The sequence below is a fragment of the Melanostigma gelatinosum genome (assembly GCF_949748355.1).
Source record: "Melanostigma gelatinosum genome assembly, chromosome: 19".
NCBI lineage: Eukaryota > Metazoa > Chordata > Actinopteri > Perciformes > Zoarcidae > Melanostigma > Melanostigma gelatinosum.
Genome location: NC_136652.1, coordinates 16,282,580 through 16,398,407, shown reverse-complemented (window position 1 = coordinate 16,398,407; position 115,828 = coordinate 16,282,580). Strand labels below are relative to the sequence as shown.

At 42.6% G+C, this 115,828-nt stretch overlaps 6 protein-coding genes and 1 long non-coding RNA gene across 11 annotated transcripts; 4 read left to right on the top strand and 3 right to left on the bottom strand.

Annotated features, from left to right (window-relative positions):
* Positions 1-1,581: 1,581 nt before the first annotated feature.
* On the bottom strand, positions 1,582-7,771 carry ccm2 (CCM2 scaffold protein). 2 transcript variants are annotated; one of them, XM_079290473.1, is made up of 10 exons: positions 7,409-7,771; positions 4,503-4,679; positions 4,332-4,415; positions 3,884-4,067; positions 3,665-3,801; positions 3,295-3,430; positions 3,081-3,138; positions 2,814-2,949; positions 2,582-2,720; positions 1,582-2,481 (listed from the first exon to the last, which is right to left on the bottom strand). In XM_079290473.1, exons 1-10 carry the CDS (start codon positions 7,436-7,438, stop codon positions 2,186-2,188), a joined length of 1,377 nt encoding a protein of 458 aa, XP_079146599.1. In that variant the 5' UTR covers positions 7,439-7,771; the 3' UTR covers positions 1,582-2,185. The 2 variants fall into 2 exon arrangements, with proteins under 2 accessions (XP_079146599.1, XP_079146600.1); XM_079290474.1 differs by lacking the exon at positions 7,409-7,771 and adding an exon at positions 5,212-5,310.
* Positions 7,772-14,937: 7,166 nt separating this feature from the next.
* xkr6b (XK, Kell blood group complex subunit-related family, member 6b) lies at positions 14,938-54,576 on the bottom strand (the record flags this gene model as incomplete). Its single annotated transcript, XM_079290531.1, has 3 exons — positions 14,938-15,908; positions 16,573-16,769; positions 54,017-54,576. 3 exons carry the CDS (start codon positions 54,574-54,576, stop codon positions 14,938-14,940), a joined length of 1,728 nt encoding a protein of 575 aa, XP_079146657.1.
* Positions 54,577-60,698: 6,122 nt separating this feature from the next.
* On the top strand, positions 60,699-66,607 carry mtmr9 (myotubularin related protein 9; the record flags this gene model as incomplete). The annotated part of the gene is made up of 10 exons (XM_079291070.1): positions 60,699-60,880; positions 61,637-61,745; positions 61,866-61,991; positions 62,085-62,258; positions 62,409-62,626; positions 62,740-62,901; positions 63,067-63,208; positions 63,372-63,592; positions 63,803-63,954; positions 66,444-66,607. 10 exons carry the CDS (start codon positions 60,699-60,701, stop codon positions 66,605-66,607), a joined length of 1,650 nt encoding a protein of 549 aa, XP_079147196.1.
* LOC306793440 lies at positions 63,089-74,880 on the bottom strand. Of its 4 annotated transcripts, XR_013772884.1 has the most exons (8): positions 74,765-74,880; positions 74,528-74,580; positions 73,720-73,785; positions 72,730-72,897; positions 72,074-72,135; positions 63,791-63,944; positions 63,351-63,565; positions 63,089-63,184 (listed from the first exon to the last, which is right to left on the bottom strand). It is a non-coding gene; the product is annotated as an uncharacterized lncRNA (long non-coding RNA). The 4 variants fall into 4 exon arrangements; XR_013772885.1 differs by lacking the exon at positions 73,720-73,785; XR_013772887.1 differs by lacking the exon at positions 74,765-74,880 and having other exon boundaries at positions 74,528-74,646.
* tdh (L-threonine dehydrogenase) lies at positions 70,598-77,425 on the top strand. The gene is made up of 9 exons (XM_079291071.1): positions 70,598-70,720; positions 72,351-72,545; positions 72,863-72,905; positions 72,989-73,059; positions 74,543-74,692; positions 74,816-74,988; positions 75,187-75,277; positions 75,576-75,845; positions 76,296-77,425. Exons 2-9 carry the CDS (start codon positions 72,359-72,361, stop codon positions 76,433-76,435), a joined length of 1,125 nt encoding a protein of 374 aa, XP_079147197.1. The 5' UTR covers positions 70,598-70,720; positions 72,351-72,358; the 3' UTR covers positions 76,436-77,425.
* A 14,791-nt stretch (positions 77,426-92,216) lies between these two features.
* On the top strand, positions 92,217-109,748 carry pinx1 (PIN2 (TERF1) interacting telomerase inhibitor 1). Its single transcript, XM_079291264.1, has 7 exons — positions 92,217-92,248; positions 92,871-92,980; positions 93,086-93,178; positions 93,364-93,445; positions 93,819-93,917; positions 98,188-98,273; positions 108,554-109,748. The coding sequence occupies exons 1-7, from the start codon at positions 92,230-92,232 to the stop codon at positions 109,076-109,078; spliced, it is 1,014 nt and encodes a 337-aa protein (XP_079147390.1). The 5' UTR covers positions 92,217-92,229; the 3' UTR covers positions 109,079-109,748.
* A 2,442-nt stretch (positions 109,749-112,190) lies between these two features.
* Positions 112,191-115,382, top strand: sox7 (SRY-box transcription factor 7). The gene is made up of 2 exons (XM_079291445.1): positions 112,191-112,656; positions 113,717-115,382. Exons 1-2 carry the CDS (start codon positions 112,425-112,427, stop codon positions 114,682-114,684), a joined length of 1,200 nt encoding a protein of 399 aa, XP_079147571.1. The 5' UTR covers positions 112,191-112,424; the 3' UTR covers positions 114,685-115,382.
* Positions 115,383-115,828: the final 446 nt, after the last annotated feature.

Here is a 115,828-nt window from a genome sequence, read left to right as displayed (position 1 = left end):
GTCCCATGAACAGGGAGCCACAATGCCACCTGGCAAGGAAACAACTCGTATGTCAACTTGATCTTGTGTTACTGAGCCCATAATAGAGTGGAACATACCTGAATGCTGGTTTGGTCAAATATAATACCTTAAATGGGCCATTGTTAGTGCTCGTATGATTACACAAATGTACTGTAAATAAATAAATAAATCAATTGAAGAAGTTGTATGCTTTACTTTTTGATTCTTTAATCAAGCTACCGAATTAAAATGAAATAAACATTGTGCAACAATTTTTTAAATCCAAGAAAGTTTGTTCCAGAGAAAATTCAAAACAGATATTTACAGCTAGTTGTTGACTTTGTGTGTCGATCACCGTCTCAAACAACCATTTTGCCCACCCAGTGTAGTCAGACTTCTACATTTGATGCTTATTCGTGGTAAACTGGTAAATTGGCGACGTCTTTATAAAGCAGCATGGGATCTTTTAATGCCTTAATTAGACACTGATCTATTTAACAATTACATGTTGCAAACGAGGCACCGAGAGGAGTCATCCGGTTCTTAAAAGTGGATTAAGAGGAGATCATTTACAGGAGGCCAATTAGGAGTTCAGCAAGCGCTGTGAGAAAGCACACACGGTCCAATTACAGCGAGACCGTGTCAAAAACAATCATTTAGTCTCCCTCTGCTCCACAACAATGACTCAACGAGGCCGTGACTCAACCACAAACAGTCCGCTTGTGTCACGAGAAAGAATCCGTCTTTTCTCGGTGAGATCATCGGCTTCGTGATGATCTCACCCTTCTGTTCGAGGCAGACGGCGTCTCAAGCCAAAGTGGCCATTTGAACCCCAGGTGTAGTGTTCCCGTCTGTGCTCCAGTCTCACAATAAACACGCGACAACCTATTCCAGTCGTGTACTTTTCAAACTTCCTGAGGAAACTCCTAACGGTAGATCTGTGAACGTCTGGAATGTGCTCAACTCAAAACTGTCCTGCCAATTTCTCGTCACTCAAGACTTGCAAAACTAATCCCCAACTTTGAGGGGCAACGTCTGGCATGATTGCTTTGATGTAACTCAGACTGAAGTTCCACAGCAGCTTAAGTGCATCCAAGCAAATGATCAGCCAGAGAGGATAACAACCAGATTAAACTTTCACCCCTTGTGAAGTGAGTTTCGCTGTACGAACGTCAAATCACACGAGGAGGCCAGTCTCATTTAAAACTGCTCATAACGCAGCAGACGGGTGTGAAGGACAACAATCAACAAAAACAGATTGTAAAGTAGCCGTTATTTAATAACCATGATTTGCTCAACAACTGTAGTTACAGTTCATAATTACCCGTCTGTGTGTGACAGACATTTGGCAGCAGTACTGCAGTGTAAAGGCACAATGACAGATGCATGTAATGTCACAAGACAAGATGACCTGCATGAGAACAAAAACAGATTTACTTCAGCCTCAATGGCTTTGCAAAATACAGTTCCCCATTCAGTCGCTTTAACTGAGTGAGACGTTTTGTTTTTACAGCATTTCCTTGGTCAGTTTGAATAAGGCAAAAAAAAAAAAAAAAAAAAAAAATATATATATATATATATATATATATATATATATATAAACAAAGGATTGTGTAAAACAAAGTGGTACACAAATATTATTGGAAAAACGAAATATAGCTAAATGTTACACTCTCAACAGAATGTGAAATGAATGAAAATAAGCAAAGTCCTCCTGGTGGATGGAGCCGAGTGACCTACAGTATAACGAGAGCACAAACACGCACAGCCTCAGTCTGAACCTTCCAAAACGTGGACTCTGGTGGATCCTCCAGAGTCTCTGAGGGTATTCAAAACAGATATTCGCTACATTGCTGACAGCATGGCAGATACTGCCAATAAATGAGTAAAAAAAAAAAGAAAAGAAGATATCAGAAGCTGTGAATCCCTCAGAGTTGCAAAAATAGCCAACTGACTGCTTGTCACCTAACAGATCTGCATAAGTGCATTTGTTGCCTTCATGTTTTTGTGGTAATAGGTTGAGGTTTTCCTTGAGTGCGTAGGGAAAAATGGAACGTCCTCTTGATAATTAGAGGAAACTACAATTAACCAAAATCTTAGGTCAGTGCTCAGGACCCCCTTCATCTGATCTACTCAGCTCATGCCTACTGCCATTAAGAGTCCTCCGCTCCCTTTATTCACCGCGTCAGGGCGTCGCTCCGTCCTGGTCCATACTGCAGCCGAGAGCTTCGATGTCATTGCTGATGTCGGTGATCATGCGGTCCCATTCGTCCCCCTCGGAGGCCTCCTGGCCCTCGTCCGAGGTGGCGCTTCCTCCCGCCGCTCCGTTGCCGTTGGTGGTGGAGTCGGAGGCGGAGCTGGCGGTGCGCCGGTAGCGGCCGAAGCTGTCCGTGATGATGCCGCGGCCGTCCTTCACGCCGATTGTCTCGAGGAAGTTCTCAAAGTGCTGGCTGTCCTTCTCTGGTATGAAGGGACGCAGGCCTGGGGGGGGGGGCACATTGTAACACATACGGTCATGGCATCAAGCTCATATTTACACGTAGGAGACAAGACCATCGTTTCTTAAACACAGTGGGCGTACCAAGTAGAAGGAACTTCCTGCTGTCCCCGTAGAGTTGTCGCAGGTTAATGCAGAACTCGTGAATGGAGGCCCCGTTGCGGTATTCATGAAGCAAGGTGGCGAACTGCTGGATCTCCTGGGATGATAGTTTTGTCCGCAGCTAGAAGGGGGAAGAAAAAGGTAGTGAAAGTCAAAACGACAATGAATACAGCTTGAAAAAAAGAAAATACTCAAAGTGATGAAGAAATCATACCGTGGTCATGTAGTCCTGCAGCAGCTCGGCAGCCGTGGTGCTGAGCTCTCCTTCGCTCGCGGTCTTGGTCCGAGGAGACGCTGGGGTCGATGCCGACGGCGAGTTCCCTTCTGCCTCCATAGAGGCCTGAAACGGACTGAGAGAAGAACGCATCCTTCGTAAGTGACGAGCGGAAGTAAAACACTTTCAGAAGTGTGTCAAAACCTTTCTGGATCACTGTGCCCGATATAGAATCATCGAGGTACGGCTCTTCAGCTGTGGACTTACAATGTGCCGGCTTCTTCTACAAAGGCCTCCTTAACATCCACTTTGCTTGAAGAATCATCTAAATGAAAAAAGAAATTAAAAAAGTACTATTTAAGGGTTCATATCTGACCTAAGTTGTGAGAATTGTGTAGCTTGAGAAGAGGGTAAAACGCCACAGAGTAGAGAATACATGAGTTTGTTTTTCCTCTAGAGAGCCAGTCTGTATTTGCTTTACCACTGTAAAGAGAGAGGTGTCTGGTAGGTGTAGTTGCTCCATCAAAAATGGCTCTGTCCAAGAAGTCGATGGTTGATTCTGTGTAAACGATCTGAAAGACCTGGCTGAGCAGAAGACACAGCTCCTCTGCTGCTGCCTAAGAGACAACAAATAAGAGTTTACAGTCAGTGTTACGAGCTGGCAGTCGTCTTCTTCCCCGAAAGAAACGCTCCAGAGGGAACCTTTGAGAAACAGCACTGCAGGTGGCTAGGGGACAACATCTTAACTCATTAAGGATATCTCAGTAAGATAATTTGGAGTGCACCTTGGATCAAAAGGCTTTGTTCCACATGTGAAACCTAACCGAACTTAAGAAAGAAACTCTTGTTACCTTGTTATCCACGGCCAGCACAAGCAAACAGCAGACTTCCACGAGCACAGCTCCGCTCTCCGATAAGGAGCTCAGGGTCTGAGACTTGTTGAGGTCAGGACACGAGCTGGGACAAGGAGAACCTCCCGACTCCTGGGCTGAAAAAAGACAGTCAAATTTGAATTACTCAAATTGTAGCCAAATCAACACATTCACACTTTAAAATGTTTGTTTTTTTACCCGTTTTGATGACCACAAGGTGCAGAGAGTCGTCCCTTATGTAGGAGACGGCAGCGACATCGTGGATGGGCACCCTCAGGATGATATCTTCTCCATCGCGCCACACAAGCTTTATGTTGTATGCCGACAAGCTCACCACTGCATCCTGCTCTGCCGTCAGCTGGCCTGCCAACTGATGGGACTTCTGAGAAACACAGAGGCATGCATTGTGGGTAATGCTACCTGTTATGATAGAAACTTCAATATCTGACAACTTTATTACTTCAGTTCACCACGAATAAGCAGAAGCGCTAAAGCTTTTATCAACTGCAGTCTGTCTTTGCATGAAAGCATATATATATATATATATATATGGAATTTAATTGAATATAATTAATGATGTCAGTTATGTGAAAGACTAAGAAAAAGAGAGCGCAACCTACTGATGGACCATGTTAAAGACACTTACCCGTGCATTGTCAATGAGCTGCAACACCTCAGTGCGACTTGATGGGTTCAAGTATCCTGGAACGGATGTCAGCTGTCCCAAGTACTGGACAACACAGAACACAATGTTTTTACTTGAGTTGTTTTATGCCTGGGGAGGGACTTTGTGCATCTCTCTGCCAGTCACACTCACTTTGACTTCCTTCTCAATATAGTCGTTAAGCAGGATGTCAGGGTCAATGCGGTGGTCGGGCTGAGAGAGTGAGAAGGTGTGGAGTGCCCTGCGCTCGGTGGCCTTCTCCTGGGCCTTCTTGTCTCTCCCCTTCTCTCCTTTCAGGAAGACTCGCTTGAACGGGGACACGATACCAGGCTGGCGAATAAAGACAAAAAGACAGCGGAGTTGAGAGACATCACAAAATTGTGCGTATATAACATTTCAAACACTCTAAATTAGAAACCTTTGGCGTTATCCGTTTCTACGCAATGGCATATTACACATATTTACAGGAGTACTCATATCCATTGAAAACATATGATGTAGTTGCACTTGTAATTTCTGCTGACCTTGCAGGAGTAAGACAGCAGATGTACAGCCCTCCGTGTCACCCAATATGTGTTGCTCAAATGTCAACAATAGCATGTGCACATCGAGGCAGCATTTTTGCAACACTGGCCGGGACTTGCAGTGGAAGTCAAGTGTACAACATGACATATAATCACATCGTAACATTCAAAACAAGAGAGAAAAAGCTTTCCTTAAAAATGTCCCCGAATACACATTAAAACCTGTCAAAAAAAATGTCAACACTAGCTCAGTTAAGTGTGCTTAACTAACGCCTTGATCGACTGTGTCCACGGCGTCATGTTTCCAGCTCAAAGCCTTTTTTTTTTAAAAAGCCTACCTCGTTCTCCATGAACCCTCGCGCTAGAGTCGCCGCCTGCGTGGCCACTGATGCTGCTACGCTCCGGCTGGTCACCTGTTCACACGCAGTGGCAGCTGCCCACTTGTGACAGACACACAAACGCAGTGAGGGGTGTGAGGGGAAGTTTCTATGTCTCTTGTACTCGGGGCACAAGAACAGGAAAGGGACTCGCCACAACTTCCTGTGATGGCGCGCGTTCGTGCTTTGAAATGTTGAAACCGCTTACAAAAACCGTGACATCTTGTGTCGTTTTGAAAACTGCTCCACAGCTGTTGACGACATGCAAAGAGGGCGTGTGGCGAGTGATGAATCGCTTCTGCTCCAGATCTTCACATCTTATTGTGATGAGACAATTGCAGTTTTGCGTCAATAGACCCGGACTCGGCTCTGCAGCTGAAGGTCCACATACACGTCGCCGCTAAACCACAGACACAGGAAGGTGTGTCTGACTCCTTCACTGTAACCATATTTTGGTTCCTGACATTTGATCACAGACGTCAGACTCTATAGAACAGCACGACCTATGACCAGTGCATTATTTAACAGTGCGTAGCTCGTGAAGACAAGTGCATTAACATTTTATGCCATATCCTTGTGAAATGTGAGACCAGAGCAAATTCCCTCGAGAGGAACAAGTGCCTTTTTTGGTGAAAGTCTGTTTACAAAGATACATAAGTGAGGATGATGTGCATCTTCTTTGTGCAGTGATGGACAGGCTGACAACAAGGGAAGGTGGACTTTCAGACTCTTACACTTCAGAACAACGCAGGAAACCTCGGAGTTTGAATATAACAGATTCCTTAAGTTCTCCAGATACCTTTGACAGCTTACAGACTTTACAGAAGTTCATACAAAATCAGTTAGCACAGTGAAAGTAACAATATCATATTATATGACGAGGCCTGAGCTTTCACTTGAACCTGTGTAATAACAGAATACGTTATCAAAAACACATCAAATGCTGCTCATTATCACCACCAAGTGGCACATACCAGAACATTATGCATTGTTGACACCGATGCCTGAAAGTAAAGATGAACAGTAGGTGCTGAACCTATAGCCGGTTTCATAAAGCTGAAAACAGCAAGCAGACCACTGATCATTGGTAATAAAGTATTACGGAGTGGAAGTTTTAAGTGTATGCCTGATCAAACTATGAGCAGAGATTGGGTGAGTTAACATAGCTGACAAAAACATTTCCTTGCAACAAACCCTCTTCACACTAGGATATCACTTCATTTCCGTCCAGATTTCCCTTCACATCGAAGAGGTGGAATTAGATGGGAAGTAACATTAGTGCCTTTTGTCATGAAAAGAAACAAACGATGGAATGGAGTGGCACAATGACGATTGTTGACCTAAAGACACGTCACTGCTCAGGTTGTGAGAGCTTGTCGGTGTCACGTCCTGCCCTTCAGCTTCCTCCTGTGCCGACCAGAAGAAAATGTCCCTTGTGTCCGTTCCAAGACACATAAGATTAAAGGAATGTCAGCTGTGTGTGTCCGAACGTCTTGTTATCAAACGGGATCATTAGGCAGTGTGTGTGTGGGTGAGAGAGAGAGCAGGACGGTTGGTACAACCAAGGAGTGCTGATTCTCTTCAGCATGATTGACACTGATAACTACTGCCTTTGACAGTTGATGTTGAACACGTAACCTCATAACCCAAAACATTGTTTAAAATCCTACCACAGATAAACCATGAAGACAAACTAATACAACGATGGCTGACGCTTTCCTTTAAAGTACTTTACGTTTAACACACCACAACTGAACACACCGGTACTACAAAACGAACAAGGCGAATATAGTGTTGAAGTTGACATTAAGCTAACTTTGAACCATAAATCATCCTGAAGCTCATGGTAATCCTGAGCCGAGACAGTAACGTAACGTTGTATCGTAACGCGTTTCTCGATCTTTTGGGTTCAATCTGTTGCGCCTTACTTAATTTAACGTTACCGTTCTTTAGTATCTATATATGCAAATTACACATTTCATTGAAAACTCGTTAAATCTGTCAGTGTGTTAACGTGACTGCTGAGCCCCCCTAGTCGTCTTAACTTAGCCAGCTAACCGCTAAGCTAACCGGGGTCTGACTTGCTGGAAAGTTAGCCTGCTAGCTTGTCAACTTGCAGTGAAAAGTAACGTTAGCTTGTGTCAATTGCTCGACTTACCTTTTTCACTTTTTTCACATCATCCTCCATTTCTATGGCAATACCCTCTTCCTCATATCCAGCGTGGAGATCCAGGTGAGACAAGACATAACTAACGCGAGCTACCGAAGCTTTTTACCACCACTCATCTGAAAGTAGTTAGCTTGTTAGCCTAGAGTAGCTTAGCCTAGCATTGGTAAAGTGATGCCGGAATGTGAGCGGATAGCAAAACGCCATCCTAATTATTTCCCTTATTGGACAATCACTAGATCAAATCCCGGCGTGCCACCACTGTGAAAACGGTATGCTTCAGTGCCGCTAACACAACTAAACAAATACTCTGTAAAGAAGACAAACTCGGATAAAACAGGCAAAACTTTTCAATCGTGCCGCCATTTTGGGCGTTAAACTGTGGTCCAGCATGCTTTGCTTTGCACAAACCAAAACAGCTGCCACTGTTTATACAGCGATAACGCCCCAGAGGCCGTTTGACGAAGCGGTTAAGGCCTAGTTTAGTGTCACTTCATGGGCAGTGTTGAATGACAGAGGCTCACTTCAGAACAAATACGTTTAGCTACAAATGCATAAGAGACGAGACTAACTTTTATTAAATGCTTTTATCTATTTGTTTTGAAGTTGAACCAGCTTTATGCTAACTTATCATTTTTAGAAGAGTTTGAAATGTTGCCTCAGTTCTCGTCAGGAAAACCCCAAATCTGATTTTTTTGTTTATCACTTAATAACTTTATAAACAATTGGCCTTTTTTTTTACAGCTGACATTTTACTTAAAACATCAGACAAAGTATCGGTGATTATTTTCTGAGTAAGTGTCCCAGTGAGCCATCTACCTCTTGAACTAACGCTAAATTAAATGCAGCTGTTAATAAATGTGCTTTCCTGCTAAGATAAGTCGAAATGTGTTTGTTGCCCTGACAAGATACTTTTTAATTATGCATATGTCTGTATTTAAGCAGGTGAAGGGTATAGCACCGGCCTATTTTTATTTATAAGTATTCAGGATCTTCATTAGAATACTTCTTAATTGTATCGATAAACTACATGTATTGAATCAGGATTTCTTATTCAGTAACCTTGTCTTTTAGTTTGTGGGGCATTATTTGTTTTTATGTACAAGACATTTGTAACCCCTCTATGTACTGTATATTTTAAAGTGACTCATATGGCAAAATGTGCCTGTCAAAGGATGACCCCACACTCAGCCTCATCATCTGCTGACCCTAGAACAGCCCTGTAAGTTAAATATAAGCAATGCCCAAATGATTTGATCTAGTGCAGCCCTGTTTAAAAGTCCCTACACAGCCTTAGTCAAACCACACAGGTGTTTTCACTTATGTGCCTGATTAGCCTTTTCTCACGTTGATTGGTCACGTGTCTCAGTTTCTTCACTCTCCTTTATCATTTTTATTAGCGCATCAGCTTTGTGTCATCACATACAGTAATCCCCAGCATAACTCAACATCAATCGGCAGAAGTACAATCAAAGTAAATGAAAACACCTGTGTGAGTGTGCAGGCATTTGATTAACGATATGAACTCGTCACAAGCTAACATTGTTACTGTAAAGCATTATATGAGAACATATTCTCTGTAGGCTCGCATCATACGCCTTTGCAGGCCATACACTGCAAGTGCCTTTCATTTGTTGAAATGTGAAACGTGCACGAGAATACACAGCACCGATATATATATTGCACTTTCAAATACTATATTTATTTTTCTCTTCTGGGATGAACAGTCTGATATATGAATCTACAGTAAGGCTTAACATTACATTTTCAGCATAATATTTCTCTTTTCATCTAAAAACAAAAACATATAAAAAGAACCGTAGCACCATATGTTATTAGTAATACTCATATTGTTCCCAAAAATAGGACATCAGTTTTGCTTTTTTTTTAAAGAACGGGGATTCCATGAAACAATTTACTTACATTGTATATTTAACAACGACAAAGAAATCATTCCTTATATGTTCTCAGTCACAACATAGGTTGTACGAGTACAATTTCATATAGATGCTACAGATTGTAGCCAATTTGCCTGCTGACATTGTGCCAACTTTTGGAATACCCCGGATAAATCATATAGTCTCGGGATTATCCTGATAGATTTGTGAAATACACCAACAAGCTAACACAATCTAGAAATTGTTTGAATATAAACAAAGCAATATTTCCCAACACCTTTGATAACAATTTCAGAAATCAGCAGCAATTAATATGACAAACCACAGTCGTTTCATTGGAATATTAAATCCACTTTTAAACAAAATATTACAGCCAATTCTACAATAACAACAAAAATAGATACACACAGATTAAGGACATATAGATGACAGGAATTTACAACACAGCAATCACGTTTTATATATATATATATATATATATATATATATCTTTTTCTTTTTTTTTACTCAAATTCCAGTAGCATTTGTGCTCCTGTGCGTTTGCATTTTATCATCGGCTAATTTAATTCCCTCAGAGAAAAGAAAGAAAGAAATTCTAGTGCAGACTGAATCATAGTAAAACAAAAGCATACTGTACGCTGAAACCAGTATATTAAACAGAATATGAACAGAGAATCTCTGTTGTTGTTGTTTTTGTGCAGGTTGGAAAATCAAAATGGCACCATTGAGAGTTGAGTTCTGCTGTAAACTGTGTGGATTTGAGGTGCTAGCTCTTAAACATTTTGAGACTGCAAGTTTTTTGAGGCGCAGGTCCTCTCAGTCACCCAGAAGGCTATATGCTATCAGAAAGCTAAAAAGTGGACCACAGTCCACAGTGGTAGCACCTTTTAAAATGTATTTCTTCAGCACCAGGTCAGCAACAGAAATGAAAGAAGTAAATGCACCGTTTTATCATCTGAACTTACTGCTCCAGCGGTCAAACAGATGGCCATGACACAAAGGTACAGACTCAGACGAAGTCAAACACTACAATGACCTGCTGCTACACATTAATGCAGAAATCAGAGGGTTTGTTGTGCAGTCGAGAGCACTCACATGCTTAAATGTTGAGGGTCACCTCACAATGACTTCTAAAGGCATGCTGGGAGGTGGTGGGAAAACCAGGAAATGAGGTTATTCAAAAGAGAATCGGTGACCGGGCCTGTTTCATCACTCCATTGCAAGAAAATGCAACATAAATGATTTCTTCTTTTTTTGTTGCTGCGCATTTTGTCATCATTCACTTCTTCCGTGTTTTGATCCAACTGCAGGCTGTATTGTTCTGGCGAGAGGATGTATTTTTTTTTCACACAGGACAAACGACACAAACAGGTTTACGTCTTGGCACTACAAATCATTCATCATTGCAAGACAGAAGAAGATGTAAAGGCATCGACAAAAGTACAAAACAATCATTGACCAAATCGCTCGGTATCGTGGCTGGCATCTGTTAAGACCATCCATCAAACAGTTCAACACTAACGCTTTTGAGCTCGGTCCAAACTGCGCTTTGTAACTTGCTGAATCACCTGGGGGCTGTTGTGGTAATAAAGATGAGGAATCCTACGTTCAAATACAGGAAGATGTTCAGTATTGCCTTACTTTTTCTCCTCTATCTTTGACAGAACCAATAACTGGGTTTCACCCCATACCCACCACTTGGTTCTGTCACACCGTGAGGTTTAGTCGTACCACTGTAACTATAGGAAACAGTGGAGTCCTGTGGATGACAACTTGGATGAAATGGCGAGACTAAATGGCGTCGTCGACTGAGGCGTGAGCTGACAGAACCGAGAACTTGGCTTGATCAGGACACGAGAGGGAAGAGAATATCGTTTGGTGTTGTCATCGTCTCTGTGTGTGTGCTGGCACATAAAACAAGTAAAGAAAGACATTGGCATTGTTGTTTGTGAACCTGGCTGCCATGGCTGGATTGTAGCACCCAAAGTAACAAGGCACAACAAGGACTGAGAAGAACAAGCTTGCTGTTCAAATGCTCTTGCTGTGTGTGGAGTTGGGCGGGTAACCTATTTCTCTGTGACCGTGTTTATGGTCGCCTTAATGCTGCCCTGTATTGTAACGGCTTCCACTTCCACTTGTGTGTAGGTTAGCTCTTGAAACCCGTGTGCAATTTAAAGAAAACAAGAAAAATACTAAAACCCACTTATTAACCATTAATATAGCAAATCTTTTTTACTCGATACAGAAACTATGATTGTTCTTCAGAAATTCGGAAAATATACTGTGTGTTTCATAAAAATGACCTGTGCATATAGACTCTTTGCAGACTTAATTAAAATAAATGAGTTGAATTAACCGTCATTACTAATATTCTGACACAGCTAAGCAAGCATAAATACTCTGCGTTTTTACGACATTAAGCACCACTATGAAATGCAGCCCAGTTGCACGTAATCTTGTTCATGATACTATATTTTTACAGTCGTTCCACACACACACACACACACACACACACATACAGACACACGCACGCAAATGAATGAATCACAGTGTATTTGCACCTGATTTGGACATGTGTCCACTTCTGGAAAAGGTCAGCAGAGTTTAGAAAGGATGCACCATTTGCCAGGCAGCCAACTACCACAAAAAATGCCTCCCCCCCCCCCCCCCCAATAATAAGAATGATCAATCATTCTAAGAAAACAAAAAAATGTGCAAACCATAATTTAGTGGTAGAATCCCAGACGAGGAGTGGTCCAGGATGCAATATGTTAAGGAAAAAATGGAGACCCTTGAGGACATGCCTGCTGATGAGAACTGCATTGAGACACCCCTGAGTCAGTTGGTTCAGTGGTCTTGTTTGTTGGTCCTGAGGAACCCTTGTATTGGCTGTTTTGCTGAGTTTTTTTTTTTTTTTAGTTTAACAATACTTACCATTCATTAATTGACTAACTATTAACATGGCTGTTGATTCGCTACAACAGAGAGATACTACTCTGGCTACTATGGTAAACAATGAAGAAGTTGGTTGTTTGCATACTCATGTATATCTATACATATGGTGTGTTGGATGTTTGCTCCACTTCAGCTGACCAAACAATTACTCAATTACTCAGGGCTGAACATCACTTTTAAGCTGACGGGTGGCAGACCCTGGATGTTGAAGCTCTCGGTTATGGCAGTGTACCTCATTGCATGTTCTCATGTCAGGGTCTCCAGTTGTTCACCCTCGACCCCCGTTGTTCAGTTACCAGAGAGTGTGAGAGTGTTTCACAGGAGTGCGCCAAGGCCCAGCACCGAAGAGATGGGGAAGAGGGCGGAGCAGCAACCAGGGATGGAGCCGAACAATCGGCGAGAGAACAGAACTGTGGTAAAGGGCTGAGGAGACACACAAGACAAGCATGCGTACACCGTGCAGGCACACTCAGATCCCCTAATACATACCGTAGTTATCACAGCACGCGCTAGAGAGAGAGGTAAACACCGATCTTTTTCACACACGCATACAAGGAATCATACACCAGTCAGGCCCTTTATCACGGTCTGCCCTGATGTTCTTTTCCAACCCTGGCAAAAAACCCCTCTCACCTTTGACCTGGACTTACATGGCATCCGCTTCTTACAGTACGATGTTAGCAGGCACATGTGGCCACAGCTAAGCGGACAGCCAGTGAGCCAGGAGAAAGGAATCTCTGTTTCATGTAGGGCTCTTGGGCATCCCTTGTTGGGTGCATTTCTTTTGACTAATGCCTTACACCAAAGTCATGCCCAAGCGTGTGTTAAAAAACCACACATTATATCTACGGATGGATCATTGAGTAGATAGATACAATTTGAGTATGAAATGCATTCATTATTTTTTTCTCATGACTTGTTCAGTAGCCCTCTGGTCATTTTCGTCAAGTTCCTTTGACTTAGAAGGCGTGTTTTCTTTCGATTTTATTTCATTTTTGTCTTGAATACAACGGTCGTCCCGTAGCGGAGCGCTCACGCAGGTTCAGCATGAGAGATGTATATCAGTGTATAACTGCCGCTCGGCAGGCCGATGGATGGCACACGTTTTGCAGGGACTCGTTCTACTGGTTCAAGGGGGGCAGATCGATTGGAAAGACAGTACTGTAAGATGCGATTTGGCTTTTGTTTCAACTGCGCCAGCAGGTGCCAGAACAGTTGCTCTGTGAGGAGTATACCTTTTAACACTGCACAACATTTTTTTTTTTTGTCATGTAAAAAAAAGTGTGTGTTCTGGCAAAATATAGTTATGTCAATGACTATAAATGTGGACACAAATACGTACTGAAGTATAATAGCATAGAAATATCTTCTCAGACTTATCATATATTTTTTTTTCAAGAACTTATGACACGCCTTTGCACCCAATAAGCATATAGTACTCAACCTAAAACATTTGTTGATAACAAATCAAAATAGGGAGGTTGTATACGGGATTACTTTCTAGGATTCAGAAGGGAATGGTGGAGGATTCCTTGAAGGCTGTCTTTGCACTTCAAACCAAAATGTGTGTTGAAACACATTTGTACCCTTCTACCCCTTACTAGACTTACAATCTTTAAAAAAAAAAAAAAAAAAGTCTTTGGAATGTTTTTTATTATTATTTTCTACCCACCAAATTAGAAAATGTTGTGCTCATTTCAACTACATTCTACATTCCTTTCATTGTGTGTGTGCTTTTTTCTCATCTCAGGTGGTAAATCTTAAAACGTTGTGCTGTTCGGGCAAAGATGACTAAGTAAGGCTGTTACAGCTTGCCTCCACCGGATGGCAGTCTGAACTGTAAAAATTGAATGTGTGGGTGGAACTGATTGAAGGTCAATGTGCTTCTTTTTTCCCTCCATACATGATGCGATTACGATGTAGAATTTTGAACAAAAATAGAACAGCCAGGATACACTTGAGCCACATAAGCTCACAGAGGGGGAAAATCCATTTTGAAGCGCTTCTCTTCGAAACATCTTTGATTGTGTCCTTTCTGTAATTTACAGGGTCATGATACGAATTGTCAGTGCTTGCAGGCTAAGGACTTGGTAAACATCATCATACATTTCAATAATTAACATTAAGAATGGCAGTAAATGTTGGGATGTGCAAAGACCTGTCCCCTCTGAGACTCTCCTCCATCATTCCCATCAGGCTTTGCGCCAGTCCCATGTCACAGGGACATACAATATGCCCTTCACAAGTATTCACAGATTGAATCACCAATACAGTATAATGCATTAAACACATTTCATAATGGAACATTCATATGTTATCTACACACTCATACAGAACCCTCCTCTATCAATGTAGAGGGATTCATATGATACTTCTGTTTATATCGCATGAGATACCGTAGGTTCATCATTTTCTCTCTGTACGGTAGGGTTTTTTTCCAAAAATAAATCATGACTGTGTGTTTAGACTGTCTTGACAGATTTTCGGGTTGACAAACACACATCTCCTGCAGGAAAATTGAATGATTAGAAGGGGGAGAAGGAGAGAGCCGAGTGTCAAATGGAAAGAGATAATATCTGGAGAGGAGGAAGAGCAGAGGGAAAGAAAGGAACACATGTGCATCGTACTGTGTAAGAGGAGGCGACAGAGCTGTGGGAGAAGCAGCCTTCAGAGGGAGGATTCATACTGCAGGAGTTCATAAAGAAGCGGACCGTCCCTATACCTGATGCCCACCGCATTAGGGCTAATGTACTGCAGCACATTTATGGTCCTGCGCAGGCGCCGATCCACAAAGTGTGCATCCCAGGCTGGGTAGCGTTTTCTGGGCATGTCTATCTTGATGAGCGGACCCTCAGGCTGGATGGGCCTGCCAGCTGCATCCACGGGCTCTGTGGACCTCACCTGGAAAACCGGAAGGCAGGTGTCCGTGGGTGTTTCGTCTGAATCCTCGTGTTCCCCTGCCATACCCCGTGTGGGGGTGGCCTGAGAGCCCCGGTGCCCCGGTGTGGGAGCCATGGGCTCGGCCTCGGGGGGTAATGGAAGGCCCCACAGAAGCTCAGCACAGCAGGAGCTGGCCAGCACCCTCAACCGGGGTCCCATAGGGTGAAGAACCCCGTAATAGAGAACCATACATGCCACACCTGAAGCAAAGCACAGGAAGACACCACAGAGGGCAAAAGAGGCATAGGCGTCAGTGGTGACTGGGTCACGGTACGCATACCAAAGGAGACTAAGGATGGCATTCTCTAACAGTACTACTGTGTAATAGGCCACCATTCTGTACCGTGTCCGGCCCGCACGTACATTGAACCAACAGAAGACATAGACCACGCCCACCACCATGTTGAACAGTACCTCCTCCCACTTGGACATGCAGAAGTCCGTGCCGCCATGGATGACCCAGAAAGCCATGGCACACCAATGGAGCACCACAAAAATGCCAAAGTAGATGTGGAAAACCGAGGCAAATAGAGCGAGGGAGAGCACCCGCGAGGAGATGGTAAAGAGGCGCCAGAACAGATGCACCAGGGCGCCTCTGTAACTCATGCTCTTCTTGTCGTCACGTGAATCACGCAGGAGTTTGTGGTAAGAGGCTAGCACCCAGGCCAGGGACAGAAGGGAGGAAATGGCAGAAACACCTGGGAATACAGACAGAGAGAGAAAGAGTGAGAATGGCAAGACTGAAATACTTATAGTTTTATCTTGACCTGGCTGCCATTCCACTTACTGTATACACAGTACATTTTATTTCAGCCGAAGCAATCCATCACATTTTAGAATGCCACATTATTACCAAGATCACCATAGGTCATTCAGTCAACATGCTCTCCATTTAGAGCACCAATATCAGTTTCCTTAAGAACAATAATAATAGTAGAGACAGCAGATATGTCAGAGCAGTAACCTGCTACATGAAAAATGATAGAGGATAATCTGCAGAACAGCAGCATGTGTGGCTTCTTAGCAAATGTATTGATGCCATTGCTTTAGACACACAGACAGGGAAGGTATCACTTGTTATGATTGAACTGCCTTCCTTGGGGAGCTTGCACGAGGAAACTAGAATTGTAAAAGAGGTTTCGATTGAGTGATGAATGTTGGGGACTGGATACAAAGGTACACTGTAAATAACGTGATGTGGGAACTTCACGGAAAATGGATTGTCAGGTGTAAAATGCGGAAGATTCTTGGCTTCATGCGGCAATCACTGTATGACATAATGCAAAAAAATAAGAAATAAAGGATATGAGAGCGACTACACTGAAACAAAATGTGACTCCAGAGCCTTAGGGAAGCCCTTACACTGCAGCCACTCAGCCTTGTTGCTCTGGATCATGATGCAGAGCTGCAGCACCAGCTGAGGGGCACTTTCTAAGAAGGTCTCTAGAAGTCGCAGCATGTTGACATCGGCATACTCGTACATCATAGCCCAGTAAAAACGCCGCTGGTTCTCCTTCTGCCGGTGACTTTGTATACCGAGGTACATGGTGCGGATGTACCTACAGAGGGAGGAAGGACAAACCGTTAGACAATGCAATGACGAATATTTCACCGCATTGATACAAAGGTACAAGGACACTCACGTTAAAATAAGTGTCACGTCTTTGCTGCCTAAAGAAATGCATCATACACAGTTCAGAACACCTGCACACGGTTGAGTTTGGACAACACTAGAGGGCATGCTCTACATACATACTCCAGCTACACTAACGTATTAATGCACATTCAACTACAGCAATCTGCATTCATGAGGAGTCTAGATTGTTGCTGGTGAATAAAATTGACTTCAATAAAATAAACACGTAAAGGATATGTGCAAAAAATGTGTGGATTTTGATAACCACATAAACTTGTGAACACAATCACCTTGCAGGAGGATGTAGTGTTAAAACTAGAAGACAAGAACATCGACGTAAGTGTGACTGAATGAAATAATAAGAAGAGAAAACTCTCCTCCTGCCTATATATTCTACATCCAACTAGAGCTTCCCAAAGCACCAAGTAACTAGCATATATCTGCAACTTTATTCCACAGTAGGACTTTTGTAACGCAGCAATGACAAAATGTAAAACATTTTACAAGCATCTGGCTTCTGAAGGTGCTTATTGAACCTGTTCTCGGGTGCATATACAAGCATGGCAATGATCATTAACTTAAGTTCACCACATGACTGATATTGTCAGCTGGACCTGCTATTTCCATGACCTATGGGGTTTGATAACGATGAAGTGACTGTGGTGATGCCGGGGAGACGGTAGGCACAGTAATGCAGCTGAGGAGTGGCAGCTAATTGAATCAAGCTCCCCGTTGCCATCAAAGCTGTACCACTGCTTTCATGGCATTGTGTACTGCTGGGAAAAAAAATGTAATATGCCCGAAGGCTGTGATATAGCTCATTAAGATCGTAATCTTCTTTGAGTATGGATTTTGAATGTAACAACCGCCAATCAACGTACGTGGAAGAAGACAACGAGGAAAACATTGAGCGGACTGAAGCTTTGAACAGGAATATCACACCGCAAGCTTTATAATGCACGGTAAAAAATAACATCGATTCATCCAACAGAAAGAAGGAAAACTGCAGTCTGGCAGGGTTTTATCCTCTCCAATCTGTAAACAACTACGGCCCTTGAAAACATGTTAACCCAGAGAGAAAATCTCCGAAACAACTATGACAATTATATTCTTTTATATAACAGTGGATTCAGCCGTTGCGTATTGGGTGGTATAGCTGCGGGGCCTATCTGCCTGAGCTGGCAGAGTGGCCAAATAAATCCAGCACTTGATGTGAAGGCAGTCAACCGAGGACAATAGTGTAGCAAGGACAGAAATAGACCAGACAGAAACACTCCCCGAAACAAATTGAGAGGCCATGGATCTAAATACAGTTCCTAAAAGTGAGACACAAATGCACTGCAGCATAGCAAACAAAGACAGTAAATGCTCATCAGTGGTTTTCAACATAATTAGCTTCTACATTAGCTATTGGAGAAGAGATTGCTGTTTAATTTGAAATGAGGTTGAGAGCAGTGCTCTGTAAATAATGCATCGTCTAGTAGGGTCTGATTGCTTTTGGTTATTGTTTTGGCAAGATGGAACCACTTCCTATTCTCCCTACATCCAATGCACTAGACCTTCAGTGAAATGTGATAACGGCAATATGAAATACATCTGGTGCCCGTGGAAGGCCTGAGAGGGAATTGTTAGTTTCCTCGGATCACAAAAAAATTCTTACCACCATGACAAAATGTTTACACATGATTTTGAGTCTTCGATAGGACGTTTATTTTGTTCACTAAATAGTCATTTCATGGCCCCAAGAAAAGCAGCATGTTTTGGTTAGAGATCACACAAAAAAGATGAATGCAACATTTAACGGTAAATAAGACGAGTCTGAGCACACACACGAGGAAACTAAATTGGATCTGTCTTTTTCTTTCCGGCCCAACAAAAACGTCCACACACAGCAACTGTAGCCACAACTGTGGAGACTTGAAAGGTCTGGGTGACGGAGTTTAGGAGCACAGGGATGGTGTTTTTTCTCGGGACAGTGGGCAGGGGGAACAAGAGAGGAGGCAAAATAGACAGAAGGTTTTTTTTTGGGATCAATAGCTCTGGGCTGTAAGAGGCACCATTATATCCAGATGTAAAGGCTGGCATTCCGTGACATTTTCAGTTGGACTGGTAAATGTCAGATGGAGCAAGTCAACCCCTCTCCCTCACTAATGACATGCCACAGAGACCTATACACAGGCCCTTTGTCTCCATATCCCAATTTCCATTAGTCTGTGTGTTCCAGCGATACGTCTCACTGGTCTGTCGTGCCTCCGTCAGAAACAGTAATCTTCTCGCTCCTCGTAGCTGTCTCGCTTTGAAAAAACAAGACTCTACAGCCATGTTAGCATCTCTGTGAGGCAGCAGTGCTTTGAGCTAAAGGCTAATGGCAGCATGCTAACATGCTTATGTTTAGCAGGTGTAAAGACATTGTACAAATGAAAATGTTGACATGTATAGCTTAAAATGCATCTTGTATTTATCCTGTACTTTATTGACAGTTAACTCAAAACCACCAATGTGAACGTCATAGTGGAACTGAAGTAAAATTCCAGAATTTTGCATCAATCCATCCAAAAGATGTTGAGATATTTCACAGGATAAGTGAAACGTTCGACCGAAATATGGCGCCAAATGAAAAGTCAGGGAATCCCCATAGTCAAGCCTCTTTGCGACATGGGTGTCTGTACCAAGTTTCACAGCAATGCATCAATAGTTTCTTAAATATTTCACGAACAAACTGACAATGCCATTCCTAGAGTTTCCAACTGTATCGCCTTGATCGATATATAACAAGCTGTGGATATCTGGTCCGATATTCAGTAGTGGTGCTCACTTGGATTTTGTTGAACACTATGGCCTATCGTTCATTTCCAACTGACAAATTGCCATATGTGAATAACTCACACTTCAGCTCTGACATTCAACCACAAAAAAGTAACCGGGTTCTGACTGTTACACATTCACATCCACCCCTTTACTCTCTGATAGGACACTTTATTAGTTCAGCTTTCCTTGGTTTCAGCAAAAAAACAAAACAAAAATTCTTGTACAGTTGAACATTTTGGGTGTCAGAAAAATCTGAACTCACTCCATCACGTCTCCAACACACACACACACACACACATAGCGCATGCCTTCGCAACAATCTCACACACATCCCGCTATTGTGATGCACACTGTTAACACTCCCACTGTGCCTTTTTTCAGTTGTAGTAACACAAATGGCTGCCTAAAAATAAGCACACACAAACACAGACACACACACACACACACACACACACACACACACACACAAGCAAGCATACTTGTCAGTGTGATAGGTAATGGGGGATTTCCTTTCTATTGCAGACACATTTCTCAGATGGATCCCTCCCTGCCTTCCTCCTCTTGCCTCCCACCCTGGCATCACTTAGCCCCCCCCCCCCCCCCCCTTTCAGCTCCACAGCTCCTCTACAGGGCTCCTCATGAATTATTTGTGGCGAGATCATGGCAATTGCTCATGGCTCGTTAAGCAGCGTGCTCATGGCCTAACAGCTCGACGCTGTGCCCGGGTCGTGTTCCAAGATCAGCCGTCTGCCACTACTGTCGAGACACAGGCAGCCATTAACACCATTCTGCATTCATATCTTGGCACTGCATTCATATCTTGGCATAAGCTGATTCATAAGGAGATCACAAGTAACATTATACAGCAGCATGAAGCAGAGCTTGCGCATCGTCTGTTAACAGGTGGAACCCGGCACAACGCTAAGCACGGGGGACACACAACATACGCAAGGCCTGCGGTTATGAAAAGTGTGTATGTGTGTGTGGTTAAGGTGGAGCCAACGCCAGCTGCAATGAGTCACACCCTGAGTCCCACCGAGGGGCCGCACATCGACTCTCAATGAGATTTAAACACCTCTCCCTCGCTTGGCTTCTCTGTGTCTCTCCCTCTTTTTCATGACTCGAACACCACGCCTCGCTTCCAAGACAGAATTCAATTTGTGTGTGCTGAATTTTTTCTTCTTCTTCTTCAATACTGTTTGCAAAGCGGTGGAGGGTGTGTGTGTGTGTGTGTGTGTGTGGCTGTGTGGGAGATGCTGCCTGTACATGACCATTCTTGTTTCCTCGCTACCTGTACTGTCTGGCTCTGTCTCCACCCTTTCGGTGCTTTTTCCTCTTCTTGCCTACATCGGCAATCCCATCATGAATGCAACCTTTTTTGTTTTACGTTGCGTAGGGAAAATTGTTTCAATAATCAACCCCTACTGCATATTGATCTGGAAGCTGAGGTCAGAGTTCTCAAGCCTTTTGGTCCTGAGTTACCTTCATCATTTATAATCGAGTGGATGCACATTGCTTTTAAAGTCTGCCCGTATAACCTTATAGGATTCTAGCGTGTCTCTGACTGATGATGATAATGATCAATTTATTTCTCAATTCTTCTCTCTCTGCACAGCCCTCTGCCTGCCTGAAGGAGTCAGCATGCTTCAAAGGAAGCAGGCTGCCAGGTGTTTAGAGGTGAAAAGCTGCTCTAAGTTTAACTTCCCATTCTTTTAGTGGAAATTACCCGAATTATGAATTAGCAATCATACTCACACACACTGCTCCCTATATACAGGGATGGGTCAAATGCAGAGACAAATTTCCCCCTTAAAGGGATAAAGATAGTATACATTCTATTCTATTCTATTCTATTGCCCTCTTATATGCTCCTATGCAGCCTATAGAAACGGCATGTATGTGAAGCAAACATTGTTGTGGCTTGCTATGAAAGTATGCAAGGGACAGAGGGCTGTCTATATCGTAGTAGTAATATTTCTAGTGATTTTTGAAGGAGAAAAGTCATATTTTCACTCAAGCCGTTGTGAGGTCAGCAGTTCACCGACAGAAACACTTATAGGGATTCTTGCTCAAGGATAGTTCAGCAGGTTGTCTCACATTTACAGTGAATGAAAAGTAGTTGCAATGAAAGAAAGACAGGGATGTCACTGTTGTGATTTCATCATTCGCAAATGTAAGAAAATACAAATATAACAAAAGTGCTTTCAAAAAATGCGTTCCCTTCCAGAAACACTTTGTGGCTCATTTGGGCTTCCCCTTTAACCGCGTACCACTGATCCTGCATCAGATATGTCGCTCTCCTCATTATGGCGGTGAAGAGACCTGGATGAAAGGCTGACTGAGTTGAGATCTGAGTCCCACAGGCGAGTCAGATACACTCACATACAAACACACAGCGATCTGTGACCAGCGCATTTGGGGCGATTGCTACACCGAGAGCTGCTGGAATGTTGAACGGAGATCGCGCTGACGTGATGCAAGCTGAAAGCGATGGGAAGCGGCAAGCCGAGATGAGAGATGCTGTGTCAAGTCTGCTCCACCCTGTCAGTTCTCGGAGTGTGTACTGGTTAACCACCTCTGACGTCTTGACGAAATATTATTACTGTAATTGTAACACATCAAACATATACATCATTCCATGTGGTCTGTTTGATTTATGATTTCTTCATTAATTTTGTTCATTAATTTACTGTATTCACAATTAATGACAGCTGAATTACATTTTGGGTCCTGGTATTGTGCATGTTGGCTCACTGTCGCACTGTCATGATTGACCTTTTTATGATACTTTATTGAGTTGTATAATAAATGACATGCATAATAAAAAACATGACAAGAACAGTGCCCACAAAACACAGAGTACCACAATTGTATCACGTGCCAAAGGTGTGCGTCTCGTTTGTCTGACGCTCAGTGTTCCTCATCTTTTCAGGTCAATAACACCCCATCACTAGAGATGGTGAAGTTAAAAGTTAGATGGACAACACATTGTTGATTTACAGACTATTGTGTGACTTCCTGGAGTTTCCACTACCTGGAAACGTATCTGTGACAACAATACTCCAGGCTTGCTGTGCTCTTAATGTGCTTTCTCCCTCTCTGTCTGTCTCTATCGCCCCTCTCCTGCGCCTGCCAGCCTAACAGTTTGATATGTCACAGCAGGGTTTGCACAGCGGGCCTGTCAGTGACTAGCAGTTGGGGGCTCACACATATGCCGTCTGTCATCGGATCCCCTCAGGTTAGCATGGGATTCGGGGCTTTCCTATAGTAACACCGTCTGATGATGTGATGACTATTTGAAAGTGTGAATGTGTTTGTACGCATGTGTGTCGATGTCATTTTTTTGTGTGCCTATGTTTTGCAAGTGTTTTTTGGTATATATGTTTTATGTGTAATGCATCAGTCGTGTGTGTGTGTGTGAGAGGGAGTGTTTTACCTGTCTTGTGGGGACATCAATCTGGTTACACAGTTACATTGTGGGGACTCTCCTTCCTTTTGGGGACATAATGCACGTCCCCATATTATAAATCATTACATTTCAGGGAGAATACTTGGATTAAAGTTAGGGTAAAGGTTAGGATTAGGCTGGTAGCGGTTATGGTTGGGGGTAGTCTGTCCCTGTGTGTTTTACTAAGTGTGTGTGTGTGTGTGTGTGTGTGTCCCTAAAAGCCTCAATAGTCACAGCACTGTCACTTATGATGGATGGGGGGGGGGGGGGACATATACTACATGTCAATAATGAGCTAGCTCGCTTTCCTCTCACACATTCACACCTTCTTCTTAGAGGAGAAGCGCTCCCATCTTTCAAATGAGCACAATATGTGACAAATCTTCCTCTCCAGTCGGCACGCAGTGTGAAAACAGGGCAGTTTTGAGGCTGCTGCGTGTGGGAGCTTTCCGCATTTTCCCGAGGGTATATTCCCTGAAGAGGAAGATTAATATATCAATGGATGACTTGATCACAGTCAAACATAAGAATGTGCTGGTGTGTGTGTGTTTGTGCGTGTGTTTGTGAGTGAGCGCATGTGCGCGGTACCAGGCAGCCGCCTCCTTTATTTGCATGTCTGGAGCGAACATCCATCATCATCATCATCATCAAGGCGCTGCAAAACAGTGAGGCAGACCGACGCTCTCGGGAGAGAGACTGAACACACGTTCAAACCTTTACTGCAGCGGTATCAAACATTTCCTAAATGCCTTCACCTCGGGGGGAAATGCACACGCATGCATCGATGCAAACAGACAGATTCTGCTTCATGTCATTTTTGACTGTGCTTTCCCATCATTCACCTTGTCACACAGAAACCCCATCATTAAGACTTAATATGAGAACACCTGAGGAAACATCAAGCGCGAAGTCAAAACAATAATTCTACAGACAAGAATCCTCCTCATTGAAACGTTATTTTCCTTCATCCACATTATTTATTTATTTATTTGAATGCTGATGGCCAGAGTGGCTCAATCCATTTTTGTTGGGAGGCAGAGGGGATTGCTGTATTAGAGATGAGAGGGGAGCGCTGAAATGGTACGGCCTGATAGATAGAGGAGCGAGAGAGAGTGTGTGAGCGGAATTGTAAAAAGAGCCCCCGAGACGATGGGGGGTGGGTGGGAGCGGGAGTGAAGGAGGGAGGAGGAGTGTGGTGGAGTGGAGGCACAGAGCCAGAAAATTGCATTGCGTGCTCGGTGATTAGTTTACCTCCTGGGTCTCATTCTCTCTCACTCCCCTCCTCTCACTCCCCAGGTTCCTTTCTACCTCGAGTAGCGTTTCCTTGTGTCTTTGTCTTGCCACTTTCTCTGCCTTTCGCGCCTCTCCACTTCCTCTGTCACTACATCACACTGTCACTTCTCTCTATTCTCTACTTCTCTCGCCTACTCTCCTCCACTTTCTTGGCGGTTATCTCCACTGCCTCTCCTCTCTATCTCTGCCCCCCCCCCCTCTCCACACCACCACCACCCTCTCTTCCTCCTTGTGTGCTGACTTGGCTCTCGCCTTCCATTCTTGTGTTGTCTGCGGGGCTTGAAAAATGCATATTGCCACCTAACCTGCCAGCAAGCCCATCCAACCTTGGAAAAACCCACACACATACATTAATATGATGCATTTTTGGTTATGTGATAGTGACAGGAAGAGCTGACAGGCACAAAGTAGATTCACACTGAGAGCTTTCAATCAGTCTGTAAATCAGGGATGCATTTTAACACCATAAACCAGCCCTGCTAATTATTGTCTTAAGAGCAATAAACATGAGCTTCAAGTGTCTCGCACAGTACAAGAGAAGTGCTGACACTGAATGGAAGCCAGCCTGCACACGGCTCTTTTTGGTTTGCTGCTCTTTGAAAAGCAAGTGGGTCAAGTCTTTTCTTCATAATCCGTACATAATCTGGCCCTTCCTGTCTAGTTGAAGAGCGTGCCACGAAAACAGTACAGGAGGAGTGGAGCGAGGGAGGGTGATAGACAGACAGCAAGGAACGGGAAGGAAGAAAGAGGGATTTCACTTCAGGCTGTCGGGGGTTTTCTCTCCAAAGAAAGCAATTTAAGGAAGCAGAAGGCCACAGAGTAACAAATTGCTCTGCTGTAATAACCATTTAGCCCAATATTTAAGATCATTCTGTCAATTTGTTGGAGTGGCAGGGGAAGTCAGAGCAGAATGCTTTTTTGTGTGTGTGTGTGTGTGTGTGTGTGTGTGTGTGTGTGTGTGTGTGTGTGTGTGCGCCTCAGGTTAAAACTCCACAGTGCATTTGTTATGAGGAGCTGTGAAATCAGCCGTAACGTGCTGTGTGTTTGAGAAGGTAATTCAGAAATATCACTGCAGCTGACAAGCTAACCTTTAAAACAACAAACAACAAATCAAAATGCTTTTGCCTGCCATGTCCTGGAAAAACGCAAATAAAAAAAGGAAATGAACACGAGAGTGCATATCCCAGCATGCAGCGGGTGAGAAGCAGCTGGAATTGTTAATTTCACATTAAATATTTCATTTTCTCTACGTGTTTCAGCGCTGAAACTATGAGTTGTTTTGAGAATCTATTCATCAATTTATTTTTCAAGCAATATGCTAGACAGTCCAGAATTCCAGCTTCTCAATTGTGATGATTTGCTGCTTTACTTTACTGATATTAAACTGAATATATTTAGATTTTGGACTGATTGTCAGACAAAACAAGACATGTGAAGACATCACCCAGGGCTTTAGGAAACAGTAAATCTGCGGTTTTGAAAAATGTGCAGACTTTTTGTTCTGTCAATGAAAATAGATTCAAACCTATTATATTGTGTTAACATTTCTTATATCTGAAGCTTTCAGCTTCCACCACCTTTTTTCAATGAATAGAATGTTAAATCTCTGTGTAATCTGTTAGTCAGAGGCACATTATGCCATTTTAATTCTAACTTTTGAATCAAATCAATCATTTAATTCAGCTTGCCGTTCATTTGATTACCAGCTGGATAAAGTGCAGCCCCATCGCTGTTGATAGCTGGTAACGGCCGGCTGAAGTGATCAATAGCGTTCTGTATCTGAAAGGCAAGACGACATCCCTTCTCTTTAGCACTGATACAGGATCTGCACCTCCTTATCCGCATCAGGCTTGAGTCCATTATCGGAGAGTGACCCCCAACTTATCTTTGATCAGCCTGAATCTCTGTCTGTCGTCCATCTAAAGGCGGAGCGGCCGTGATCATGTGCCTTGAGTAAACTTCTTCCCCTCTTGCTCCCGTTATTGTCCACTCCTTTCTCTTATCCTTTCTATTCCTCCCCTTTCTTCTCCTCCTCCTCCATCCACTATCATCTTTTACATCCTTTCCTCCTGTTTATTCTTCTACCCTCTTCTCTCTGATTTCCACTCGTCTTCGTGGTGTCACGTGATCACGGTGCAATGAGTTGGGGGTACCTGAGGACTGTAGCTGATGGTGACAAACGACTGGTGTGCAGAGAGGAGAAGAGAATAGCAGATGAGAGGAGAGCGACTATAATGTCAGTGTGCTCTGTGCACAGATAGAGAAAGCTTTTTGACACTGAGAAAAATATCAAAACATCTACAGCCAGTAGACCGTCAGCTTAGCTGAGCATTAAATGGCCACCATAACAACTAATCCAGAGATACTTTAGCTGTGCGGGGCACTTTAAGGTCACAGACACGCACTGGTGCAGCAGGGCTGCAGAGCAGACTGCGAGAGATACAGTTACTGACAATGAGGAAAAAAATTAAGAGTCATCATAGTTTCCTAGAGGAACACACACACACACACACACACACACACACACAAAGCTGTGGTGGAGGAAAATCTCTCCATGCCCTTTCCAGCATTTCAGCCCCAAACACCCAAACACTGGCTAACACAATATGATATAAATCCTCTGAGACAGCAGCCTGGATTCATGGTGTCAGCCTTTCCAGCTCTTTAAAACACACACACACACACACACAAACATCCAAGCACACGCCGAATAACAAGACACAACACACACGTACATGCTCAGCAAGGATGAGAACTCCTGGGTCTGCTCTACCTGTCTTGGCTGGGGGCTGGTTAGATGGAGGATAGAAGATGGGAAAAAGAGATGTGGGGGGGGGATGGAGCCAGATCGATAGAGGTATCCTCCTGCCTTTCTTCCATGAATCTATGCAGGAAAGATCGGATGCTGACAGGGCTAAGCCGATCTAGGCCTCTGCCCCCTCTTAGGGAACTTTATCAGTGCGAGGGGTAAATGATTGGCTGTTTTAGCAGACGCAAACATCCCTCATGCAGTAATACTTGTCGTATCGATAAAAGAAAGGCGTATGATAGCAGCTATATCTCCTTGTCTCTGCCTTAGGGTAGAAAGGGTCGGGCTGTGATGTGTAATATGTATGATGTATTGACAGCATGACAAGAGGGATGGTAGTGTTTTTATAGAATGGTTTGAAGATAGTGGTGTATGTAAAAAAAGGCTGTCTGACAGGTACAAATGTTGTACTTTTGTATTATAAAACACATGCTGGACTGTGACCTATGGCTGTATTGGCCACAAATCAAGATTCAATTGTCAAAACATCAATATATATATATATATATGAGTCTTTATGCTAAGCTAACTGCCTCCTTACTGTAGCTTCATCACTTCCAATAAATTCTTAGGTTAGGGTAAATTTATTTGTGCTGTCAGTTTTAACAGGTGCTTCATACTTTCTCGTTGTGAGATGAACATCCGAACAATGGCTATTAGCCAATCATTACTAACGATTTCAGGGTGGCACCTAATCACTTTTGCAGGATGACAAAGACCACCCTTTGCCGCCTCTACACACACCATTGCATGCAAGCTGTTCTCATGCAGTGATGTAGCCTAATTCGTAAATATCCCACAAAATCAATTTCTTATCCACGTAATGGAAGTATAAAGATCGCAAAAACCTCCAACTTGGTGGATGGGTCAAACAAAAGACTTTCCCTAAAATGAACTAAGTCGTTTTGTTGCCTAAACCTAACTAAGTTGATTCCTGTGAAGACGGAAGTTTATTTTGAAAAGTGTGACGAGTGGAAATTGACTCGTGTCGCTGGCTTTCGTAGGAAAACCCACAAACAATTTGTAACTTTTTCGTAAGATATCATACGAGCCGATGATGAGGATACATTGCTGCATGAGTCACCTTGTTTTCTGACTGCAGTCAAGTTCAGTGGAAAGCTTTAAACACAGTTTGTTCAGCTAATATGTTACAGTTTCACTCAAATCATGCAAACCTTCCTACCTGAAAGAATAAGTGCACTTGTAAACCTGATTGGAGCCATGTTTCGCTAGGTAGTTCGATAGGAAGGAAGAAGAGACGATCTGTGGTTGTTTGGATGAGAGTCTAAAGGATGAGTGTGTGTGTGTAGGTGTGTGTGTGAGAGAGAGAGCGAGAGAGAGAGAGAGAGAGAGAGAGAGAGAGAGAGAGAGAGAGAGAGAGAGAGAGAGAGAGGGAGATGTTGCCTGTAAATGTGGGCTGAGTAATTGACTGAGAAGTAGCAGTAAGTTATGGTCAGAGTAGAAAAGATAGTTTTCTTAATTTTCTGACTCAGACAAGGACTGCAGTGATATCTGGAGAAGAAAATGACACCATGTTCATATACTGCATATCAGCATCACCACACAAAATGCATTTTGATGCACTATGAAGTAACTGATATCCTAAATTATATATAAACAATTACAATTTTGCATAAACTCCACCACACTGTTACAGCTGAAGTTGCCTTTACTTGATCTTGTCTTTGCTATTAAACTTTAGTTTCAAAATGTACAAACACATGACTAAACAAAACAAACAGAACACTATCTTACCATTCATTTAAAGCTGATTTGAATTTAATTGAGACAAAGAGAGCGTGAGAGAGAGAGAGAGAGAGCGAGCGAGAGAGAGCGAGAGAGAGCGAGAGAGAGAGAGAGAGAGAGCGAGAGAGAGAGAGAGAGAGAGAGAGAGAGAGAGAGCTGGGGACTCCTGGGAGTTGCTAAGTGATGGTAACTGGACTCCAACATGTTGCAGTCTGGGAAGTCTCCTGATGAATAGATGAATAGAGGGGAGAGAGGGCAGCGGAGAAGGGATGGGAAGGAAGACAGGAGAAAATCTAGCTGTGTAATGTACGGGCAGAGTGCCAAGGCGTCCATTTCATTCACAAAACCCCTGAGCATGTCCAACCTCAGGCTGAACAATCTGCTCGTACTCAGCCCAGGGGAGAGGGACAGGAAGCTACTCTCACTCCTCCCTCTCCTTGCTTTCTTTCATCCTCTTCTGTTTCTCCTTTGTTTGTTACTATTTCTGTTTTCTTCATCAGGCTTTCCCTGCCTTTTATTTTGTGCTAAAATGATACGTTTTATTCATGTACCATCCAGCACTGTGCCAACCCAGTGTTGTCTTGGAACTCCCACACCGTGTTTATTAAAATCTTTCCCAAGTGTGAAATGAGTCATGGAACATAGTGCAGTTTCATCTTTAATTTTTGAATGAAAGAAAAATATTCGTTGTACCTAAAGACTGACCATCGGCTGTCTGGGCTGTGTAACTGCTGTAATTAACTGAACCAAATTACTGAGGTGTGTTTTCCAATGTTGCATTCTAAAGTTACAGCAGAAAAATGTGTTTTTTAATTTTTCATAAAAAAACGTCCCATCCCTCATGTAGCTCAACTCAGCCTGATCCTGTGGTAGTTTGAGTCGGAAACATTACTTCAGCACTTTTGTTTGTCGTTTTGCCAACAAACAAAAAAACAGCACACACAGATATATGCGCCTGTATCTTTTATCTGCAACTATAACGTGCATCACTTTGGTTGAGATGTGGGAGACCTTTAATTCATAAACAGACAATGTACTGCTTGCAACTGAAAAACAAATCCAGACAAGTGTCTTTCCTAAGATGAACCTTACGTGGGCCTGTGCACATGTGGATGTATATGTATGTGTGGATTTTTTTTTTCGATAAAAATAATGCAGCTCTTCCCGTAGGATAAGATATGTGTGGGTGGACAACCAACAGGGGTTTTGATAAAAGATGCAAGGATCCACAAGGGGAAAGAAAATATCATGCAGTGTGATTTTGTGATTCTTAAGCAGCAGCTTGGAGCATGACTTTTGGAGCGGGTGGGGAGCTATAGTGAGGAAGAGAGAGGAAGATCAGGAGGAGCAGGAGGAGAGCAAGAGAAAGTAGGACAGAGATGTGTGGGCCTGGCTCTGGAAGGACGGTGGCTCTAATCAGGACTGAGCAGCTGCTATTACTCCAGCGCTCTCTCAGGGAAGGGAGGCAAAACCCCACTCGTGCTCGAACATCAAGGAGGGAAATCTAAATCACATAATGCTCCTGTTGGAAGCAATGTCATGCTGATAGCAAGACACAGTGAGAGCCGTAAATTATTAGGTGGAATTGATCTGCGGATGAAAAGGATCACGGTGGAATTGATAAGAAACTTCATTGATCTGAACGCTGTATTTTCCTTGTAATGCAAGGATTAACTGGTTCTAGCCTGCAGTGCAGTAAGAACAACGCTGTCTTATCGATCGATCTTTTTGACTGGGACATGCAGCTTTAGCCTCAATTTTAGAGCAATATCTTGTATGCAGCCTTCAAGTGCATATTCAAGACCCTTTATACAGGGTTATCATTTTACAATTAGTGAGTTATAAACATTAAAAAGTCAGCCAGTGACCTTTTTGTACTCATAATATTAGTTTAATTAGCTCGCTAGTTAGGACTGATAAAATGTGCTTACGTCAGTTATCGACCAGAAATAAGGTTCATGCTTTCGTCTATGTACCTCAAAAAAATCAATGAAATCAATTCATAATTTCCAATGTTGCTACACATTGCCAGCAGTCAATCAGTAGTCAAATAGACCTGGGACATGAATTAGATTCGCCTCAGTCGTTGATATAAAGATGCAATACTTAAAAAGAAGTCATTGTGTCCCAACTTGCATCAGAAACGTAGTTTTCATTCAAACCTCTTCACATCAGCCTCTATACAGCATACAAATTGTTTTTCATGCAAGTCACCGAAGCCCCAATCCCTGTAGCACAGCACCCGGAAACACCTCACGCTGAAATATTAAATAGCAAATGGGAAGCGACAGTCTCTCGAAAACTCAGCACTTTGTGGGGAAAAACAATCCGTCGATATCCGTGCCCTGGAAGCACATGAAACTTGAAACAGACAGACACACAGTTACAGAGATGGAGGAACAGAAAGCGAATAGAGGACACACTGACGTCTTTGTCTCCCCATCTGTGGGCTTAGGCGCCCGTCTCTGGGTGACAATCCGACAAAACTCCTCTCTCTTTGCCCGTCTAGCTCACTGCGCGTAAAACAGGTACGGTCAAAACTGGTTGACCGTGAAGTTTTGAAGCCATTGCAATTGTTAGCATGACCGTATTAAAATATTTTCTTACTACCAAGAAGACAATACACTTTAAATCCACCAGAGACGTGGAGTAAATCAACATTCACACACTGTGTTGTTTGACATGTATGATCTACATACAATTGGGTGTCATCGTTTGCTATCGCAACACAGCCATCTGTTACGTCCCAGACAACTGTTTGTGTGTGTCAGGCGTTGAAAGAAGCATGCTCTCATTAATTCATGAGGATTTTGTTTTGCAAAAATGAAGGAAGCGATTAATAACTGATAACGCATATCACAGATTCTGCATCCGAAAAGCCCGTTTTCAAAGTCAGTAGGCAATATGACTGACGTCACAAGACTTCTACAAATGCGGATGTCAATAGACATTACAAAGAATTTTGAAGCCGCAACATTTCAAATGTCTTTCACTCTGATGAGGCCAAAACTACCAATGCTGTCATTTTTCTGGCGGGGACGGCATGGTCTCGGTCACACATGGACCAAAGCATTCGTTCAGTCATCAGCTGATTCATTTGTGTTTCACAACTACCGACTCATTCATCAGCTGCTTTGGCTACCAGCTGACCACTAATGTCCAAACGGCCCATATGTGGTTGCTACCCGGGATGTGTTGCATATTCCTACATCTTGTTGAATCAAATTACCACACAGCAAACATGAGGCCAGCTAGTGTTCTAAACTGTTCACAATGCTCAGACATGAGAAGGAGCAGGGGGGTTAAGAGGAGCCCAGTTTATAAATAAGTCAATTCTTGTAACCTTATTTCCTTGTTGGTGTCTCGTTATATGGATTCCCACTGTGCCAGGGTTGCAACGCAGCCCAAAACTAAACATCTGGGGGTGGGTAATTAGCTAGTCTGTGTGTGTGCATGCTTATTTCTGTTTGCACCCAGGTCACCTCCCCAATTCACATCAGACCACATCAAACGGCTGCATCTCAAGTCTGTGACACACTTCCATCAAAGGCAGCACACAAGAGAGAGAAATGTCTTCAGAAAGGCTCAATATGTCACGGTCGGGTTGCGTTCCTAAAGCAGGCTGGGATATAAGTAGCACTATAAAGCACACGGCGCACACACACACACACACACACGCACACACACAGTGCTCTCATATAAATGGAACCAAGTCTGAAAGAAAAGACACAAATTGTTCGGCAAAAAACAGGACTGTGCACAGAGTAATGCGACACGTAAAATATATATGCATCCCAAAATATCGAGCTTTTTCAAAGGAGAATTCTCCTATACATCAGCTATCAGAACATTCAGCTCGAAGATTTCTGTACAACCTCAAAGTCTTGTGTTTCCTTGGCTTTTCCTATTTTTACTGTATACTGCCTGTGCCTGAGTGCAAGACCAGGCAGAGTTGACTTCAAACAGTCTTGTCCCATCCAACAACCCATCAAAGCCCTGCCAGCTCGACCTTTGAAGCACCCTGGATGGAGCGTGCTCAGTGGCACTCGGTCAATACGTCATTAGTGGGGGCTTTAATGGCAGTTGTTCACCTTGTGAGGCTGTGCACTGACCCAGAGTCAGACCGTGGACCACCGGCGTACCACCCTTTCAGATCCAAGGTACAAACGAGAATGAGAAACGTCTTGGAGGACAAGTTGAAGATCTGGATTCTATATTGTCTTCTAAGCAACATTATTGGTGGTATTGGAATCAAATTCAAGTCTGGGAGGTCTGGCACTTTCCCCCTTAGTAGGTCAAGCTATTAAAACCTTTGTGAAGATCAACTCATGAGAAAAGCATTGGCACATCCTTAAACCAGCCTGGCTATTTGATCTAACCTTGCAATACGAGATTTGCCCCGATGAAGTCCTCGCTATCAAAGTGCTACCTCATACTACAAACAAGACAGGAATAACTTTAACCGGGTCAAGTCAAGCGTAGACATTGTAAAAAGATGTGATGGCAAGATTTAAAAGTAAAAACTCACAGCAAGATCAGGCATTCATGAGGCTTGGAGACTGAGATCAAAACCTCGATGCATATGCATCGGCAGAGACACTTTAGAAAGTCTCTTTCATGGCTCCTCTCGCTGTGACCCACCCCGTCTGTGTTTTTACAGTTCATTTCTTTGCTTTCCCACTCAGTTCTTTTTCCCAATTATGTCATGGCTTTTATTCTGTAAGACACCGAAAAAACCTTGCCAGTGCAATGACAAACTGCTTTGTCGCTCCTCTGTCCTTGATGTTTTCTGAATGTGTAAAAAGCGATGTAACAGCACGCTAATCTTTTTTTCTGTATAAAAGATCATTACTCGTTAAATATTTGATGGGCCTAAGAAATCGACAACATACGCATAAGCATACCTTTGTCTTGTATAGTATGTATTCTATTCATCTTGTGTAAAGATGTACAACTGTGTCCTGTGTTAAATCCATACAGTGAGACCTGAGGTCAGCAGCACAGCGCAGCCTCTTGTTATTGTGAATAATAATACGGTCAGCATGCTAACATTTGCTAAATAGGCATCGGAAATATCTCAACAACAATTGGATGGAAAGGACTCCATCGGTGTAGTAACAAGCAATGCAATTTCACGATGATTTAGCTAAACTGGGCTCGCTGGATTTACTCTCAAATAAAACATGTAGTCGTACCAGAGCTTCAGTCTTAAGCCCACCATCAGATCCCTCTGTCTCTTGTCAATTTCCTCTGTCTCCACCAGGTTGCGTGTGAGTTAGTGACTGAGGGAGAAACTGTAATTGCCGGGGAGAAGCGGAGAACAAGCTCAGTCGGAGAACGGCAGCGCCTCGGGCCTTACACACAGCTCCTCTCCCAATCCTCAGAGGAGCTGCCTGTAACCAGAACCATACCTGACAGGCGAAAAGATAAAGGGAGGCCATGTAACGGTGGGTGGAGCCCCGGCACAAGATAAGCTTTGGTTGCAGTGCACTCCAGGAAATCAAACTAAACCAAGACTGAGCTGCTGGGATGTATTTTATAGGTCATTAATAAAGCTGGTCATCCTCTGTGCATTAATCCAGAGGAGGCGCATCATTAAGAGGCCACCGTCTCCACTTACAATGTCACAAATGACATCAAACTCAGCTAACATTATGACTCTTTATGAATTCAGCTGTCACTGCCATCTTTCTCACTTTTTCACCATTCAGTGATTTAAGAATTTACCAATAGACTTTAGGATTTGACGACAGCTACAGAGGCCAAATAACTCATTTGTTATCTATGTCGTCAGATGAAGATAGAGGTGTTTTAATGAGAATTAGTGGATTATTTTCCCTGAACTGTGACGCCAAAACAAGATGTTAATCTTGTTATTCTTGCTAGTTTCAATTAAGGAGCATCAGTCCCTAAAATGTCTTCCTGTAAATCCCTTAAATATGCTTCTCAAACCTTTTGGTTTCCCTTAGAACTACAGCAATGCCAATTCGTGACCCTTCGCCACAACTTGTGCGTGTTTATTAACTACCAGAGTGAATTTTCTGACATAGATTGATTCATTTGAACAATGTTAACAAGCTTGAAGGGCTATGAAGAAGGAAAATGAAGGAGTTTTGACTTCATGAGTCCATAAAAACGACACATCGTTACTGTCCAGAGCAGCTATGCCCCCTCAAACAGAGAGGACAGAGCAGCTCTCTGTGGGATGCTCTTGCCTCTCATCACCCTGCAGAATAAGCAGGCTCAGACAAAACATCTTGTGCAAGACAGTGACCCAAGAATCCGCCCACCCAGACCCTCCAATAAGCTGAGTGGACCCCTGCTGCGTGGCCAGTTGGAATGACACCATCTGCTCGAAGCGCCCCCGCACTTGGACCTCAGCGCGGGGGTTGTACTCACAAGTGGATGCTATGGTAACTAGATGTGACTGTTTTTGCAAACCCTTCTGATACCCGCAGAATAGATGAAACTGAAGTGGGACAGTGTTTGTGAGAGATGCTGGTCTGCACACAGCAGAAATAGAAAACAAACACTGTATTACGGCTCAGATTCTTAGGGAATCCCTCGTCCTCCCGCCCCCTCCGCCTTTCTCACTCAGGATTCCATCCACAAACGTGAGAGCGACTGCTCGTATCGCTGTTTGCTCATCATAGTTGACACTGATTCCACACTTTATGCAAAGCTTTCAAGGAGACAAGAGAAAGAGAAATTGAGACACAGTGATAAAGGAGGGGGGGGGGGGTGGGCAGAGAGGTTCAGGCAATGGAAGACGGTGGGATGAGTCAACACTGTACTCATTCAGATCACAACACCAGGACAAACACCATCTGGACGACGGGGAGTGTCGCCGTCCTCGTGCCGTTCCTCTGAACCAGAGATCTACCACAGAACCTCGTAATCAACCCGATGCAGCTGGAAGCTGAGAGAGGAAAGAACAGCGATGGAGCTTAGCAGGGGTGAACATCTGCATAAGGGTGGATTTAGAGTGTGTCAGAGTAGACTCCAAAAGCAACAGTGGTGAAGCTCAGTTAGGAAGTCCTCAGTCTCCTTCTTTCTTGCAACCTGCCGACTAAAAGCTCTCCGGTGAGCAGTCACTCTCAGCCCACTCGTTGCCATGGAGATTAAATGTCAATCAAGAGATGGAGGGGCTCTCTACATTCGATTTTACACCCACATGCGCCGGCACTCAGTCTCACACTTCCCTTACTCAAGCTGAAAGGACTGCAGCAAATAAACATAAACATATGTAGGTGGAGTTCACTGTTTGTGTCATGAAAACCATCTGAGCCTGATGTCGAAAGGATTTGATTATTTCATTTCATTTTACACATTTATATGTATTTATGTGTGTGTGTGTGTGTCGACTATCTATCTGTCTACTATCTCTGTTTTTCAATATTTTTCCATTTACTACCCCCTCATGTTCCTCTCTCTTTGTTTCTGTGGCTCAGACAGTGTTGTTGAGTCTCAGTGGGGCTGAGCGAAAGTGACCTCGCAATCGACTGTTAATACAACTGTCAGCGCCTGCTGCCCGCCAAGGCACACCGGGGTAGGTCTGGGGGAAGAAGGAGAGGAGAGAGAGAGACAGAGAGAGAGAGAGAGAGATGACTGTATGAGAGGAAAAGTGAGAGAGGAAAAAAATAAAAATAGGGGCCCTGGAGGAGAAAAAGCGGTAAAAATGTGAAGCAAGCACAGTGAGACAAAAACGTATGTCGGTGGGCGAGCGGGAGCAGAGTGGGTTGCACAGGCAGACTGCTCAGACTACCGTGAGTCACCGAGGTCATCCTGTGACAAGGCTGCACACTGTAGCATCACGGTCAGCAGGTCAGACAGGTGGATGGCTCTGAGCAGACAATGTGTTCTACCTCACTGGACACAACAGGGTGCACATGGCTGCCCCTGCCACAGTGCATTGTAAAAAAAAAAGGAGGTGCATGTTCACCGAGATAAGTGTGCTGCGTAATCTCGTCATAGTCTTCATCATCAATACATCACCTGCCAGTCATATTCTGATACCTCTCATTGAGTCTAATTGTCAACTTCTAACCTCAGTAAATACTGTTCTGCGATTTTTCTTTCTGTTGAAATATATTGAAAAACACGAGAGAGAGAAGGACACACAGGGAGGGGTTTTGCTTTATCTACGCATGGCTGGAGCTGAGCGTGTTTCAGATGAAAGCAGGAGCGCTGCCTTGGTCTCACTGGTCAATGCTGGCCTCCACGATAAATCTAGGTCACAGTTTGTAGCAGGACATTACCTCATTAACAGGTCTCGATACACGCAGCTCTCTGACTACAGGCCGTAGACAGTATGTGCAGCATGTATTCAAAGGTTGGAGAGGAGAAAACCTGTGACTAATTTGACTCGACATATAGCCGCAGATAAGTATTAAGACAGTTAACTCATCAATTGTGTGAGAATATGTGGGAACTGGAGGAAATGAAACTTTCCCGCTTCCAACTCAATCAGCTGACTGAGGGGATTTGCAATTTTCACCGAAAACCAATCAGATTTTGCCGAGAACTCTTCTGTCAGCTGTCATTTCAGTGTCCGATTGATGCAATCCGCCTCCACCTCCAGTTTTCATCACAATCAGCCGGGGCAATGAGTGCTTCCAGCGAGCTCATCGGGAATCACATCCACTGTGGTTTTCAGCTATGGGCTTGTTGTTGTCACTCTGTCACCATCACCAGCTTCAATTCCTGTAAAACGATGAGGCTGCCAACAGATCCTCACATCATGTTTTATGTCTTAATGTGCACCCTTTCTCAAATAAATGTATTTCTTAATAACCCTTTAAATCCCTTTTAAAAAAAATTCAGAGCAGCCGTTTAACACCTTCGAGAAGACAGGGACAATTCACTCCAGCCTCAACCTGCTTGAGTCTGCAAGTACAAACTTCGAAGGCACTTTGGAGGATGTATTAACAACTGTAATGTTTAAGGTAATGCACAAACATGGATTTCGAGTCACAAAACGCTATAGGCTGTAAAACATCCCAAAGTCTCCACAGTTTTCCCATAAATCCCCCAAAATGTCTAAAAATCCCGAGACTTTATGTGAACAGCTTTATTTACATATACGCTCTCCACCAACACCGCCATGATACATTCGTTAACACTTGGAAATTGAAAGTGATTTTTTTTGTTATAATTCTGATTGGCAGATGCTTTGCAAAGAGCTAATTAAAACTGTACAGGGAGTTCAGCTGCGAATAATTAATTGCATTATTCGTGTAATGTCAGATCATCTAATTAATAACTCTCACTGTCGACCAAATTAATTCAGAGAGTCTCAAAAAGCCTTTTCACAACCTCATAATCAACTTCCACAGCAGCACTTATATGATCTCTTCGTCCTTTTTTACGTCTTTGTCTTTCCCTCCGTCAATCACGCACACACACACACACACACACACACACACACACAGACACACACACACACACACATACGTAACCCAGATATTTTTGTTCTGCTCTGGTATTTCCTCCCTATTGCACACTGATTTCGAAAAATAAAAGCCACAAGCTTCGATGTGAGGCATGTTGATGACTTTGACAAACCTTAAACAAATGAATGTGTTCGCTCAATTCATTTCACAATGTCTCTGCCAACGCCAGGTGTAAATGAAACCTGACACATCAAATCATTATCAACAGTCCAAATCCAGGAGGGGAGTGCACACAGAGACACAAGCCTGCCTGGACACACACAGACACATACACAGTCAGCTGAAGTGTCAAAAGGATTGTACAGCATTTGGATTGTTTTTTAACAGCAATGTAACAGGTTCTGTATGTGCAACGCAGATGGTGAGGATAATGGGCATAATTCATAAGCCTCATTATAATTCGATGGGAGTATCATATTATGATATACAATGTAATAATGTAATGTATGTGGAATGATACAGTTGCAATGGTTTAAATTACACTTTTAAAATGTGACAAAAGCCTTACTAAATGCTGAAAATGCCCATTTGAGATGTTCAACCCAACCATTTATTTTGATATGTGCTTTAGTAAGTCATCCTGCAAATATAGAAAAAACACAAGACCACAGACTGGTCTGTTCTCTATAAGCACAAGAGCTTCTTCTTCTGCACAAATCTGAATTAATGATTGCTGTCCTCGCTCCAGATGACAGGAAAGACTCATTCAGTTAAAAATGTACAAAGATTTATATTCTAAATGAAGCACAGCATAATACTATTCATGAATCATGATCATTAATGATGAACACAAAGATTTGTCTTCGCAAGGAGGGTCTTCCAACTGTATGTCTTTGAATCAGATGCAAACTACAGCGAAATGTTTTGCTTTTGTTTGCACACGGGACGTAGCAGACGGCATGTCCTCTGTATTTGGGGTCGTTTTTTTGTTGAAAATCAGGTGTGAAAATGTTATGATTGGCCCTCCTATGCTATCCATATAATTATGTAATATATTGGTTTTGATAAACAAAGTCAAGTTAACATATGTCAAAACAATGTCACCACAAGGGAGACAATTTGAATGATTTCTCATTCATTGAAAGCCAACATCTCAGAAATATGAAAGAATGAATATTTATGCTGTGACAACGTGGCTCTCTCTGCTGAGGAGGATGCTGGGATATGATTGAAAGGTCCAGAACAGCTACTGAGTGTACATCAACACAGCTACTGAGTGTACATCAACTGCTTTACCCAAGGTCAACAATGATCTTTCAATCGCAAAATCATTCGTCACACAATAAATGTCAACATATATGCGTCTGCTTTCCTCACATCTGTGCTTTAATAAAAACACTGTTACACGGAAAATACTACGATCACTTTTTAGAATGAGTCTCGTAATGATCAAATAGTACAAACAGAGGATTTTGGTTATTTTTCTAAAGAAACTAGACAAATATCCTCAACTGATATTAGATTTTTTTTCAGGCTGATGTCAACATACTAAAGTAAAAAAAAAGTTTTTTACATACAAACACGTAACAATAAAATCATATATTTTTGACAAGAAAATCATTTGATATAACTTGTGAAATGGGAAAAATAATGGATCTTTGTTGTGTTTGCTGATGTACCTGCAGTAAGCTACTACTGGCCGAATACGGTCCGGACAATTTATTTGTCCAGCTCTAATTAAAACCAAGATTCAAGCCCTAAATAAAGACATTAGTCCTTCATGAAATTTCAGAAATATTCACGATATGGAAAGACTGACTTTCCTACTGAGATTAAGGAAAGACACATACATAGCAAGATGGACAAAATAGACCAAATATTTGTCAGAATAAGAACTTGGCTGGTGACTTGCCCTCCCTAACCTCACACAGGGTTTTTTTACTCTGCTCATTGCTGAAGCTCATTATCTTTTAAGAAGACAGGTACTATCTTCAAACAGGATGCTACTTCATCTGTGCAAATCTAGATCTTAACATAAATATTGCTGTGTATAGAACTCTTCCAATACACAATTTTGATATCTGATCCTGAAGTTGTGGTTGACACGAGCGACGGACAATGTTGTTGGCATGCTGCATGTTTTGATGTATTTTGTTTTTGTTTAATTTAACTATTTGTTCAAATGTATTTCCTCCTGGCCTTTGCCAGGTGCATGAATTGCTAGTATTATTTCTTACTTGTTTAGGATTTGTTTTTGTTTTTCTTTGCAACAAAAAAAAACCGTAATAAAATATTTAAGTATTAAAGAAAAACACAAAAAAAATAAAAATAAATTTCAGAAATATACTCTAGAAAATAAAGCTTTTCACCTTCCGCTATGCTGACAAAGTAGATCAAATGCATTTGTGCTGAAGTGTAGAGAGGTTATAGTCAGAGCGGCCTCTTAGGTTCCAGTAGGTGCAGTATGGGCCGTAGTAGATGATCCTCTGAACAAAGTCTTCATGAGAATCTGCCTTCAGGTCTCATTTGGGGTTTGAATACTCCAGGTGCACACTGAACAGAGGAGTTTATCCCATTACTAAGCAGATTGTCTGCTGAGAGCTTGTGGTGCATGACAGTGCTGCGTATTGCTCTCTGCTTTGTTACATTCACTTGTCTTCTCAAAGAGCAGAGATTTGTGCCCAGTGGGGAGATGAGAGAGAGGAGAGCTCGGCCATGCCAAAAGAAAAGACAAAAACCAGTCTGGAATCTCTTGTGGCAGTGAGGGAAAAATGCCAGAGAGGACAAAAAATAAAGAAACAACTTTCTCTCTGTTGGACATAAATGGTTTGGGATAAGCCTCAAAGTCCTGCACGGAAAACACAATATTCATTTTAAAAAGTCCCCAAAAAATCAATAGACAGACACCGAAACATGACAGTGCTGCTTGATTTTGTGATTCCCAAGGACTTCTCTCGTCAGTACAGAGGAAAAGAATCCCCGTACTGTTTTTTCTTCTTTTTTTTCCCGCCTTACACAAATGTTAAGCTTATTTCAAAAAGGCTCCATATTAAACATCCCGCTAATCTTCGCACATTCTAACTCCACAGAGCACAAATCCATTTGTTGCAAAATGTGAGGGGGGGGGGGGGGGGCAGCCATAGAAAATGGCACCGTTATAAAGACGCTGTGTGAGGAGATGTGTTTCTCATTGAGGAGTGTAAATAGCTGAATAATCAATAATCAAAAGTGCTGCATTGGTGAGTGAGACAAAGAGACAGGGAGAGAAAAAAAGACTCGTTTGGTTTGTGCGTCCTTGTCCAAGTATGAGCAGTCTGAGAAATAAAAGCATCATAACTAACAGTCATAATTAAAGATTAGATGCAAACCTTCAGCTCTGTTTGTGTTCCTTCACTTATAACATCTGCATGTGTTCAGTAAAGAAACTCAACAGCTCTGAAAGAGATGTTTATGGGCTGCGTTTTGTTGTTTCTTCCAAACCTGTGAACCGTATGGTGGCAAGGGAGATGCAGTAGCAGTTTTTAAACTGTTATCTCCCTGAAAGGAATACTGGACTAATCCACTCAGACACGGTGGCTGAAAATATCTCACTGACGCCATTTCATTCTGAAACCACTGCAGATTAAGTATAGAGTAGAACAATGTGCGTCCACATCCTATATGGGATATAAATGTGCATTCCACAAATCCATATGGTTGCTATATGTGTATATGTTTATCATAGGTTCACTGAGGAAATTGGTAACTAGATATGTGTGTGTGTGTGTGTGTGTGTATAAGAAAACAGTTGTGTTTTTTTTACCTGCTATGCACAATGATTTAAATCTAAGATACCCACATGCATTGAAGTATCTGGTTCAGTCCTGCGCTTTTTTCCGACCACATAACATTGCAAAGTTTCAGATGCTTCATCCTAAAGATTTGGTAAAAAGTCATCCATGCTTTTATTACGGGACGCCTTGTATCACCTGCCTGCTCAGTAAATCCTCTCGATCTCTATTTTGGCTCTGGCTGCTGCAGAACATTGCTCCCGTTTTGGCTTCTCTCCATTGGCTCGAAAACTACAGGAGATTGTGATTTTGCTGTTGTTTGCTCCTCGGCTCTGGACCAACCTTTCACAAAAAGGTTGCAAACTGATTGCTTTCATTTGGCTTTCTCTTTATTTTACACCTGTTATTATTGTGGGTAGTACTCTGTGTTGTCTTCCTTCTGTGAATCACTTCAGAATTTCTGCCTTGCAAAGTGCAATATGAATTTGCTTGCTTTATACGTTTTGTCTTTCAAAATAGCTTCCACTAACGAGGATCTGAATCTGTAATAATCTGATGAACAATGTTTGCCCAGGCATCGGATGTTTTACACCATACTCGATGAGTTAAGTGCTTCTCAACACTCATCGTAGCATACGGCACAAGAACATTCACACCTCCTATGCATGCGTTTGCACTCACACTCCCTCATTTGGAATACACCCATGCATACACGCATTTGCTGTAAAGAATGAGTGAGAGGCAGGTGGCTCGTGTTTGTGTGTATGTATATAAGGGTTAGTGACAGAAGAGTGGCATGAGTGAGCTCTTGTTGCTTTTGCCTGAGCACACAACCACACTGACCACAGTGTATTTAAATACCCTGCAGGGCCCAAAGCATACAGGCTGTTATGCATGTAATTCAGTCTGAAGGCAAACGGGGAGGGAGGGAGGATGCAGTGGAAACAAAACAAGAGATGAGAGAAGAAGAAGAACGATGGAGGCAAAGAGGGAGGAGAATCTGGGGATAAAAGGTAGGGAGGGAAAGAGCAAAAACAAAAAGAAACGGAGACAGAGGGACACAAAGAGGTACAAGAGTCAGAAAAAATAACCATGGAGGCAAAGAAAAGAGGTCTGGGTTTCAACATCTGAAGCACACTTGGTGTGGATCCATGGCCTGTCAGGCCTGAAGAGGTGGTGATATGCGACAACTGATCATTGTTGGACTCCTGAGCTGATGACCTCTCTACTGTGATGCTCTAAGGTCTCGTTCAAGAACCCAATTTAGCTCTGAACCTGCACCTGGTGAAAGAAGAAAGCCACTTAGCCACAATCATTAGGAAGACAGCAGGAAGGACAGTGATGGACTGCTGAGCAGAAGGCCTGACTATGGGCTGTCCTAAATATTATGAGGCCCCTAACATTATGTGGGTCAGATCAGATTTATCTGACACGAAATGAAACACGGGCAGAGCAACTTGAATTTAAAGCACTCGGATGCAAGCTGGTTTACACAAACTATAAACACCTAAATGTTGTCTTTTTTAACGAATAGTTACATTAAGCTTCTTCACTTTACTTTTCAGAGTAAGATAAGAAGATCAATCAATGAAGCTGGAGCCAGAAGGTGGTTAGCTTAGCTTAGCATAAAGCCTAAAAACTAGGGGAAACAGCTATAGCCTGATTATGTCCAAAGGTTAAAAAACTGCATGTTAGAATCTTTTTAGTTCACAAATGAACATGCGATATAGACATAGAAAGTGTTCTCAATCTTCTCATCAAACTCTCTGCACGTAAGCCAATCATATTTCCCAAAACATTAAACCATTCCTTTAGAAAATTACTTTCTGCATGTAAAATACATTTCTAAAACAAATAGAACGATGGAAAATAATAAATCTAAAACATGATGGAAAATCCATCTCTCTGCTCCTAATATGACTCCTACCTCTCCAATCTAACTACCGTAATACTAATAACAAATACTCTCACTCATATGTGTTTTCGCTGATAATCTGTTCTGGTGCTCTTGTAATTTACTGTGTTTATGTTTGAAATGTATCAAATGTCTGAATAAAAGCCCCAGCAGTGTATATGACTCAGTTCTCTCACTGTCACAGTGTTTTGCATGGTTTTGCCATCATTTCTTATTCTCATATGAGCACGGTGACACGCAGCTCAGTGAGCTGAGACAGCATGCACACTCTGCACAACAGCACTGATTTTTTTCAAAGGGGTGTGTGCACTTTTCCGGCTTTGCGTGCAGCATATCTTCATATTTTCTCATTTCTCAGCGAGTGTAACAGCTCACTGAGCAGGGTATCACCGCGCAAATACGGGACTGGGAAAGAGACAACTGTGAAACCCTGCAAGTGTGACACTGTGAGAGCGAGAGAACTAACGGGGGCTGCTCAATTATTTATAAGCAGAGATTGTCTGTTTATCAAACTGACGCCTGGAGCGTCGACCATGATTACACTCAAACAATGGTGGTCTTCTCTCTGAGCCCTGCTGATGCAGCTTCTAAGACACAGCCCAGATATGAATAAAACACTGACAACATCAAAAAAAATGGCTGGGAAACGTCTCTTTGTGTGTTGATGCTCATCAGATCTGGATTTTGAGAAAAAAGTATATGTGTAGGATATCTGCGGGTAAAATAAAACAGCGTATATACAACTTTCTTATGTTTTAAAGGCTGTCGGACTGAATGAGACAATACTTCTGTAACACAGTAACTGCACCCTGCTCAGCTCAAATTGACATATTGTATTACAGTGAGAACTTCTACTGTGTACGTTGTATATTGTTCTGATTGTTCATATATTGCTAAAACACGATTGATCTAACAAGTAATGGTCCCACATACCAACAAATTACAGACACAACACTGCCAAGACAAGTGTGAACTCCCTCACCGGCTTCCCACACGCAAACCTCGGACACAATTTGATGGATTGCATTCAAATTTGTGTGATTGCACACAAATGCCTTTACCTCATGCACCACTCCTTTTGTTCCTGGTGGTCCACACTGTAACTTACTAGTTTCCTTAAAGCAGTAATAAAGTAACTTTTGTAAGACAAAAACAAACACTTTGAACAATTCTGAGCACTTTAATTCATTCACCTGGTGCAATACCTAATCCGTGCAATCCCGTGCAATATCCAACACGTTAAGTATTTATCTGATATTTTTTATTCCGTCTGTATATTCTGTATATACTGGTATATTTAATATTCTTCTTTACTGTCTTATTTTATTACTGTTTTACTGTTTACTGTTTAGTTTATTATATTACTTGATTTTTATCTTATTTTTTTCCTTTGAGCAATGCTGCTGTAATCCTGTAATTTCCCCACTGAGGGACTAATAAAGGATTATCTTATCTTACAAACTCACAGCAAAGAGCCATACTTTATCCAGCAGTAGCAGAGCATCAAGGGCATCCCATTGGAGTCCTTCTTCTGACCACCTACTCCTTGTGTGTTTGATAATCTCATTGTACGTTTAAGTGCACCTTAAATTGCACTTTCATTTTATTGTTTCTTTGTTTTTGTATAGCGTGTTATAACGTCCCAAAGACCATGTTTAATCGTGTTATTCCTTAACGTAAGTCCAGTATTTTTTGGTTTGGTTTGAGCTCCAGCTCCTGAGGAAATATATCTGGGTCTTTTTCACTTTCTAAATGTCCGACTTCTGCCACCTGCCACATGTTTTCTTACTAAGTATGGTCCCACATACTAACAAATTACAGACACAACACTGCCAAGACAAGTGTGAACTCCCTCACCGGCTTCATTCCCTCACAGTTGTATGTGAACCAACCTTGTTTTGACTTGAGCTGAAAAGTGTCCGACAGCTGCACGGCACCGGCTGATTCTCATTGGGCTCTGCAGCACTAGCAACCCTTTCATGATAAAGGAGTAATTTCATTCTGTGGTCATATCAAAATCGTATTTAATGTGCCTTTAAAGACCCTTCAAACGTTGGATATAAGCTCTCCCTTTTTGCAGCATTTTTGTATTGATCCGTTCTATTGTGTGCAACGCTGAGAAAAGCTGCAAATCCAAATGAAGTGTAGGAGGTAAGAGCCATGAAACCACAGGTTGACTCGTGAACTGAGGTGTAACAGGACGATGGAATGTGGCTGATCTGAAAATGGGCTCTGTAGGGAGTAAAAGATGGGTGGTATGGCAGAAAAAGGAAGGGAAGGAGGAGCTGTTGAGTTGTAATGGGGCAGGAGCCAGATGCTCCAGTTTCCTGGACAGAAATGGAGGTCAAGTGCAGTTTTATGTGAAGGCAACACAGGGAGAGAGGCAAAGACATAAAGAGAACGATGGAGGGGAGGGAGGCATGATGACTTAAACTAGTGGTAAGGGACACAGCATTTGAGCTCACGGTGCAGAAAGCCCGATCCCTCGAACTACAGCAAATAAGGAGAGGAAAAGACAGCACAGAGGAACACACAGTGTGGTGTCTTCTCCAGGATGGATGGAGGAGGATAAAAAGCTTCATGAGGAGCCTAAGAACATGCATTAATAGATGTAAGTGATAGGTAGGGATAAAAATAAAAACACATGTTAACTTCGCAGGGAGGACAGATGGTAATGTGGTGGTTCGAGCTTTCGAAGAGCACTAATGGATAAAGAGAGTGTACAGGGAGAACACATGATGATCTCAAATGGTACATCTGGGAGTGTAGGCCTCACCTATTTCAGGGGAAAGGGAAAGATAAATATATATTAAGAACACAGCTATTAGGCTGGGGGTTTCCAGTTGAAAAATAACCGAAGTGTGCGAGCTTTTAAACTCGCACTGGATATCCTCTGAGCCCAGGTAATGATTTTCTCTGAGCAGAATATGCAGTGTGAGGAATGTGAAAACATGCACAATGTGTTTGCTGTGAGTGTTTCTGTGCAAGCTCAAAGGAAAAGTTGCAACAGGGCAGATTTTGATTTTTTGTTTAGAGGAGAATGGAAAGAATAGACAGCTGTAGGGAGGATTGGGAATTGAACCGATGCAGCCGACATAATTGCCAAACAGAACGAGGCACAGTGAACAAACAAACAGACTTCAAAGTCAACAAACCCTACATCACTGTGAGCCAAGTTCCATGAGCATGCAAGCTACACGAAGAGTGTAAACATGTCAACATACACAGAAGCAAATTGAAATAAATACTCTGAATCTGGAACGTGTGAGTCAGATTTAAAGGATTTAAATGAAAAGACAGAAACCAACCAAGTTATAATCTGTCTGTCAACACTTTCTGACTTCCCTACGAGGTGAACTCAGCCCCAAGCCGATTGGTTCCTACTGTAGACGGAAATCTTAAAACAACCACACATTTTTAAACGATGTTAAGTTATTTCATAAAGGCACTGTAGTTTCAAGCAAGCATTACTCAAACAGGAGTATAAAGTGTGATTTTTGAGGACAACTGTCAGCTGTGGATTAATACACAATCTCTGGCATCAAGATGGTGTTTTGTGTCAAAATAAACGTCAGTGCACATGTTTATCATAATGAGCAAACATGTCACTGGTGAGGCTCACTGATGACTTTTTAATAGTTTTAATGTGTGTGCTCTGAGGGACAGTGTGCGGGGATGATTTTTCATCAAAGGAGGGAGCCAGGGCCTGGATGGGAGGAGTTCATTCATCCACAGGCTGCACCACCTCTCTCTGATCTCAGTGCCTAAAGAAACAGGACAATGGAAATTTCTTATTCTGCCAAGTGTGTGTGTGTGTGTGTGTGTTTGTGTTTGTCCGTGAGCAAGAGAGAGGTCGCGATGTTGGACTGCATATAAGGAGGTATATAAAAAAGAGCCACTCTCAACTCCCCTGAGGTGTCGTTTGTGTATGTGCGCGTACACATATCTTTGTGACCTGCATACAAATCTCTGTCTGGTAACCCATCTGCCTGTGTGCTTAATATGCCTTGACGAGTGCCAACCTGTCTCTGTCTGTTGACTAGTGTTCAGAGGCGGCAAGGATGTAACATTGAGGCCTTTAGGCTTCTATGACAGAATATTGCTTTGCTCAGGAGGCAGGCCTGAGGCGGTTGAATCAAGCATCATCATACAGGCTCTTCATCCAAAATCATTCTCCTTGTACTGGACTTAAGAGCTCTCTGCAGTAACAGCCGGCATCATTGCTTGTGGAAATGGGATTTGCAATCAGCTAACATGTCAGCTACTCATACGTTTAGGGTTTCACCAATACATGAGGTCACCAACAACATACAGTTATGATTTTCTGCCTGTTTATTGAGAGGGTGAGCATTTTTCGTCAAATACAGCACGCTGTATCAAACATTTTCCAGCAATACTCTCGAATTCAATAGCTCAGCTTGAACTCAAATCCTGATGACTGAACCAAAGCAGCAATTGAGTCCCTTTTTCAGATCCCTGTCTCTTTTCCCCCCGCTATTTGAAAAACGGAAGCACATATTTCTGTGTCATTTATGGCTTTCTGTCTCTTTACCCCCAGCTGTGAAAGGTTCCCAAGAAAGCCGGCGTCTCCTGCATTTTGATAGCCTCCTCCGTGACTTAATTGGGGGTTTTCTTGGAGCGCTGGCTTTTAAGGTTTGTCCCCTGTTATCAGTGCTAATGAGAAAATGAGTAGCATTTACCGCTGATATGTTCCAGAGCTGCAATGGAAGTTTAATGTGCTGTCTGTAAATAACACACAAAAGAGTCAGACATGCAGCTGAATAAAGATAAGTGTTTTCAGTCTCTGCCTGTGTGCTCTCGTTATCTTTTTCTTCTCTGAAGAATATAATGCATTCGAGGGACGAGTATTCCAAGTATTTTTTGATGTGTTCCTCAAAAAAAGAAGAAAGTGTGCAAACCAAGCCACTCACATTTCCTCAAATGCCTTTATAACAATGAGAACCAATTGGATTTTTTAAGGGAGATTCACAGACTTATTTACTCCGCCAGCAAATTGAATAAGCAGCCCAGTAAGACCGCGTCTATCAGTTATTTCATTCTCTCCAGAAATACTCCAATGTTTTGACTGTAGAGGTAACTGGATGTTCTCATCTTTTGCCATTTTAAGCCCCGCAAAACGTAATTGTATGGATCGTCGCAAATGTATCCAAGCCTTGATCTTTTCCATATTTCACCCTGTCAGCAGTTTTTTTTCCTTGACAGGGCAGCTGGTTGCATGGTATCATCTCAATGTCTTGCCTCACCGCGTGTACAAACCTTTTTGGCAACTACAAGCAGCCCAGCCAGCCAAGAGAAGCTTTTGTCGACTCCTTCCCAGCCTGTATTAATATTTACCAGGCTAGAAGACTGAGGCAGATGTCAACCATGAGGCAATTTCCTTGTGTCGCTCGGTGGTGAGTCCACTCTTGTTCTGGATAAAAGCGTCATCCAAGCATCATATTTGTGGTGTTAAAACAAACTGTACAATTGCACAGTGTGTGTGTGTGAGGGGGGGGGGGGGTGTCCCACTTAGTTGGCTGCTTCAGAACTGGGGATTTCCTACACATATGGAAGATTATCAATTTTATAGTCTAAAGTGCATTGCAGCATTATTGTAGTTATTATGTATTTCTACACTGGATGACAACACACATACTCTATCATGGACACAATGTAACATCGTGAAAAACAACAGGAATTAACATATATAACAACCCAACTACCTGCTATTCATTTAATGGGCATTGTTATTCAAATGATACCAACTCAAACGAACAACGGCAACATTTCAGCGCTATTTTTTATCAGCTGACCGAGTACACTGTCAATAATTAAGTCTAGGTTTAATGTAAGTCTAAAGTCTGTTTCAAGCGTCACTTTACACAGCGAGAGTCAAAATGTGCACTGAATACGATATCAGGCTCAATATCTAATTTCTGAATTTCAAAACATGACCCATATCTTCTCTAGATATATCTTCCTCGTTGTTAGGATGCTATGCAACACAGTGCTGTTATTTTACTGGGGAACTGTATGAAACCCAATGAGACAATAAAAATCAATACACACTCTCATGTACAAGCATCCTACAATACTCAGTGTCAATTTGGTACAAAGCAGCGTAAAATTAAAGATGCATTGAAACCTATCCCTGTGATTGAGTCTGACTATCAGCACTGGACAGCTCCCAATTCTTGCTCAGTGCATTGTATCTGTTGAGTGTCTAAACCTACTAGAACTAGGTAAACCAGGGTGACCACCTCACCCAGATCCCTGCAAACGGTTAATAATCCTTTCATCAAGAGATGCTTACTCACTCTCCAAGTTAAACTGCTAGCTAACTGAAAGACATCTAAATGGTTCTAGATGTTGAGGCTGAAATGAGGCGACAGGATTTCAAATTTAAATAGACAAGGATGTCTATTTAGAGAATTTACAGGTGTGACAATGGGCACTCAAGTAATTTAAAGTTGGGAGACTCACAAATCAAATCAGCAGAGGCTGAGATTTCCTGACCTTTAGTTTCTAGTATTGGTCAAGATCCAAAACTGCTGGATCCAGCATTTCCCGTGATGCATTCCCACAGTACATTGCCATTAGTCTTCATTAGACCGCCCTGCCTCCAAAATGTCCACTTCATCCACACCTAGTTTGAAATGCTCACTTTGTTTTCAAAATGTTCTCAAGCTAAAGACGATCAGGGTTATCTGTAACCATGTTAAAACATGTTTTAACTGATTTACTTAGAGGTTGGTACATAGCCCTTTTCTATTCTGAGAAATATAATATCGTATAATGAGAAGCGACAGAGATTTCCCTATTATATAATATAGTCACTTCCAACTCTAATAAATTAAAAGAGAAGACAACAACCCACAAAAGGTCTGCTGGGATTTCCCAACAACAGGGAGCTTTCAAAACTTTCCGCATGGATTTGCTTCAAAGATGGATGCAGTTCTTTTTCAGTCCGATGCTAATTTGGGTTTACACTGATTAAGCTGTCCATCGTACCACCAAGAGACCTCTGTGTATGTGTGATCCGCTGTGTGCCTGAGCACATGTGAGCGGAATCTCTAAAGCTGAGGGAGACACACCGTAAGCAGCGCCGCTGATTCACAGGGAGGACGACGTGGAGAGCCTGTGACAGAGTGGGGATTACAGATGGGGGAGGGATCCTCCTCGTCCTGTCAGCAATTAACAAGGAGATAACTCGCAAAACAAGCTCGGTGATTCTGTCATCGGCTCGGTCCTGCAGGTGCACGGAGCGAAGGCAGCAAATTGAATGCAGAAATGAAAACAGGATTGAGTAATGAGACATGATGAGGAAGTGTTTTTGACTCCTGTCAGCAGTTGCGTTCTTATGAAGGCAAAACATTTCACAAACTGATACTGTAGCATCCTGTTAAGACTGCTGAAGAATGGCTGTGATGGCACTAAAACCTAAAATAAGCAAAGCACAGTGCTGTTAAATATATATTCACTCCCCATAATGCAATGTAGCTTGATAACATACATATTGGCGGTTTGGCCTCTCACAGTGGCTAATAATCTCCATATCAAGTGTTAGCTCTGCTGGTCTTAGGTTGTGAACTCTCAGTAAGCTGACAAGAGCAGCTCTTGACCCTCAACCCCGAACCAGCAACCAGGCGGATCAAGTCCGAAGGGAGACAGTGGCCTGACAATGATCCTTCGCCCCAGGCTTTGCGCTGTCACAACATACACACCAACACATTATGTTTACTTGAGTTCCTTATAAGCGAGTTTCAATGCACTTTCTTTTCTTTTTTTCAAACAAAGGGGGAAACCGCCTAGGTCTGTTGAAAGGTAGCAATCCACCTGTCAGCACCTCCAACGCTCACTATTTAAGGATTGTGCTTCGGTATTCGTATATTAATAAACAAACCAGATATAGTGTGTATATTTGTGAAGATCAGAGGTGTTGCTGGACTTTGTTACTTTTGGATAGAGCCAGGCTGGCTTTTTTCTGGTGTTTCCATGCAGTGTTGGTGCTAAGCTAAGCTAACCTGCTTCTGGCTGTAGCTTCATATTTACCATACAGACATGAGGGTGTCAGTCTTCTCATGTAACTCTGTGCCAGAAAGCGAATTTGCGTATTTTCCAAAATGTAGACATAAGACATCAATCTTCAGGTAATATTTTTATAGCCTACAATTTCAACTGCAAAATGGTGGCCATAAAGTACATCATGCATACAAGAAGGGTGAGACATGACCAAAAATCTAATGTGATGGTGAGATTATGTGACTGAAATGTAATCTTGTTTTCCCCCTGGACGTTGCTACATCCTGTCCAGTGACACCACAGAAAGATGTCTCCTACTTGTGAAACAGAGGTTAGACATCTTGAGATGCTCTCAATTTACATTCATATCAACCACTAGAACCACGAACACTAATGATGTGCAACAGTTCCCAGCACTCTCCATATCTTCTTCTCACTCCAGATATGAGCAAAAAGAATCAATTGCACCGCAGTAGAGTAAATAAACTTGAGCCAATACGACTGCAGCTAATCAATAAAATAGCCTTCAGGTGCAGCTGAAAATGAGTCTGATGAGGAATGCAGAGTGTCATTCTGGGAAAACCCATCTTAACAGGGGATGCACAGGCATGCACTAAATTTGACTTGAACATAAGAGTGGAGTCAGATGCTCTTTCCAGCCACATGAAAGGAAGTCAGTCTTATAATTAGACTAAATCATGAAGGGGGATATGGTAAGACTGGATGAAAAATGTTTCCAATAAGGAAATTGGCATGTTTTTGCTAAAAAAAAAAAAAGGTCAGTGAGTTTCAGTTCAGATGTTACTCTTAGTCTACCCATGTGAGTAATTTAGCCTGTGGCACTTAATGTTCTCATGCGTTAGACTAAAACTGCAATCATGGCATAGAAAATCTATTCGATCAGCTGTCAGACACAAATAACAGAATCAGTGGTCAGTCTCAGTGTGTGATGCAAGCAAATAAACACAGCAAACGTCGACTGAAAATGATGTGACCCTTTCCTCTGAGTCTCACAGTGTGCTATTTTACATATTTCTTTCAGCCGCTGGCAGTCCTCTCAGCCGTCATGCGTTACTTCCCCCCCCCCCCCCCCCCCCCCCATTAAATGCCAGCCACTGCGTCTGTCTGCACCAAAACAACTCGATGCTCAGAAGCTCCGGCTGAACAGCCCAAATGGTGTAAATAAGCTGGGCGCACCAGTGTCACATTTTACTACGCCTGTAGCTGCTACATGTCACAGATTACGCGCAGACACGTACACCTTGAGTATCCCCGCGGTCCCCCAACGCATCAATTTGTATGGCCAAAAAAGCGGATTTGGGGACCAGCGATGTCGAGCGTCGCAGAGGAATCGATGACATCATGTCTGTGGGGGGAAGATGTAGTTTTGTGAGCCGTGAAAACAGATGCTCGTCTGGCCTCGATGCAGAGTTTGAGTATTGTATGCGGGGAGGTAGAGAGGGTGAATTGAGGCGACCGTGCCTGACACACACTCAGACGCGCGCGCGCACACACGCACGCGCGCACACGTACACATATAAGCTTTTGGCTACTACCTGTCCGTCTTTGAACAAATAGCCCTCTTCCCTCCCCACACAAGCGCAATGGCGCACTGTGATGAAATAATCACATTTTTCCGCAATTGCTGGGCAGCTGTAGCAGTTCGGTGTGGACACATTTGGCTAAGGGCATGGGAATTGTTGCAAAAAAGGCTTTAAATGTATTGAATGTATTGAAAATGCAGAGGCAGGCGTGTGTGACACCACATAGCGGAGACGAGGTGAGCGTAATGGCATCACCACGGTGCTGATTTTCACAGTCATGTCCACAACAACGGGTTATACCAGGTGACAGTCAAGAGGAGGTTAGAAGACTGAGTCACTGTAGAAAGTGAGAGGAGCTGGAAACACCGTGCTTTTGAGCTTTCAAGTGATTCTTTTAAAGGCAGAACTTGAAGTTTGTCTTACCTCCACACTTGGCCCAACTGAAAGATGTGTATGACGGTCTGCCAGACCCAGACAGAGAGGCGGCAGCACCTGTCTCTTTGCAGACTGGCTGTTCTACGACTACTCAGCCCCTCCACCGAGCCCAGTCCGCCCCCAGTGTAATCCTGCACAAACCACCTGAAGCTCAGGATCTGGACCAGAACCGAGGGCACCAGCACGAAGAACAGGGTCAGGCCTGACCACAGGAAGTCCTGCTTGTGGTAATAGTCGACGGCCAGCCACAAGTCGGTCCCCACGTCCCAGAAAAAGATAAGCAGTGCCAGGATGATCCACAGGCAGTCCAGCCAGAGGCGCTCCTCCTGCGGTGGCCGCGCCGCATCTCTCCCTTTCCCCTTCCCCCGGAGGTAATGCAGGCAGGCACTCCGGCAGCCCCAGTAGCACGACGAGGTGTTGCAGCAGTGGCAGATGTGGAATGAGCTGCTGTTCCGATTGTCGTCCTCCCCCGTCCCCACCACCTCGTCCAGGTTGTGCAGCTGGGCGAAACCGGTGACGACCCCGCGACCATCGGATTTCGCTGCCATCTTTCCCTCTGATGTTCCCACCTCCTCCGGCTTCCGGGGTTCGTGACGACACTTCCCTGACACCTGTTTTGCACCCCAAATGTTGGAGCCATCTAAAAGCGGGGTGTCAGTGCGTCGCCATCGCTCACTCTGTCCTCGGATAGCGCACCAGTGGCGCCACGGACGCAGCGCATCTTGCCTTGCTTTCCCTCTACTGCAGATCTATGCCCTCCCGATAACAGTAATCTAATCTACAAGTTCAAACTATTTCATTTCGGACTCATGCATCCAACTCTAGTCGACCAATTTGTACCTGCGTTTCAATCTCTTTCCCTGCTGCGCAGTTGTTTCCCCTCTATGCAGCTCTCCTCCAGCTGCAAGCTGAGTGCCATGAGCAGACCGTCCCTCCACTGTCCCACCCCGACGTTATTCATCCCCCACCTCTCCCCTCCTCCCTTTTTTTCTCTCTCCTCTCTCTCTCTCTCTCTCTCTCTCTCTCTCTCTCTCACACACACAGACACAGACACACACACCCACACACTGTATCTCCCTCTCAGCGTGGTTGCCATCTAGTGTCTGTTTGAAGGCCCCAAATATGCAGGAGAGGACTGCATGATGTAATGCAACATGCCTCATCACCATCTTTAATGTCGTTTGAACATGTTACGGTAATCAGTCACAGGGACACTGGGTCACTTTTTGTAAGACGAAGGAGGAACAAGAACAAAAGCTCTCCTACTGACTAAAGAAAAGCACCCCACAATGAGTTATTGCTCTATGAAGAGGTCAGTGACCATGTGCTTTTTATTATACCTCCAGATACTAAGATGTTTTCAGCATATTTGTGAAATCATATCATAGATGTATTTTCTAAAGACAATAGACATCAGCTGCATGAATGAACAATTGGAAGTTGACGTTGGAAGCTATAAAGCACACTCGTGCTATAGGCAGCTTCTAAACCATGCATGTCCTCTGGGTAAAATATGTAATTTATCTATCTCCAGATCTCTACAAATGGTTGCTAAAACACTTTCTGCAGCGTTTGTTTTTCGGCAGCAGTCAAGGTGTTACATTCACTGACAAGTCTCTCCCTCTCTCTCTCTCTCTCTCTCTCTCTCTCTCTCTCTCTCTCTCTCTCTCTCTCGCTCTCTCTTTGAGGACCCTCATTGACAAATGCATGCACTAAACTTAAAACCCATAGTTTATCTTTCTTTGTGGTCATTGTGAGTCTCTTCCTGGTTGGTTCCTTTCTCTTTGAGTGACATCTTGTAAGTGCAAGCCAGGGAGGGCCGTGACACTTTGGTCCCCTTGGCCTGTGCCGGTGAACCCGTTTAGTAATCCATCCAAATCATTCTCAGTTCACACAAAATCGCGAAAAATACAAAATAAGAGTGTAAAAGATTTGATCTCTCTGTAAATATGAAAATGTTTTCAGTAAATCAAATGTTGTATAAATCTGGCTGTGAAATATATATGAACAAACTCCTCTGTATAAACCTTCAGAATATGGATAGGAATAATACTAGAAAGTTTGGTGTATGTATGTGCTACTGAAGTGAGAAAAACCTCATTAAACAAATAGACAAAGTAGTAAAATAAACACCTACATGTGTTTTATGGATGCTTTCTTTCCACTCTTTTCTTTTGGTTGTCTCGCTAATCCTCTCCAGACAGCCTTCTGGTGTCAAACATTCATTCTTCACAGTGAAACTCAAACATCCAACAAACAAAACACATTGTTGAGCGGCGGGAGACCTTAATATTATCATCATGTTCACCTCTGCTGGTTTTGTGACCAATGACAAATCACGTAGGAGCAAAATGTCAACACATTACAGAGAGGAGAAGCATGACTAGTTTGCAAGCGTTTCTCTCTCTCTGCACCGCCAGGACAAGAGATTCCATTGGACCAGTGAGATGGAGCCCGAAGCCATATTAACTCACATAATTATTTCTGATTGGGTTCATCGGACCAGGTCTTCTCTGGTTTCACACCAAAACACCCATATGTTTGCTCCCATTATGATATACCTTACAACAGCTATTCTCAACCACTGCCAAATAGTCAGTAAATTAACAAAAATGTAGTTTTTGGTACTTTGTATATGTGCTCAATGATTCACATTGTTAAAAAAACAGCAATTCAAACAAAGCATAACTTCAATGAACAGTTATATTTGAATATCACCGCACTAATCACAACACAGTTACAATAATTATTTTCTTTTTTAGTTATTATTGAAAGCAATCAAAGGAATTACCATAATCTACAAAAATGTGTTTTGTCCCAGTATGTCCAAATACATCATATAATATGAGCTACTTTTCAATGTTCCTTTAAAAGTACCACTTGTCTTGGTGAATTGTACCTTTTCAGGTGAGCAGTGGGAGAAGGAAGTCCTTTTTGTTTTAGAAGTGCAAGAAAAGTAATGCTGCATGAAAAGAATCAGGTGAAGCCGTTCCTCCAGGCCAGATTTAACTTGAAAGAAATTCTTCAATGTGAATACGCTTGTGTGAATACACACAAGCGAGTACGGTATCCCGTTTCATCTGAGTAGCCTTCATTTCCTCTTCTTCCTCAGGTCCTTCAGGCCTACACAATGCCTTTTGAGCAGCACCAGATGCACGCTCAGCTTTAATATCCACAGGAGACGGCAAGCGGTTTAATGCAGCAAAATGTCTTGCAGCAATAATAAAAAAAATAAAAAAAATAAAATCAAATAACATCAATTTAAACCATAATTCACATTAACCAATTTGTCACAAACCGCCTCACAGGGCAACAAACAGGCATTCGTCATTTGAAACAAAAACAAACCACAGGCCTAACATGAGTGTGTGTGTGTGAGGCAGATGGAGTGGGAGAATATAAAAGCAGACTTTAAAAGAATACAAGGCAGGAGTAGAAAGAAAAAACTCAGAGGCCTCTCAAGGAAGAGATGAATAAATCAGATAGCGTGTGTGTATGTGTGTGTGCGTGTGTGTGTGTGTGTGTGTGCGTGTGTGTGATTTCCACACAGGGATCCTGCAGAGGGAATAGTAATACGTTCTACCCAGCTGTACTTCTAATGTAAATCCTGCATCCCTGTGAGCGAAGTGCTCAGGTGGAGCAAATCAATGATGCATTGTGGGCAAGGCTATTTTATGTTTTGTACTTTAGATGTGTGACCGTGTAATCAATACAAGCAAAGAGAAGCCGATGACAAATCTTTGTGTGAGTGTTCCCGCTGCTGAGGCTTGCCAAAGTGTTTAGGTCACTTTGCTATATGGACTTCCCACAGCACAGAATAATGTAAAGTATAAAACAAGCAATGTTATTTAATTGTATAAAGCTAAATTACATGTTGGTGGATTTTACTGGAAAATTCATCTCTACAAAGCCTTTTCATTATTTTATCAAGACATTTTTCATGGTACACTTATACAGGGACACATACAGTGAGGTGATAAGAGATGAATTAAGAGGAATCTTCATTTGTTTTCCATCTTTGCTTTTAATTTTAATGGGAATGTGGGAACTCCCAGAGGCAATATGGCTATTGTTAGTGCTTTGAGTGAAGAAATAAACAAATTTCTCACACAGCTTACATAACTTTTACATAAGATTACATAATTTTGGTATTAGCATCAACGTTTAATTAAGTGATCATTCTCTGGCCCATGACAGACTGTGATTCACTTGACATCCCCAAAATAACACAACAAACACCAAGCAAACCATTCAGAACAGAAGGTTGGATGAGACTTTAAATAGAAGAAAGTGAATGAAAAGCTTGGGTGAGTAATGGTGTAGGTGTGTGGGCACAGACTGTCAATCCTTCACATTTTGCTGGATGATGTTCTAAAATGCTCAGAGCGCTTTAAGAAATGTCTAAATCTGATCCGTGTGACGTGAGTGATTATTCGCATTTGGAGACTCTGAGATAACTACTTAATCACAGTTTGACAGCTACTGGTTACTCATCCAATATACTTTTAATGGAACATGTAGTTTTGTGTTTGAGATGTTTATTAATATTTCTCCCTGACATCCTCAGAGGCACAGTGAGCAAAAAGCGTTTTGTTTTAACTCTTTAAAAATTCAGCTGCTGAGATAAAAAAAAAAAGTTACCATCTTGTTGTGCACCAACGCATTTGTCAAAGCATCCTGTTAAATAAAACAGAGTAGAGTCTTTTGTATCCTGCGTAGAGCTGTGAACTGAATATTTGCTTTGAAAGCTATTTTTTATCTTCTTTAAAAAAAAATTTAAAAAGCAACAGCAAAGCATCTTTTCCTCAGAGGAAGGGCAGTTATTTGGTTTGTAAAGCAACGACGGGTTTCACATTCAATGAATCCCTGGCGTCTGTACACGCGTGATGATGGCTGGAAAGGCTCAGAGCAAACCATCTATTGTGAAGCCCAGACAGGCTGCAACTGGAGCAAATACTGTGCTGATTTACAATACATCACACACGCTCGCATAAACCCACACTGCCCTGACAAAGATGTGCATGAAACAAATAGGCCCATCTGCTCTTCTTCGTCCTCTTCTTCTCTCGCCAATAGTGTTCACCTCTTTAGGGAGTCTCGCATTGAAGGTTGGCGTGTGCTTTGAGATATCAGCAGGCAGGCCTCCTCGCTTTCCCAAAAACTAAAGATGAAAATCCTCAGGCAACAGCTTTTTCCTAAACTCCTAGCTGCTGTTTGCTAAGCCGGCTCCCTTGTGATCTTCAAATCTAGGCTCAAATTGTATTTTAATTCATTTATATCGTTTTTTATATGAGTGTGAAAAGCTTTCTATTAATCCACAATAATCCATACTTGAGTTTGATGCCAAAAAGTCCAGTTTACTAGCTTGGCAATAGAGGAGTCTAGTTGATGGAGCACATCGTCTAGCTGTTAGGATCGTTCATCATTCACTTGCCCCCTGATCTGTCTCCTGCTCCATTGAAAGAGTTCATATCACTGTGCTCAGATAACGGGAGGACCACCAGGACGACCAACAGAGGTGACTGTGTGATACAGCACAGATCTACTGAGTTTGGAAGATCAGCCTCCTCTATGAGAGCAACAAACTTTTGGAGCTCAGTACCAAGTTATATAAGAGAGAGCTGTAGTCGTATACATTTTTTAATTCAAGATGAAATCATGGCTAAAATCAAGCAAATTATGCGAGAATAATCACACACACGTCTGAATGAGGCTCTAGTCTCTCCTTGTCACACACACACACACACACACACACATCTTAACATATAATCATAATTTATTTCTTGTGATCATGCAGAATGTACCTTTCAGGCATCTCAAATCAAGGTGTTATTGAATTATGGGGCAATGCAGATCAGTCAAAAATCCTTCAATGTCACCACCTAGTGCCCCGTTTTGATACTGTGAGGTGTTTCATTTAGGAGGAGAAGAATAGACGATATATGGATTAACCTTAAAAATAAATTCCATATACATTCTAAGGTAATTTCATTTTTGACTTGACATACTGGCTATATGAATGATACATTTTTACATACATTTATATTTCATCTCTTACTTATGTTGTGCCCATTGAGTCTCGAGTTGACGTTATTAACACACACTGGAACGATATTAATCTAAATCATTGGGAAAGTATTTTTTCTTAATTAAAGAAGAATTTGGGAATGTGCTGCAAATTGTCCTAATGCAAATTTTCTCGGGTCAGTTGTTTCCAGTCGGCTTGTTTATGTGGGCGTACCAGTCTCGCCCAACAATACAAGGAAAAGATAATCAGGTAATGCAACGACAGCTCATTTTACCGTCAATAAAAAAACGTTTATTTTGCTCTGTACATTTACAGAATGATGTTTACATTTTGACGGAAGTATAAAAATTGACGGACAATTCATACGGTCTGTCACGGTTAGCTAGCTAGCCAACGTTAGCCACTTCATTTCCTGAATCAATGTAACTTTAGCCTCAGGTTAGCTGACAGATTGCTGCAGCGTTTATTGGTTTATTGACATCGATTCGCTCGATATATTTCTTTAAAAGCAGCACAGCCGGACGTGAGGTATTATGTTGAAGCAGTCAGTAGTAACGTTAGTTCATCAGTAGCGTTGTCCATATGCTTAAATAAAATGTATTTCCCCTGTATGTCTTTGCTGTGATGTCTTCAGCTCAGATCATGGAGTTTGCAGAGTTGATAAAGACCCCCAGGGTGGATGGGGTTGTCCTACATCGGCCTTTCATGCCCACTGTGGAGGGGACCCTGTGTTTGACTGGGCATCACCTGATTCTCTCCTCCAGACAGGACAACACTGAGGAACTGTGGCTGCTTCACTCAAACATTGACTCCATAGAGAAAAGGTGATGAGCTTTTCTCCTTCACTGATGTGAGGATTTTACACCTTTTCCCTTCATTGTTTTTCCCGGAACATCACTCTCACAATTAGCTATGTTAAAAAGAGGTTAACGTCACATGAAAAGGGGATGTTGCACAATGTATTTACATCGTGTGACTTCTTTATTAAAAAAAAAAAAAAGCATTGTGAAAACAGAGGCAGATCAGCAGGATGTTGATTTGGTGAAATATGTTTGAGTAACAAGGGAGGAAACAGAGTTGTGTTTGACTGCGGTTACACCTACCTTCAATGCAACTCTGACTGCATGCACCTGATCTGAGCATGCCACTGCTGTCTTTCTCTAGTGCGCTTTACTTTCACAGCGGAGAGAGGATCTGAAACTGGGACAGGAAGTGTGACTGTGGTCTGTCACTGCAGTGTTTTTTACATGTTATGTGGTTGAGAAGGCTGGGGGAGCTGTAAATGGCATTGAGGATATCATGTTGGCTATAAAAAACTACTAAAAAAAACTAATGATTGCACTTGAATGCACAGTCCCAACTCTAGCTCTGAGGCTTGTGCCTTGGCCAAATTCAGGCAGGAGTATTACTAATAGTTAACATGTATGTGTTTTAGTGTGGGGAAACTCAAAAAAGCCAGAAAGGAAAGCCAACACGAGAAGAACATGCGGAAAGGCAATCCCACAGTGTTTCACACGAGGTCACTCTATAACTTTTCTGGGAATTTGTTTAAGGTTACCTTTCTTCTACTTCCCTTTCAGATTTGCGGGGTCTCTGGGAAGCATCATAGTCAAATGTAAAGACCTGAGGGTGATCCAGCTCGACATTCCTGGCATGGAGGAGTGTCTTAACATTGCCAGTTCTGTTGAGGTAAAACAAAACAAAAAAACTGCGCATAATGTTCATGTCTACTACCTGAAAGATTGTCCTATTTCAAATGTCAAATGAGAGTACATGAACGAATACATCTTCTTCTTTTCCCCTCTCTAGGCTCTGTCCACGCTTGACATACTCTCCCTGATGTACCCGTTCTTCTACCGGCCCATGTTTGAAGTCATAGAAGACGGCTGGAATTCATTTCTCCCAGAGGAGGCCTTTAAAGATTTGGAGTCCATGGTATGGACAGGATCAGTACTTCACATTCTCTCAGCCCTCTGTTGCACATGCGTAACACCGTTCTTTTAACCCCTTCACCATCTCTTTTATCAGACAGATGAGTGGAGACTGAGTGAAGTCAACAAGGACTTCAGTGTCTGTTCCTCATACCCTCCTCTAGTGGCAGTGCCCAAAGATGTTGACGACGACACACTGAGGAAAGTAGCTACCTTCCGTCACGGCGGCCGTTTTCCAGTACTTAGCTACTACCACAAGAAGAACGGCATGGTGAGCGCCCGGGAACCAGAGTTTAAATGATTATGTCTCTGCTGCAAAGTATTATTTTTGGATATACTGTCTCTCTACAGGCATGGTTTAGTCGTATTTGTACGGAATGCTTAATTTCAGAAAATCACCTCAAATCACCTCCACTTTCAGGTGATGATGCGAGCAGGGCAGCCTCTGACAGGCACCAATGGGCGACGGTGTAAGGAAGACGAGAAGCTGATCAATGCCACGCTGCGACCGGGCAAACGTGGCTACGTCATCGACACGCGCACCATCAATGTTGCCCAGCAGGCCAAAGCTCGAGGTGGAGGGTTTGAGTCTGAGGCTAACTACCCCCAATGGAGGAGGATTCACAAGGCAATCGAAAGGTGAGCGAATCCATAAAGTAATAATCTTTGAGTTCTACAAGGCTCTGATACTATGTGTTTTTCAGCATTCATATGACTGATATTCACACTCTCTATATATGAATCATTTCCAGGTCCAACATCCTCCAAGAGAGCCTGATAAAGCTGGTAGAGGCGTGTAACGACCAGTCCCACAGCATGGACCGCTGGCTAAGCAAGCTGGAGGCTTCCAACTGGCAGACTCATGTCAAGGAGATCCTCACCACGGCCTGCCTGGCGGCCCAGTGTATCGACAGGTCAGGGAACGATTGATTTGCTTGTAATCCTAATCCTGGGCCAGTACGTTTTATCTGCTCTAAACACACTGAAGTTCAAAAACCCCAGTGTTGAGTGTTTAATCTGTGCACAGCAGAGTATAGCAGGTGGCGATGACGACGTGTAATCATGTGTGATTGTCTCAGGGAGGGAGCGTCGGTGCTCGTTCACGGCACAGAGGGGACAGACTCCACCCTGCAGGTGACCTCCTTGGCTCAGATCATCCTTGATCCGGCCTGCAGGACCATCAGAGGCTTCCAGGGCCTGGTGGAGGGAGAGTGGCTTCAGGTAAAGTTATCCGACCTTTTTGATCATATTGCGTATTTCCTTTTTAAAGCCTGGAAATGAAATGCACCTTTCCATGCAGTATAATCGGGTCCAATAAGCATTTTGATATCGAGATGGACATGGTCTTTGGACCCCCGCTCACCTCTTTGACCATCTGTCTCAGGCGGGTCACCCGTTCCACCAGCGCTGCGCCATGTCGGCCTTCTCCAACAGCAAGCCTCGCCAAGAGGCTCCGGTCTTCCTCCTCTTCTTGGACTGTGTGTGGCAGATCCTTCGCCAGTTTCCATGTTCCTTTGAATTCAGCGAGAGCTTCCTGGTGCTGGTCTTTGAACACGCCTATGCGTCTCAGTTCGGCACCTTCCTGGGCAACAGTACAGCTGAGAGGTGAGTCGGAAGTCTTTGTTCTACCAGCTTATGTCAACCATACACACAGTGTTTATGAAACTTCATACAGATTGTAGGCCATTAGTGTGGTAATGATGTAAGGATACAAAAAAATAATTTGTTCATCCAGGGGGTGTGTCATTGTTATATCGGCAACCACTGTTCCTATTGGTTAACCGTTGGTTAACACCCTCTCACCCCTTTCCGTAGAACCAAGCTGTCTCTGCCTGAGAAGACTGTGTCCCTTTGGTCGTGGGTGAACCGGCCCCAAGAACTGGAGCGTCTGACCAACCCACTCTACGAGGCCAACAGTCTTGTGATCTGGCCCTCTGTGGCCCCTCAGAGTCTGCTGCTGTGGGAAGGTAAACACAAAACACATGCAGTGACTGAGATTATATATATATGATATACCTTTTCAGAGAGACGGTAGAAGGGAAAACACCCACAGAGCTTAAGGGCTGAAACTAGTAGCTGTTTACACAGTTTAAGTTTTGTTGATGTAAATTTGAGAGCAGGCTCCACCACTGCTGACGTGGTTGTTTAAACGCGTGACTCACGCGGTTTGTTTAAGCTCGGGCTGGGCCTGAACCCAAGCCTGTCTTAGTTAACAGTTAACCCTTCACTAACGCCTGAAACAATTGTTACAGAGTTCCCACACGTCCTGGAAAACGGCTGACCAATTTTGTGTTTTTGTCAATTATTTAAACATCCTCATATTTTTCAGCGAATGAACTACTGCCGTTTATCAGATCCCTGAAATACGACATTTCCATCTGAAAGTTATGTTTATATGCTGCTCTCGGTTATGCTGTGAACACACCCAAATCACTCCACGTGATGACACATGCAGGGTGGATGACTTCACGTCGGGTTACTTTCCTCCCAACGGTTGAGTAATGTCAAATTGGAGCAATGGTTTCACACCTGTGTGGGTTTGTAGAGAGAGTTTGATAATGGTGAATGAAGCCGGGGTCAGAACAGTGAATGGGAGCTGTGGTTTTTTTAATGTTTGGTAGCATTGTCTCTCAAGTTAGGCCATAGACTGAAAGTGAATCAGTATTCCACAAAGAGGAACAATGGATGGAAAAACTGCTGTCATAGGAAATTGTTCATCTCATCCCTTATTACGTTTCTGCTCTGACAGACATTCTGTAATCCCACTAGGAGGGGGCGCCATTGATTTCACCATTTGCACTGCTAATAAACTGAGTGACCCCTGTGAGCCACTATAAATACTGAAACATACACGTTGCAGTATTTATGAACAATGTTACATGAAGAGGTCAAACTCTCCATTAGAATGTAAAGAATACATTCTAATACAATGTAACTTCTTTACATTCTAGAATTGTATTTTGAAGATGAACAGGACATTTTTCAGGTTCAAGTAATGACTGGGTTGTTTCGGTGCTGCTTTAGTATTGATCATGTTTTGATATTTGAGTCATGTTGTGGATGATCAGATGGAGTTATGATGGTCGCAGTCGCCCAATTGCAGATTCAGCTTGAGCAAAACCTTTGCCTATTGTACAAATCAGGCCCATAGGAGTTTACAAGGCAGGTGTCCTTTCTCTAAACACTGACCTGATGCATCAAGTGGATATTTTTTGCTGAACATAATATTATGCATTTGCCCTCTACATCCTCTAGTCGGAATGAGCATACTTATAAAGTTACAACTACTTCATAGTGTCATATCGCTTTCAGAGAATTATGATAAGTTCATAGTAGATGCAAAAGTATACTTGTGTAAAATATATTATGTTGAACATTGTTGCTCCTGAATGGATCACAGCCAACCCAATTATTGTCAACACAGCTCATGTCCTTGGTCATGGTGCCACAGCACTTAAAAGAATAAACATCATAATTCTCAAAATTCTGACCCTTTGCTTTTTTATTAACAGCATTTACTTGTACTTTTACTTTCAATACTTAAGTACATTTAATATCAGAAAATGACTTTTGATACTTAAGAACAATAAATATCAGATACTTTAAGACTTTTACTCAAGTAGTATTCTAATCGGTGACTTTTACTTTTACTGGAGTCATTTTCCAGTAAGGTATCTTTACTTTTACTCAAGTATGGCTTTTGAGTACTTTATACACCACTGATTGTCTTGTAATTACCTCATTATCCAGAAACAAAAATGCTTAAATCCTGTCCGTACATCTGTTTCATGAACTCACACATTATCCCCTCGAATCAAAAACTAAACAACCGCCGCAGTCCAACATTTCAAATTATTTATTTATACATTTATTAATTCCAACATTAATTTCAAATACCTTTCCTGCAAAACAACGAATATCTTTCTAAATATAGAGAACATCATGACAAAATAATTGAGTCCCCACCAATGAGTGAGAGAAGTGACTAAATGCTTTACTGTATTGTCACATGGCTTAGATTTGAAAAAGCTCATGTCGTTGACACACTCTCATTTGACTTCCCCGCTGTGTTGAGCATTCCAGTAACAGAGCAGATCTGTGTCGTCATATTTGTGTTTCTAGAATTTCACTCCCACAGGTTCCTCTACCACAGTACCCCACCTACCACCATAGAGACCAGTGAAGGAAAGGAAGGACTTACACTCAGTTTATGTGTGTTTATCACTCTCAGTGCCAACGTGCTAAGCCATGACGGTGAACATGGTAGATGTTCTACCTGCTAAAATCCGCTTGTTAGCATTGTGATCACTTTAGCGTTGAGATCACAGCAGGGCTGTCGTCTGTAGACTCGTATTTGTTAGCGCATGAAAGGAAAAAGATAAACTGCTTCCTTGTCGTAGGTTTTGTTCTTTATATATATAGCACTCACAGTGCTCTACTCTGTCTTCTATTACAGGAGTGTTCCTCCGTTGGAACCGCTCCTCCAAGTGTTTGGACGAGGCCTACGAGGAAATGGTACATATAATTGAATACAACAAGGAGCTTCAAAACAAAGTGAACAGCCTGCGCAGGCAGCTGGCCCAGCTGGAAACTGAAGATCCTCTGCTGCAGACGCCATAGCGAGAGAGAGGGGGGGGGGGGGAGAGATTGAGAGCTGTGAAAGGAAGCCAGATGGATGAAAGAGGTAAACAATGTGAAAATATAACAAAGGACATTAACGGGATCAATGTCCAAGTTTTTTTGGCTTTGGTTATGTTCTTCTCAGATACCTGAGAATGTATAATTCAAACTGTTTTAATTGAGGGGTTTTTTTTGTATATGATTGACGATGAAACATTTTGGTTTCCCTCACAGAAAAATAAATGAAATGACAAGGCACTAAACCCATATTACCTTCAAAGTCAACCGCTCGTTCATGCAGATATCGTTCACACAGTTTATATGACTGAATGGGCTGACAGAGGGCCCTGATTCATAAAAAACAAATGTAAACGTAAACCCCCCCCCCCCCCCCCCCCCCCCCCCGCACGTCTCACACTCGCTGACATTCAGGGACCTTCTCTGATTTCTCAATCCCTCCGTATTTTTTGGGCATTGATCCGATTCATCCTGCTGAATGTATAGGCCGCTGAAGAGTAACTATGGCAACATATATGGTGATATAAGGCAGCATGTGAGATGATGTAATAAGCGTAGGTAGTGCTGTACGATGGGGGGGGAGGGGAGACACGATATCGCGTATGTTTATCTGATCATTACTGACATTCCGCGGCTGGAGGTACTCCACACACACACTTATAAAAATGTTAGCTCGCCTGCTTATCTTTTTCCAATCTTATTAAGCGTCATAAAAAAATGTAGTCACATATGTAACACTGGCCATGTTGGTCATATGACTGATGATCACGTGGAGGTTTGTCTGCTTATAAAGTAAAAACATATTTATGTGAAATATTGCTTTCAAGACCAATTTATATTTTGGTAATGAGTTATATAATAGTTGTGTTCAAGCACATTATTAAACGAAATGCATATCTGCTGTTTTCTAGTTTAAGATCCAGAACTGATGCACTTTGTGTGAAAGGCATGTTCAACATCAGAAAGTATGATTCGAATTCTCGTAGCATACGTTTTGTTGTCAGTATTTACCAGCTGTCGGCATATTAGACAATATGACTTCATATTAAAACGTTCAAACATGTCGATGTATATCAACAAACTCAAGCTATTAGACTACAAATGACACGAGCAGTATTTCACTTCAGTGTCGATGTCTTGCATCCAAAGTGATTCTTTTCTTCGTACTGTGGAGTCCATGACCAGGACAGTCACATTAAAACACTGTTGTTTACTTGCACTCATTAAAGAAGCAGATCCACTTAAAGTCTGTGGGCATAGTGACATGAAGATCATCTTTCAATGCTGTCAATGGGCGAAGGTAGCTCTTATTTGCGTAATACTATTAAGAAAGCTGTATGCTGCACTTTAAATACAACATAAATGGCAGTTTTTGGGGGTTCAATTAAATCCACAGTGGTCATCCTTGGCCAGTTTAGTTTGTTTTGCCAGCAAGAAATTGCATTTTGTTTACTTGTGTCAAAGTCATCGTGATACATTTAATCTGTTTTTGCTTCAATAATGACTTGACGAACACTACACTGAACTGATTCCAGCCACTACGTTAAAATGCTTTATAAAGGGAATGTTGTTTATAGCTGCACTATATACATGTTTTCCTTTTGCCAAAAAAAACTACTACACCGTACCTGGAACAATGGAACAATGCATTGTATCAAGGTGACGGTTAGATTGACAATTGTGGAAATTTGCTGTGCTTGCATTATGCTTAATGTTATCCCTTATAAATGATTGTTGCTCTACGGTGTTTGTGCAATGCCTTACTGCAAAATCATAACGCAAAAAAATGTACTTTTTATTACTTTTATCAATGTTTCTGTAAAATGATATTGCTGTTCAAAAGATTAAATGTTTTTTTTAAAGTTTCAAGCCATTAAAGACTACAGCACAAACGATGTTTGATTTTGTAATGATTTAATGATTCTTCTGTTCTCACAGCCCTGACTATTTGTTTCCATCTTACGTTATTTGATTAACTTTGCTGATGTATTCATTTTATAACACTCAAAATGACTCTTTGAGTCAGTGTCATCGCTCTCAGCAACGCATTTTGTAGTCACAACATGCAGCTGTTCTGGTGGAAGACCTCTAAAAACAGCAGACAGTCAAAGCTAGAGACGAGCTGGTGAACGCAGATATGCTCAAACATTCATCATAAGAAACTATAAGGTGATAATATGTCAATGTTCGTCTGCGCACAAGCTGCCAAAAAAAGAATTCCTGCAAGGGGAAGTTACAGATATTCCAAAAAGTGGAATATTGATATCATGTTACAGTAACATGAATGTTAATAATCCAGTGGCTCTTAAATCATTCCTGTTTATTTTCTTTCACACGACTATTTTAAGCGTAGTTTGCACACAAAAAGAGACATAACACTCAGTTTTACATAAAATATTGTTGACTAACGGGACAGGATTCAAATTTCCCATACCGTCCTGTCATGTGGAAGAATTAGTAAACACGAGACACACACCGTGCTAAATCTGTTGCCAACGCTGGGACGAAATGATCATCTGATAGGGTGACTGGGGGAATAAATAGCCAGGGATCAGGTGCTTCGTGGAGGCATCGGATGGCAGCCGGTGTTTACTGTGCAGTGCACCATTTCTCTCCATTGTGGCCTTGGGTCAGTCACGACTCTGAATTCATGGCTGGAAGCCTTGACAGCCTCTTTGAACAATGGAGGACTGTGTCTGCCCTCCCTTTACAGGTCCAGTGGTAATCGCTGTTTCTCAGCAACGGTATGTCAGTTTCCAGATGAACTTGTTTTCATCTGGGTGATGCAGGTGCGGGGTGTGCACCCCTTCCACCACTCACATGCCAGTGCAGAAGGCCCACCCATTGCTCGCTCCAATCAGAGGCATCGTCAACCTCTTCAACCCTCCCACAAACAACCCTCAAAGTCAAACGGACTGTGTGCACACGTCACACCTTTCCCTTGATGAACATTAATTCATTTAGTTGCATTCCAATCAAGGAGGCACTCCCTTTTTTTCCCTGTAATGTTACAAACCCTGCAGTGCAGCCACAATGATTTGGTGTGCTTTTACAAACAATTTTTGTTTGCTCATCTTTGTTGTATCCCAAGGATGCATCTGTTTTTCCCTTGTTTTCATGTGTTGTCCTGCTACGCTTTGACTTGTGTGTCAGTATTTGTACAGGCCTTTTATATCTGCAGGATAGACATGTGAGGTCATCCTTGTTAATCCTCGACTTTCAGTGGTGAAAGGTAAACAAAGCTGTCAGACAAATGTAGTGAAGTAAAAAGTATATTTACCTTTGAGATTGGATAAGAAGAATAACGTTGCATGAGATGGAAATACTAGTAAGTAAAGTACAATCACCTCAAATCTGCACTTGAGTTAATGTACTCATTCCACCATAGTTGTAGTCGTGGTAGTAACAGCTGTAGCAGTGGTATATATTTGGGGTTAAGACTGTTTGTCTGACAAAGCAGGCTATTTAAATATTCAATAGAACAAGTAGCCCATTAGGCAGCTGAATCAGCATATTATATAATATAATACAATGTAAAATATGGCCTAAGGGTCATTTTTTTTACATCATCAAAGGCTCCATCACTGATATACCCAGCCTATCAGAATCAGCTTTATTGGCCATGTACGCATACAAGGAATTTGACTCCGATTTTTCGTTGCTCTGCACGTACAGACACATCATTTACAAATAAACAGGAAGAAAAAAAAAAGAAAGTAGAACAGATGTAAGCATATCACATCACGCATAAAAACGTAGCCCCTGGTTTGAGCGGCAGTACTGAACGGACGCAGGAATAGGACCGGCAGCCAGGCCGAGGACGTGTGCAGCGTGGCGCTGGGTGTCGCTGACTCGGTGGGCGTGGTCTGTGAGGGAGGACCGCACCTCCCACTCTCCACCAATCAGAAGAAAGCCGGCTTCCAGCGAAACCAGATGGCCGCTGATATATAGCCCGAATGCCAAGCTGATGCAACAGCAGCCGGAGAAAACACAAGCGTCGCTTGAGAGCGCTGTAGCCCAAAGGAGGAAACTGCATCTAATTCTCAAAGCAAGTCAGACGCCAGTTTTCTACTGTTTAGTCCCGAAGATTAACCGGTGAGTAAACTGCTCCCTTTCCTTTATTAGTCCGCTTAGATATGGATACTTAAATGCCTGTTAAACAATCTTAACCTGATGTATCAATATTCTATTTGTCTATACCGCGATCACGCGCTGCCTTTATTAATATGCTGTTGACAAATTGTAGTGTGTGTTTTGGCCAAAGCAAATATTCCTTTTTAATTATATCAGGTACCAGACTGCCGACGCATTGAGCCTTGACATGTGCCGGGAGACAGCTTCACTCCGGCGCGCTGGCCTGGTTTCATTTGTCAGGATGTTCTGAATGCGTCTCACATATCCCCATTTTAAATCTACGTTGTATCTCAAATAGTGGTCGTTCTAACTCATTTATAAAAAAAAATGCGTCAAGCTCGTCGCCACCATAGTCTACGTGGTAAAGGAGATCGGCAACCCTCTCTTAAGTGCATAGATGAGTGGCATCAGGTGCCAGAGGAGACCAGCTCTGAGTCCCCTTTACACAACTGCTTACGTGCACGTCTAGCCTTTTTGGCACACCAGTCAACCACACATGCTATTAGGAGGGTTGGGATCAGTGCCACATGCAAGGCGGAACAAGTGCGATTATGTTTTCGCGCAAAATAGTCTGAAACATTCATTTTACTGTTGATGCTTAATGTATGATCTCCCTTATAATAAGAATACACTTGTAGATGTTACATGATGCCATTTTACTCTAAATGTGAATTATTGTATGAGGTGTCCCAAGGGACAAGATTCCTGAAGTTTCCTAAAAAAAAAAATATTTCCAAATCTTGGCACTGTTTTCCTTTGCTACTGTAGCATACGCCCTCTCTCCCTGATTGGCTCTCGTCGAAGGCACGGCCATATAAATACGCTCAAATTCATCTCTGTCTGTCTTTTTTGGGGAAGCTCGCGTCGCTCTCGGTAAGTCCACTTCTGAAATGATGTGTTGTGCAAAAGTCGAGGCGGCTCAGTGATGAACAAATGAAGAAAAGGTTGCGTTTTGTTGGATTAAACCGCCTCCGCTGTTAACTTCTTTAAATGATAGACGGTGACAATGTGCTGACTCAGTTTTCCATCTTTTCTGAAAGTTGCCTGATACTCTAACAAGTTAAATGCATGATGGAATGTATTTCTAGAGTGATGCCCCATCTGTGCACTCGATTAAAGTGTTTGCGGTTGATATGCGCTCGAGTGCTCCTTTGCGTGTCTTTGGAAACAATAGCATGTAATTTGCATTCAACTACCGTTACGTGTCTTCCCTGCTGGCATATGTTCTCGAGTCTCCGATCGTTTTTCATCGTCGCGTTTCAATTCTTGCCGTTTTTGCCGCAGATGCATTTAAAATAAAGTAAATGAATTCACCTCCCTCAGTGCCAGTTTTTGTCCTCCAGTCCTCTTGCTGTCTGTCTCTTGGCGCCTGAGGTCTGGAGAGTAGATGTAGAGAGTAGAGAGAGAAATGTACTTTAAGAGGCCACCAGATGATGGCAGTCAAACGTATAAAAAAATACAAAATATGTGGCTTTCATAGATTTTGTGGGAAAATAAAGAGAATTTTCCTGACACACCGATTTTCACTCATGCCTGTGGAATTTGACAGATTTCACCCTAAAGTGTGAACTCCCTTTTTTTTCCACCGCAGATACCAGCATGCCTGTCATCAGAACCCTCAGCAAGGTGGTCAAGCAGGCTCTGCTCAGCACCCCGGGGTGCGGTTGTCAGCCCCTAACAGTGGCTGTACGCAACATCAGCTTCTCCCCTCGGCAGGTGACTTCTGATGCCAGCTTCCACTCCGTGTCCTTCTCAGAAACAGACCACCCCAAGGTGCTGATTACAGGTACGTTTTGTTTTTTTGGCATTTTATGACACCTGTTAAACATCGTAGAGCAAAGTCCTCTTTCTATCATACATGGTAAGATGAAGGCTTTGCAGAGATTGAAGACCACCAGGATTTTTAACAAGTTTGGAAATGAACGTAGAAAAGGCTGAAGATTAAAAGTGTGGGCGTGTAGTGCTCTGACCTTCTTTTTCTTACTGCCCACTCTCCTTCTTAGTTACTTCAGTCTCCATGGAGACCCGCACTGATGAATATTAGCTGCTGGTGATTTGTGCGGTGTGATGACACCTGTGTTTCTCTCTCTCCATGTTATGCAGGTGGCCTGGGACAGCTCGGGGTGGGGCTCGCCAAACTGTTGAGGTACGATTTCTAATTAGTTTGTTTACAAAATATCATTTCTGAACTGTTTTCAAGTTGTGTAACAATGGCTTCCTGCTTCACAGAAAGAGGTTTGGAAAGAACAACGTCATTCTGTCCGACATCAGGAAACCTCCAAGCAATGTTTTCCACAGCGGTAAGTCAACTCGTATAGAAGTCTGTATTGGAGTCTGTCGTCTGAAAATTAATCAGATTCAGTGACGTTTTCATTTCAAGACAGGCCAGATGGCAGGAGGGTGTATCTGATTGCATTACGTCCATTCAAGTGCCTTCACCCTCAAGAGACAAGACCTAGATGTCATAAACATGCAATTATATTTCTTTAGTGTCCAGAAAATCTTTCATCACATCGAAATCCACAAAGTTGTGTGTTTGTTGAGTGTAGCTATGACTAATTCCGCGACCCTTTAAAAATTCATGGATTTGAAAATGAAGGTGGTTAATATGTTACAAATGAGTCATAGCTTTATTGCCAAATAACAGAACAAACAAAGCCTGTCTCATTCTTATTGATTTTCTTTCATTCATGCGTAAGAGGAAGTCACATTGTCCTGTTCTTATGTTGATAAATTCCTCTAAATCAATATGTGACGCATGGTGACTTTGTTCTGCTAATGTCCAGCAATGAGCTTTACGAAGAAGAAATGGGTTTAACAGCTTCGCGCTGAAAACATGTAACAGGAAAGAAATATTGATCAAGACCGTAAGAGCTGTTTGAGAAATGTTTCCAAGAAAGGGGAAGGACACACTATAAACAACTTTAGCGTAAAATACCGCTCCAGGGATAGGTACCTACCGCCAAACAGCATACCACTACAGGGATAGGTACCTACCTCTGAACAGCATACCACTCCACGCTGTTCTATAAGAGCACAAGTAAACACAAGTTAGGTTACTAATGTTACATCTTAACACTGTAATTGGCATTTAACTTTATTTATGTTAACTTAACTTGCTATGCTGTTAGCTAGCTAACCTTTCTGAGGCTAATTGAGCTCGAGCTAGCTAACGTTACAGAGCTAGCTCCACTAATATAAGCAACCTAATGTAATGAAACAGACCAAGTGATCTCCAAATGGCTCAGAAGGATGAACTGAAGCTGTTGTGGCCAAAGTCACGTTCAGGAGCAGTCGGTCACGTCTTGTCACTTGTAGGCAATGAGCAGTTTGAATAATAAAAATATTCTATAGTCATTACAGACACATTAACCTACAATAGACAGTACGATGGATGGATTGTGATTCACTGAAATTGTATAAAGAAGCGTATATCCACCTCTTCACAAAAAATACTGTATCATGCTGTTAAATTACGATAGTCTGCTGTTATTGTTAATTGACGGCATTCACTGTTAATTTACATGCAATGGATGAACATTTAACTGTATGTTACAGTTATTATGAAATATTGTAAGATATGGTTGAAAATCCACCGTAACTTCACAGTAATTCATGACAGTGCAGATCTATTACCAGCTGGCATTGGCCCTGAAACACAAGCAGCATATACAGTATATACTTTTGCGTAACAATGATACAATGACTTCTAAATAAATACTTTATACAATAAGAATTGAACCGCTGATTCATAAATACTTCAATCACCTTTATCACCGTCAGGCCCCTTCATCTACTCGGACATCTTGGACAACAAGAACCTGCGGGAAATAGTGGTGAACAACCGCATCACTTGGCTGGTTCACTACAGCGCCCTCCTCAGTGCTGTTGGAGAGGCGAACGTAGCCCTGGCGCGCTCTGTAAACATCACCGGTAAGCACTTGCTAATTTCATCTTATTGGGTCGAAAGGTCACAGTAATTAGAGTAAAACATCGTTCCCTTACGCGTAGGTGAAGTGTGACGTCCTAACGGGATGCTTCTTTGTGTGTGTTCAGGGCTTCACAACATCTTGGACATTGCAGCGGAGCACGGCTTGCGTCTGTTTGTCCCTAGCACCATCGGTGCCTTTGGTCCCACCTCTCCCCGCAACCCGACACCAGATCTCTGTGTGCAGAGACCTCGCACCATCTATGGTGTCTCCAAAGTTCACGCTGAGCTGATGGGAGAGGTTAGATCTCAGATTTCTTTCTTTTTGTCACAGACGCCACATAAACCATACACTCCTCTGGATATACTGGCATGATTCCTCTCTTCCCACATTTAAATTGTTGTTACATTTATTGTAGCATATTGGTATATGCTGTGAGAACCCATTTCATATTTTCATTATGTTATCAATAAAGGATTCCTCTCTTTTCCTTGGCAGTACTACCACCACCGTTACGGTCTGGACTTCCGCTGTCTCCGTTACCCAGGAATCATCTCTGCTGACTCCATGCCAGGGGGCGGCACAACAGGTGAGAGAGATGATGTTGAGATAAGGTTTCAATTTTAATGTTGTCTATTCCTGTACCGTTCCCGTCATGTCACATGTTTGTTATGTAACTGACTCATTCCAGAGAGTTGTTGAAGCTTGTAGTTTTAGGGCGCCAGGTTTATCTTCATATTTTCACTTGTCTGTACAGCTACCACAACCGTCACACCTAAAATCAGTTTCATAAGATTTGTTGACTGTTGCACTTTTTCCTTTCGTTGCACTAAGGTTCAGCAGAATTGAAATAATCACAATGTTTTTTTATTTCTGTCTCTGATCAGACTATGCCGTCCAGATTTTCCACGATGCAATCAAGACGAGCAAGTTTGAGTGCAACTTGGAACACAACACGCGGCTGCCCATGATGTACATTGACGACTGCTTGCGTGCCACGCTGGAGGTAATGGAGGCGCCGGCTGACACGCTGAGCATGAGGACCTACAACATCAACGCCATGAGCTTCACCCCCGAGGAACTGGCCCAGGAGCTCCAGAAGCAGATGCCCGAGCTAGAGGTCACGTATGACATCGACCACGTACGGCAGGCCATCGGTATGTCTCCTTTTGTTGCAAACTGAAAGATGTGGCCACAAGTGCTAGATACAAGACAATTCATACGTTTTACCTTCATTTCTTGAGATTCTCTTGAGTCAACAGCTTTAAATCACCATTTGTTATCACTGACGTGCTGAAATGTAGAGTACGAAGTAAACAAACTGACCTCATTTACACAGCAGTATCTATTTAAAGTTAGCCAACATTAGCCACCATAAACTCCTGGTCATACCAGACCAAGTAAAGCTGTAGCAGCAAAACCTCTGAGTGTATTTAGCTGAGTCACGGTGCGTTATATTTCTATTATATTGTGTTTCTTGTTTCAAAAAGTGTAATAATCTGGCTTTAAGGCAAAGAGGCTGACTTTAATCAGAAACTGATGCAGGCTGTTAATGAAAACCAGCACGTTTTTTTTATTAAGAGTCTTTCTTATCTGTTTCTTTCCAGCTGACAGTTGGCCAATGAACTTCGACGATTCCAACGCACGGAAGGACTGGGGCTGGAAGCACGATTACGATCTGCCCGAGCTTGTCCAGATAATGCTTAACTTCTTTGGCGCAGAGTCCCGCATGGCTCGTGCTAACTGAGGGCTCACAATATCCGTCTGAGTATTCTTTGTACATAATGTAAAGACTCGCCAAAGAGAATAGAGACACTTGGCCTGTACATAGTCGTTCTCTCGCTTCTCTCTGTAAGATCAGAAGGGCTCTGCATGCCTGGCACAAGGCTACCGTGTCTTCAGAATGTAAAGGTGAGTGCGGGCCAGACAATCGTCCCCGCTCCTGTCTTATCGACTCCTGCTGTGCTCTTCTTCCTTGTTCTTTTGCTTGGAGATTTGTGGTGAAGAGCAGTTTGTCAGTGGAAGTTTGCTGTCAGGGATAACAACGTGGCCTGTGACAACTTATTTGGATGAAAAAGAAGATTACTTACATGTTGATGAATTGCGCAAAAATCTATTCAACAAGCTCAGAATTTTGCCTTGTGAATTTGTTAATGTTTCCACCGTTTTTTCTTCGCAAATCGATCAGGGTTTAGTTTTCTGCTGAATTTCAAAGTCTTTGTCAAATTCAGGTATTCTGGGCCTAAAGCTCCTGGGGCTAAAATCAAGTAAGTTTGTATCGAGAGGTGTACAAATACACAAGTTGTGTCCTTTGATGCACTTTAGACAAATTCATATCTTAAAGTTACACACAAGTGAAGCAGTCTAATCACCTGCGGGGGGGGGGGGGGGGGTTTCTGATTAAGTGCATCTGTATTTCGAGCAGTGTGGAGCGAAAATTCTTAACAATTGTTGTTTATTCCACGTACGATTATTTATTCTGTCTATTGGTGTTAAATGTGTGGGAGCTCCATCGAGTGAAAGCATTTCTTAACACTGTTCCTGTGCACTTTTTTAACTTTGGGTTATTTTGTCGGGAAATGTGACGCTGTATGCAACATTTACGTTTGGCCACATTTGGTCGTTTCTGTGTGTCAACATTTTGTTTGAGGAATGCTGTAATTGGTTTCTATGTGAAATCTGACTGTTCTTTCAATCACACAACAAGCTTTGACAATAAAACCGTTTTTCCACTCTCCTCTACTTGTATCTGTTGTTGTTCTCTCCTTCACAACAAGTTAATCAAGACTGTCTTACATAAACTTGCCGCCGGCAACGTTGTTTCAGGTCCAGCCTGCTGGGTGGTGGAGAACATACCACGGTAAACATTTGAGTACACCGATCCGTCTGTCTTTACTGTGAGAGTTTTAGATGTGTTACATTTTAAGAGAATCTATTACCTTTTGTTTTAAAGCAGTACACGGATGCTTTCAAACTAATTTGGTTGTAAGTTATGCAAACTGGAGCGTGAGATGGATATGACTTACAGCACTTTCATCGGAGCATGAATTTACAGAAGTGGGGACAGGATCCTGTACAACCAGGCCAGAAACACATTGACGAGGGAGATCAGGGTAGCTAAGAGGAGCTACACTGAAAAGCTGAAGAACAAGTTTTCAGCCAACAACCCCTCGTCAGTTTGGAGAGGCCTGGAAGTACTCACCAACTACAGGAGACCTTCAAGTTTCTGGGATCCACAATCTCCCGGGACCTGAAGTGGGCTCCCAACATCGACACCATCAGGAAAAAGGCCCAGCAGAGGTTGTACTTTCTGCGCCAGCTCAGGAAGTTCAACCTGCTAATGATTTTCTACTCAGCCGTCATCCAGTCTGTTCTCTGTTCTTCCATCACTGTGTGGTTTGGATCGGCCACCAAACAGGACAGAAACAGACTGCAACGGATTGTTAGGTCTGCGGAGATCATTGGTTCCAGCCTGCCCTCCATCCTGGACTTGTTCACCTCCAGAGTCACTCTCATGAACAATAAATAGGTTATACTACACTATTGTCTATAGGTTGATGTTCACATGTATATATATATATATACACACACTTTTTTTTCTCTTGGATATATATTTATACTTGTATTATAGCTAAATGTTTATACCTACATCCGTTTTACTCTTTTTTGCTGCCCTTTTTGATTCTTTACACATATCTTTTTCTTGTTTATTGTAAATTTGTGTTTGTACATTGTGTTTGTACATTGAGAGCAGAGTGGAAACCGGTGACAAATTCCATGTATGCGTAAGCACACATGGCCAATAAAGCTGATTCTGATTTAGTGATCTTGTTGGGAATTCTGTGGCGTAAAGCTTTATATGCAGGATCACTCTCAAAGGATTTTTTTTTGATTCACCTCAAATTTGGCCTTTATTGATCTTTTGATCTATTTGTTGATTTATTGACTATTAGAATGGTCTGCAAAGAAAAGGCGGATTGCATTTCCAGCATTTTTTCTTCTGTCTTGCCTGATTGCACACATGAAACAAATATGCAGAGAGATGCTGCAGTGGACGGGGCGAAGGTTTGAGCTTTTGGCAAGTAAGACCTGTAATTATGATTCATAAATAACTTTCTTTTCGTCCAAACCAAAAGTGATTCAAAGCATCACAGAATCATAAGACTTTGAAGAAGAATCCAAGAGTTGGAATGTGCAGTTGTGCAAATTTGAGAAAACTCATCCAGCAGTCAAGATGTTTTACACCAACCAACCAAAAGACCCCAGATGAGAAAAGTGTCCTCCTCAGCACATCAATAAATGCAATAAACTACAGCTGTATTTTCTTCACATGGCATGGGACCATAAACTGTAACCCTGAGGACAGCAATGTCCTTCACTATACACTTGATAGCCTTTCTTCAATTTCTCTGTGTCAGTAATTGGAGCTGCTCCAGGTGACCTTGTTTGTTTTGCAGTTGTGCTGCGGAGGCAAAAGAGCTCAGAGGGAGACAGACTGCCTGAGTGCAATGAGAGATTTGAATTTCAAACTGAACTAAATGTTAAGGTAGGGTGCATTTTCTATTTGGTCTTAATCATGAACCACTCAGACTGAAGAGCTCGCAGGCTTTCAACTCAATCAAGCGCTAAACAAGCTCTCGGCACGAATTGGCACCTCTTCTCTGTGGATGTGTGTCAATACACTGCAGGTGCACTCTCTGGTTTCGATGAAAACTTAGTATTTACTCATCACAAATCTCACCAAACCTTCAGAAAGTGTATGCAGGCTTTATCACACATCCTTATGAGTAGGAATGATTTCACACTCACATTCAGCAGAAGTTCTGCAAATAATATTATCTGTGTTGTCCTAAGATTTTGCAGCTTGTGTAACGTGGGAAGAACACCTCATGGGAATGGACTCTAAAGTACCTTAAACTGGCATGCCTACAAAAATGTGTCCTTGTTTTCAGAATAGCAGTATTCTTTCGTTTTTTTGAAGTTTTTTGTTCATCACAAAAGGGTTTCAGTTCACAAGACAGAGAACAGGGAACCAAACAGTGTGCCTGTGGTGATAATTTAGTCATTTCAAATGTTAAAGTCCTTTTTTAAATAAGATATTTAAACAGGATTTGCAGTGGCTCCAATGTAGCCTACATCTCGAATCACATATCCGTGCCATAGGGAACAGAGTGTCTTAACACTGACAATTAGCTGCCAGTTTGACATGGTCTTACTGAGAAAGGCCGAAAGGGAATTATGCAGGACAGGAAAATCAACATGTATATAATTTACAGCACATATGCAAACAAATGTAATGCATGGGCATGTTTTTCTGAATGCAACACAAACCTGCATACTAATTTTGTTTTGCATGCCCGTGAATGTGACTGAACAATGTGCGCCTCGCAGACGACGCTTTCAATTGGAGGGGTTGTGGAAGAAGGTGTTTTGAAACACAAACAAAGAGGCTTGTGACGGGGGTCCTTCACTCTCTACTTCTTGTTCTCTCTCTAGTAATGGGAACCTTGTCTCTTATGTAAGGCAGTCTCCCTGGGTGTGCGCACACGCTTGCAGGCCCGCCTTCCACTGGCCAATCAGGAGGCTTCCTCAAGCCCCCTGGGCCCCCGGTATTTTGTTCGTCATCGTGTAATAAGATTCACACAGTGTGCAGCAGCTTACGTTGGACCCGGGCAGAAAGTGAAGGACGAGACATAAAGAAGGCCCGGGGGAGGGAGCTGCTGGGCAGTGGGCCAGAAACGCCATAACACTCTGTGCCACAACTGTTATTCTACATGGAAACCTGTTGCCATGGTAATAGAGCCCGAGACCTCACCACCGCCTTCCTCTTACCCTCAAGCCTCAAAGGGAATGTAAAGGCCTACGACTGTATATATCACTGCCTTACAGTTACAGGCTTTCAGTCAGCTCAGTTAAAACAGTCTTGTTGTGGCTTCTTGCACTGTACATTTTGAATGACATTTTGGACCTGTTCTTATTTAAACATTGGGAGTGCATATTGCATTCATGAAATCCGGACATAATGGCTGTAATATACAAAGAACTCTTTCAAGGTTAGCTGAAGAAAGAAGAAGAAAAAACAGGGAGTAGAAAGATCAGGTGATACTGCACAGTAAGGCAAGGCAAGTTTATTTGTATAGCACATTTCAACAACAAGGTAATTCAAAGTGCTTCACATAAAACCATTAAAAGCATCAAAACCAATTTAAAAAAACAGTGTAAGAAATAAAATGCAGTAGTAAAATGCAGAAATGCAGGAAATTGATTAATATATGAATTGAATGTGGTTCAATTAAAGGCAGCAGCAAACAGAAAAGTCTTCAATCTTGATTTAAATGAGCTGAGGGTCTCAGCAGACCTGCAGCTTTCTGGGACTTTGTTCCAGATATGTGGAGCAGAAAAACTGAACGCTGCTTCTCCATGTTTAGTTCTGACTCTGGGAACAGAAAGTAGACCGGTCCCAGACGACCTGAGGGGTCGGGATGGTTCATAAGGTAGCAGCAGATCAGAGATGTATTTTGGCCCTAAACACTTCAGTGCTTTGTAAACCAACAGCAGGATTTTAAAGTCAATTCTATGTTGGACAGGAAGCCAGTGCAAAGACCTCAGAACTGGAGTGATGTGATCCACCCTCCTGGTCTTAGTGAGGACTCGAGCTGCAGCGTTCTGAATCAGCTGCAGCTTTCGGACGGACTTTTTACAGAGACCTGTAAACACACCATTACAGTAGTCCAGTCTGCTGAAGATAAATGCATGGACAAGTTTTTCCAAATCCTGTTGAGACATAAGTCCTCTAATCCTTGATATATTCTTCAGGTGATAATAGGCTGATTTTGTAATTGTCTTGATATGGCTGTTCAGGTTGAGGTCTGAATCCATAACTACACCTAGATTTCTGGCTTGGTTTGTGGGTTTTAACATCAGTGACTGAAGCTGAGCGGTGATTTTCAATTGTTTGTCCTTGGTACCAAAAACAATTACTTCTGTTTTATCTTTGTTTAATTGAAGAAAATTCTGGCACTTCCAGTTGTTGATTTGTTCAATGCAGTTACCCAGCCCTTGTATGGGATTATAGTCTCCTGGTGACATAGTTATGTAGATTTGTGTGTCGTCTGCATAATTATGACAACACACTTTGTTTTCCATAATCTGAGCTAGTGGAAGCGTGTAGATGTTGAACAGAAGAGGCCCCAGTATTGAACCTTGGGGAACACCACATGTCATTTTAGTCAGCTCTGATGTGTAATCAGCTACAGACACAAAGTATTCTCGGTCCTTCAAGTAGGATTCAAACCAGTTAAGTGCTGTGCCAGAGAGTCCCACCCAGATGTTTAGTCTTTCTAGGAGTATGGCATGGTCGACCGTGTCGAATGCAGCACTGAGATCTAGTAACACTAAGACTGAACTTCTGCCATTGTCTATGTTTAAGTGGATGTCATTGAAAACCTTAACAAGAGCAGTTTCAGTGCTGTGGTGCTGTCGAAAGCCTGACTGGAAAACATCAAAGCAGTTATTTACGGTCAAGAAGTTGATCAGCTGTTGGAAAACCGCTTTTTCAATTATTTTACTTAAAAATGTGAGGTTTGATATTGGCCGATAATTTTTCATCGTTGCGGAGTCTAAACTAGCCTTCTTTAGGAGTGGTTTAATAACTGCAGTTTTTAGGGCTTGTGGGAAGACACCTGAGAGAAGGGATGTGTTTACAATTTGTAAAAGATCAGTGGTCATGCAGTTTGAAATATTTTTGAAAAAGTGTGTTGGTAGAATATCCAAGCAGCAGGAGGATGACTTCAGATCTTGGATAATGTCTTCTAGGCTTCTACGGTCGATTGAATGAAATTGTGTCATGATATTTGAATGGATGTTATTCAGAGATCGGGACAACACATATCCTGTGGTTGATGTGGAGGCACTGACTGCTTGTCTAATTTTCTGAATTTTGTCAGTAAAAAAGGAGGCAAATTGATTGCATGCCCAGGTGGATTGGAGCTCAGCAGCTACCAACACTGGAGGGTTTGTTAGCCTGTCGACGGTAGCAAATAAGGCGCGAGTATTGTTCTTGTTTTTGGTTATGATGTCAGAGAAGAATGACTGCCTTGCATTTCTAAGTTCCAAATTATAATTGCGAAGTCTCTCTTTATAGATGTCACAGTGAACCTGGAGATTAGTTTTTCGCCACCTGCGCTCAGCTTTCCGACACTCGTTTCTCTATTTTGACCAGCGTAGCATTTCTCCAAGGAGATCTTTGCTTACCCGAGACAATCTTCACTTTAGTGGGTGCAATGGCATCAATAATATTTTTAACTTTAAAATTGAAGCCATCTACAAGCTCATTGACTGAGAGGCAAGAGAGGGCTGGTGTGGAGGAGAACTTCTGAATAAATAGTTCACTGGTGTTTTCAGAGATGTAACGCTTTGTCACAACCTTGGTTTGGACATTTGTGTGCAAGGAGATTGCACCTTCAAAGAAAACACAGAAATGATCAGAGAGTGCAACATCAGTCACAGCAACCTTGGAAATGTTTACACCTTTGGTGATGATTAGGTCCAGAGTGTACCCCCTGTTGTGGGTGGGTCCTGTCACATGCTGAGTCAGATCATAGTTATCAAGGACACCACATAGTTCTATTGACTATCTGTCCTGGGGATTACCAACATGGATATTAAAATCACCAACAATAACAACACAGTCAAAATCAATACAGATTACAGACAGCAGTTCAGTAAACTCATCAAAGAAGGTTGCACAGTATTTAGGCGGTCTGTAAATGTTTAGGAATAAAGCTTGAGTGGAATTCAGAGCCACATATTCAAAAGAACATCTGCTTGCATTGAAGAGAATCATTAAATAAAACAGCAACTCCACCTCCTTTCTTATGTGCTCTTGTTTCGCTCATGAAACTGAAGTTGGGAGGTGTTGATTCAATAAGAACAGCTGCACTGTTATCTTGATTTAACCAAGTTTCAGTTAAAAACAAAATGCCCAGTTTGTGCCTAACAATAAAATCATTGATTAAAAATGTTTTTCCTGACAGAGACCTGACATTTAATAAAGCTAAGTTTAATGTGGTTAAAGCTTTCTTTGCCCAATTTATTTGGACAGGCTGACGAGGAATGTATGCTAAGTTTGATAAGTTTGCATGTTTACTATTGTTTCGTCGCAGCCTCACCTTTCTTTTTCTATAAACTTGCAGGACAGGAATTGAAACGGCTAGCTGCATACAGGGCCCCGACTTTTCCTGGAGAGAGTGATTGGTATCATTAGCCTTGTAGCCTGGACCCAGAAGATATCAATTGTGGTACCGTCGAGGAGTGGGGAGAGGAGTGTGTTTGGTTCCAGCAATGACCAGCTCTTTCATGTGGTCAGTGAACTCCAGGTGGGGGGAGGATGGGGAGAGTGTGAGAGAGGATTGCGATCCAAAGTATGGACCCGAAATAGAAGTAGGTGCTGGGGAGGGAGGTAAAGACTCCGCGTCTAGGAAGGACATATATATATATACTGTTACGTGATATCTGGGGGGTGACCCCTCACGATTTTTTAATCCGATAATAAAAAATTGAAAAATCAATAATTATTAATTTTTTTTTTTTTTTTTTATTAGAATAAGTATCAGTGTGGTGTGGGCATTTCAAGAATGCCATCAGTAATGTACCGAGCTGGATCAAACACAACTTACCTCAGGGGATGAAGGTGATCATCTGAGGTGTGACCCCTCTCCAGGGCTGACTTCTCAGGAAAATATGAAGAAAAGGACTTGGTCGAAGAAACTAATTCGTTATTTATTTATTTGCATTTAAATCAAAGTATAGTCTCTTGGTCCAAAATGCAGAGGAAAATCGTTAACTGAAAAATATAAGAAAAATCACTTAAGTATTCAAAAACCCCTTCAGAGTAGTTTACAGACAAAGGATCTTAAAAACACTGACTCAGCCAGCAGACTGTGTAGCTGTGTAGCATACGGAGGAAAAAGTTAATGATTCCCCCAGCGCAGGACTGGACAGAGTGAGCCTTCTCTCCTGACTAGACTTCAAAAAATCTTCTAAGTTTTCTTAAAAAACTCCGACTGTCAAAGTCCGGAGATTCTGTAAAAAGTTAAAGTTTCACCCCGTGCAGGCAGGAGGCCGCACGGGGTTCGAGACTCCTTCCAACTCCTTCTCCAAAAGCTGCTTCAAGGTTCTGCTCCAAGTGTCTTTCTGCTGTTTCAAAACTGCCCTTATATACTCGTCCGGGCTTCAGATGTCTGACTTCAAACGGATTCCTACCCTTCACATCACTTGATTGATGACACAAAAACCCTTACTTCAGCATAATCTTTGAAAGCCAGGTCTGCCTTCGTGGTCCATATGAGCTCCTCAGCATTTTTAGCGACGCCACTGTCAAGGCTAAGTTTATTTATATGTCCCCCCAGGCTACTCTTACTGATCTGACCGCCTCATAGGTTCTTCCTGAAACCGCTGACTCCGTCTTTTTCACTTTGTCTGGGAATTTCCCTTCTGTCTTCTCTAGACTAGGTGGCGTCTCATTCTTCCTTCTTTGTGTGAATGTGCTGGCTCAGCTCTTGGACTTCCCCATGATGCTGCCAGATTACTCACCAGGACAAACCGACGGTCTCACATCACCCCCGTACTCCGATCTCTCCACTGGCTTCCTGTAGCATCTCGGATACACTTCAAAATTCTCACCATCACTTACAGAGCACTTCACGGTCAGGCTCCGACTTATGTAGCTGATCTACTTCGCCCCTATTCACCCGCCCGCACTCTCAGGTCAAATGCTCTAGGTCTTCTGTCAGTCCCACGCACACGATTTAAGACCCGTGGTGACCGAGCCTTTGAGGCAGTGGCCCCGAGGCTCTGGAATGCTCTGCCTGCAACTCTACGCCTCGCAGATACTGTGGATACTTTTAAAAGCCAGCTAAAAACCCACCTGTTTAGGCTGGCGTTTGTGTAAAAGTAAACCCATGTCCTAGACCTGCTCTTAACATTTGTTTTACATTTTTATTTTATTTTTATTTTATTCTTTAACATTTTTTATTCACTCTGTGTATGTAATTTATTGACCGTAGGGTCACATTGTGTTTTTTATGCTTTTAAATGTCTGCTCTGTTAAGCACTTTGTGATAGTACTGTCTGTGAAAAGCGCTATATAAATAAAATTCATTCATTCATTCATGAACCGAGGAGAGCATCGGGGGGGGGGGTTGAGGGTGTGTGTGTGTGTGTGTGTGAATGAGTGTGCGCCCACCCGTACACATCAGTGCAACAGGGGTTTTGCACAACACAAACCTGTCTGTCTACCCGGTGCAATATTATAAGAGCCTCAGAGTCATATGCCTGATTTAAACAACGGCTTTGCTGGTAGAGACATCACTACTTCGCAAAATCTCCACCGTGTTCAACACCCTCTCTTGCGAATCGTGACTTGTCTCTACCTCCGTTCTTGTATCACACAAAAGGTGGCTACCATGATTAATTGAGGCTAAAACCTTTGACAATGTCTATCTCAGTGAACGGAAGATCAACCATTTTCTTTGCGATCTGGGCCAATTCGCCACATCGCCTAACACCCTCTCTCGAATGGCACCAGATACACGAAAAATAGAACATCTCATACTCTCACAGTAGAGGTCCATCATAACTTCTGTATCATCAAAAATGCACAAAAGCAGGTATTCCCAGAAAAACAATGGGAATCTGAATCATATTGAAACACAACACATGAAATTATATCATTGAAATAAAGACAGGAAAAGGAAAATGAATCCTATCTGAAAACATAGTTTAAAAGAAGAAAAAGCAACGCTAAAAAGTAAAACACTCCTCATCCCCAAAAACAAAATCCACCTCTCAAAGATATCATAAAAGTACAGAATACAAAATGTTGAACATATCAGAAAACACAAAATACACCCACAACCTCTTTGTTTTTTGTGTTCTTTCCTTTCTCCTCTCTCCTAGAGCAGAAAAGTCAATGTCCAGAGTCACATGCGAGCCACGCCAGTACCCGTCACTGTCGATAGTTCAGCATCTCCCGTCCGAGACGCCACCTGTCTCAGCCCGCTTTCTGTCCCAGAGGACATATTCCTCTACCCCCTGGTCGTTAGAGTCGATGCAGGCCCCCGGGCCCACGGAAAGTCCAGTTTCAGTATTTGGATACTGATAAGGACCCAGGTCAGCGTAGGCCGGTTCTCCCCCGATGGGCTGATGGTCCATCAGGTCCGTTGCATCACGGAAGGGCCCGTACACGTTTCGGGGATCGATTTCTTCGTCCACAGAGTGGACAGAGGTCAGGGTCATGTTGACGTTGGGAGACAGAGAGGGAGAGATAGCAGTGGGTGATTCTGGCGAGTCCGACAGTGGTACAACCCGCCGGTCCAACTGGACCTGCCCCGATCTTGGAGATTCGGTGTGGTTAACCTGGAGACCTCAGGGATGAGAGGTTAAACCCAATATATCCAGGGGATGAGGATAAAAGTATTCAACAAAAATAGCAGTAAAGTATCAAAGAAAGAGAAAACCTTAAATGACTACCTGTTTCAACCTTTCCTTTCTAGACTGAAGCGTGCTATCTCGCAGCCGATTAAGTTTTATACAATCGTGAAGGATATTGTTAGCTGCTGTTGCCCTCGCCCTTCTGTATGCCATATGAAAGCACAGATCAGGATCATAGATCGTTGGGCTGGGCCAGTCATCTGGTCCAAGATTCATTTTCACATAATGACCAGGGTAGAAATCGTGTAGAAATCAAAACATAAAAATCTGAAAAGGCTCTCTCCTTCCTTAACTAGAATATTCAACTTAATCTTTGAAAACGTTTTAAAACTAAAAATAAATGCTCAGTCCGTAACAACTGCATAAAACACTCAAACGATGTGTATATAATCCCTACTTAATATAAAGGATAAGATCGTAAAAAATATAAAATAAGAAATGAACAAAATGTCCTCGCAGGAGAAACTGAAAAATCAGAGAAGCTCGTGTAAAATATACGGCTGATAAGAATTGAACTGGTAAAGTAACAAACAAAAAATGATATACTTTTAAAGGATTAAAGACCCTAACTATATTTAGAGAAACGGTGATTTTGGAGTTCCCCTGAATGCCAATAGATGGCTGTCCAGGCTCATTCTAGGCAAAATCATGTCCCCTGAGCAGCTGATGACCCAGCCGGCTTGTGGAATGTAACGTGTGAGGTCACAGAAGTCAACGTGAGGCCCATGCTTGATGGGATACTGGCTTGCCTTTTTTCTTTTTCTTTTTTTCCTGGCGTAGCTGTCTTGAAGCCATCAACCATCGTTCACTGTTGACCCGTGACCTCACTTTGTGTTGGATGTGTTCTAAGGTTAGGAAGAGGAACTAGATTTTGTGTCAAAAAACCTATTGACCTTGTCGTGTCCCTCATTTCGTAATCCCTCATGCATATTGGTCCCTATTTGAGAGGCTTGTTCAAGCAGGACCTCAGTGAGTGCATCATTCCCTCTCCACCCTGGAGGAAAGATAAGGGAAGGTTCAGCCATTTTCAGACTAGCGTGGGCCATTTATTCTGCTTGTCGTGGCTTGTCGTGGGCGAGCGGTTTGCTTTTTTCCTTAGTGAAGTCTCTTTGCCACCATTGTTCTAGCTCATTCTGAGCTGCCTTGAAAGCAAGGGAAGGAGGGGCTGCCCCTCCTCCCCTGATCGCTCCCTCTCCTCTGAACAAGGAGGGAGCGTTTTTGACTTTAACCTGAGAGACACACAATCTGATCCCCTATTTCACACCTTTAGTGTTTTAGGGCCTAAGGCCTCTCAGGTATCCAGCCATGCAATAATATAACAGTGATATTATTACGATTTTAACGCGAGAGAGAAAATCTGATCCCCTATGTTACACATTCTCGTGTTTTAGGGCCTAATCTCTCTCGAGTCTCTGCTTTTTTCTTTCTTTGCAGTCAAGACACCTTCCAAACTAGCTGTCACCTGTGACATGGTCATGAGTTCACAAGAGCCCGCCCACGTCAACCAGAGGCAGCGACCAGAGCAGCCACAGCTGATGACGAAGGACCGAGTACTTCCGTTAGATTTTCGCTGGAACTTAACCGCTGAACAAAGAGGGGGGGAGCTGCCTCCCCTCCTCTGCCTGCTCTCCCTGCTAGGAGCAAAAAGGAGGGGGCCGCCCCTCCTTCCCTGCTCGCTCTCTCTCCTCTGAGCAAAAAGGAGGGGGCCGCCCCTCCTCCCCTGCTCTCTCTGCTAGGAGCAAGGGGGGGGGGCTTTTTAAATTTTGCAACAATAAATATTAACTAAAATCAACACTATAATACTACCCCACCCTAGGCATGCGATAATATAACAGTGATATTATTACGAACAACAATTGGTAGGGAAGGTTGCATCACTGTTCTTTTATCCTCGGGAGGATCCGTGTACTTTAACCCGAGAGGGAACCGCTGTTCTACCTATATTACACGTTCTAGTGTTTCTAGGATCTAATCCCTCACGGGTCCCTATTCGGGCGCCATGTTACGTGATATCTGGGGGGTGACCCCTCACGATTTTTTAATCCGATAATAAAAAATTGAAAAATCAATAATTATTATTATTTTTTTTATTTTTTATTATTAGAATAAGTATCAGTGTGGTGTGGGCATTTCAAGAATGCCATCAGTAATGTACCGAGCTGGATCAAACACAACTTACCTCAGGGGATGAAGGTGATCATCTGAGGTGTGACCCCTCTCCAGGGCTGACTTCTCAGGAAAATATGAAGAAAAGGACTTGGTCGAAGAAACTAATTCGTTATTTATTTATTTGCATTTAAATCAAAGTATAGTCTCTTGGTCCAAAATGCAGAGGAAAATCGTTAACTGAAAAATATAAGAAAAATCACTTAAGTATTCAAAAACCCCTTCAGAGTAGTTTACAGACAAAGGATCTTAAAAACACTGACTCAGCCAGCAGACTGTGTAGCTGTGTAGCATACGGAGGAAAAAGTTAATGATTCCCCCAGCACAGGACTGGACAGAGTGAGCCTTCTCTCCTGACTAGACTTCAAAAAATCTTCTAAGTTTTCTTAAAAAACTCCGACTGTCAAAGTCCGGAGATTCTGTAAAAAGTTAAAGTTTCACCCCGTGCAGGCAGGAGGCCGCACGGGGTTCGAGACTCCTTCCAACTCCTTCTCCAAAAGCTGCTTCAAGGTTCTGCTCCAAGTGTCTTTCTGCTGTTTCAAAACTGCCCTTATATACTCGTCCGGGCTTCAGATGTCTGACTTCAAACGGATTCCTACCCTTCACATCACTTGATTGATGACACAAAAACCCTTACTTCAGCGTAATCTTTGAAAGCCAGGTCTGCCTTCGTGGTCCATATGAGCTCCTCAGCATTTTTAGCGACGCCACTGTCAAGGCTAAGTTTATTTATATGTCCCCCCAGGCTACTCTTACTGATCTGACCGCCTCATAGGTTCTTCCTGAAACCGCTGACTCCGTCTTTTTCACTTTGTCTGGGAATTTCCCTTCTGTCTTCTCTAGACTAGGTGGCGTCTCATTCTTCCTTCTTTGTGTGAATGTGCTGGCTCAGCTCTTGGACTTCCCCATGAACCGAGGAGAGCATCGGGGGGGGGGGGGGTTGAGGGTGTGTGTGTGTGTGTGTGTGAATGAGTGTGCGCCCACCCGTACACATCAGTGCAACAGGGGTTTTGCACAACACAAACCTGTCTGTCTACCCGGTGCAATATTATAAGAGCCTCAGAGTCATATGCCTGATTTAAACAACGGCTTTGCTGGTAGAGACATCACTACTTCGCAAAATCTCCACCGTGTTCAACAATACACACATATATATATATACACACACATATATATATATATATACACATATGTATATATATATACATACATACATACATATATATATACATACATACATACATACATATATATACATATATATATACATATACACATCCATATATATATATATATATATACACATATATATATATACACACATATATATATATATATATATATATACACATATAATAATAATAATAATAATACATTTTATTTATATAGTGCTTTTCATGAAACTCAAAGACACTTTACATTAAAATCATCATATATAAAAACAATACACTAAAAACAGAGTACACAATAATAGTCACACATTAAAAGGTGTACAGTTTTGGCTGTAATGCAATGCTGCGATAAAAATAATCTCATCTCATAACATCTCATGCACCTCAGGAGAGGACACGTGTGTTACAGAGCTTGGTTTCTAAGAATACATCTGAACTACTAACACTGAGACGCATTCATGTTTAGATTTTGCACTTGTTTAGTCTGATCCCAATGTTTCCCTGCCGGTATCATATCATTAATCACTTTTTAACGGAAATACATTTTTCACCTCACATGGGGAAAAAAACGTTTCCTTTCTGACATACATTTTTTAAACATTGGCTCCTTTCCAAGGCTTATAACTCCTGAAGGTGAGCCAAGTCAGCCGTTTTCAAAACAAACAAAATATGCAAATACATCCATGCCTTGTGTCCTTAGGCACACCAGGAAATGTACTGGCAACACCATAACAAGACTGAAGTTGTTCCTTTTGATAAGGCTTACAAATGTCCCTAGAAAGCTTGTATAACCCATAAGTAGCTCAAGGACATTCACTTTTACGGTATTAAATTGTAATCAGTTAATAAACTGAAGCTGCAAGCACTCCTGCCTCCATACTTTAACACCCAAACAGCAGCTGTAAGTGAGATTGACACAACCACCCAGTAATTTCCTCGAAACTTGGGCAATACAAAATAAATAGAATTGAATGATCATTTGTTGTGATATTTCTGTCAGTAGGCCTACGAGAAGCAACTCTGTGCACAAACACTTTTGAAATGTGATCTTGTACAGATGAGGCTGAGTGCATCACATGCATCAGTACAAACAGTATGACATTGTCTGCAAGAGCACATTAAGCAATGCTTGTTTGAGTTGGGCAAATCATAGTTTGTTTTGGGTGGAACTTGGGGACTAAATTATTGGGCTGATATCAGCTGATATCGGCTGATCATAAATATGCCTACGTATTGGGAGATATGAAGTCATGAAGTATTAGCAGTTTGCATTTTTTGTTGTGGTAGGCCTATTTGTTATATACACATACAATTGTTACAATAAAGGTGAATACGAACATTCTATTTTTCAATATGATAAACCGAATATTATATTATTGGGCTGTAGTTTGGGTTCATTGAACTTGAGTGACCCAGTACACGTAACATGTTTATGCTGTGGGTTTGTGGCTGCGGCGCACTTTCTAACTTTACCTAACCCTGTGGCGCTCTCTGTTGGCGAAGATAACTACTTGCAGTGCCGCTAAAATATTACATTATATATTGTTATAATAAACGAAAAATGAATATGCTTTCATCCGCATGGAATACCACACACAATTAATATCTTATCACGATATGTTTACGCGAACAACCAGCGTGGTCCTGTTTTCTCTTCAGGCATTTTCTGGGAACCCTACGCGACTTACCGCAAGCTGTTGAAGGACCCAAGATGTCTATGCTTGCTGAGCGTACGTAGATTTTTGTTCGACTTTTGATGGATATTTCCCCTTTTATTTAAAAATAACAATATGTATTTTGTGTTCGCTTAACACCACTGCGACCCACGGTGGAGAGGCTTTGTTCTGAAAGTATTCTGTATTTCTGTACTTTCAGACTATTCGAGTAGCTAACATTAGCATTAGCATTACTACATCAGTCGGTGTAAACCGACACGTGTTTCTGCAGTAACTTGTCATTAGCTCAGTTTAGCTTAACTGTGTTGTCTTTAATGGCCTAATATTTGTATTAATCGGTGTGCTTTCTTTTTATTAAACGTGCTGTAAGCGATGGCAGGTTCTCTCATAGCATGGTCTTTCGTTGGACTTTAGTCCAGCCTTGCTTCTTCCCTGACAGTTGTCAACCATTGTGTTAATAGTACATTCATATGACATATAAAAGGTTTTTAAATATGTGAGCTGTGTATTTAATAAAAGGCACAGGGCAGTATCACAGCTGCACCGGGATAGGGCTACATCTGATCTAGGTCTAACAGTGGTCAGCGTCTCCTCTGAGTTGCTCGTTCATGTGATGTTTTGGTGGATGGCTGTTATGTAATGATGATGCTGCTGCTGCTGCTGCTCTCCTTTCCAGCCCGGAGGAAGCAGAAGTGGTCCGTGGACCCGAGGAACAGCGCCTGGAGTAAAGATGACTCCAAATTCGGCCAGAAGCTGATGGAGCGAATGGGCTGGTCCAAGGGCAAGGTGAGATGGATGTTTCTTGTTTGCTCAACTGTGGTGATCTCTAAAGACATTTGACAATGAATGGATCAGTTGATGACACGTTATGTCCTCTCTTTTCTCATTAAGGGCCTGGGCCGAAGTGAGCAAGGCTCCACTGACCATATCAAAGTTAAAGTTAAAAACAACCACCATGGTCTTGGAACCAGTGCCAGCTCTGAGGTGAGCATATTTAACACTTTTAGACGCAATCTTTTTGTTGCTCTGTTAGTTTTTCACCATTTTCATGAAGGGAGGATTATGTCCATAATTATAACTCTTAGGACTTTTGAAATTGTCTTAAAAGATGTAAGGATGTGTTATTGTCAAGCCGAATTCTGTTGTGTTGAGAGCTGTCATTTTCACAGGATAACTGGATCGCACACCAAGATGATTTCAACGAGCTTCTTGCTCAGCTGAACAACTGCCATGGACAAAACAGCAGCGCTGGTATGTACGAATGATACGATCGGCAGTGTTAATATGTGTCAATTATGACTCGCACTGGTACTACATTATCTAGAGTTGACACATGATGTATATACATTCCTGCTGTGGCTCTGTTTCAAACTACATGACTACACCAAAGTGCAGCTATTTAAGTGAGTTCCATCTGTTGGACAGTAGAGGGTGCTCCACTGCAACATTTGGGAGGGAACTATTTCGATACCTGCTGTCATACAATGAGCATCTTCATTATCACTGTTCTGGGAGACAAAGCACATTACTCTCGTATGAGAGAAGAGAATGCAATGATGCTGAATGCTCATCTTCAAATTGTAACTTCTGGTAACTTTATTATTCTTGTATTTCTTTTCACTAGCTAAAGAACCTCCACCACCAGAGGAACCCAAAGGCTTCAGCTTAGAAGAGAAGTCCAAGACCTCCAAAAAGAGGGTCCATTACATGAAGTTCACTAAAGGTGAGTTTATCTTTTGGCAGCAGACAGAGATCAGAGGGATACAAATAGACCAAGAGGAAGCTGTTTCTTTTCTTATTCTCAACAGTTATTACCTTGATTATGTATCAGGAAACGAACTCGGCCAAACTGGATCAAGTGTTCATCAGTCACATAGTAAAAAGTCTGCCCTGAAATTTTTTTTTTAGATAAAATTGTTTCAGGGCAACCGTCTACTGATTTCAGCGTGGCACCTTTTTTCTAAGCTGCTACTAAAGTGTGTGCCTCTCCTTTTTTTTGTTTTTTTTCCACTTTCCATACAATCCACCCAGACGGACAGAAAGCCTCGTTGACCGTTCGTTGAGCCGTGTGCACTTGGCTCAGACCACAGATGCTGATCAGAGCCCTGTCAGGCCGTGCTGGGTCACTTGGCCCGGTCAGTGCTAGGGGAGGTTATTAATAACTCTTCCTTCTACTTTCATTACTCCTTTACAACCCAGGAAGCCAAAATCTGCTGGTCAAGGCCAGTGCACTGATAGGCACGAGGAGGAATTTGGTGTTCGGGACCACTGGAGACTGAAATGAATAACCACTAACTCATAGTTTACTGCTGAGCTGCTTCTGCTTAAGCATGGGGCATAGTTGAGTGATTACGGTATTCATTAGTAATGAGGTTTTGATGTTGAACTTGCAAACTTTGCAATGCTAAGCTGATATTAATGTCGGTTATTTTCGTTGCAGTAATTCTACTAAGTCCTTTGGCAGAAAAGTAGTGCAAGCTCATCAAATATCAACATGTGTTAAAGTAATTACTCTACAGTCGTTTTTGTTATTGGGTTCAGATGAACCTCATCAGGTCAGCGTACATGGGAAAACAAAATCTCAACTTTTGCCTCACCTGGAAGAGCTTTTTATATTTTACGTCATTCAATAGCAACTTCCTGTTTCCTGTTTGGGGCATCTGGCATGTCCATTTACTGGCCCCCCCAAAAACAACACCTCCCAGAGGCCGTGTGACCCATTAGATGACCCGGCCAGATAACGCGTGTCCTCTGTCTCTTCCCCAGACCCTCTCACCCTGTTTTTGTGATCTTAATTTGGCAGGGGCCAGAAAAAGACTTGGTCCCTGGTGGATTGGATCCACCATACGCACTTAAGACATGAAGCACCGATATTAATGGTGGGATGATTTTCCTCCGGATGCTCTCTTTTCTGCCTTAATTCTTTGTAGATACAATAGTCATACAACTCGTTGGTCATATCTTTATGACAACAACATTTTAAACTGTACTGTGAATCCCACCAAACTGAGCTTATTGAATTGCTACACTTCTATTTGGACCTCTGTATCCTTGCATCTATATTCACCTCCCGTCCACCACAGAACAGCCTCAATGACCCCACGAAAAGCACTGAAAAAACAAACCTTTTAACATTTTGAAAGCCACATTTGTCTGTTTATGACTGGACCATTGTCGTTGACGGTGAACTTGGGCCTCTTCTATCCTCTTTGCATTTGGATACGCTCGTACTCCCACCTGTCGTCAACTAAGTAAGTCTGATCCCGCCAGACCCTTAGATTCTAATTTATTTGAGGAGATCCCTTCCACTATCACCACCAGCCGTTTATAGCTGTGGGGGGGGGGGGGGACCAAAGAGCAGGTAGCACCTGACACTGCTACTGTTTGTTTGTTACATTGAGACATTTGAGATACACTCTCTTTAGGGGCGACCTTGGTGCACCGGGTTAAGAGGGTCGTCTGGGAACCGGAAGGTCAACGGTTCGATCCCCGACTGGGACGTGTCACGTGTCGAAGTGTACCTGAGCAATACACTGAACCCCCGGCTCCCCGGGCGCCGATCAATGGCAGCCCACTGCTCCCCATATACAGGGATGGGTCAAATGCAGAGAAAAATTTCCCCCTTAAAGGGATCAATATAGTATCTGTTTTTTGTCAGACTTTCAGGAAGCAGAACAGGAGGCAGTTCAGGGAAATGCAGGTGGGAATGTTTTCACTGGAATCTAATCTTAGGCCGGTGTGTTGCTCGGTAGGCATTAGACACACCGATGGTAACTTAACACCACTTTAACTTGTTTCTGCTCAAAAGAGGCGGCAGCTGTTGTGATGCAACAGAAGGGACGCTGGCATTACTTGTTTGTCCATAAACGATTCATAACTTGATTGGGAACTTGAGAGTTGAGTTCCGCCTGCCTTCAGTGGTGACGGGCATAAAGTGTCACAACAGTCTGACTGTGAAACTGTCTTTCTTTATTTAAATGGGTGTCTTTACGTAGGAAATGTTGATGGTCCTCTCACAGTTACATTAGACTGCTACATGAAGTATTTTATTCATTGATTTTTTCATTTCTTTCTATTCATCTGCTGTAAGTATTGCCTTATTGTGTCTAACTTGTGCTCTGGATCAGCACGGGAAACCAAAACGTTACCTGGCAACATATAACCAGCCACGCCTGTTTGCATGCCTCCATGCCGGCTCCCGTCCCCGTGAAGCTGTTGCCAAGTGAAGGCTTGGTCATAGATTTAATGTTGCTGAGCTTGTTACATGAGAAGTTGAAAAAGTAAATTAAGAACCGGATATTATGTCCAGTCATAAAAACTATTAACATATTACGGGGTTCTAAATTCCATGCATTGCTTCTTTAACACTAGTCTTGTCTAGTCATTTATTAGTTGATCGGTTCATTTTATTGTGAAGTCTGTAAAAACATTGATGGAAAGACTAAAGTTGTGGCTTCAGAAGCACCTTCCTAACATCTCCCTCTCCGGAGCAGCTCCGGCCTCCTCCTTACTCTCTCCTGCTTTTTTTTATTTATTGATATCCTGTTCAGGCTGGTTCCCTCACTGCCAGCGCTGACGATTGATGGCCTTTGTTTGCGGGGAAAGGCACCAAAATCTCCGCTGCTTAGGTCCGGGACCCGCAGCATAAACCAGTAACCCAGTTTTAATTGCTACCTCCATCTATCATCTGTCACGGCTAGCAAGGGGTGGTGGGGGGGGTTGATGCAGAATTTAACTACGGCTCTCCATCCGTTGGCTTTATCGCAGTCTTGGGGCTTTTTAACAAAACAAATGTTTGCGTTTCAGCCATTATGAGTCCGTAAACTAAAAGGTTTTTGAGGAAAGCATGACTACAGCATAACACCGAGCTGAGGAGCTGAGGGCCCTTTTTTTTGTATTCGTCAGATTTGTGTGTTTCTTTGTCGAGCCGCAGTGATCTGCTGGTCTGTTTTGGCTACTTATCTGTACTGACGGTTGTTGCTGTTTCAACTGTACCCTTGGAAACCAGCATGTATTCACGAACACTTTCCATTGCACGCCAGCGGCACGCATGCTTCATCCTGCGTCACAGCGTCCAGCCACCGTTTGAACGTTTCAGCTCCTTTTTGTCAGAACATTGTTATTTGCACTTTCACCTGAATGCCTGAGGATTTTGACGGGTACTTCCTGATCCAAGCAGTAGAAAGGCTGGGCATCATTTTACATTTGAACTGAGTTCACTAGATGACAAACACCACAGCCCCCCCCCCCCCCCCCCTCTATTTATTTTAGTTTTCAACTTACTTTCTTGGTTTTACTTCTTAGACCTGCATGCGACTTTCAAAGCCAAGAGTAGGGGAGATAGAGGTTTAAAAGCAATAAATAACCAAATGTTATCAGAGCCCCACTGAAGGAAGAGGATGCAGCTGTACGAACAGGACCTGGGCTTGAGACAGGCGACTGTGTGCTCCAGGAGTCTTTGAGGCCTGGCTTGAAAATGGGAATCCGGAGGCGTGTCGTGGCAGACCTTGTCGTCGGTTTATTTGTCTTTGCCGTTTTATCCCTGGAGCAGAAGTAAACCACGCAAACCTCTCCTTTCTATGCTCAAGATACCACCTCCCCCCCTACCGTCTGCCCCCAACACACAGATACACACACACGCACACACACGTTCTTTTATCTGCAACCATTACAGGTTGCCTCAGTAAACCCGTTGCCCTTTAGATCTCTTCGTTTTAAATTTATTTATTCGTTTTTTGGGTGTGTGTGTGTGAGAAAATGTGATTGTTTAGGATCACCCTTTGGTGTATTTGCAAAAGTAGAAACCCACTAGTTTATGCCAGTAATATTTTTTTGTTTTGTTTTGTGCATTGGCAGGTTCTCTGACTTTTTATCCTGTTGTTTAGATTAGTCTTTTTCTATATGCCTTGATAAGAGTCCAAAAACGGTTTCAAACGTATTTTTAAGTTGCTCTATGATTCTGAAATATGTTTTTTTTTTTTCTTCCTATTTAGGCAAAGACCTGTCCTCCCGTAGTGAAACAGACCTTAACTGCATCTTTGGGAAGAGAGGAGGAAGACCTGCCAATCAACAAGAGCAGGTAAAAGGCATCAAGATACGTTACATTATCCACAAAGTTAAAAATGTAATTTTCCTAATTTCCATCAAAAATGTCTTTTTTTGTCATTGTTTTATTTTAATTAACGATAAACGTGCAAATAAATAAAAATAATTTCTGTAAATAAAACAACCTACGAAAAACACTTATCCAAACAATCCAGCATGAAATACGCTCATGCAGAAACACAAAAGGAAGCAAACTATAAACAACATAAAACAATCAAGTGTAATGCATATACTCATGATATGAAAAAATATTATGTAAAAGTTTAAATATTTTTGGTACCGTATTTCCAATATGTCTTTCACAGTCAGTTTGTGATCAGTTTTGTTTGTGTAGTAATTATATCCAAAATAGAAAATATGGTCATGACTAATGGCTGTAATATGACAATAATAAAGATCATTTTGTAAAGGGAGAGGCCTGTGTTCTTTCTCCACCCACTCAATGTCTGGTGTGAACTGGGGGAGGAGATAGCGTACATCTAGCCAGGTAGCTCCAGCTTCTCTGCCTCCGTCTTGGTAATTAAGGGCGACCACTGGTGCTGATGCCTCAATCATCGCTGCAGTATCATGTGATCCATGTGCTTCTACAGGCTCCTGAACAGCCTGTGGCCCTAGATTAGCCATGTCACATCGTGCAGCTTTAACACCGCCAACAGGCCACTGATGACCGGCAAGAGGACCTAAATCCAGTTAAGGGATTTGCACTCTTACCCCCTTACTCCTCTCGCCGCAATCACTCTCTTCGTCCGTCTTGGAGCGTTCACATCAGGTAGCTCTAAAGCCAGAGGGCATTATTAACGGCAAATCAAAAATTGGGGTGAGGTGTGCGGAAATCTGAAATGATGATGCTTGTAAAAAAAAAGTTCTGTTTTTTGCTTTTGGAGTTGGCGGTTGGTCACTTCAAACGTCACCGTGCCAGTTGGCGTTTTGCTGGCGCTCGAGCTTTTTGAAACGTAGCTTACAGGCTCAGACAGATGAAAGTTACATTTCATGCTCAGTAAGTTCCTTTGGCTTACTTGTGAAGAACAAAACCGTGTTGTTGAATTAACTTGTGTTTAGTCTGTTCCATTTGTTATGGTCTTTATTTAGCTGCCTTGAAATAAAACACAGAGCTTGAGTTATTAGAAATTAAATATAAGTATCTGCTAATGGAACTTGTATGTATATATATATATATATATATATATATATATATATATATATATATATATATATATATATATATATATATACATACACTGACAAATAAGCACAAGTATTGGCATAAAATTGCAATATAGTCCCACCAATTAGATGTGTAAATACTTTTTCACATATTCGATGGTTTGAGTGCAAACAGATGGGACTTTTTTCAGACTTTGCATGAAAACGCACGATTATTATTACAGAGACAAATACTTCTATGTATTTGTTATGATTTAATGAATCTTCATTTTATAAAGCTGGTATTTTTTTTGTGTCACAAGTTCTGCTGACTCCGTACAGAGCCAGCAGGACAAAGACGAATGTAGCTTTTGTATGCAGAGACACAGAAAAGCCTCTCGCTGGCTTCCTCTGTTTATCTCAAGCAGTTGGCTTGAAGAAATTGGCATCTTAAAATCCATAAATTGCACGAGAAAAAAACCTTTTCTATTCCCGCGCAGGTGCCGAGCCATAACATCACAATGGCTGCTGCTCCCTTTGCTGATTAACATTGGAAATGCGAGCAATATACACCACCATTTTCTCCCTAATCGTTTGGTTATGGGTTGTTATTTTTCAGCCAGGAGGGACACCATTGACCATATCGAAAACACTGAACACAATTACAATGGCATCCCATGAGGCCTTGTGTTGAAGCCCAGCAACGTCTGAGGTTGCTGGGAAGAGGTAAAGAGGCTGATGGACCAATCAAGCTGTAGGCATTGTCCAGAATCTCCTGCGAGTGTCCGCGACACTGCCACTGACCCTCGGTGCACCCTGATCTGTGCTTACAGCACCCACCGTTACCGCTACAGCACAAAGTACGCTCCACAGTATACACGCATGCGATAATCGCCATACCCTTAACAGTTGTATTCTTAATTAGTGACTATATCAACGCTAAGGGCGCTGATTTAGTGGTGAAATGGATTGGCAGGGGTTTGCGGCAGTCGCATTATCGCATATCTGCATCCTGACAAGGTGAGGCCAGGAGACCCGACCAAATCTGGGTCGGCTTCTCCCTCCCGCTCATGAATCTCCCGGCTCCTCACCCACCACCCACGGCTGTCTCTCCAGCCTCCCTTCCACCAGTCCCACACTGCTGGGGTTTTCCTTCCTCCGCAGTGATGTGCTTCCTGCTTGCCTCTTATCGCTGCTCACAACGCTCCCTGAAATGCAGACAGACAGACGCGCACACACACTCGGCTGTCCCACATGCCTCTTGTTCATCAAAGGCCGGATTGGATGTGTTGAAAAGACCAAGTGAGCACATGGGACAGATTATTAACCCTGGTATATGAATTGGCCCGATACAGTCAGCCACTAAGATTCCTTCACTATTGTGTCACCTGAGCTGCTATCTTTTTAATATTGTTTTTGGTGTCAACCTTCAGGCCTGACAGTAGAGCTGTATCTTAGGTTAGAATTACCTCCTTTTTACATTTTGAAGATAGCTTTCACATTTGTGACATTTCCCACTTTAATGTATTTTATATACGAATATCTTTTACAGTTTTTGGAGAGCTTTTTGATATTCTTGAAACAACTATCGATGCATGAGGAAAAAAATAAAGTTCAAGACATAACTATTGTAGCTGTGTGATATGAAATGTACAACTCCTCAATAGGCTTTAAAAACATTTCTTTAGAGGGGTAATAGTCCGACCTCTGATCCAAGAATAATTGAAAATTCCTAAGCAAGCATGTTAATGTCAACTTTGAATAATATAACTAATCAATGATAGAAACACATTTCCTTATTGGAGCATTTGACAAAGCTGCAAGTATTAAAGCATACTAAACATACTCCACTTTATTAGGTACACCTGTACAAGCTGATGCAATCCAATACAACTGTTCTGCCATAAATTCTACTTTTATGATGCTTATTCAGTATTTTTTTTATATAATACAGTCCGGTATAACACCTCAACTCACTATTACATTCGTTATAAACATATAATTGAATATAGATATTCCCGAAAAATGTATTGTTGGCTACAAACCCTGATCTACAGGACAAATGGATGACCACCATTTCACCCACAACCTCATATGGTGCAGCCACTTGAAAATGTATGCTTTAAAACCATTATTTACACTCCCTAACCAGTGAGGGTTATCAGGCTGTGGTAGAGCACCTATCCATCTACATGGCTCTCTGTTATCCATCACCCGTCCCACGCTTGCAAGCCCCCTCCATCTCCTGCCTCCTCTTGTGCCCCTCAACACAATTACTCACAGCATGACAAACGACAGGCCCTCTCTGCCGAGATATCAAAAAGCCCCGGCCACTTCTAAATGAAGGCACTTTGGCAGCCCTGTGCTCCCCGTGCTTATCGGCCGGCGTGCAGTGCCCCTGGCCGTCCTGCGTCCCCCCATCTCTTTCCTCCACCTTCTCCACCACCGTGCCCTCCTCAGGGGGTTTAGTTAGGGGAGCCACATGGAGGGCCAGCCCGGCTTGATTTATCTCCCTTGCCCCTCTGCCCGACCACTCAGGCAGGCCGAAAGAGCCGACGAGGCTCCAACGGGCCTCAGCTCGAAAGCCCGGCATTAGCTGAAATAAACCATTCTGCCGCCCAGTGAAAAATGTCCTCTGATTGGCTAATTAATCAGTCAAAGGGGAGCGACGCGGCTTGTGACTTGAGGGACCCAAGCGGGCGACCGCAGAGGGCCTGCTGATAAATAGACTCCCCGCCGATTCATATATCAACAAAAGTTAGTCATTTTTTAAAGCCGCCAGCTCAGATGAAAGTGGAAACGAGCCATAGTTTTATTTCTCTACCTACATTTGCTTCTACGTTTCCTTTTCCTGGGGGGGTGGGGGTGTTTTGAAAAAGATAAAATTCCTTTTTATCATCTCTGTTTTATTGTTTTTTTTCTTACTTTTGAAAAAAGGAAAAGTATATGACTGTAAAAAGCCATGAAATTTGATCAGTATTTCAGGTTTTTCATTTCGTCTTCCAGATATTGATTGAGCATAATTTATAAAATAATTTTACGGTAGCTTAATGCGATCAACTAAATAAAATTTTCAGTTCACGATTCATTCTTAAGTGCCGTAAAAAACAATTTATGAATTTCCGTAATTTTAACCGATCAGTTTGTTAGTTCTGTACTCCTTAATTAAAAATGTCAGGGAAGAAGAATGGTTGAGTATAATCTGGCTTGTTTTGACGTCTGAACCCTCCAGTCAGACATTCGGTACGGCTCACCCTGCTCTTGGGTCAGCATGACCTTTGCGGCCTCTCCCACTCCCACTCATGTTCAGGCACAAAGGGCCGAGGATCGGGCCTCATCGGGTGGCACCTGTTGCACGTTTTTCCTGCCCACGCGTCGTCCGCATGAAGGATCGCACGTCAGCGGGGGCTCCCCGGATACCACCGTCTTAAGGAATATGGGGCAGGGGCGGCGGTTTGGGGGCTCGAGCGTTTGGCAGATGTGTCGGCAAGGAGCCAGAGAGCCGATGGGCGGAGTCGAGCAGTGAAACTTTGCTGACAGCGCAGAGGCAAAATGTCTTCACTGGAAAAAAAATTGTCTTCAACTCGGGTTTCACAGGTTACTGCTTTATTAATAACTGGGCTGGTTAACTATTAATAACTGGGCTGGCATAAAATTGTGCCATTGACATATCTTTAGCTGCTATCATTTAAGACTAAGACATCAGTATTATTGCATCTTAACTTCATGCAAGTAAGCAGATTGACAAGTGTTTCTTCCATTTCTGTTGGTTTACATCTCTACATTTGAACCAAGCTGTTATAATAACTTATATTCTTGGTCAACACGAACAGTATATTTTTGGTGTACATTAACCGGGTTATTCTTTATTCACTTTGTGCTTCATTTAACTTTACTTATTTGCCGAGTTCCGCTGCATTGAGTAATCAACAGTACAAATAGAAATACGGCACCAAAGCAGAGATTTTCTTTTTGTCTCAGTTGTCCATCAACCCCCCCACCCCCTGCTGCAAATGCACACATTTACCAACTACCTCCCTGGCAGTTCTGTGGACTGCTCCCTCCTGGCATGCCAGCTCGCTGACACTTACAGATTAGCGCAGGACAAAAAAGAAAAAGAGGGCGTCTGTCTCTTAGTTACGGGCCTAAGCTAGAATACATGGGGGCCGGGGTAATTACCGCCTGGTGAAGCTAACCGCCCAAAGATTTCCAGCCCTCTCGGCTGTTTACAGCCGCCGACTACCATTTAATCACTGACTCTTTAATCTAATAAATCACAGCTGGGGGAAATGATCACGGTATCTTCCCTCTCTGGGGTTGGGGTGGCAAGCGTTGTCGGCAAGCGTCGGCAAGCGTTTGCAATGTTGAACAAGCACAGGGCAGTCACACTGCATGCATAATGTTGTCTTCATTTGTTACTTGTGATAAACGTTCTCGCACCGGGCACAAAGTGCAATTTTTCAAACTCCATTTTCTTTTTTTGTGTGTGTTTTGTCTGAACTACACACAAAGTACAGCTTTGTGGAAGCTTCCATGTGTGGCGTTTAATGTACATACTCTACATCGTTTTATAGTTTTTTACTTTGTTACTTTGTGAGAAGTAAAATATTGGGGGCAGTGACATTATTTAAAAAAAAGTATTGATGTCAACCGAAGGGTTCGCTTATTTACCAGAGAATATACGGCAGCCACCTGTTTTTCTGTCCGCCCACATCGGGCCCGTGAAGGATGGGCTGCTGAACTTGTGTGCTCATCAGGGAGAGACAGCTGGCTAATCAGGGCCTGATCCATAGACCTTGAGTATCGCCAAATTTATTATTGTGGCAGGACAATGAGGGCACACTCGTGCAATTACAGTCCCGACCAATATTGGCTAGAAAATATTGGAGGAAAAAAAGAAAACCGGCAAGTAATGCAAACGGGCCGTTTTTAAGAAAATAAATAGACGACTGCAGCTTTGTCAAATGCTAATTAAGATGTGAGCCAGAAGGTGACGTAATATATTTTGTAAAGCTAATTAGTAAGACAATTATCTTCAAGTTTTGTTAATAACTTTTAGTCAATCTAATACGAGTGAACTTCTCAACCTTGCACCTTCAGTTTTTACACTATTGCATTCGATTATTTACTCTGACTGATTGACAATGTACTTTATAAAACCATTCACCATTTTTCATGATTGTTTTTAAACCTCATACTAATACTTTTAAGCAACCACAGTCACTAGTTTTATTGTGCAGCGGGGAAACGGAGCGGCCAACATACCAATGTTGTGCTTTGCCACACAATTTTACGGAACTTCCGTTCACGAAAACAATTGGAGGCGATTTGTTAATTGCTAAATTGGCATTGCCTGGAATTAGTGCTGCAACTGACCATTAAGTCAATCATGAGTTGGAAACCTTCCTCTCATTGCAGATCCACACCAGCTCTCATCTGTCTACAGATGAGGAAATAACTACCGGTAAAGGGCAATATCTTCTAAATGTAGAGCCGTTCAGCTCTCTCAGAAAACTGATTTAGGTAGGACTACCTTCATGTATTCTAGTACTTAATTGTGCCCTCTGAAGCTGAACAATGTAGGGGACGGATTAATAGACCTTTACTCTGTATTAGCAAAGTTTTAAAGGCCTTGGATTGCGATCAGGGGCTAAGAACATCCCTACAAGTATTGGTTCTGGAATTCTAGACATGAAATAGCTTTACTTGCTACATACATGTTTCAGATCTGGTGTAAAGTCAATTAAAGTTGTTTGCCGATCTCGTTGAGTCAAAAAAAGTTCCACATGCACTCTAGTGAGCCTTTTTTATGCCATCCCTCTGCTGGCTTGATTGACTCTCCTCCTGAATATGCTGGCCTCAGATTCTTGGCACACGTCTTACCACTGGCGCTCCATCGGCTACATTAGCAGGGACAGATAGAACTGGAGTGTCTTGAAGGAGGCGGACTGGTGAATGTCTTCCCACCCTCTCCTTTTCTCTGGGACCCTCCACGGGCCCTCCCTGTGTTCCCTGCCCAGCCCCCGCCAGGGGAGAGAGTGGAGCAGGAAGGGCCCGATAGCCAGCCAGACCGCTCCTCTGCCGAAGGAGCCTTATCTCAGAACTGCACACAGTGCACTGAGCGCATCCTTTTCCGGAGGAGGAGGAGGAGGAGGAGGAGGAGGAGGAGGAGGAGGAGGAGGAGGAGGAGGAGGAGGAGGAGGAGGAGGAGGAGGAGGAGGAGGAGGAGGAGGAGGAGGAGGAGGAGGAGGAGGAGGAGGAGGAGGAGGAGGAGGAGGAGGAGGAGGAGGAGGAGGAGGAGGAGGAGGAGGAGGAGGACCCCGCTGTGTTACTCATAAATTATATATGCTTGTGTCCTTTCTTGAACAAATCCCATTGGAAATAAACTTTGCTCTTCAAAATGTGGTGTAGCATTGAAATAGTAAAACAACTTATGTTCAATTTAGTTTTTTCTTTTTAAGGTTATTATCTTGAAGCATGAAACAGTTTTACTTTTCCACTATGCACTGTATATTCAGTTGTATTCTGTTTTGCATCAGTTCAATGAGTAAAAATAGTAACTGACAAACTGAACTGCAAACCTCTGCTGAAAATTGAACTGCATTAAGTTACCATTGACTAAAACTAAAGACATTCTGCATTTGTTGCATGCAGTAATCGACTGGCCATTAACAATTCAGGAAAGGAAATTATTAAATAAATATTCCTTAATAAATACATTGAAAATACTGAACTGTATAGTACTGAATGTTGGAGCGACATCCTTGTGTGTTTCACCATTTTTGCGTTTCGGATTTTTACCGCCGTTCTCTGTGTGGCTGCCATTCGGGGTGCGCATGAGAGCGTGCTGCATGCGAGTTGTGCTTACTTCATAAGCTCCACCGTAGCTTACTATCTCACTGCTGTTGCAGCGGTTGAACGACAGATAAATAGTTTTGAGCATCTCAACCCTCGCCAAACGATCAGAATTTGATCTCATCGGTCTGATAACATTGATTTTGACACCTAATTTTATATAGTTATGGATTTTTTTTATTTCTTCATTCAAATGATATCCCGATTGTTAATAACATATTCGTAACAACACTTATTTTTGCTTTACCCGGACTGTAAGGAATTTATGCGGCGCAAAGTGGTGATTCTGCTGTGCTTACATTTCGGTATTATATCATAAGTTCATAAAATGGATTTTTGTGATTGCTGTATTTTGTGACTATCGTGTTGTACTGTTTTTGCTTTCATCAGGACATATTTATTCTGGTCTGAGGGTTTTGTCTCAGGCCTGCTGTATAATATAATATGGCACTCACACAGAAATGGTGAATGACAATAACACAAATACCTGGAAATAGGGAAAGAAGATCTCAAACATTACTGCCGACTTGTTTCTTAGTAACATGTTGCCCTCGGCACTCACCAACAAAAAATCTCCAGGGCTGCCAGTCGTGCTGACTGTACCTGGTTTATATCCCTGCTGGACGCATGTGTGTCCTGTCGGATCAGGGTCTTATGGAGATCCCCAGGCAGAGAGGACATAGGACCAAGTTCCTGCTACTTGCCCTGATGAAGGCGCTTCTCTCGGTCACTCTCCCCCCTTTTCCTTCTTCCTCCCTCGCTCATTCACCCTCTCCCTCTCGAGAGTAATTTCACAGGCAGTTCTAAAGTGGCCCCCAGCCATCTTCCCTAATCCCAGTTACATGTTGTTTGGCGCTGTCAGCTCTAAGCCACATCTCGTCTCTCCCAAGCAGAGAGGATGCCATTGTGCAGTAACAGGGAGTATAGATTTTCTCTGGGAAGTTGGAAAGTTTTGTGTAATGGCACCCTCACCTGAAGGGCCTTACCCCCCCCCCCCCTTGTTAGAAGTTGGGGTTCTTTCTGGTCTGAGGTGGCAGAAAACTTTGAGCACCTGCGTTGTCATTTAGCCTCAATCATACGTTCGTGACTGTGAGGCCATTGTGTTGAGATGGAATACAGAATAACTCAAGAGTTACTCAAGTATGTTGTACTTTGTCACATCATGTTACATGCATCACTTATAGCCTTAAGTTGAAACGTCTCTGCGTTTCAGTTTATTTAGGTCCCACGAGTCCTGTTGGTATTTACCTCCACGTTGTTTGACCAGCCCATCGGTTAGCTTGTCCGTCTCGATCAGTGTCGAGGGTCAACGTCGTGTACTCTGATTGTGAAAGCTTAAAGGCCAAACCGCGAGGTGACTCGACATAAAAACGCTGTTTTCGATTCGTCTCTCTAATATGTAGGGTCTGAAAAAAAATGCCGTCCACTTCACAAACTCCGAGGCAATACACAGAGCGGCAGCATTGTTTAGTGCGACTCTCAGGAGGAGCTCCTGTATTCTTCTGGACGAATCATTATGCATTGAGTAGGCCATTAGGAAAATGAAGACAAATGGGTCGCAGGGGTGAAGTGACAAATTGTTCCTGCTGTAGAGTTAAAATCTAGACTGTTGTACCGCTCGGATGAAAAGCGGTCCCTGTTTTAATAATGTAGCCTAAAGGCTGGACAGACGGGTCCGTGACCAGAGTGTAGACGGTTTAACCAAAACAAAGGAACGACTTCTTGCTCTTTCCTCCTTTTTTAACAACTACTGTCAGTTTTTTGGCAGAGGGTTCAAATATTTCTAAACCATGTGAAATGATTTCCTGAAGTGGAATGCATTTAATTTGATGTTGAAGCAGTTCTGTAGTCTCACAATGTGAACAGAAAAAAAATACCTCTCGTACACTGTCAACACTTGTGGTTTATTTTTTTTTAAATAAGTATTGTTTTTATTCAGAGAGAGATGGCTGTTAAGGACTCACAGCTGGATGTGTGAAGCTACATTGTGTTGTAAGAAGATGATGATGAATGTCACGTGTGACAATTAGGTCCAGTGGTGCTTATTTTAAGATGATCCTTTAACACCTATTGTTACCTCAACATCCTATTTTTGGGCTCTTTCACAAAAATCTGCCTGTCTAATCTATGCATGATGACTGACGATCACTTAAGCTGCTTGGTCCGCCATTGTGTGTGTGTGTGTGTGTGTGGTGTAGCTTCTCTAAATGTTGCATTAAATCCTAACTGTCTTTCTCGTGTGTGTTTTTGGTCTAGGAGAGCAACAGCAGTGATTCTCAGGGTGAGCCGCGGGAGACTTTGACTCCTGCTGCCGTTGAACTGGATATGGAGTCCATCACCAATACTGTGAAAAGTACTCTCACTATGCAGGAGTATTTTGCGCAGCGAATGGCTCAGTTGAAGAAGGATCGTGGACAGGCGCAGAGTACGGCACCCTCAATGGAGACCAACGAGACATCCGGTCCGCCTGATGAACCCAGTGCCGTCCTCATCAGCGACGACGACTCGGAAGAGCCCAAAAAGAAGAAGAAGAAGAAGAGCAAAAAGTCAGCAGGTGACCTGGAAGTGGTAGAAGAGCACAGTACTGCCGCTCCTATCGTAATAGAGGACGATGAGGACACACCGCAGGAGTGCTCCGGTAAAAAGAAGAAGAAGAGGAAAGTGGTAGAAAGCGAAGGAGCTACAAATGAGAATAGCACCGCTGGTGTGGAGCAGAACTGTGAGGAGATGCCTCCTTCCAAGAAGAAGAAGAAGAAGAAGAAGAATAAACATCAAGACTAGGATGGAATTGATAGAATTAGTCCTTTAGGCTTCAGGGGGACTTGCTACTTGTCCTGCAGATACAATCGTATGACCTATTGAAAGAACACTTGGAGCTGCCCAGTAAAACCACAAACGTGTACTGTTGTCCACTTGGATACACATTATTGTGTCAGATGGTAAAATGCCTAGACGTCCAGAAAAAGTAAAACATTTTGGGAAATAGACTTATTGACTTCCTTGTTACTTTTAGACGGCGCCAGGCCAGCGGTTTCCTCGTTCCCCGTCTCAATGCCGAGCTCAGCTATCCAGCTGGAGCTTCATATTTAACGGACAGACCTGAGTTGCATTGATCTGCTCATTAACATGTATTGTCAAAAACCATCGTTCGTCTTCTCGTATGCATCAGCATTACCATTTATTTAGCATTCACAGTCGATTTGATTTTCTTGCCAGCAATTAGTTTTCACCATCCAGTTCTTCAGACAATGAATATTATTCATTGAAAGTGACCGGAGACATTTTTCTTTGCCAAAGACATTAACCCCTTGATGTGATATGAATTGATGCAATTTGGGGATGTTTTGCTAGAAATCTGGATGCATTCATGAGCTGTAAGAAATCAGGCTTCACTTTGGAGCTTTAGATGAAATCACTTTTCTTTTTTTAAATAAAGAAATCCAAATATCAATCCATCTGTGTTTTGTTTTTTCCCCCCTTCACAGGTGGAGTGAATTGCAGGTGAATTTATGAAGTAAACAGTGGTGAGGAGAACTGGTTTTACTTCCGTGGAGCGGTGCTTTGTATGAGCTGATCATCTCAAAGCAGTAATTTACATCTTTCAAACACAGATGGCTTTTCACCTTTTCCTCTTCCAAAATGTGATTCATGAGGTTACGAAATCTTTTCTTTGACTTGACAGATGAACTATGAACAGGCCGGTCTTGTTCAGCAGTGAGTGGGTGGTATATGTCAAAGGAGGAAGACGGAAACTAAGGCTGTCCAGTCTTGCGTGCAACAACATAGCATTCCGCGTCACTATTTCGGCTTTGTAAATGACAAAAAAATGTACATTTGGCCATTTTGTCATCCTGTGATGTAAGAGCAACCTGACTATCACTGTGAGCATCTCAGGTGTTCTTTTCCTGTGTCTTCATATGCTGTACTCATGACATTCAGTTCAGTTCATTACAAAACCTGATCAGTCACAGTAGGAATATACGGCACATTTCTTCAACCAACATTTACTGACACATTTGCATATAATGATGCTCATTCTTCTTTAGAAAATGACACTAAACGTATACATCGAATGTGTAAAAGCAGGATATATCTGACGCAGAGAAATATCTAATAAAAGTGACAGAGGTTTAGCCTTTTAACTGATTTGAATGTGTTCTTTCTTGAAGTACATTAACCATCATGAACTTTCTATATAGAGCCCACATCCATGGAGACAAACACCTTCCTCAAGTCTCCAGCAGCCACATGTCTTTTACACTGAAAGAGTGAACAGCAGCAGGCTTTTTAATACACATCTTTTTGGTTTGGTCATGCCTCCTCAATCATCAAACTGAAGTGTCAGCTCTAGTTTTTTGTGAAACTTGTCCCCCCAAAAATAAATAGGGGCTGGTAGTCAAAAGGTTAGAGCCGTAAAAACACTTAGAGCCGTTAGTCATTTCAGAAACCCCAAATATGCAAATTAGATGTGAGACTTTGGTCCCTCCCATTGCCAGTCTGCTGTCTGTCGGTACTGGACATGCACTGGAGCTCACTCCTGTGTCCCCATCAGCTCACGCACTTGTTGTGAAATGTCTTTTAGCAGCACACTGACTGCACTTCACTCGACAGACCGGCTCGGCCCTATACATCACTGATGTGCCTGCTCTACACACTATCTGTGGCTTCAGGTGCCGTATCCTGTTCCTGTGGGGGCTGTGTGTGTGTGTGTGTGTGTGTGTGTGTGTGTGTGTGTGTGTGTGTGTGTGTGTGTGTGTGATGGGGGGGGGGGACAGGACAAGTTTCACAAAAAATTAGAGCTGACACTTCAGTTTGATGATTGAGGAGGCATGACCAAACCAAAAAGATGTGTATTACAATTTAAGATGCATGTTGCCTCTGGATTAGGTCTGGAGGAAGGAAGTTAGAGAAGAGTTAAAACCACAGTATCTGTCGGGTTACTCCCTCCCCCATAAATACTACAAACCAAGACACCATCTGACCTATGATCAACAGTAGGCAGTGTGTGTGTGTGTGTGTGAGAACTACTCCATGGCTGCAGCCCAAGAGTATCCTGTCAACAGGAACTCAAGGATTTGATATGCACCCGCCTCTGGCCACAGAAGGAAACTGATTTGTTTGTGGTGTGTTCAGTGGTTTTATCTCTTTTGTCCCCCGCAGATGTGTTTAGAGGTTCCATGTGGATCTGCACCCGAACTGTAGAAAAAAAGAGAGGACCTTTTCCTCCTCTGAGGGATGTTCAAACACAGGCTTCTGCATGTAGATGTTCAACAGGAATTATGTGGAAGAATATATTTAGAAAGTTGGAAAAAAAATGATGTTGAGGGCAGCTTCTTATGAAAACATAAGCAAAGTTTTCTTTCATTGTTCTTTCAAATGACGGACCATGAAGCTCTGGCCTGCTTTGAAGTTCAGTGGGAATCTAAAAACGCCACTTCAGCTGAGTGAGTGTAGGCCTACTGTCGAACAGGTTAGATAAGTTTGACTTGATAAGATGTGAATTTCCTTGTTAACGAGGGCGAAAAACTACCTGCTGTTGCCAAATCCCTCCGTCATAACTTTAGCATGAATTTACATGGAAAAAAAAAATCGGGTTTATCTATAATGACCGACTTTGGTCCCATGTGAATTCAACCCATACTCATGACCTGCACAGTGTTCTCTCTCTCTCTCTCTCTCTCTCTCTCTCTCTCTCTCTCTCTCTCTCTCTCTCTCTCTCTCTCTCTCTCTCTCTCTCTCTCTCTCTCTCTTCTCTTTCACGGGGCTCAACTTGCAATCAAGGAGGAGCCGAGAGTCCTCCGGGGCTTCTCCTGGAACCTGCTCCTCAAATATAAAGCGCGCTCCCCATCCACCACGAAAGACTGAATCACAATTCACGAGGAGGAGACGCTGCTTGAGCATATCTGTGGTTTCGCCTAAAACTTTTACTGACATCTGACAGTAGCCTGTAGTTCTGGTGATCTAGTGAGTGTGAGGTTCACTGCTGAATTAAAAAAAAAAAGTTCTACTAGATTTTTTGATTTTTAGCTTTTTAATCAGCCGCCAGTGTATCTCCGCAGAGAAGTCAACTTGTCAGCGCGACAGAGTGAGAAGCGCATCTTAAGTTTGGAGAGGAGAAAGCGCGCACATGGCAGCCCTCATCAGCGCGTACTCGTCGTGGCCAGAGTCCTTCGAGTGTCCTCCGGGAGACGGGGAAGTGCCCGACGGACACGGCCCGCACAGGACCCCCGTGGACAAGGCGCCGGAGCCGCGGATCAGACGTCCCATGAACGCGTTCATGGTGTGGGCCAAAGATGAGCGCAAACGGCTGGCGGTTCAAAATCCAGACCTGCACAATGCCGAGCTCAGCAAAATGTTGGGTGAGATGAAGTTATTTTAAGTTGTACTGATTACAGTGTTTTGTTGAGCTAGGAATTGTTATTACTATGATTTTATCATTGTAAATAACATTACTGTTTTGTTTTTTTAAACATCCACACACTTATAATTCCCCCCAGGCCTCGGCTGTTTTACACTTTTAAAGTTGTTTCCAACACCAAAAAGAAATGTAAATTCAATTAAAAAAAACTATTCAAGGTGTTTAGGAAGAAAAGACAACAAATCGACGTGTTTAATCGCAGTTGATCATACGTTAGATCGAGTAAAATAATCACGTAACTTCCCAGCTATTATATGACGCGCGCTGCCAAACCCCTCTGAATTTAAAAGGGAATGTCTCCGTAAAAACGAATTCATTAGTTCGGACCATGGACATAGAAAAGGCAAGAAATGTAAGATTTTGCGTTGGATTTAGGCCACTTGGATTAGTGTTTAACGTTAAGCTCAAAATCTGGCACTCTGGCACATCTGAAATCACCTTAAAGCCAATTCCAAAACAGCAACATGTATAAAATATGCTGTCATCAATAAAGGTCAAATTGGCACTTATGGTTATGTTAAATAAGGCATTCTTAACCTGAAGCGAAGTCCGTTAAAACGATTAAGAATTTATAGGGAAGCTGAATATTGAGGTTGTGTGAAAAGTTTGAATACAAATGTTTTTTGTTTTATTTCTCGAGAAAAAAATCACACACTTGAGAAATATATGATAATTATGAGCTCTTGTTTTACTGTAAAGGAATACTTATATTAATAGTTTCGTGATGTCTGTTATATGGTGCTATTTAAGCTTTGTTTTAATTGTGTTTTAATCCCACCATTATCACAGGGAATTTAGAATCCTATATCCGATAAAAGAGTTTAAGCCTAACATTTTAGGATATTTTAGAAGATTGTTAGTGTGTGAGTGGTTTTAATTTAGTGTTGGTATAAGAGACTTTAAATATGAAATAAAAAAATAGTGCAAAAATAAATGGCGAGCGAATCTATTGAAACTTATTCAAGATTTGTAGTTACATTTGAACAAAATTCTTCTTGCAGGCAAGTCGTGGAAGGCCCTGACTCCCCCTGATAAGAGGCCCTATGTGGAGGAAGCGGAGAGGCTTCGGGTGCAGCACATGCAGGACTACCCCAACTATAAGTATCGGCCTCGCCGGAAGAAACAGCTGAAACGCATCTGCAAGCGAGTGGACCCTGGCTTCCTGCTGAGCGGGCTGGCCCCCGATCAGAACGTCCTGCCCGACCAGCGAGCCCTCTGTCGCCCCGTCGACAAAGACGAGGGCAGCCCTAATGGTATCAGGAGCGGGTTCTCCAGCCTCAGCCCTTCTCTGCCCAGCGTCAGAAGCTTCAGAGACCCAACCGGTTCAAACAGCAGCTTCGACACCTACCCCTACGGCCTACCCACTCCCCCTGAGATGTCCCCCTTAGATGCCATGGACCACGAGCATGTACCCCACTCTTATTATTCAACATCTGGTAACTCCTCCTGCTCTTCCTCCTGCCCAGATGAGCACCACCAGAATCAGACACACATGGGCAGCCCGCCCCCTTACCACACTGACTACGCTCAGACCCAAATCCATTGTGGGGGCACACACATAGGTCACATCTCTCACATGTCCCAAACTGGTGGCGGACTGATCCCTGGCCCTCCGATGTCTTACTACAGTACCTCATCTTTCTCCCACATTCACCACGGGCTCCACCAGGGCCACCTGGGTCAGCTGTCCCCCCCACCAGAGACACAGGGTCACCTGGAGACTCTAGACCAGCTGAGCCAGGCAGAGCTCCTGGGTGAGGTGGACCGCGACGAGTTTGACCAGTACCTGAACTCCACTGCGACCGGGTTTCACCCTGAGCAGGGCAGCAGCATGACTGTTACAGGACACATCCAGGTTGCGTCTGCGGCTCCTGCCTCTGCATGTCCCAGCAGCACCACAGAAACCAGCCTCATTTCGGTGCTCGCGGACGCAACGGCGGCCTACTACAACAACTACGGCATCTCGTAAGCACCCATTATACTTGTTGCTGATCAGAGACACTACGGGGGGGGGGGGGGGGGGTTAAAATGGGTGAAGACGTTGGGATGATGTTGCACCTGGGTGCCAGTAAGGGAAACATGTCTGTGCTTTGATCTGTAAATTCAAATCTCATATGAGCATATGTGAGCAAAATCATCCCACCGTGATTTGAACCTGAACTGATTACTGAGCAAAATGATTGTCTGGAGCCGAGGAAAGAACAAAGAGCAATTGGAGAAATATGAAGAAAGGGAGATGGACACCTCAGGGATGCAGACACAAAACACGATAGTATGCCGCCTCCAGTTGTCATGACAGAAGAACAATCGTAAAGACATGTTGTCCACTTGTAAATGTCACCAGTTACTGTTGCCACTGCGGCATGTACAGATGCTCTTTAGAAGCTAATTTAAGTCCTTTGATGTTTCGCATAAATGCTAACTGTAATGCTATTATCAACGCTTTCCATTCGAATGTTTGTACTCCATGTTCTCTCTCTCTCATTTGTTTGGGAGTCTTACCTCAGTAGTTGTAGTTGAATGAGGTTTTAGTTGGATATTTCTTATGCAATTTAACAAAACGGTGTATAATGAAGAAAAAAAGGGGGTTTATACTTCTTCTCAAGTACTTCATAATATATAATCATAACCTCCACCATGAAAAATAATAATGGTAACTATAAATGTATGCTGATTTAAGTTTGTGAAAGACAATAATTTAAAAATAAAGTTACATTTTTATATAACGCAGTTGCTACTTTGATGATGTTCCCACAGAAAACATACCACAACACAATAAGTATGTCGTATGAAGTATTGGTAATAACTGATACACTTGAAAGGAATTATGCAATGGCAGATGAAACACATTTCCACTCATGTATATATATTTAACACTAAAGGAATACAATCAGATTTCTGAAATAAAACAATAAAAGAAAGAAAAATAGTCACGGTGTAGGTTTTTAAGCACACAAGGGGGACGTGATGTGTGCTATTTGGCCGTCTTTGAATTCCGTGTCACGTCACGTATTCTTCTATCTCGTGCTCTGTCTTACTGTTGTACAGCAAGTGTCCCATTCTGACACCCACTCTCCCCCCCCCCTTTGCTTTTTCCACCCTCCATCACATCA

Coding starts and splice junctions, on each gene's coding strand:
- ccm2 (XM_079290473.1), bottom strand. CDS start 7,438: ATGGAGGATGATGTGAAAAAAGTGAAAAAG. Junction 3,431..3,664: donor TGCTGGCCGTGGATAACAAG/GTAACAAGAGTT, acceptor GTTGTCTCTTAG/GCAGCAGCAGAGGAGCTGTG. Junction 2,482..2,581: donor CAGGAAGTTCCTTCTACTTG/GTACGCCCACTG, acceptor CCCCCCCCCCAG/GCCTGCGTCCCTTCATACCA.
- tdh (XM_079291071.1), top strand. CDS start 72,359: ATGCCTGTCATCAGAACCCTCAGCAAGGTGGTCAAGCAGGCTCTGCTC. Junction 73,060..74,542: donor AAGCAATGTTTTCCACAGCG/GTAAGTCAACTC, acceptor TATCACCGTCAG/GCCCCTTCATCTACTCGGAC. Junction 75,278..75,575: donor GCCAGGGGGCGGCACAACAG/GTGAGAGAGATG, acceptor GTCTCTGATCAG/ACTATGCCGTCCAGATTTTC.
- pinx1 (XM_079291264.1), top strand. Junction 93,446..93,818: donor TGGACAAAACAGCAGCGCTG/GTATGTACGAAT, acceptor TCTTTTCACTAG/CTAAAGAACCTCCACCACCA. Junction 93,918..98,187: donor TTACATGAAGTTCACTAAAG/GTGAGTTTATCT, acceptor CTTCCTATTTAG/GCAAAGACCTGTCCTCCCGT.
- sox7 (XM_079291445.1), top strand. CDS start 112,425: ATGGCAGCCCTCATCAGCGCGTACTCGTCGTGGCCAGAGTCCTTCGAG. Junction 112,657..113,716: donor CGAGCTCAGCAAAATGTTGG/GTGAGATGAAGT, acceptor TTCTTCTTGCAG/GCAAGTCGTGGAAGGCCCTG.